Source organism: Phytophthora cinnamomi (genome assembly GCF_018691715.1).
Source record: "Phytophthora cinnamomi strain GKB4 chromosome Unknown Contig60, whole genome shotgun sequence".
NCBI classification, from domain to species: Eukaryota; Oomycota; class Peronosporomycetes; order Peronosporales; family Peronosporaceae; genus Phytophthora; species Phytophthora cinnamomi.
In genome coordinates, this window is record NW_027150993.1 from 30202 (window position 1) to 167563 (window position 137362).

General features: G+C 53.7%; 27 protein-coding genes across 29 annotated transcripts in view; 16 read left to right on the forward strand and 11 right to left on the reverse strand.

Annotated features, from left to right (window-relative positions):
* The window catches only part of IUM83_13988 (Endoplasmic reticulum metallopeptidase 1), a gene marked incomplete at both ends in the record, with an annotated part of 2982 nt that extends 2859 nt beyond the window's left edge, over window positions 1-123 (forward strand). The window contains one exon of the mRNA XM_067938701.1: window positions 1-123. This exon is cut by the window's left edge and continues 130 nt beyond it. Within this exon, the coding sequence (XP_067787495.1) occupies window positions 1-123 (123 nt within the window).
* A 115-nt stretch (window positions 124-238) lies between these two features.
* Window positions 239-1489, reverse strand: IUM83_13989 (EF-hand domain pair; the record flags this gene model as incomplete). The annotated part of the gene is made up of 5 exons (XM_067938702.1): window positions 239-674; window positions 753-1068; window positions 1127-1184; window positions 1260-1331; window positions 1403-1489. The coding sequence occupies 5 exons, from the start codon at window positions 1487-1489 to the stop codon at window positions 239-241; spliced, it is 969 nt and encodes a 322-aa protein (XP_067787494.1).
* Window positions 1490-3595: 2106 nt separating this feature from the next.
* On the forward strand, window positions 3596-4921 carry IUM83_13990 (znf143 protein; the record flags this gene model as incomplete). Its single annotated transcript, XM_067938703.1, has 1 exon — window positions 3596-4921. The coding sequence occupies one exon, from the start codon at window positions 3596-3598 to the stop codon at window positions 4919-4921; it is 1326 nt and encodes a 441-aa protein (XP_067787568.1).
* Window positions 4922-5344: 423 nt separating this feature from the next.
* IUM83_13991 (uncharacterized protein) lies at window positions 5345-6095 on the reverse strand (the record flags this gene model as incomplete). The annotated part of the gene is made up of 2 exons (XM_067938704.1): window positions 5345-5879; window positions 5962-6095. 2 exons carry the CDS (start codon window positions 6093-6095, stop codon window positions 5345-5347), a joined length of 669 nt encoding a protein of 222 aa, XP_067787569.1.
* Window positions 6096-7269: 1174 nt separating this feature from the next.
* On the forward strand, window positions 7270-10434 carry IUM83_13992 (Regulator of nonsense transcripts 1; the record flags this gene model as incomplete). Its single annotated transcript, XM_067938705.1, has 1 exon — window positions 7270-10434. The coding sequence occupies one exon, from the start codon at window positions 7270-7272 to the stop codon at window positions 10432-10434; it is 3165 nt and encodes a 1054-aa protein (XP_067787570.1).
* A 651-nt stretch (window positions 10435-11085) lies between these two features.
* IUM83_13993 (WW domain binding protein WBP-2, contains GRAM domain) lies at window positions 11086-11910 on the forward strand (the record flags this gene model as incomplete). The annotated part of the gene is made up of 5 exons (XM_067938706.1): window positions 11086-11204; window positions 11285-11390; window positions 11449-11532; window positions 11600-11714; window positions 11786-11910. The coding sequence occupies 5 exons, from the start codon at window positions 11086-11088 to the stop codon at window positions 11908-11910; spliced, it is 549 nt and encodes a 182-aa protein (XP_067787571.1).
* A 2530-nt stretch (window positions 11911-14440) lies between these two features.
* On the forward strand, window positions 14441-14926 carry IUM83_13994 (uncharacterized protein; the record flags this gene model as incomplete). The annotated part of the gene is made up of 1 exon (XM_067938707.1): window positions 14441-14926. One exon carries the CDS (start codon window positions 14441-14443, stop codon window positions 14924-14926), a length of 486 nt encoding a protein of 161 aa, XP_067787572.1.
* Window positions 14927-50488: 35562 nt separating this feature from the next.
* Window positions 50489-51595, forward strand: IUM83_13995 (putative secreted RxLR effector peptide protein; the record flags this gene model as incomplete). The annotated part of the gene is made up of 1 exon (XM_067938708.1): window positions 50489-51595. One exon carries the CDS (start codon window positions 50489-50491, stop codon window positions 51593-51595), a length of 1107 nt encoding a protein of 368 aa, XP_067787573.1.
* A 2200-nt stretch (window positions 51596-53795) lies between these two features.
* IUM83_13996 (uncharacterized protein) lies at window positions 53796-55327 on the reverse strand (the record flags this gene model as incomplete). The annotated part of the gene is made up of 3 exons (XM_067938709.1): window positions 53796-53846; window positions 53916-54997; window positions 55066-55327. 3 exons carry the CDS (start codon window positions 55325-55327, stop codon window positions 53796-53798), a joined length of 1395 nt encoding a protein of 464 aa, XP_067787574.1.
* Window positions 55328-60360: 5033 nt separating this feature from the next.
* IUM83_13997 (CMGC/CDK/CDC2 protein Kinase) lies at window positions 60361-62137 on the reverse strand (the record flags this gene model as incomplete). The annotated part of the gene is made up of 9 exons (XM_067938710.1): window positions 60361-60385; window positions 60459-60538; window positions 60649-60728; window positions 60799-60857; window positions 60931-60989; window positions 61515-61549; window positions 61641-61761; window positions 61844-62044; window positions 62111-62137. 9 exons carry the CDS (start codon window positions 62135-62137, stop codon window positions 60361-60363), a joined length of 687 nt encoding a protein of 228 aa, XP_067787575.1.
* A 933-nt stretch (window positions 62138-63070) lies between these two features.
* On the forward strand, window positions 63071-64990 carry IUM83_13998 (peptidylprolyl isomerase d (cyclophilin d); the record flags this gene model as incomplete). The annotated part of the gene is made up of 9 exons (XM_067938711.1): window positions 63071-63310; window positions 63384-63490; window positions 63573-63640; window positions 63716-63879; window positions 63955-64060; window positions 64129-64223; window positions 64303-64464; window positions 64532-64762; window positions 64829-64990. 9 exons carry the CDS (start codon window positions 63071-63073, stop codon window positions 64988-64990), a joined length of 1335 nt encoding a protein of 444 aa, XP_067787566.1.
* Window positions 64991-65113: 123 nt separating this feature from the next.
* Window positions 65114-65515, reverse strand: IUM83_13999 (putative nuclease; the record flags this gene model as incomplete). Its single annotated transcript, XM_067938712.1, has 1 exon — window positions 65114-65515. One exon carries the CDS (start codon window positions 65513-65515, stop codon window positions 65114-65116), a length of 402 nt encoding a protein of 133 aa, XP_067787567.1.
* Window positions 65516-66169: 654 nt separating this feature from the next.
* IUM83_14000 (putative nuclease) lies at window positions 66170-67877 on the reverse strand (the record flags this gene model as incomplete). Its single annotated transcript, XM_067938713.1, has 2 exons — window positions 66170-66197; window positions 66364-67877. The coding sequence occupies 2 exons, from the start codon at window positions 67875-67877 to the stop codon at window positions 66170-66172; spliced, it is 1542 nt and encodes a 513-aa protein (XP_067787544.1).
* A 2517-nt stretch (window positions 67878-70394) lies between these two features.
* IUM83_14001 (CMGC/CDK/CDC2 protein kinase) lies at window positions 70395-72409 on the forward strand (the record flags this gene model as incomplete). Its single annotated transcript, XM_067938714.1, has 10 exons — window positions 70395-70421; window positions 70488-70688; window positions 70771-70891; window positions 70983-71017; window positions 71570-71601; window positions 71675-71733; window positions 71804-72073; window positions 72147-72161; window positions 72260-72328; window positions 72393-72409. The coding sequence occupies 10 exons, from the start codon at window positions 70395-70397 to the stop codon at window positions 72407-72409; spliced, it is 846 nt and encodes a 281-aa protein (XP_067787543.1).
* Window positions 72410-73918: 1509 nt separating this feature from the next.
* On the forward strand, window positions 73919-77170 carry IUM83_14002 (CMGC/CDK/CDC2 protein kinase; the record flags this gene model as incomplete). 2 transcript variants are annotated; one of them, XM_067938716.1, is made up of 10 exons in its annotated part: window positions 73919-74372; window positions 74461-75017; window positions 75092-75292; window positions 75362-75482; window positions 75575-75609; window positions 76156-76193; window positions 76264-76322; window positions 76396-76665; window positions 76738-76919; window positions 76982-77170. In XM_067938716.1, 10 exons carry the CDS (start codon window positions 73919-73921, stop codon window positions 77168-77170), a joined length of 2106 nt encoding a protein of 701 aa, XP_067787541.1. The 2 variants fall into 2 exon arrangements, with proteins under 2 accessions (XP_067787541.1, XP_067787542.1); XM_067938715.1 differs by having other exon boundaries at window positions 75575-76193.
* A 284-nt stretch (window positions 77171-77454) lies between these two features.
* IUM83_14003 (protein RecA) lies at window positions 77455-79098 on the reverse strand (the record flags this gene model as incomplete). The annotated part of the gene is made up of 6 exons (XM_067938717.1): window positions 77455-77702; window positions 77782-77851; window positions 77928-78576; window positions 78642-78725; window positions 78799-78880; window positions 78954-79098. 6 exons carry the CDS (start codon window positions 79096-79098, stop codon window positions 77455-77457), a joined length of 1278 nt encoding a protein of 425 aa, XP_067787540.1.
* Window positions 79099-80024: 926 nt separating this feature from the next.
* IUM83_14004 (Calcium-activated potassium channel subunit alpha-1) lies at window positions 80025-82007 on the forward strand (the record flags this gene model as incomplete). The annotated part of the gene is made up of 4 exons (XM_067938718.1): window positions 80025-80355; window positions 80455-81641; window positions 81738-81825; window positions 81925-82007. 4 exons carry the CDS (start codon window positions 80025-80027, stop codon window positions 82005-82007), a joined length of 1689 nt encoding a protein of 562 aa, XP_067787565.1.
* A 69-nt stretch (window positions 82008-82076) lies between these two features.
* Window positions 82077-85697, forward strand: IUM83_14005 (Calcium-activated potassium channel subunit alpha-1; the record flags this gene model as incomplete). Its single annotated transcript, XM_067938719.1, has 6 exons — window positions 82077-82197; window positions 82269-82350; window positions 82438-82546; window positions 82618-82796; window positions 82878-84837; window positions 84918-85697. The coding sequence occupies 6 exons, from the start codon at window positions 82077-82079 to the stop codon at window positions 85695-85697; spliced, it is 3231 nt and encodes a 1076-aa protein (XP_067787539.1).
* A 1118-nt stretch (window positions 85698-86815) lies between these two features.
* On the forward strand, window positions 86816-87205 carry IUM83_14006 (RxLR effector protein; the record flags this gene model as incomplete). The annotated part of the gene is made up of 1 exon (XM_067938720.1): window positions 86816-87205. The coding sequence occupies one exon, from the start codon at window positions 86816-86818 to the stop codon at window positions 87203-87205; it is 390 nt and encodes a 129-aa protein (XP_067787538.1).
* Window positions 87206-89496: 2291 nt separating this feature from the next.
* IUM83_14007 lies at window positions 89497-89943 on the forward strand (the record flags this gene model as incomplete). 2 transcript variants are annotated; one of them, XM_067938721.1, is made up of 1 exon in its annotated part: window positions 89497-89943. In XM_067938721.1, the coding sequence occupies one exon, from the start codon at window positions 89497-89499 to the stop codon at window positions 89941-89943; it is 447 nt and encodes a 148-aa protein (XP_067787537.1). The 2 variants fall into 2 exon arrangements, with proteins under 2 accessions (XP_067787537.1, XP_067787536.1); XM_067938722.1 differs by having other exon boundaries at window positions 89743-89943.
* A 786-nt stretch (window positions 89944-90729) lies between these two features.
* IUM83_14008 (putative HECT E3 ubiquitin ligase) lies at window positions 90730-92750 on the forward strand (the record flags this gene model as incomplete). The annotated part of the gene is made up of 2 exons (XM_067938723.1): window positions 90730-90863; window positions 90941-92750. 2 exons carry the CDS (start codon window positions 90730-90732, stop codon window positions 92748-92750), a joined length of 1944 nt encoding a protein of 647 aa, XP_067787535.1.
* A 329-nt stretch (window positions 92751-93079) lies between these two features.
* IUM83_14009 (JmjC domain) lies at window positions 93080-96214 on the forward strand (the record flags this gene model as incomplete). Its single annotated transcript, XM_067938724.1, has 2 exons — window positions 93080-94066; window positions 95102-96214. The coding sequence occupies 2 exons, from the start codon at window positions 93080-93082 to the stop codon at window positions 96212-96214; spliced, it is 2100 nt and encodes a 699-aa protein (XP_067787534.1).
* A 2749-nt stretch (window positions 96215-98963) lies between these two features.
* On the reverse strand, window positions 98964-100943 carry IUM83_14010 (putative dolichyl-P-Man:Man(7)GlcNAc(2)-PP-dolichyl-alpha-1,6-mannosyltransferase; the record flags this gene model as incomplete). The annotated part of the gene is made up of 7 exons (XM_067938725.1): window positions 98964-99183; window positions 99274-99403; window positions 99464-99557; window positions 99631-99663; window positions 99743-99944; window positions 100022-100374; window positions 100452-100943. The coding sequence occupies 7 exons, from the start codon at window positions 100941-100943 to the stop codon at window positions 98964-98966; spliced, it is 1524 nt and encodes a 507-aa protein (XP_067787462.1).
* Window positions 100944-101192: 249 nt separating this feature from the next.
* IUM83_14011 (choline transporter-like protein) lies at window positions 101193-103433 on the reverse strand (the record flags this gene model as incomplete). The annotated part of the gene is made up of 1 exon (XM_067938726.1): window positions 101193-103433. The coding sequence occupies one exon, from the start codon at window positions 103431-103433 to the stop codon at window positions 101193-101195; it is 2241 nt and encodes a 746-aa protein (XP_067787552.1).
* An 11549-nt stretch (window positions 103434-114982) lies between these two features.
* Window positions 114983-115365, reverse strand: IUM83_14012 (glyceraldehyde-3-phosphate dehydrogenase; the record flags this gene model as incomplete). The annotated part of the gene is made up of 2 exons (XM_067938727.1): window positions 114983-115216; window positions 115276-115365. 2 exons carry the CDS (start codon window positions 115363-115365, stop codon window positions 114983-114985), a joined length of 324 nt encoding a protein of 107 aa, XP_067787553.1.
* Window positions 115366-120032: 4667 nt separating this feature from the next.
* Window positions 120033-121649, forward strand: IUM83_14013 (Necrosis inducing protein NPP1; the record flags this gene model as incomplete). The annotated part of the gene is made up of 1 exon (XM_067938728.1): window positions 120033-121649. The coding sequence occupies one exon, from the start codon at window positions 120033-120035 to the stop codon at window positions 121647-121649; it is 1617 nt and encodes a 538-aa protein (XP_067787491.1).
* A 2272-nt stretch (window positions 121650-123921) lies between these two features.
* On the reverse strand, window positions 123922-125055 carry IUM83_14014 (Necrosis inducing-like protein NPP1 type; the record flags this gene model as incomplete). The annotated part of the gene is made up of 1 exon (XM_067938729.1): window positions 123922-125055. One exon carries the CDS (start codon window positions 125053-125055, stop codon window positions 123922-123924), a length of 1134 nt encoding a protein of 377 aa, XP_067787460.1.
* Between the last annotated feature and the right edge of the window lie 12307 nt (window positions 125056-137362).

Genomic DNA, 137362 nt, shown 5'->3' on the forward strand with positions numbered 1-137362 from the left:
GTGGCATTCGTTGGCCATTTCCTCGAAGTCACGACCCCTGAAATGAAGGAGTTCTCCGATGTGCTTCCGCCATGGACCGTCGTTGCTTCTGCCGTGTCCACATGGACGAAGATGCAGATCTAGATGCATCTCTCGCAGAACTCATTCCGTGCGTGTCGTACAAGAACTATTAACAAAGACTGTAGTCTAGCAATGCTAGACACTCGAGTTTTGATTCGATTGCCTGTGTGCTCAGTGTTCACGACCTCGCTGTGTCATGGCCATCATCAAAGGCCGAGAGTAGGTCATTGTTACCGGCTGCAGCTTCTTCATCGCTTTCATCACTCTCCACCAACTCGTCCGGGTTCACGACGAACTCATGGTCTCCGAGGCTGAGCATGTGGTCGTTTGAGCTCTGTGTGTCGTCGCTGGGCCCACGCTCAGCATGACGAGATGGCAGCCGCTTCGAAGCTGCACCGTTGGCGCTGTTGGCCGCTTCACTCGCTTCCGTGGAATTGACGGTCTCATGAGCCCGCTGCCCCACCAAACCAGCATGACCCCTGAGATCATGCTCGTCATCGTCGTCTGAAGACTCGTCGTCCTCCGACAGCGCCATCTTCTTGGGCGTGTACTCGTGGCGGAACTTGAGGAACCCCTCCTTGGTGAGCTCCAGCTCCTCGCCCCCATCATACTCACTGCAGACAAGAACAGGAGGACACATAGCATTAGTCTAGCAAGGGGATACCGATGCATCTACCCATAATTGCACGCACATGGCGTTGCCGTAGGTCTCGAGGAACCTCTCGGCGTCGTCGGGCGACAGCGTGGACTGGACGCTGGCCAGGAAGAGCCGCAGCTCCTGCATGCTCACGCGCCCTCGGCGGTACGTGTCCAGCAGCTTCCACTCGTCCTCCAGCACCTTCTCGTTGCGCAGCCTCCTCTCCGTGTCCCGCGTGGTGGACACTGGCGTCTCGGGCGGAGCTGGCGCCTGTGCGTCGCCTGCTGGCGCCTCCACCGCCTCCGGAGCTTCAGCTGCAGCGACAGCAGGAGTTGCAGCGTGCACGTGGCTGTCCACGATCTTGATGAACTCTGCTCAACGGGGCGTCAGCGTCGACCTCGCCGTGGCAACAACAGGCGACCAACTCACCGTTGAGGTAGACCTCGCCCAGCTCGCGCACTTGCGCCGTGTTAACATCCAGCCCGAGCTATTGGCGCATTTGCATAGCACCACAAGGGTTATCAAATAATACAGAGCTCCTCGCACTCTAACAGTTATCAACCAGCGCGAACATCCGGCAGGCCTGGTCGGCTGAGACGGCGCCGTCGCCGTCTGTGTCGAAGTAGCGGAAGATCTAACACGCAGCAACGCAGCGAGCCGTGAGCCGCAGTCCTGTTTAGCCGTGTCCTTGCTGCACTGCGCTACCACGCGCAGGTCGGCGAGGTCGACGTCGCCCAGGCGCTCCACGCGCGAGTCGAACGAGGCCTGGAACGAGGCCTGCACGATGTCCATCGCCCCTAACTACTCAACAACTACTAAGCCCCAAAGCGTCGCCCTTGGCTCACGTGGCGGACTTGACTTGAGCCCGTCCGTTCCGGCGTGACGACCGCCGCCGTCTCCTCTCACCGCGCGCGCCGACCCGGCGAACAGCTCAAAGGCACGTCACCAAGCAGCACATCGCCGTCCATCGCGGCGGGCGCATCATTCGCGTAGACGCCGCGCCGCGGCACTGCACCGCACGCTGTTAAACGCGTCGACCACCAAGTGCCAGCCCATTGTTGCAGCCCGCCAGGTGCCGCTGCTGCTGCTGCGATTCCTGCTGCTGCAGGCAGCGAGGAATCGCCGCGCCATACAGCGGTGCAGTCATTTCAGCACGGATTAAACGATGCTGCCTGTTGCCTGGTGCGGCGGAAGGCTGCGGAACGTATCGAAATGATCGCAGAGCGGCACCGACATAGGGTGACTCACGGCGGGTCACGCCCAGATGGCGCGAGGAGCAGCTGCGGCGCTTCCTGCGCGATCTTGAGCTGGATTTTGATTGGCCAACGCACTTCAAGGTCGAGGATGCAGTGACGGGACGGAGAGCCCATTTTCAGAAAGAGGACCCCAAAATGACCAGCAAAACAGCAACACTTTCGCCTAGCAGGTTTTGCGTGTGCAATACCAGACTGGTGTTACCAGCACCACTCAACACGCTATCGCGAGGTTACAGGCCATGTGCAGCGCATTAGCAGCGTAAAGTTTCCCGGCAGGTGGAGCTAGCAACATCCAGCAGAGTGAAGCCAAAACTCGCTGTTGGGTGTGGAATCTTGCTACTTGTCGTTACGTAAGCTGTGGAACTGACGCTTCACCGAAAGTCGCAGCGCCGTCGCCGTAGAGAACAGTGGAGGTGCTAGCGGAAGGAGCGACAGCGTGGTGAACAATACCGTAATGTCCATGGTGCGTGAAGCGGACGCGTCCCCCCATTCCCGATAATTTAGAGTCCCATTCCGGCGAATGGGCTCTGATTGCGCTGAGAGTGGCACGGGATGAGCTGATACGTGAAGATGGGTTCCAGGGAGGATGGGCGAGTGTGGTAGAGACAAATGGCTGCATTTCGCGACACTGACTCCTGTACACTGCAACATGAACTCGAGTGCTCGCACTGGAATCGCCAGCCGGCTTGGGCTCGCTAGGCGCTTGCAACGATGCGGCCACCAAGGGATACAACGCTCGCGTTTTAGTTACATGGCATTTATGGCGTCGGCGGCTGCGGGAAGCGCAGCTCACTGGAAGGGAGCCCAGCTGCTGGGCTGGCGGCGCCATATGCGCAGGCGCAGTCAGCGTGGCACTGCAAAACCCACGAGTATGTCGGCGGCGGCCGCCGCGCCTGTACATCATGTACTACATGGCTACCCAGCAATCAGTCGGCGATGGCAGAGGCCCAGCAACCCACGCAGCGAGCGGGGCAGAGCAAGTCGACTCGACTTGCTCTGCCTCGACTGTCGAGCGGGTCAAGTCAAGAGCGAGTGTCGTTTTTTGCGCGTTAAATGGACCTGCAAAAAGTGCACCGGGCGAGCCCATATCAGCATTCGCGGGTTTAACACTTCAATTTGAGCGCGAAATGAAGGCTCACCACCATATCGCCGAAGCGATCGTGCCTGATTTCCCCGCCCCCTCCTCCACGCCGATGAAAAGCTAGCTCGACACCGACAGCGAGCTCCTGCTCCGTGGCGCCAGCGGCTCCGATATACGGGGGATGGGGATCGCCAAAATTAGCGCGCTCATCTTGCTCAACTTCAGAAGTCGCATCCCGGGCGAGTCGTCGACACCGCAAGTCCGAGATCTCGAACGCAGCAGCAGCAGCAAGCCGCGCACATGGCCGCCGTCTCGAGCCGTTCTCGCCGCCACGTGGCGTAGCTGCCGCTCACTGCTGTAGACAAGCGAGCAGCCAAGCGGGCATGAATTTGTTGCCCTTTTGGCGGCGCCGGTGCCCTTTTCGAACAGGAACAAAAGGGGGATGCGCCGCGAACAGCTGCACCCTCGGGGCGACAGGGCTGCGGCCCGAGAGAAGAAGACCCAAATCGGCTCGGGCTCGGGCTCAAGCTCAAGCTCGAGCTTCACTTCGCAACTTCCGCCATGCTCGTCATGCACGAGAGCTGCTCGGCGTCGGCGTCGGCGTCGGCGTCCGCGGCGGCTTCGGCGCTGCCGGCGCTCGTGAAGCGCGAGGACCCGCGTGCGCTCGTGTGGCAGCAGGAGGAGGAGCCCAAGCCCGGCAAGAAGAAGGGCGCCGCCGCCAGCAAGAGCGTGTTCCAGTGCACCGAGGTGCACTGCGGCAAGACGTTCCCGCGCTCGTTCGCGCTGCGGCGCCACATGCGCATCCACACGGGCACCAAGCCGTACGCGTGCGACTACGAGGGCTGCGCGCAGCGCTTCAACACGTCGGGCAACCTGTCGCGCCACAAGCGCATCCACAGCGGCGAGCGGCCGTACCCGTGCATCTTCGCCAGCTGCGGCAAGCGCTTCAACACGAGCACGAAGCTCAAGCGCCACATGCGCATCCACTTCCCGGAGGGCCAGAACGTCTTCCGCTGCGTGGGGCAGGCGGGCTGCAGCTGGAGCTGCGACAACTACAAGGAGTTCGCGCAGCACCAGAAGCTGCACCACAACGTCATCGTGGGCGCGCAGCAGCAGCAGCAGCAGCAGCAACAGCAGCACGTCTTCGCCAACGAGGATCTGCAGCAGCACCAGCACCACCAGCAGCACCAGCAACACCACCAAGCCTCCGTGGCGTCCGTGGAGCTCGCGGCCGAGAAGGACAACGACTACTTCTCCACGGCCGACACCACGCGCGAGTACGCGGCGTACGGCAACCACCACGTGGCGCCCGTGCCCGCCGCCCCCACCGGCAGCTTCCTGTACCCGAGCAGCAGCTTCGACAAGCCTGCCAAGAGCAGCGTGCTCAAGTTCGACACCAAGTTCGACTCGAGCCGCAACAAGCTCATGGGGCCCTCGCCCTTCTTCGGCGCCAGCGACCTCAGCAGCAGCCTCCCGACTATGTTGCCCAAGGAGCAGGGCAGAAAGCCGTCGGACCTGGATCATCTGTACGGGTCGGACCAGCGCCGCATCAAGCCGCCGGCCTTCCCGTCCGCGCCCTACTCCTCGGCGGGGAGCTCCTTCTCGCTCAGCGCGGACAGCCGCGCCTGCTACCCCAGCACCAGCAGCCACTTCGCACCTCTTCGGCCCGAGGAGGAGCGCGCAGACGGCGGCTACGAGCAGCAGCAGGCCCAGCAGCATCAGCTGCTGCCGCCGCCAAGCCACCACGTGCTCCGGCCGCCGCCGCAGAGCAACGACGACGGCAAGTACGGCGGCTTCGCAGTGCCGCCGCCCATGAACCCGGCGGCGCCCGAGTTCACGGGCGAGGAGCTCAACGTGGTGCTGCAGCTCATGAACGAGAATTACTGAGGCGGAGGAGGAGGTGTCTATAAGAGCGAGCTGGTCAAGTGGAGAGCAGCTCGCGGGGGGAGGAGAGGTGGCTGTAGTTATTGTGATTTTAGTACTTGGAGGAGGAAGTGGAGGGTGGGGGCTTGTAGAAAAGAGATAGCGTGGAGAGGGGCGTCCGGTGTGGCTTGCTGCTTGTCTGGAAGTGATAAGTCGGTAAGAGCACGTCGTCGCACCTTGTTGTATTCACCTCTAGCTGGCTCGAGCTCATGCCGTCGTCGTTCCACGCTTATTTATCGTAGGAAATGAAGAGACCGAGAATGACTGGCAGGTGTCGTAGTACTAGTCCTTGCAACTTGGCTGCCTCTCGTGGCAATACATATATTCAGCGGCGGATACGTGCTGGGCGGGCACTTTTAACCACGGCAGCACGTGGCAGAGCGATAGTTACAGCTCCCATACAGTCTCCTCGTCCTCGTCGCTAGCAGGGCCCGAGCCTCCGTCCGGCTCGTAGCTCAACCTCTCCCTGGCGTACTTGTGCTTGTCGATGCTGCTGGCCGAGCGCATGGCCGCCTCTCGCTTGAGGTCGTGGCTGCTGCTCGTGAAGCCCGCGCGCTGCAGCCGGTCCTTCCGGCTCGTGGACGCGCGCTCGGGCGACGGCTCGCGCCTCGGCTCTCTGCTGCTGCGTCTGGAGCTCTGCGGCGGCCGCGCGTCGGAGCGCCGGTGCAGGTGGTGTCTAGAGCTGGAGGAGGAGCTGGTGGGGGCGCTGAGCGGCGGCAGCGCCTCGCTGCGCTTGCGTTGCGGCTCTCTGGAGCTGGTGCTGGGCCTCGAGCTGGAGCTGGTGCTGGGCCTCGAGCTGGAGCTGGTGCTGGGCCTCGTGGACGGCTGCAGCAGCGACAACCGCGCGCCCGCCGACGAGCGGTGCATCTTGCGCAGCGCGTTCCAGAGCGGCCGCGTCTCGGACGCGTCCAGCGTCGCTTGGCTGCGTGGCGAGCGACAGGTTAGGCGCTGGCTGGCAACAGACAGACAGTCAGACAGACAGAGAGACAGCAGGGCGGACGTACGCGGCGGCCGTGTGCAGCGGGCGGGCGTCGCTCTCGGGGCCCTGGAAGCACATGCAGCGCGACATGAGCTTGCGGCAGGTCTGGCACTTGCCGTCCCAGCTGAGCGGCGGCGGAGACGCGGAGGGCTGCCCCATTGCAGAGCTGCAGAGCTCTTGGCGTGCGTCCTGCAGCGGGTATTCGCAAGTAAATTACCGACGAGCTGGCGACGCGGTCAACGAGCATCGAGCAAGAGCCGCATAGGCGAGGCGGCGACGTCAGTGACGGTCTGAGATGAAGCATAACCTGCGAAGATGCATATGGTGTCGATGGATTCTTGTGTGTGGAATCAACTGTGGGGGGGAATGGAACTGGCGAGACGCATGGAATTCCTCGCCGCCAGCTGGCCGTTTGCACTGCACGATGGATCGATCAACGGGCTCGGCTCGGGCAGCGGGCACGCATCTCGATGAAGGTTCCTTCCTGGTGACCATTTCGACTCTACACAGCACCATCGCAAAGGTGGCTTCATGATCGGTAGGCGCCGTCAGCAGGCTCGGGCTGAAAAGTAGGTAGGTAGGCAGGCAGGCTCGGTGACCAACTCAGTCGCCACATTTGGACGGCAGACGTCGCCGGCCGCAGCGTCTAGACGTGCGGTGCCGACTTGAGGTAGTCAGTCAGTCGCGCCCGTTTTGAGGTCTGCAACGTGGCGTCGGACAACTCGAGTGGGTTTGGGCGCTCGAACCCAGCGGCGACCGGCCCATCGACAGGCACTCCGAGCGCTGCATCACGCGGCGCTTTGTGGCCGAGTCGATACTGCCCCACAGAAACCAGCGGTCGGCGCGCACGCACCCGCACGAAAGCCGATCTTCGGCGCGATCACGCCGGTCTGGAATGAACACACTGGATAAATAGATGCATCTGAGGCAACAGGAGCTCAATCGCCGTCGACTGTCCCTATCGAGGCGATAAAGCACAGCCCAATATGCCTGTCCGAGTTTAGGCCTCTCGGTTCCCGCGCTTTGCCCTGCCGCTCCTCGCGTGCGCTCGCGTCAAGCGCCGGCCCATCCAGCTCTGAGATCAACTCAACTCCACTCCACTCCCCGCCGCCTGCCGAAATTTCACACTCGAGCGTCTACCGACCGTGCACGAGCGTCTACCGGTAATGTACCGCGATAAAGTTGCCGACGTTGAAGTGGGCGCTAAACCCAACCCTGACTAATCGAGCAGATCGGGTTGTCCAGCCAGCTCTCCAAGTGTGCGAAACGCCTCCGCCCTCCAGCCAAAAGCCAAGAGCGAGCGAGCCAAGCGCCTCGAGCCTCGTCGTCCGCCATGAGCGGCTCCTTCGGCTTCGGCGCGTACGACGACTTCCTGCAGACGCAGCCGGCGGCCTCGCAGGCGTCGCAGAGCTTCCCGCTCACGCAGGCGTCGCAGTCGCAGTCGCAGTCGCAGTACGCCTTCGTGGACCCGTCCGAGCCGGGCGACGCCTTTTACGACCAATACCAGGCCAGCTCGACGTCGTTTTTCGACCAATCAGCGACCGCCGATGACGTGGCCAGCAGCACCTTCCAGTCGCAGCTGGACGACGGCAGCCTCGCCGGCGACTTCCAGGCGCTGGCGTTCGACGAGGCTGCGGACGAGGACGCGCTGGACTACACGGCGCGCGAGCTGCCCGGGCACGCCTGCGCCTACTGCGGGCTGCACGACCCGGCGTCCGTGGTGAAGTGCGTGGCCAGCGACAAGTGGTTCTGCAACTCGCGCGGCAACACGAGCGGCTCGCACATCATCCAGCACCTGGTGCGCAGCAAGAGCAAGGAGGTGTCGCTGCACCCGCAGTCGCCGCTGGGCGAGACGGTGCTCGAGTGCTACAACTGCGGCTGCCGCAACGCCTTCCTGCTGGGCTTCATCCCGGCCAAGCAGGACTCGGTCGTCGTGCTGCTCTGCCGCGACCCGTGCCTGCAGATGAACGCGCTCAAGGACATGAGCTGGGACATGTCCCAGTGGCTGCCGATCATCGAGGACCGCAGCTTCCTGCCCTGGCTCGTCAAGGTGCCGTCCGAGCACGAGCAGCTCCGCGCGCGCCAGATCACGTCCACGCAGATCGCCAAGCTCGAGGAGCTCTGGCGCGACAACCCGCTGGCCACGGTCGAGGACCTGGACCGCCCCGGCATCGACGACGAGCCCGTCAAGGTCGCCGATGTCTACGACGACGGCTACCAGTACCAGAACATCTTCGGCCCGCTCGTCAAGATGGAGTCCGACTACGACAAGAAGATGAAGGAGTCCCAGACGCAGGAAGGCGTCATGGTGCGCTGGGACACGGGCCTCAACAAGAAGCGCAACGCCATCTTCACCTGCTCGAGACCCGACTCGGACCTGAGACTCGTGCCTGGCGACGAGATCCGCCTGCGGCTCGGACAGACCGCCAGCATGCTCTACGGCAAGGACTGGGAGGGCACGGGCCACGTGCTGCGACTCGAGGAGTCGGAGGTCGCGCTGGAGATGCGCAGCAACAACGTCCCCATCGAGATCACGGACGGATACCTCGTGGACTTTGTGTGGAAGTCGACGTCGTTCGACCGCATGCAGGCTGCGATGAAGACGTTCGCAGTGGACGACACGTCGCTCACGGGATACTTGTACCACAAGATCTTGGGTCACGCCGTGGACGTGCAGCCGCTGCGCATTCCGCGCTCCGTAGGCACGCATTTTTCGGCGCCCGGCCTGCCTGAACTGAACCCGCCGCAGATGGAAGCTGTCAAGGGCGTGCTGGAGCAGCCGCTCAGTCTGATCCAGGGACCCCCAGGAACGGGCAAGACCGTCACGTCGGCGTCCATTGTGTTTCACATGTCGAAGCAAAATATGGGCCAGGTGTTGGTGACCGCGCCTAGTAACATCGCTGTGGACCACCTTACCATGAAGATCAGTGCCACCGGTCTTCGTGTCGTTCGTTTGGCTGCGAAAAGCCGTGAAGCTGTGGCGTCATCCGTCGAGCACTTGTCGTTGCACGCTATGATCAAGTCGCTGGACTCCCCGGACAAGGCGGATTTGCGCAAGCTCATGCAGCTGAAGGACGACCAGGGCGAGTTGTCGTCTCAGGATGAAAAGCGATTCAAGTCGCTGAAGCGACAGGCTGAGCGCGAAATCCTTCAGGCTGCAGATGTGATCTGTACGACATGTGTTGGTGCCGGCGACCCGCGACTATCAAACTTCCGTTTCCGCCAAGTCCTAATTGACGAAGCTACCCAAGCTACGGAGCCAGAATGCCTTATCCCGATTGTTCAAGGTGCCAAGCACGTGGTGATGGTGGGTGACCATCGCCAACTTGGCCCTGTGGTCATGAACAAGAAGGCAGCCGCCGCTGGACTTAACCAGTCTCTTTTCGACCGCCTGCTCAAGCTCAACCACCGCCCGTTCCGTCTGCGCGTGCAGTACCGCATGCACCCGTTCCTGTCGGAGTTTCCTTCGAATCAATTCTATGAGGGTGAACTGCAGAACGGAGTGGCTGCGAGTGAGCGGCAACTATCAAGTGTTGATTTCCCGTGGCCGAACCCGAACAAGCCAACGTTCTTCTACATCTGCCTTGGAGCCGAAGAGATCAGTTCCTCCGGTACGAGCTACCTGAACCGCACGGAGGCGAGCAACGTAGAGAAGATCGTCACGACTTTCTTGAAGGCAGGCGTTCTCCCTTCACAGATTGGTGTCGTCACGCCATATGAGGGCCAGCGTGCCTATGTTGTTAGCTACATGCAGCGCAATGGACCCCTGCGCTCCCAGCTGTACAAGGATGTGGAAGTGGCAAGCGTGGACTCTTTCCAAGGTCGCGAGAAGGATTTGATTATTTTGTCGTGTGTGCGTTCCAACGAAAACCAAGGCATTGGATTCTTAAGCGACGAACGCCGTCTGAACGTGGCTCTCACGCGTGCCAAGTATGGTGTCATTGTCCTGGGTAACCCACGGGTACTGGCAAAGCAATCCCTCTGGAACACTTTGTTGAACCACTACCGTGACAACCAGCTTATTGTGGAGGGACCGCTGAACAATTTGACGCCCTCGCACATGCAGTTCCCACCGCCGAGGCACCCGGGTCGCGGAGCTCACCGCAATGGTAACGGAGTTAACCGGCAACGTGGACCGGTGCCGCCTCTGGACTCACGCTTTGATCCACGTTACGACCAGACGGGTCTGCCTCCTCTGGACCCGCTTGCGGTTGGAGGATTACCTCCACCTGCACCTCAGCATCGTGGCGGCCCGCGCCGTGGACCGAGCAGCTATGTGCCTGGAAGTATGGGCCCGCTTACCCAGGATGGTTTGACTCAGTCGTCTCTTGGACTGGACGGACCATTCACGCAGGTGGCCCAGACGCAGTCATTCAGCCAAATGTCGACTGACAAGTTTGCGATGTCGCAAGATAGCTTCGGCTACGAGCACGACTTCAAGTCCCAGAACATGCCGATGTCGCAAGACACTCGCACCCCTGGCAGTGACTTCTACTAAGGACGATGGTGCTCGATGAAAGATTTTATCGAAGCGAGATAAAAATCGACCTATTACGTCTGCGTGGTGGGCTGTTCAGGGATACTCTCTCGGAGAGAGCACTTTGGCTGAAGTGCAGGTGTCACTCACCAGCATGACATTGGTTGAGCAGCAAGATCATGGCGTTGGATATACCGTCGGATTTTTGTTGTTCAGCCGTTGCTCAGTTACGACTGTGCGCAGAGCCCCGACAATTGCTGTGCTGCTTGTCGTCATAATGGCATTGAGGACGAGTCGTGCAGTGACCAAGGTACGGGGAGCAGTTTGGTGTGCATGCTGAAGTAGGCTCAGCTACTAATGTCAGATAGCGAAAGTCTCTGTGCGGAACGAGAGCAACGCCACGTGAGACGAAACAATGTAGCGAATGATAGGGAGGGAAAGAAGAAGCTTGAAGCTAACCGGTATGAAAGTGAGCCCCAGCTCGAGGCTCGTCAGAACATCTTAGCAACCGCTTGTTCTTCAATTAGAAGCTCTCTTCATTCAATTTTGGCGTGGCTGTTTCTCGTCTTTTTTGGGAGGGGATGCAAGGCGCTCGTGTTTATATTTTTTCTGCTCACTTCATTTCGAGCGGAGGCGATCACCAGTTCAGCAGCTCTAGGATAAGTGCGGAACATGTTCTTCAAGCCAGAGCTGTTCGAGGACGAGGAGGGCAAGAAACTACCGTTGGCCAACGAGAATGAGCTCTTCATCCTTCAGCGCGCGAAGATCACCTTCCAGTGCAAGACGCCCGAGTGAGTGTCGACAGGAACAATGGTTACTGCTGTTGTTGACAAGGTAGTGATTAGACTGGGGTCTTGTGTGTATTTGACAGCCATGCACTCTTCAAAGGCAAGGGGCGCATCTACTGCACCACGCAGCGAATCATCTTCGTGGCGGAGAAGGGCATCACGCAGAATGGCTGCTACTTCGAGGCCTTTGTACGTTTGTGTTTCTGTTGTATTCCAGTTGAAGCGTACTCTCACAACTTATGTGTAGGAAATCCCGTTGGTCAAGATGACAGACGAGAAATTCAACCAACCGATCTTCGGCGCCTGCAGTATCTCGGGACTCGTCGCTGCTGTACGAAGCCTCACGTTTGCCCGATAACCTGCCTCCCAGCTAATTTTTGTTGATTAATTTGTTGTAGAGCGGAGAGTTCGAGGGAGGTGGTAATTTTTCCTGGAAGATCACCTTTGCAAATGGTGGCACGGGTGTCGTCCTACCCGTTTTCTTGCGCCTAATGGAGAAGCGCAAAAAGAAAGGTAATTCGATAACTTTTAGCTGATGTGGTTGGCCGGAGGTTTGACTTGCTATGTTTCTCGGCTCGTATCAGAGGAGATCGATATGCACTTCGTACAGAGCCAAAAGAAAGCGTTCGTCGACCCGAACGACCCCACCGTGATTTACATCGCCCAACCTATCAAGCCTGCTGCTGCTTCGTCCGTTCAGATCAGCTAGGCGCAGCAACACACGTGCAATTGGCAGCGTTAGCTATAATATTTTGCAGCGCAGACTGGTGGGAAAAGCTGTACTTCAAAGTACTTTGTAAGCTTTTTTAAAATAGTGATTTGGCGATGACCTTTACGTTGGAGTCAGATCCACATTCTTCAATGATCATTGTTAGCCACCCATAGCGAATTGAGCGAGTTCATGTAGGTTCTCTTTGGGCGCTTTGTCAATAACCAACTAACTCAGCGATGTGGACAGAACCAAACGGAAGCTCGCGCGAAAATTAGCTTGGGTGGGAACCATCTGAAGGATGCGGTGACTATGGTCCACTTCCTTCACAACCTCATTTTTTTTGCAATAGGAATTAATGTCCAGCTCACTGAACGAGTTGACTGCCTTCGTCAGACCAGCTTTGGCTTCCTCCAATGCCTTCGTGAACCGAGGAATTCCACCAAATGTGTCGTATCTTGACACCAACTCGTCTCCGGCAAGTTTCAAGTCATCAGGAAGCAATGGGTTGTATTCTGTCAGCTCCTCCAAGGTCCACATCGGCATTATGTGCCTGATTCCGCCCACCTTTTCGAAATTCCGCAGGCCTTTAACATCGGGAGCAGCAAACAAAATCGAAACTCGCATCCAGCCAACGAGGCGCGTAGACGTTGCCTCGACAAGACGGAGAACACGAGGTTGTCCCTGAAGCAAATGGACATCCTCTTGGTCCATTTAACAAACTCCTTGCTTGCTGCGTCGTACCGGTGAAATTCATTCGCGTAGTTCAAGACCAACTCGTACGGCGGCAGCTGCTTGACCGCTTCTCGCTCACCAAGAATGAGTTGAAAGATGCAATACAGGTAGAGCCGACTCTTCCCAATGCCAGGATTTTACGTGCCAACTATGTTAGAATCCTTGCCTTGTCTGGCTCGCTCGCACTGGTAGGAACGTATTCGAAGTATGATTTCGCATGCTTCACAAGTTGGAAGAAAAAAAACACGACATACGCATCTCGCTCCAGGATCACTTGGTATTCTGTCTTTGGATGCGCCAGCGGAGGGAAGCCTCTCATCTCGCCTCCTCGTCTTCGTCCTCGTCCATTCTGCGTTTCTTTAATAGCTGATGTAGGGACTCGTCAAACCAGCCATGCGACCGATTGCGTTTCCCTTTCCCCGGAACTTTCACCAGCACGTGGATTTGGTCGGTGGATGGTCGCGGCAACTCGTTTTTGGCAAAGACTCTGAAAATTCTTCGAGGCCATCATCGGCTCTCCATGGACCAACGTCTCAATGTCTGGGTGAGTTCCTCCTTTGACCAGCTGCCGCGTACGGAATACCTCGTTGAGCCAAAAGGAAATATCGTAGGGGTCGTATCAGACCACGCGTTGTTCACGTTGTCGTAGAAGCGGTAGTACTCGTCGGGTCAAGAACACCCTCGTAGATACTGCCGATTGAGTCGCAAACTGCGATACGTCCTCGGTAGCTCACCTGACCATGATGATCTTGAGATTCTTAACGCCAAAAGTTGTAGCCGATATTGTTTCTAGGAAATGCCGGTAGAAAAATATTCACGATCAATCGGTAAACTATTTATTAGGCGGGTACAGGAAATGAGCTTCCACCCTAATTTCATAGTAATTATGAATGTCATACAAAAAGCAAGTCAAACTTGAAGTTGAAGTCGATTAGCCATTAATACTTGGTATGACCACCATTACTCTTACGCACGGCCTTCAGTCGCTTGGGCATTGAGAGGGCGCACTTCGCCACGATATTGTGATCAATGTTAGCCATATTTCACGTAACTTCACTATTAAATCACTAATTGACGAGGCAGGGTTGCGATTTAGTTTCCTTCTGAAAGCGTATGATGGTCTGGACGCTTGGGCGCGGCATCTCCAGATGAATCGCTATCTTGTGCTGGCTCAAGCCAGCCGCCCATTTCTTGACAACGCGCTCGCGGAGGTCCTTGGAGTACTGGTGTCGTTTTGTGCTAGTCATTGCCTCAGCAATGAAGAAGTGAGACCGAAGCAGCTCAAGCGAGCGGAGTTGTCTTGGAGCAACTTTTTTGCAACAAAACAATTTAATACAAAAACTAAGTAAAAGTCGAATACGAGATTTGCTAGCCAGTGACGGCTCCGGTTGCAGTGATTGGCGGAATTTTAGCGATTCGTTACGATTCCGCCAATTAGAGATGTGCAAGCCTAGAGAGATAACGATATGGTTGTAGCCTCGCTTCAATTCGCTTCGTATTGTAGTCACATCGACCAAAAACATCTCAAGTTTTGTATACCATACAAATTACTGTTGTTGGGGTGGACTGCACCCGCTGTACGGGTTGGACCTGGTGTTTAGGACACGTACAAGACCCGATAAATAATCTACTGCGGCAACCAGGATCACCCCACATCTAACGATCAATCAAACACAAATTAAAGCCTTCACGAAGCCCTAGTCCACGAAGTTACGGGGAGAGGAATTGTGTCTTCGAAGTTATCTTGAAAAACTGGCGCTCATTCCGAATCTGCGGCGTTGGAGTGAAGTTGACGATGGAGCGGAGGAAGCACTTCCGGTTGGTCCGCGGAGCTGTCCCATCGTCTCTGGGTGTAACAGACACTTTGAAGCTTCGTGACGAGGCTGATGTTAATGACTTCCGCGAGGCGTTGCATTGCAAAGGCAAAGAGCTACACCTCCCACCGAGTCTTCGCGCTTCAGCCCTGAAAGTGTTCCCGAACAGCGATCAAACATCTCTGAATGGGGCCGACAGTTTGGACGGCTACGGAACGGAAGAAAATGACCCGCTCATCGTGCAAGTGCCCAAGATCTGGTTCCAGTTGAAGGATGCCGAAACACGCGAAGCATTCGCAGATACTCGCCCAGCATCAGTCCCCCTTACGGAGGGAGACACTGTCGAAGTTCTACTGGACGCACTAAATGAGAGGTACAATGACAGCCATCTTGCTGGAATTGACGTGTCCGATCTCGTGATTTACGACTGCGACCATCCAGAGAAGCCTTTGGATGAGGACGCGTAGATTGGATTGCGTGGTACTTCGAGAAAGACTGCGCTCATCGTGGTGGTGCCGCAGCGCAAGGTATCCCGCGCAGCAACAGTGGAAGATGGAGAAAAGAACGACTCGGGTGATCTGCAGGAACTGCAGCGCTATCAAGAACAGGGAGATTTGATTCGAAACAATTGCAGGGACTACTGCAACCAAATTCTCGGTAAGATCGACGAATACTACAAAGGTGATAGGGACAAACCACTCCCATTCATCTGTGTTGAAGGGTCCTCAGGCATGGGGAAAACGCAACTAGCTTTCGCGTTGGGGCGGCACCGGCCGTATTTCTACTGGCTTGGTATTATCGTCGGTGAAGGTGAACAAGTGGTGTATAACAACTTTTCCTCGATATCCTAAGCTTTCCTTACTTACGTTGATGACGACAATCCAAAACGAGAGAAACCGATGCATGTCCTGAACACCGAGTCAGAATTCTACTTACGGAGAAAGTTGTGGACTTTCGCGTTCATTCGCGCGCTGCTTGAACTGTAGTGGGACTAACTTGACTCACTACTTTAGCTTACACGTTGCGCAACGTGTATGAGGAAGCGTAAGTACTTAGTAATTACTTAGATTAATTATATTTGAATACACAAATATAAGTTAAATAAGAAGGGATTCCAGGTGACTTAGATTAGGTAAAATGAGAACTGTATTGCTTGTAAGTTGATCTTCCTCTAAAATCTGCTAAAAGCTGTTTATCATCTATAAAAGGAGTTGACAGCGGCTGGCTGTCAGAGCTCCGCTAATATGCATGTCTCTGATTGGTAGAAAGATGCTGCTTTCTACCAATAGGATCTTTGGGTATGTGTGGACTACTCACTGTGGTGGTCCACTTCAATGTATCCATCGGTGTGTCTTACACCAATGTGAGGAAGTTTCCAAAACGTTTAACAGATAACCTATCTGTTAAATTCACAAGTGGCTTGCAGCCACTTGTACGTGTAACCCCGTTACACCATCCCCCCCTTAAGGTTAGACGCGCGGGGTCCCCGCACGTCAATCTTTTGGAATTGACCATTCGTCAATTCGCCGCGTTTGGAGAAGAAACCCGCGCTCATTCAACGATGAGCGCGCCTCAGAAGAAGTCCGCAAAGTCGGTGGGGAGTCATCTCTCCATCGACGACTACTTCGAACGCCAGAAGGCGAAGTACGGCGACGTCGCCGACATCGACGACGACGATGAAGACATGGAGGGCGAGGAGGACTCGCCCTCAAAGCGTAAAGACTCAGTGTCGAGCGAATCGCTCGACCCTCACGCCAAGAACGTTCGCCCGCGTGAAGGGGACGAATCGGACGCTTCGAGTTCGAAGCGTTCGCGTACTGAGAGTGATACCCCACTCGCTTCAGCTGGGGCTCTCAGTACTCCGCGCGCTGCTGCTGCAGCGCGTGATGTTAAAGCTCAAGGCTCTCCGCGCGCTGCGCCTGCAGCGCGCGATCCATGGATGCCGTCCGCGTCCGAGATCGCGGACCGGTTTGGGAACTCGGTACCTCCGAATGAGGTGCCGCTGTACGTATGCAGCGCCATCAAAGATGACGCTGTGGCTGCCGAGCTGCACTTTGATGCGGAAACGCATCAAAGGCGCGATTACTACATCGGACTCTTTCATGAGCTCCGATGGTTCCAAAGCAAGAAGACATCTTCTCGCAGCAAAGTGCCCGAATGGCAGGCACTTTGTCAAAGCTGGAACGCCTTTGTTGAGAACTTCAACAAGAGGCCGAGTGCTTACCGTGATCGGATTAAGCAAGCGCGTGATCGCTTCGAGACGTACTCGAAGCGTGGAAAGCTGGAGCAACTTCATGTTGCTGCGGAGGAGGCTAATGTGCCGTGCGCTGTGCCCGAAGGCTTTCAGTGCACGAAGTGCTTCCCAGGCGCAGTCCGCTTGAGCGACCGCGACCTGAACGGGTACACGTCGTTCCGTGTGCCCGAGAGTCTCAAAGAGCTCCGTGCTAAGTTCTTAGCACGTGAGGGTTCGGGCGCTAGCGATGATCGCAGCGCTCGCAATACCTCCGCTGCGCCAGCGCGTACTGCTCTTCGTACGCCCTCACCATTTCCGGAACGTCCTCCAGCAAGACGTTCCGCGGCTCCCATGTATCTCGATGGGGAGGAAATCCTCTCCAACGAATACGAAAACGAGCCCCTTGAGGGTTCGTTTTCGGGATACTATGGTCAACAATCCGCTCAACAATCCAGCGGGTTGAGCGGCGGGCGTCACGGATCGGCGGTGGCGGGGGTGGGAACACGCCCCGGGTATGATCAGCCCCGGGCTGATCAGTATGCGCCTCTCCACGACCGGGTGACCGTCGTGGAGCGTCTGCAGGGCGCTGAGTTCGCCGCCCTGAAACAGGAGCTGGCGAACCAGAAGGCCCAAGTCGCGGCGGTCTCGCAGACCGCCTCGAATATCCAGGTCGAGTTGGGGACCCAGATGAAAGGGTTGCTCCAGCGCGTCCGCGCGCTGGAGGAGAGGCTGCTCGTCGCCGAGGCCAAGTCCTCCAATTCTGCATCGGCTCCTGCCGAGGCTTCGGGTCAGCCGAGCAAGATGGCTCATGCTGCAGGTATGGCTTCAGCCGTCCGACGTAAAAGGTCGGATGGAGGCGCATGCTAGACGGTATGTCTAGCGTGTAAGCGTTGCCGTGCCGTGCCAACACAGTGAACGGCCCGATGAAGGCCGGAGGAAGCTTGCTTGCTCCGAAATCTGAAACTGCACGTTTAGGCAGGTTTTGAGTAGCTAACAAAACCAATGAATCAACTTTGAATTCATTTGTGTTGCCTCTGCCCACATTATCTGCGTTCAGCTTCTGTTGATCAACAGAAGCTGCTATTGCATCTTGGACAAACCGAATCACGGCTTGTCTTTTGGTGATGAAGTTGATTGCATCCGAGCTGAAGTCATTCAGCTCGCTCTCCGCTAGAGGCCCGGCCTCTGCGTGGTTCTTTGCGGTGTCTGCGCCCTGCGTAGACCCGTGGTCGTTGGCCATGTTGTTGGGGGAGTCTGCGCCCTGCGCAGACTCATGTGGTTTGTCCATTGTTGCAGCTGACACTGTGCAAGTGTCAGCGGTTTTCTGCGGCTGCTGTATTGCAGTCGTAGATCCTCCCCCACTTAAAGTGGGAGCCATCACTCCGAGTAAACTCGGTAGGCGTGGATGCCGCATGGCATTCACGTAGAACGGTGTATGCCCGGTCGAGGCATGCACTGAGTTATTGATGGCAAACTCTGCCATCGATAAGCACTCGCTCCAGTATTGGAACGAGTGAGCGTAGCTCTTCAGCATATCGACGAGCACGCGATTCACGCGCTCGGTTTGACCGTCCGTCTGCGGATGATCCGCAGTCGACATTGAAAGCTGGCTCCCAAGAAGTGTAAACACAGGTGCGCTGTGAAGCGCGGGTCACTGTCCGACACGATGTTGGTCGGTATGCCATATGGTGTTTGAACACCATGTCGACAAACAGACGGGCCGTCTGCTTCGCGATCACCTCTGCTGGTACCGCAGCAAGATGTACCATCTTGCTGAAGCGGTCGACGAAGACCACAACACCGGTATTCCCTCCGCTATCCGGGGGAAGACCAAAGATGAAGTCCAAAGACATGGACTTCCAACACTCCGACGGGGTCGGTAGTGATTGTAACGGAGCCTGCGCGAATGGCGAAGACTTTACGCGTTGGCATACCTCGCAAGCACGGATGTACTTGCGCACCCACTTATACTGGTGGTGCCAGTAGAAGTCGCGCGTGAGAAGGACGTAAGTCTTCTCACGTCCGAGATGTCCCGCAGTCGGGGCATCGTGATACTCGTACATGATCCTGAGTCGCAGGTCATGGTCATTTGGCACAACAACGCGATCCGCGTTGTCGTCGACTGCGTTATAAAGTAGTAGTCCTTCGTGCACACGAAAGCGGTGTGCACGCGCTCGAAGGTGCTTGGGCAGCTTCTGACGGGACTTGTCAGAAGGCGCTGTGCCATAGGCCAGCAAGAGCTTCGCGTCCACGTCGTGCGCGTACGCGGCCTTCACATCATCCAACAGGGACGACGTGGGTGTGCTCGTTCGCATGGCGTCAATGGCATTGACGTCAACAGCTTCTGCATAGTCCGGCCGACGTGATAACGCGTCGGCCACCACATTCAATTTTCCGGGTTTGTATTCGACCCGGAAGTTATACTCCGCAAAGAATGAGAGCCATCTCGCCATTCTTTGTGAAATGTGTGGCGACTTCACTGCGGTGCGCAGTGAAGCATGGTCGGTGTAGACCACAAATGGTCTACTCCCAAGCAAGTACACTCGAAACTTTGCGAGTGCATACTTCATGGCAAGGAGTTCCTTGTCATGCACCGGATAGTTGCGCTCAGCTGGCTTCAGCTGACGCGATTGGTAGTAGACGACACGATCGCGGCCCTCGTGATCGTGCTGCATTAACGCGCATCCGATCGCGAAATCGGATGCGTCACACACTACGTGAAATGGGCGATCTTGGCCAGCCACTGCCAAGATCGGTGCCTCAGGCAAGCCCCGCTTGACTGCATCGAATGCCTTTTGGCAATCGGTTGTCCAATTCCACACAGCTTCCTTCTTAAGAAGCTGTGACAGTGGGCGGATCTTGCCCGCGTAATCCTCCACGTACTTGCACAAGTACGTGGCCAAGCCAAGGAACTGCCTCAGTTCCTTGACACTTGAAGGCGTTGGCCATTCGTTAACCACTCTGACCTTTTCTGGGTCAGGGCGAGCACCATTCTTCCCTACGAGACACCCGAGGACGGGTATCTCGCTCGCCCCGAAGATGCACTTCTTCAGGTTCGCGTAGAGCTTATGCTTTCGCATAAGCTCGAGTAGCTTCCGGAGATGCACCCTGTGCATCTCTACGTCGGTCTTCTCGTCCACAGCCCGGCTGTGGGTGAATACATCATCGAAGTAGCTCGGTGCGAAGTCGCGCACCGAGCGCAACAAGTGCGTCACGCACCTGTTGAAAGTCGCAGGGGCATTCTTAAGCCCCTGTGGCATTACTAGCCATTCCCAGAGCATGCCGCTTGGCTTGCTCACTGCCGTGAGAGGGATATCGCTCTCACGCATTAGGATTTGGTAAAATCCATCTCGCAAGTCGAGAGCACTGTAAACGGTGCTCCCGGCCATCGAATCGATGATAACATCTTTTCGTGGTATCGGCGTCTGCGCCGGTACCGTCGCATCGTTCAGCTTGTTGTAGGCATGAACGATGCGCCATCCGCCCTGTGGCTTCTTGACACAGAACGTCGGAGCACTGTGCGGGGACTTTGATTCCCGCACTTGTCCTGCTTTACGACGACTTTCAAAGAAGTCGTCGATCGCTTTCACTTGCTCTCGCGGCAGTGGCCACTGCCGCGTGACACAGTACTTCGTACCCGGCACGAGATCAATCTCGTGCTGAATGCCCTTATCCTGCGGAAGCTCCGCAGGAATCTCTTCCGGGAGTACGTCTTTGTACTCCCTCAATAATTCGTAATAGGGACTCGACTTCAGCGAGTCCCAACCTTGTTCCTCGAAGCGCTCTCGCTTCGTCTTCGCACTGAGAGTGTCTTCACTCTCAGTGGTACTTCCCATGAAGAGCTGCCTCAGCTCTTCGCTCTCGCTCTCCGTTCTTTCGCTGTTCGAAAGAACGCAGACCTGCTCGATGCGTCAATCGTGCAAGTCGCGCGTGAAGCGCTCCCAACTCATGGCTGGAAGCGAAGTCAACTCCGACGCCGTCGTCGGAGGATTAGCGAGTCCCATTTCGCGATACTGGAATCCAGTATCGGTGCGCGTCAAGACGCTTAGCGTCTCGACGTCCGGCGTCACCGCCCCAGTCTGTCCAGCAGACTGCTCTTGTTGCGTCTCGGTCCCGGACCGAGACTTGCGCAGCGTTCTCCGCTTGCGCCGTCTTCTTGTTGTGCGGAGCCCGGCTCCGCACAGTTGTTCTTCTGGTCCAGGCCCGGCCGTGGACAGTTGTTCGCCGGCGGACCCTGTCCGCGGGCGCGCGGTATCAAGCCCGGCTTGAACGCATGTTCCTTCGTGCAGCCCGGCTGCACGATAATGCGTCCTTTCGCCGGCAGACCCTGTCTGCGGGCGCGTGATATCAAGCCCGGCTTGATCGCATGGCGCTTCGTCGTGCAGCCCGGCTGCACGACAGCATGCAAATTGCGTCAGTGCGGTACGTTTGCAACCGTCCACACTGTTTGCAGCGTCAACTCCCGGAGTTGACACGCCTTCATCACCTCGACGCCATTCATTGGCGGAGCCCCTCATGACCGAGGGTGCGTCGGCTCCCAGAGCCGACACGTCGTTGTCGACCTGACCTCTTCGGGTCAGGGACCGTCCCTAACACGCTTGAACGTGGGTATTGGTCCCTTGAACCAGTACATCTTTTTCTTCCGACGTCGGCAGCATTGCCGACGTGGGTCTCACTTGTGCGCGCCCTCGCGCACTTCTTGGGCACCCCGGGGCAACAGCATGAAGCGCTGTCTGGACTGGTGAGCCGCGCGCACCTGTTGGTGCGTGCGCTGCGGTAACAGGGCCATCGCTCTCTGTTCCGCTGTCGCGGCCGAAGCGCACGAGCGTGCGCTTCTTCCAGTCTATCACCGGATCAAGCTGTGCAAGCCACGGCATGCCCATTACCACGTCGAACTTATCGTCCAGGTCCAGGACGATAAAGCGTTCGACAAACACTCGTTGTTTGTACGAGAAGCGCACGTTCACGACGCGCTTCTCGGTCTTTACGATGGCGCCTGTTGCCAATCGTACCTCCAGAAGACTTCGAGGTGTATCTACCTCCTCAAAGTCAAGTCGCGACAGGCTTCGTAGTCGACCAAAGTTGTTCGACGCGCCTGAATCTACCAAAGCTCGAAGAGAGTCACTCGCTCTCTTCGAGTAAACCTTCAAGATGACTAGGTTTGGCCTGTCATCTTGTTTCTTGCAGTGAGAGCTGGTCTCACTGGGGGCTGCAGTCCTCAGTGCCGCGTGCCCGATGTCGGCACGCGCGACTGCATTACCAGTAGGGCGCCCCGCGCCTACTGGATGTTCGCGTTTTTTGTTGGTCCGCGGCGATGCCTAGCATCGCCACGACGGCCATCTCCAGGGGGCATGGGAGCTGTGCACTCCCGTGCAAAGTGACCGATCCTTCCGCAACGGAAGCATCGCACGTTACCTCCCTGCTGCTGGTAACCAGCAGTTGTTGCATTCGAGAGGTCCATTGGTTCTGGACCTCCCGACCTCGCTACCGGGCGCGGTTGCGGCCTCGGCACGTTCACATGCAGTTTAGCCTGCCGCAGGCTAAACTCTTCTTGCATGGCAAGAGTGATCGCAGCTTCGAGAGTACTCGGGTACTCTCGGAAGAGATAGGTCTTCACAGGCCCATCTCTAAGCCCTTTCATGAACGTGACGACCTTGGTCGCCTCGTCAATCGGGTTAGTCACGATATTTGATACCAAATATCGTGCGCGCTGCGCGTAAGCATGGACATCATGCTTACCCTGCTGAAGGTCGAGGAACTCCGCCCTCGACCGGAACTCGTTTTGCGGGGGCTCAAACGCTTGTTTGAGCTCCTCTTTGAACACTTCGTACGTGCTGAAGCACGTAGGATCGGAGAGTCGGCGTCCATACGCCCAACTCCTTGCGCGTCCGCCAAGGCAGGACATGGCGAACGCGACCTTCGACAGCGGGTCGACGATGTGTCGAGCCGCTATGGCTGTGTCGAGTTCGACAAGCCATCGGAGGAGAGGCTCGCCCTCTCTTCCCAAGTAATTGCTTACGCTCAACTTTAATGGTTGAGCACGCGGTGTCGTCCCTGACGACGCCGTCACTGAGGAAGCAGCGTCACGCTGCTCCTTCATGATGAACCCCAGAGCAACACCATGTTGCTCCGTCGGCGATAGCGTACGCAGCATTGCAGCTATCGCCGCCTCCCCAATGACTGTTGACAGTCGTTGGAGGGCCTCCCACTCTGGGTCAGACAGGTGGGGGCAGTCAGCGCGTGCAACATGCGTTGCAGGCGTGTTGGAGCTCTCCATGGGCACCTCCGTGCTCATGTGGTTCTCGGCTCCGCGTTCGTACACCGCGTACGAACGTCGAGCAGTCGGTCGTTGGACGGACTACAAAGTGCTACCAGGTGTAGTGGGTCTAACTTGACTCACTACTTTAGCTTACACGTTGCGCAACGTGAATGAGGAAGCGTAAGTACTTAGTAATTACTTAGGTTAATTATATTTGAATACACAAATATAAGTTAACTTAGACAAGACTCCAAGTAGCTAGTTTAAGGTAAAATGAGAACTGTATTGCTTGTAAATTGATCTTCCTCTAAAATCTGCTAAAAACTGTTTATCATCTATGAAAGGGTTGGCAGCGGCTGGCTGTCAGAGCCCCGCTAATATGCATGTCTCTGATTGGTAGAAAGATGCTGCTTTCTACCAATAGGATCTTTGGGTATGTGTGGACTACTCACTGTGGTGGTCCACTTCAATGTATCCATCGGTGTGTCTTACACCAATGTGAGGAAGTTTCCAAAACGTTTAACAGATAACCTATCTGTTAAATTCACAAGTGGCTTGCAGCCACTTGTACGTGTAACCCCGTTACACCATCCCCCCCTTAAGGTTAGACGCGCGGGGTCCCCGCACGTCAATCTTTTGGAATTGACCATTCGTCAATTCGCCGCGTTTGGAGAAGAAACCCGCGCTCATTCAACGATGAGCGCGCCTCAGAAGAAGTCCGCAAAGTCGGTGGGGAGTCATCTCTCCATCGACGACTACTTCGAACGCCAGAAGGCGAAGTACGGCGACGTCGCCGACATCGACGACGACGATGAAGACATGGAGGGCGAGGAGGACTCGCCCTCAAAGCGTAAAGACTCAGTGTCGAGCGAATCGCTCGACCCTCACGCCAAGAACGTTCGCCCGCGTGAAGGGGACGAATCGGACGCTTCGAGTTCGAAGCGTTCGCGTACTGAGAGTGATACCCCACTCGCTTCAGCTGGGGCTCTCAGTACTCCGCGCGCTGCTGCTGCAGCGCGTGATGTTAAAGCTCAAGGCTCTCCGCGCGCTGCGCCTGCAGCGCGCGATCCATGGATGCCGTCCGCGTCCGAGATCGCGGACCGGTTTGGGAACTCGGTACCTCCGAATGAGGTGCCGCTGTACGTATGCAGCGCCATCAAAGATGACGCTGTGGCTGCCGAGCTGCACTTTGATGCGGAAACGCATCAAAGGCGCGATTACTACATCGGACTCTTTCATGAGCTCCGATGGTTCCAAAGCAAGAAGACATCTTCTCGCAGCAAAGTGCCCGAATGGCAGGCACTTTGTCAAAGCTGGAACGCCTTTGTTGAGAACTTCAACAAGAGGCCGAGTGCTTACCGTGATCGGATTAAGCAAGCGCGTGATCGCTTCGAGACGTACTCGAAGCGTGGAAAGCTGGAGCAACTTCATGTTGCTGCGGAGGAGGCTAATGTGCCGTGCGCTGTGCCCGAAGGCTTTCAGTGCACGAAGTGCTTCCCAGGCGCAGTCCGCTTGAGCGACCGCGACCTGAACGGGTACACGTCGTTCCGTGTGCCCGAGAGTCTCAAAGAGCTCCGTGCTAAATTCTTAGCACGTGAGGGTTCGGGCGCTAGCGATGACCGCAGCGCTCGCAATACCTCCGCTGCGCCAGTGCGTACTGCTCCTCGTACGCCCTCACCATTTCCGGAACGTCCTCCAGCAAGATGTTCCGCGGCTCCCATGTATCTTGATGGGGAGGAAATCCTCTCCAACGAATACGAAAACGAGCCCCTTGAGAGTTCGTTTTCGGGATACTATGGTCAACAATCCGCTCAACAATCCAGCGGGTTGAGCGGCGGGGTCACGGATCGGTGGTGGCGGGGGTGGGAACACGTCCCGGGTATGATCAGCCCCGGGCTGATCAGTATGCACCTCTCCACGACCGGGTGACCGCCGTGGAGCGTCTGCAGGGCGCTGAGTTCGCCGCCCTGAAGCAGGAGCTGGCGAACCAGAAGGCCCAAGTCGCGGCGGTCTCGCAGACCGCCTCGAATATCCAGGTCGAGTTGGGGACCCAGATGAAAGGGTTGCTCCAGCGCGTCCGCGCGCTGGAGGAGAGGCTGCTCGTCGCCGAGGCCAAGTCCTCCACTTCTGCATCGGCTCCTGCCGAGGCTTCGGGTCAGCCGAGCAAGATGGCTCATGCTGCAGGTATGGCTTCAGCCGTCCGACGTAAAAGGTCGGATGGAGGCGCATGCTAGACGGTATGTCTAGCGTGTAAGCGTTGCCGTGCCGTGCCAACACAGTGAACGGCCCGATGAAGGCCGGAGGAAGCTTGCTTGCTCCGAAATCTGAAACTGCACGTTTAGGCAGGTTTTGAGTAGCTAACAAAACCAATGAATCAACTTTGAATTCATTTGTGTTGCCTCTGCCCACATTATCTGCGTTCAGCTTCTGTTGATCAACAGAAGCTGCTATTGCATCTTGGACAAACCGAATCACGGCTTGTCTTTTGGTGATGAAGTTGATTGCATCCGAGCTGAAGTCATTCAGCTCGCTCTCCGCTAGAGGCCCGGCCTCTGCGTGGTTCTTTGCGGTGTCTGCGCCCTGCGCAGACTCATGTGGTTTGTCCATTGTTGCAGCTGACACTGTGCAAGTGTCAGCGGTTTTCTGCGGCTGCTGTATTGCAGTCGTAGATCCTCCCCCACTTAAAGTGGGAGCCATCACTCCGAGTAAACTCGGTAGACGTGGATGCCGCATAGCATTCACATAAAACGGTGTATGCCCGGTCGAGGCATGCACTGAGTTATTGATGGTAAACTCTGCCATCGATAAGCACTCGCTCCAGTGTTGGAACGAGTGAGCGTAGCTCTTCAAACATATCGACGAGCACGCGATTCACGCGCTCGGTTTGACCGTCCGTCTGCTGATGATCCGCAGTCGACATTGAAAGCTGGCTCCCAAGAAGTGTAAACACAGGTGCGCTGTGAAGCGCGGGTCACTGTCCGACACGATGTTGGTCGGTATGCCATATGGTGTTTGAACACCATGTCGACAAACAGACGGGCCGTCTGCTTCGCGATCACCTCTGCTGGTACCGCAGCAAGATGTACCATCTTGCTGAAGCGGTCGACGAAGACCACAACACCGGTATTCCCTCCGCTATCCGGGGGAAGACCAAAGATGAAGTCCAAAGACATGGACTTCCAACACTCCGACGGGGTCGGTAGTGATTGTAACGGAGCCTGCGCGAATGGCGAAGACTTTACGCGTTGGCATACCTCGCAAGCACGGATGTACTTGCGCACCCACTTATACTGGTGGTGCCAGTAGAAGTCGCGCGTGAGAAGGACGTAAGTCTTCTCACGTCCGAGATGTCCCGCAGTCGGGCATCATGATATTCGTACATGATCCTGAGTCGCAGGTCATGACCATTCGGCACGACAACGCGATCCGCGTTGTCGTCGACTGCGTTATAAAGTAGTAGTCCTTCGTGCACACGAAAGCGGTGTGCACGCGCTCGAAGGTGCTTGGGCAGCTTCTGACGGGACTTGTCAGAAGGCGCTGTGCCATAGGCCAGCAAGAGCTTCGCGTCCACGTCGTGCGCGTACGCGGCCTTCACATCATCCAACAGGGACGACGTGGGTGTGCTCGTTCGCATGGCGTCAATGGCATTGACGTCAGCAGCTTCTGCGTAGTCCGGCCGACGTGATAACGCGTCGGCCACTACATTCAATCTTCCGGGTTTGTATTCGACCCGGAAGTTATACTCCGCAAAGAATGAGAGCCATCTCGCCATTCTTTGTGAAATGTGTGGCGACTTCACTGCGGTGCGCAGTGAAGCATGGTCGGTGTAGACCACAAATGGTCTACTCCCAAGCAAGTACACTCGAAACTTTGCGAGTGCATACTTCATGGCAAGGAGTTCCTTGTCATGCACCGGATAGCTGCGCTCAGCTGGCTTCAGCTGACGCGATTGGTAGTAGACGACACGATCACGGCCCTCGTGATCATGCTGCATCAACGCACATCCGATCGCGAAGTCGGATGCGTCACATACGACGTGGAATGGACGATCTTGGCCAGCCACTGCCAAGATCGGTGCCTCAGGCAAGCCCCGCTTGACTGCATCGAATGCCTTTTGGCAATCGGTTGTCCAATTCCACACAGCTTCCTTCTTAAGAAGCTGTGACAGTGGGCGGATCTTGCCCGCGTAATCCTCCACGTACTTGCACAAGTACGTGGCCAAGCCAAGGAACTGCCTCAGTTCCTTGACACTTGAAGGCGTTGGCCATTCGTTAACCACTCTGACCTTTTCTGGGTCAGGGCGAGCACCATTCTTCCCTACGAGACACCCGAGGACGGGTATCTCGCTCGCCCCGAAGATGCACTTCTTCAGGTTCGCGTAGAGCTTATGCTTTCGCATAAGCTCGAGTAGCTTCCGGAGATGCACCCTGTGCATCTCTACGTCGGTCTTCTCGTCCACAGCCCGGCTGTGGGTGAATACATCATCGAAGTAGCTCGGTGCGAAGTCGCGCACCGAGCGCAACAAGTGCGTCACGCACCTGTTGAAAGTCGCAGGGGCATTCTTAAGCCCCTGTGGCATTACTAGCCATTCCCAGAGCATGCCGCTTGGCTTGCTCACTGCCGTGAGAGGGATATCGCTCTCACGCATTAGGATTTGGTAAAATCCATCTCGCAAGTCGAGAGCACTGTAAACGGTGCTCCCGGCCATCGAATCGATGATAACATCTTTTCGTGGTATCGGCGTCTGCGCCGGTACCGTCGCATCGTTCAGCTTGTTGTAGGCATGAACGATGCGCCATCCGCCCTGTGGCTTCTTGACACAGAACGTCGGAGCACTGTGCGGGGACTTTGATTCCCGCACTTGTCCTACTTTACGACGACTTTCAAAGAAGTCGTCGATCGCTTTCACTTGCTCTCGCGGCAGTGGCCACTGCCGCGTGACACAGTACTTCGTACCCGGCACGAGATCAATCTCGTGCTGAATGCCCTTATCCTGCGGAAGCTCCGCAGGAATCTCTTCCGGGAGTACGTCTTTGTACTCCCTCAATAATTCGTAATAGGGACTCGACTTCAGCTAGTCCCAACCTTATTCCTCGAAGCGCTCTCGCTTCGTCTTCGCACTGAGAGTGTCTTCACTCTCAGTGGTACTTCCCATGAAGAGCTGCCTCAGCTCTTCGCTCTCGCTCTCCGTTCTTTCGCTGTTCGAAAGAACGCAGACCTGCTCGATGCGTCAATCGTGCAAGTCGCGCGTGAAGCGCTCCCAACTCATGGCTGGAAGCGAAGTCAACTCCGACGCCGTCGTCGGAGGATTAGCGAGTCCCATTTCGCGATACTGGAATCCAGTATCGGTGCGCGTCAAGACGCTTAGCGTCTCGACGTCCGGCGTCACCGCCCCAGTCTGTCCAGCAGACTGCTCTTGTTGCGTCTCGGTCCCGGACCGAGACTTGCGCAGCGTTCTCCGCTTGCGCCGTCTTCTTGTTGTGCGGAGCCCGGCTCCGCACAGTTGTTCTTCTGGTCCAGGCCCGGCCGTGGACAGTTGTTCGCCGGCGGACCCTGTCCGCGGGCGCGCGGTATCAAGCCCGGCTTGACCGCATGTTCCTTCGTGCAGCCCGGCTGCACGATAATGTGTCCTTTCGCCGGCAGACCCTGTCTGCGGGCGCGTGATATCAAGCCCGGCTTGATCGCATGGCGCTTCGTCGTGCAGCCCGGCTGCACGACAGCATGCAAATTGCGTCAGTGCGGTACGTTTGCAACCGTCCACACTGTTTGCAGCGTCAACTCCCGGAGTTGACACGCCTTCATCACCTCGACGCCATTCATTGGCGGAGCCCCTCATGACCGAGGGTGCGTCGGCTCCCAGAGCCGACACGTCGTTGTCGACCTGACCTCTTCGGGTCAGGGACCGTCCCTAACACGCTTGAACGTGGGTATTGGTCCCTTGAACCAGTACATCTTTTTCTTCCGACGTCGGCAGCATTGCCGACGTGGGTCTCACTTGTGCGCGCCCTCGCGCACTTCTTGGGCACCCCGGGGCAACAGCATGAAGCGCTGTCTGGACTGGTGAGCCGCGCGCACCTGTTGGTGCGTGCGCTGCGGTAACAGGGCCATCGCTCTCTGTTCCGCTGTCGCGGCCGAAGCGCACGAGCGTGCGCTTCTTCCAGTCTATCACCGGATCAAGCTGTGCAAGCCACGGCATGCCCATTACCACGTCGAACTTATCGTCCAGGTCCAGGACGATAAAGCGTTCGACAAACACTCGTTGTTTGTACGAGAAGCGCACGTTCACGACGCGCTTCTCGGTCTTTACGATGGCGCCTGTTGCCAATCGTACCTCCAGAAGACTTCGAGGTGTATCTACCTCCTCAAAGTCAAGTCGCGACAGGCTTCGTAGTCGACCAAAGTTGTTCGACGCGCCTGAATCTACCAAAGCTCGAAGAGAGTCACTCGCTCTCTTCGAGTAAACCTTCAAGATGACTAGGTTTGGCCTGTCATCTTGTTTCTTGCAGTGAGAGCTGGTCTCACTGGGGGCTGCAGTCCTCAGTGCCGCGTGCCCGATGTCGGCACGCGCGACTGCATTACCAGTAGGGCGCCCCGCGCCTACTGGATGTTCGCGTTTTTTGTTGGTCCGCGGCGATGCCTAGCATCGCCACGACGGCCATCTCCAGGGGGCATGGGAGCTGTGCACTCCCGTGCAAAGTGACCGATCCCTCCGCAACGGAAGCATCGCACGTTACCTCCCTCCTGCTGGTAACCAGCAGTTGTTGCGTTCGAGAGGTCCATTGGTTCCGGACCTCCCGTCCTCGCTACCGGGCGCGATTGCGGCCTCGGTACATTTGCATGGCGTTTAGCCTGCCGCAGGCTAAACCCTTCTTGCATGGCAAGGGTGATTGCAGCTTCGAGAGTACCCGGGTACTCTCGGAAGAGATAGGTCTTCACGGACCCATCTCTAAGTCCCTTCATGAACATGACGACCTTGGTCGCCTCGTCAATTGGATTGATAACGATATTTGAGACCAAGTATCGTGCGCGCAGCGCGTAAGTGTCGTGTAGGAACACGCGCTAATTTATATAAGGCACACTTTCCCCACCAACAACACCCACCAAGTCACCGAAGACTCGATGGGCTAGTTAGGGTTAGAACCTGAAGGCCCAGGAACTTTCCCTTGCACCGGGTTGATGTTTCCCCTGTGTACCGAGCTCCCGCTAGTCGACCGACGGAAGACTCAGCGTCACTAGCCACGATCAAAGGCTAGCACGCTCTCACACACAAAATATACCTCGCAGGCCCTCAGAAGGAAGGGTCCCGGCCTTTTACGGCGTGATACGAGGGTGCCGGAGCTATACTCCGGCGGTAAGAAATAAATGGAGTGCGCTCTCGCTCCTCCAGTTCCTGGCGACGACTCGTCGCTACCAATACACCGGCCACTAACTCTTAGCCCTGCCAGGGATGAACACACGCTACACTAGTAGATGTGCCCACCGACAGTCATAATCCTACCTACCAGGTTTACCTTGAGCTGCAGGTCGTTCACTGCAGGCGCCGGCGTCGCCCTTGCGTGGTTGGGAGGAAAAGCTGTTCTGTTATTGTTGCCCGAAGGCTTATCTGGTCTTCTCTTAAGTTTCCTATCGATCAATACAAATATCAAGTATAAACGCGTCCGTTTCTGGACCGCCAGTTGTAACTCACGACTCTTTGGCGCTTTCTCTGCGACGTGGCGGCGTTACCGACGACTCAAACGGCCGCTGAAACGCCACCGACGACTTGGAACAGGCGCCGATGACTCATAGGTTCGGATCTTGCCAGTAGGTTCGCACCGTACTTAGCGAGCTGCAACCGCCCGCGCTTGACTTGGGACCGTCGACGAGTCATCTTCACCGGCCTATTTAGGCCAATCAGCGATCGGGGAGTTTAGTCCAATGACTGGCGATAGGTTGTGACTTGCCAGTTAGCGCCGGCGCCTCGAGTCTTCTTCGCCCCTCGTCCCGCCTTTGGGTTTTGGCTTCGGCTTCATTTCCCGATACCACAACTGCCCCCACCGCGACTCGAGCCGCGTGCTGGTGAGCGTTGGGGTGCTCTTGTGCCATGGTCGGTTCTTCGCGCGCTGCTCAGTCCGCTGTGAACTCGGCCCTCAGGGCTCTCGGTGTGTCTCGGACTTCGCTCCAGGTAAGCCGTCTTCTTCTTGTTCTCTCGCCGTCTTCACTTCTAACCCGGATCTTGGTATCTTGGTCAGTCTTCGCCAGGTCGAGGAAGCTCGCTTGGTGCTGGTAGTTCGCCTGCTGCTCCTGCTCCCTCGCAGTCGGCGGTGTCTGAGGATGAGAGCGCTGCTGAGTCGACGGCCAGTTCGACCACGGTGAGTTTCCTGCCGTCTTCTCGCTTTCTGTCAGCTCCCGTGAGATGCTGATACTTGGCGGCTTTGTGCGTCTGCTTCCCAGGTTGTCCTGTCTTCTCCGGAGTTGGGCTCACTCGCTGTTGGCGATACGCCGAGCCAAGCTTCGCTGGAGGCTTCCACTGAGTCGTCCGTGTCACTGGCCACCTCTCCTGCTGCTCCTTCGGTACGTCTCGTTGACTGGCACCTTGATCTTGAGCTGCTCTCGCTTACCTTCACGGTTATTGCCTTCGTTTCTTGTCGTTCAGGACACTTCTCTGGTTGATGTGCCCGTTGGCAGTGCTGCCAGCGACTCGGTTGCGATCCAGTCGTCGCAGCTAGCTGCTCGGTACTCTACTTCGAGCGCTGAGGCTAGTCGTTCCACCACCGACGACTCGCTGATCGCAGTGTCGCGTGAAGCTCTTGAACAAATCGTCATGGAAGCCAGTGCTGAGGCGTCGGAGCGCGTGATCGCGGTGTTGGGTCCTCGGCTGGATCTCATCGGTCGTGTCAATGTCACCCTGCATCAGGGTCCCAACATTCGTGGGGACCGCCACGTGGGCTCTCGCTTGGCCGCTGCTCGCTCGCTGGAAGACGTGGTGGCGGCGGCTCAGCCCAACATGGGAGTTCACGATGACATCAACCTGGACTTGGCCGTGATGCGAGGCCAGTTGCACTCCGCTGAAGCTGCGCGTGCTGCCGCCGAAAACTTGGCGATGAAGGAGTCGTTCAAGCACGAGAACACCATGGTGCTCCTCAAGCAAGCGCGCGCGGAACTCGAGCACTCCAAGAAGGAGGTCAAGCGTCTGCGGGTCTTGGAGGCTCACTACCTCCAGGAGATGGAGGGTCTTCGTGGAGCCGTGGATGCGCACACCGAGACAGCCGCCCGTTTGGAGAACCGCGTTAGAGCTGCTGACGACGAGTGCAAGCGTCTGGCTCTCCAGCTCACTCGCGAGCAGACGGCGTTCAAGGCTGCCGTGGCGTCGTCGACTCGCCTCCAGCGCCGAAATGAAGACCTTCCAGAGCAGGTGATGCGGCTCACGCGTGCCAACAGGACTCTTCGGGCGCATGTCAAGTTTGAAGACATTGATTCAGACGTCCTTGTGCTGATCTCTGAAGGTTCGTACTGGTCGTTGAGTTGCTGGACGTGCTGGCTTGTGTTCTGATTCTGGCGATGACTCATGCTGTACAGGTTTGTCGACTGGCGAGTTGAACTGGGACCTGCTGGACATTAGCCACGAGACTCGGCGGGTCCTCAAGGACATGCTGGCTAATGCGGATCCGTCTCGCACCGAGGATGCCATTGCCGTTGACTTGGCCCACGCTGCTTTCCTGGAGTCGAACTCTCATGTTGAGTTGTCGTCGGAGGAGCGGTCGGCTGAGGCGAACAAGACGACGCCGGGGACTCGTGCTGCCGATGTCGAAGCGGACCGGGCTTTACGCGCTGCGCAGATTGGTTGCTCACGCAAGCGTTCCTCGCAAAGGGAAGCCGGTTCTCATCATGTTCGTGGTCGGTCAAGCTCTGTTTCTCGTTCGGCGTCGCAAAAGCGGGTCCGTTCCTCGTCACTCCGTCGCAGTCCGTCCGCCAGTCGCCCGGGCAAGAGACCTCGCCGCCCCACCGAAGACTCATCTTCTGCTGTCCGTGGCTCTCGTCGGTCTTCTTCTCGTCGAGGTGGTAGCCGTGAGTCTTCGGTGACAGCTCCTGGTAATTCTTGGACTTCTTCTCAAGATGGTGAGCCCTTGGAAATGGAGGTGGAGGTTGTCGAGTCTTCCGGAAGTGTTCCTGCGCCTGCAGAGTCTCCGTCCGCGTTGGCAGTGCAAGCCCCGAGTGCTTCCGGGGCTTCGTCATCCAAGGGCAAGTCGAGGCGGATACCCAAGGGGCGATGGGCTCGTTCTCAGCGATCTACTGGTCCGCCCGCTCGAGCCGTCTTCTCCGGGCCCGCTTCCAAGTCTTCGTCGGACAGCTCACCCGTTGTTCCTTCCCGCAAGCCGTCTCGTGTGGTGGAGTCATCGGATGAAGATGTTGTCTCGTCGAGCACTATTTCTCCTCCTTCCGAGCAAGTTCACGTTGATTCTGGCGCTTCTCTCGAATGGTTTCCAGACACTGGTTCGGAGGCGGAGAATTTGGTCGTTGGATCAGTGGTTGAGTTATCGGTGGGCGTCCCTCACTCCTCTTATCTCTTGGAGCTCCCAGGTTCCGAGTCGTCGGGAGCTATCTCAGGTGCTGGTGTGGAGCCTAAGAAGACACCTCCTGTTCCACCGAAGTCCCACACGAGTCACCGTCGACAACCCTGTCGTTCTTCCGTTCCACGCCAGTCTGCATCTTCCGGAAGCAGCCGAGTCGTCGCCACTTCGTCGTCCACCCCTGGGTCAGATTCCAGCCCCCGGCGTCTTCCTGTGGTACTGTCGCCGGCGCGGGGCCAGTTACCCCTCGTCCGATTTTCCAAGCAAGTGGCCAAGTGGGCTGTGCCGTACATCGAGCCGCCTTTTACGCGTCCTGGGGCTCTTAAGTGCTGGACCCAGATGCTGAATGCTCGGTTGCCTGCACCGGTGCCCCGGGATCTCCGAATTATTTCCAGTCCTGAAGGCATCGCGGCATTCGCGGACTACAAAAACCCAGATCATCCGTGGCAGAAGCTTCGCCGGCGACTCCCGTCTCAAGCGTGTCTTTTTGACACTTCAGAGTTTGATCCCTACTCCAAGATGTCCCAGCGGGCTACGCCGATGACTCGAGTGATGGGGTACTGGAGCAATTTTCGTGGGAGCGGCGACTCGGACAACGTCGACCTTGGTTTCTCGCTTTGGGAGCGTGATCACTGGATCCTTCCGAAGGCAGTGGAGACTACGTTCTCCGCAGTTGCCGCTGACTTGGACATGATGGACTGGACTGCCGCGCGGAAGACTCGGACGAGGAAAGACTTGGATGCTTTGAAAGCTGCCTGGTCGAGGTACGTGGTCGAGCGCAACAAACGCAGCGACCGTCTCCGCGCCAAGGTGGTCCCGTACATCTGGAAGTGGGGCAGCAGCCAAGATCCGGGTTTCTCGGAGGTGAAGCCCGAGTTCATGCTCGAGCCGACCATGCCGGATATTCTCTGGAATACTTGCCTTTGGAGCCCAAGACTGCCGACTGGTTGAGCGAGGTCGCTGCCCTGGATGCTGCGGAGCCTTGGCGGAACGGCTGGATCGATGTGCCGGAGCAGCACCCTTACAACACCACGTTCGTCCCATTCAACCCGTCGGCCCCGCTCTTCGTCCCAGCTGGTTCTTCGCGCGCCGATGTTGGTCGTCGAGTTGTTCCAAGTTCGTCACTGCAGCCGGGTGAATTGAGCTCAGAATGGGTGGCCGAGTTTGGTGATGCTCGTGTTCCTGCTGCGTCGGAGTCTTCGCCGAATGCTGCGTCTGTTCCGGGAGGACAAGCTCTGGATGCTGCTGGTGGCTCCGATGACTCGAGCTTGCTTGGTGTCTTGGCTCGGGCAGCTGTTGCCTCCGATGCTGATTGAGTTGAAGTCGGGTTCAAGCGAGTCGTCGGCAGCGTCTTCTATCCATTTGGTTTTCATTTCCAATCCCGCTTCTGAGCTGTCGTTGAGTTAGCTGTCCGTCTTGGTAGCGTTTTAATTTTTAAATGCAAAAGCTAATGCCGCAGTAGGTGTTTTCGTCTGTGGTCTTGGGCTGCGTTGCCCCAAGTACATGTCATCATTGTGGTGACTCATAGCCACCTAGTCTTCGTCGGCAACTTGAACCATCTGCAGGCGCTGTTCGCTTCGTTTTCGCCGCACGTAATCATAGAGGAGCCCTCCGCAAGAAAGGTTAGCGGCTGGCTCCCACGTTGGTTCATCGTAGCCGACCCATTTGACTCTGAACTCGCGCACTGCTCTTTCAGTTCCCGTGGGCAACGGCACACGGCCGTCGAGGATGGCTTGAACTTCATATTCTCCTGCCACGTGATCTGGCTCTATCTTCAGGGAGCAGTTCTTCGTCAAAGTCTAGCCGCGTGTCGTCGACAAGTCCGGGCGCGAGACGAGTCTTCGGTCGATCTCCAAACTCATCAACCAGCTTCAGTCGGGAGATACGGACGACTAGATAGAAGCGGTATCCACTGCGGTCCGGTAACTCGAGTTCGAAGGCATAGTCTTCGATTCTCTTTTTGATCCGGAAGGGTCCATGCCACCGATGTGCCAAGGCCGGGCTTGACTCTCTCCATGTACAACCAGACTCTGCTGCCGACATCAAACGGGACCGGCAGCATTGATTTCCGACCTGCAATCGGCTCAATTCCGTCAGTCTTCGGTGGATCCACCCTGTCTCGAGAGACATGTGCCCCCTGTCCCGCAAACGGTTGGTTTGGGGCACTCGCCGACGACTCGCGAGTCGTCGGTGGCTCATGCGTACTTGGTTTGAGCGACAGGTCACTCGGGACGGGGGTGTCTTGTCCCGTAGACGGTAGGTCTTGTGTTGTCGACGACGACTCGTGATCCCGAGTCTTCGCCAGTATCGTCTTCTCTTTCCTGCTTAGTTTGGCGTTGTGTTCCCGTGCCCTGCGAGTCTTCTCGGTGGCTTGGTATTCCTTGGCTATCTCCGTAGCAATCTGGTGTTGTCTGTTGACCTCGCGACGCCACGCCAGTGCGTCGGACTGCTTCGGCGTGCCGTGTCGAAGCGAGGATGACATGGCTTTCAGCGTTGACTGGGCATCCCACCCGTGCACCAAGTAGAATGGTGTTTCCTTCCAAGCGTGTCTTGTGAGTTGTTGATGGCGAAGACTAAGCGCTCCACGATCTCGTCCCAGTCTTGTTGGAGCGGGTCTTCGGCGTATACCTTGACGGATTGCATTACTGTTTTGACTGACCATTCTTGCTGTCCGTTGGCTTGCGGCCGGTAACTCAGTGTAGCTCGGGACCTTGCATCATTTCTGCAAACGCTTGGAACACTTCGCTCATGAACCTTGGGTCGCGGTCATGGCGGATGAGTGATGGCGCTCCGAATCGTCGGTATATGCATTCTTCGAAGGCTTGTGCCACCTTGAGTGCGCTCGTATCCGCCATGGCTTTCGCAATGATAAAACCCGTAAAAGAACATTGGCGGAGCAGCAGGGCTGTGTTGCCCCTCCGAGTCTTCGGCAGTGGTATCACAAAATCCATAGACACTAACTGGAAAGGCCGTTCCGCCAGCACGTTGCCAGGAGAGTATCCTTTCAGTTGGGGGCGGGTTTTGCTGGTGCTGCAATCGGGGCACGATCTCACGTGCTTCTCCACGACGGTATAGAGTCCCAGCCAGTAGTAATCTCGCTTGACTCGCTGGTAGGTTCTCACTACACCCTGATGGCCACCTTCCAGCGAGTCATGACAATTCTGGAGCACTTCTTGCATCATCGCGGTGGGTACCACCAGACGCAGCGAGATCTCCTCTTGCGACTCAGCGTCACGCCGACAACTCGTTCCCATGTAGTGTAGCAAATTGTCCTCCGACAACACGAACTTATCTGCGATTTTCCATGCATCTCTGGCGGCTCGGTATCCAAGTTTCTCAACATCTCCACGTAGCAAGGTCTTCAGGTTAGCCCATCGTAATTCTTCGTCTTGTGCAGCAGCTATGCGTCGTCGTCTCTCCTCTTGGACTTCCACAGGATCAATGTCTTGTGCGTTAGGAGCTGCTGGTGGAGCTTGAGTTGTTTCTGGGGTTTGAATCTCAGGAGGTTTCCGGTTAGGGCGAGTCTTCGGCGGTAGCTTCGGCTTGTCGTGCTTGAATCGAACATGGTTTTTCTTGCTCTTGGTCTGCGCTCGAGTCATCGCCAGTAGCATTCCAGGTTGTGGACGTACGAAATCAGCAAATGTCTTGCGTTTCACGGTTGAGACGCCGCTCAGAATTTGAATAGAGCCTCCTGGAACCAGGTTTTGTGCTTCTAATCCTTGCGGCGGCGACTCGTAGATCACTTCTTGTATCCGATTGAGTCCGGCCAACTCTGCTTTCCGGTTTTCGCTCAGGATGACCTTGGAAACTTTTGACTCCAAGGCTTCTGTTGCCAACGAGTCCGCGGCAGCATTGTATTCGCGTACCACGTGCAGGTATTTGACTGACCGCAATCGTGCCGTGATCTCTTTGTGATGATTCAGCTGTGCCATCAGTGATTCCTTCCGGCAAGCTATCACCCCTAGGGATTGCTGGATCGCGAGTCTCGAGTCTCCCACGACCACTAAGTCTTCGGCGCCGTGTTCGATCGCGGCGAGAACGCCGTTGTTCATACCGGTGTACTCGGCGATATTGACCGTGGTTTTCTCGAGGTAAGCGTTCGCTGCAATAACTATTTTCCACTCCGGAAGGCTCCACACGATCCATGAGCAACTGTCGTAACCACCGTACTTCTCAGTCTTCGCTGACCCATCGAAAGAGACCACGAAGCCTGTATGAGTCGTCGGTAGGCGTGCATAGAGCAAGTTTGGGTCCATGCGAGTCGTCTTTAGTCGGCGGGGCAACCAGTTTCAATGAGTCCTCGAGATCCACGAAGTTGGTCACCGTCGACTGGAGCAGCTGGGTGAAGGCACAGTCCTTCTCTTTGACTCGTTGGACGATCAGGTGCCACGGGGAGAGCAATACCGCGAATTGTACAGCTCTCCCAAAGAGTGACTTCGACTTGGTAATCCACTCCAAGGTGGAGAAGCGAGTGTAGACTCGTATTGTCCGTCCCGCCAACTGAGTGTAGCAAGTCTTCAGCAGTAGCAACAGTGATAGCACCTCTTTCTCCGCCGCATGATAGTTCATTTCGGCCTCCTTCAATACACGTCCGCAGAAGCGAACAGGGTGCAACTTGTCATCATGCAACTGCAGCAGCGTGGAGCTTAATGCCCACTCATTTGCGAACAGCATGACGTGCACTTCCTTGGTGTGGTCGAAGTGGCGGAGTATCGGCGCTGCCGCAACCTTGTCTTGGAGAGCTTGGAAACTCCGGCGGGCAACTGTGAGGTCACCCCCTGGCGCGAAATCGTCTTCTTTGAGCTGGTACAGCGCCGCGCCGTAGACAGCGAAGTCTTGGATGAAGCAGCTGTAGTAATTCAGCGCACCTAGGAAAGACTGCATTCCCTTCTTCGTTCGTGGGAAAGACAGCTTAGTGATCGCGTCCAGCTTCTTTGGATCGGGCCGAATGCCTTCTTTTGACCCTTCATGGGACAGGAAGTCAACGCGTCCTTGCACGAAAATACTCTTGGTAAAGCTGACGCTGATCCGGCATTCTTCAAAACGACTGAGGAGCCGATCCAGCGTCGCCAAACAATTGTCGAAGTCTTCGCCACCGAAACAGATATCGTCCACGAAGGATCGCCGGTCGAACACAGGCACCAGCGACGACTCGTCGGCTTCGTTGGACGTAAACATATCGGCTTCTGGGCTGTTAATGAGTTGAGTAATGGGTTCAGCCGTCTTCGAGTCATCGCGGGCGGCTGCAAACTTGGTTCGAGTCGTCGCTGTAGTGCCTGGTAGGCGAGGTGACGACTCGAGTCGTCGGCAGTGTTCTGCCGAGTCTTCGGCGGCCTTCGTTTTTGCGGCAAAGGCGTTCCAGCCGCCCTTCGGTTGCACAAATCCCCACAACGCGTTGTCTATCATCCGTTGGTAGATCATCGGCGCATTTTTGAGGCCGAAAGGCATTCGTAGCCACTCGAAGTGCCCCAGAGGACACACAAATGCCGAAATCTTGCGCGCACGTAGAGTCATCAGGATGGCCCAGAATCCGCTGGCCGCGTCGAGCGAGCAGAACCACAGGTAAGTCTCCAGGTCTGTGAGCAAGTCGTCGACGAGTGGCATGGCGTACTCCAGGATCGCCGTTACCGCGTTGACCATCTTGTAGTCGATGCAGAGGCGGATGTCTTGGCCATTCTTCTTGAGGACAATGACGATTGGCGAGGCCCACGGGCTGTCCGAGAACGCGATGAGCCCTGCCTTGAGCAGTCCCTTGAGTAGTTCGTACAATTTCTTCAAATGCTTGAACGGGATCCGTCGGGTCCGTTGTTTGATCGGCGCGTGCCCCTGCACATCTATGTCGCAGACAACGCCATATGCTGGCGGTAGGAGTGCATTCCCGCTTGCAATCATGATGCTTTCATGGCGTCGGAGCACTTCGATTAGGCTCTCTTGTTGGTCTGCCGACAACTCGGGATTCTTGACGTTCACCGCCGAATAGTCGAGTGTTGTCGGCGCTGTTTCCGATAAATCGGGGAGGAACGCTAACTCATGCGCGTAGTCCTCCAGTTCGATGTCCGCTGCCGGGTGCTCTGTCGTCTCGTCGCTTCTGTCGACGGTACCTTCCGTGGCCAGTACGCGCATTACCGCTATGAACGTCTGGTCGAGAGTCGTTGAGATGTCTCCGGCTTCTCGGCTGGGTGCAGTCTGAGTCATCGGTGGATGCCTCTTCGGACTGCACTCTAGTCCTTGGTCTTCGTCGCGGCGCACCGTCGACTCAGCAGTCTCCAGTCCTGATCCAGCTGCTTCTGGAGTCATGGTTTCATCGTCGGTCGTCGTCACCCCCGTCGAGTTGCCGGCAGTAGCGTCGAGTCGTCGGTGATGTTCTTCCGCTATCCATTCTGAGTCATCCGTCACCGACGAGTCGTCGGCACTGTCACGTTCACTGTTAAGGGGTGGTTCCTCGGCCGAGTCTTCGTCAGGTCGCTGCAGGATACCTTTGAGTGTCGGGTAACTCACTCGTTCCACCGCTGGAGGCTGCTTGGCCAACCATTGTTGGTAGAGTTCAGCTTCCCACTTGAGTAGTGTCTTGTCCCGTGCGGCAGCGTATGCGAGTACCTGCCACTCCTTGTACTTTGCAGAATCTAGCCGCACGTAGCCTTCAGTCTTCGGCAGCGACCCAATCGGAACCCAGACTATCACCGGGAAGTGTACCGGACAACTCGCCAGCCTATCCGTGGCGTTGGTAAGTCGGATCCTGACCGGACGTCCCTTGTAGAACCTGGTGACAGTCGGGATGAACGTCTCAGTTCGGCGGATCCACGGCACGTGAGTCGTCGGCTCGGGTTGTCGCCGTTGTAGTTTGAACTCGTCCCATTCGTGGTCTGGTATTTGCATTGGTTCCGTCAGACCGTACGCGACGTGGCTTCCTTCGGCCTCGTCCATCATGTTTTGAGTATTGATCAGCGGGATCATTTCTTCGTCGGGAAGCTTGGCCGTCGCGTTTAGGAGGTCCAGTCGGATACCGGCTGGGATCATAAAGTCGGTGCCAAGCACCACTTCTACCCCGGCGCAGTGATCCATTATCCAGACTTCAAAAACATAAACGCGTTCCCATCCAAGGGTGACTTTCACCTTCGCTCGGCGAGTCGTCATCACCTTGCCCTTGGTGATCCCTTGTACATCCATGCAACGTCCATGCCCCACTACTTCGCCGAGTTTCAGTCGCTTGGCAAGTTTCTCCGAGATGACACTGACGTTTGCCCCGGTTTCCAGCAATATCCTCGTGCGCGAGTTGTCCACGGCTCCGTTCACCAGTGTCCGCATCCGTACGCGCTTGTCAAATTTCTGCGCCGACCACCATCCCATCCGTTCTCCAGCTAAGAGTCGCACTTCTGGAACGAGTCGTCGGCGCGAGTCTTCTTGTATTGCGTTTGTCAGCCAGCCTTCGGCGGTATCTCCCACCTCTTCCTTATCTTCTTCTTCACAACATACACCTCCACCGAGGCAGTCGCCTCTCTCCTTTTCCAATTCCGTCGCTTTCATGTCGTTATCTTGCTCAGTCTTCGTCCATTCGCACTCGCCCACAAATGCAAAGATGCACTCGGCTTCAATTGCGGGCTCGGCTAACTGTGGCAGCCCGATTGGGACCAACCCAGTCGTAGTTGGCGGGCTGCCTAGTTTAAATGGTCCGAAAACAGGAGTTCTTGGAGCTCGGGTGTGAGGTCTTTCTTGTCCACCTTGGACTTGATGATCTTGGTGATTTCTTGGAACACTTCACATTTTCCGGAGTCGTGCACTTGTTTGCACAGCTTGCACCGACGTCGGCAGTAGTGCGCCGAGTGATAGAGACCCCCGCAGGCCGCGCACGGTCCATACTGGCGAGGTCTCTCGTCGCGGTGACTGCGGTTCTGGAGCCGATTGTCCCGGCCTTGGCTGCGCCCCGCTGAGTCACCCCAGGGTTGTCGGTTGGCGGACCGGGCGTACGTGCCTTCGGCGGCAACTCGTCATTCGTTGTCATTGGGTGCCGCAAGGTAGTGGTCGCTTCCGTCTGACGAATAGCTATTACCCCAGTCTTCGCCGCAACGTTGTGAGTCGTCGCTACCGTGTTCACTTCCATCTTCGTTGTTGCTGTCGCCGTCATATCTGTGGCGTTGTTGCTGCAGCTCGCTCCGCGTGTCCCGCGTGTCCCGTCCATGAAGTTCGGCGACGATGTCGGCGACAGATGCTTCAGCCAGGCTTACGCGAGGCATATTGCGTGAGTCGTCGCGACGACGCTCGTAATCTCGGTCGCGTCGGTCGCGACAGTTGTAAGCATCCCGCGAGTCGTCGCGGCGGCGGTCATCACGTCGGCGAGCGTCTTCCGAGCGCTCGGGGCGGCGCGAGTCATCGCGACGTCTGTCATCACGTCGTCGGGAGGCATCCCGAGCTCGAGAGTGAGGCAGCGACGACTCGCGGGACGATCTGTGCTCATCAATCTTCAGTATCTCTTGGATCATCTCTTCCAACCCATGTATGTCTGAGATGCGCAGGTGGCACAGGCGTCGTTCGAGTCCTCGGACGCCGCAAGTCTCGAGGAACCGCTTGACGTGGTCGCGTGCTTTGCGGCTGTTGCTCTCAAACCGAATCCCAGCGTTCCTGTAATAGCCATTGAGCTGGTTTAGGTAGTCGCAAACATGTTCCTTGTCTTCGCGCTTGGCTGAGTAGTAGCGAGTCTCTGCTGACTGGCTGAACTGGGAGCAATAGTATTTGATGAAAGCTTCGCTTCAGAGGCTCCACGTTCGCTTGGTCTTCTTGGGCAGTTGTCGGTAGCAATGTAGAGCGCCGTCCCGAAGACTCAGCTCGAAAGGCATGCACCATTCGTTGGGCGATGCTCGCGTTCCTTTCATCTCGTAGCAAAGGCGCGAAGCCATTGCATCGAGTTCTCGCTCTTGTTCCTGGTGCCCGAGAACGCCCTGATCTGCCCCAGTGGGCGATGCGTTGCCACCTCGATCCTCGGAGTCGCGTTAAGCAACTCGAATTCGGTCACCTCACGGATTTGGCGCAGGTATTCGCCCATCTGCGCTCCTCCATCGCCGGTAAAGTCCGCTTCTTCGTCCGACGAGTCGTCGGTGGGCCCGCAGCGGCGGATCCTGCTCCGTCGTGAGCTGCTTTTCGTGTCCCTGGCCGATTTTGAGTCATCGGTGGTGCGCCCAGCGCGGTCTGAGTAGTCCGTAGCCACCATGTGGGAGTCTTGAAAGTACGGAGATCGCTCTCCTGACGCGCTAAACACCCCTCCGGTGGGTTTTCGGCTGGGATCTTCGCGGATTGCCCTCTTCGGAGTCGTCGGCAGCAGTACGCTAGCCGGGTCGACCACTTCGCGAGTCGCACGAGTCTTCCGCGAGTCGTCCAGAGTGAACGAGTTCACGCCGAAGGCTGTGCGGAGTCGCTTCTTCCATTTCCAGAGCTCTGTGCCCGCTTCGGTCGGCACCCAGCACTCCAGAGTCGACGGCGAAGGGTGCTCCAGAGGCCGAAGCCCCAATGCTTTCAGAAATCGTTCGGTTTCCTTCACCACTTGTTCGATTGTTACGGAACTCACTGGGCGAGCCAACTCGTGACACAAATCGGCCCAAACCGCTTGGCGAGTCATCGTTGGCTCGAATAGCTCACCCCAGTCGATCTTCTTCATCTCTTCGTAAAGTCGACCGAGAACCTTGTTGGCCGCCGGCGTGTCACCGTTGAGTGGCGGCCGGTTACCGGAGGTTTGCTCGGTCACTTGAGTCGTCAGGACCGGCGACCTCGAGTCGTCGGCGGCGTCTTCAAAGTCTTCCAAGTCGTCATACGCCGGCCCTGGGCCATCCACATCATCCAGTTCATCCGCGAGGTTGCGCGTCACGGAACGCGTGTCATCGTCAAGCTCAACCGCGAGGTTTTGCGACAACGAACGCGTGCCCGCACTGCGTCCCGCAGACAGCACTGCATCTTCCGGAGTCTCGGGTGTCACCACCGCTGGCGCAGGCGCCTTCTCCTCCAGGTAATCGTCGTAGTCTTCATTCATTTCTTCGTCCTTGGCGTCGGATTCAGTCATCGAGTCGTCGAAGCTGACGGTCCGCTCAGATATCGAGTCGAGGTGCGGCGTGATCAGGGCCGCCGCAGTCGAGTCGTCGCCACGCGTTCCGCCAGTCTTCATTGGAGTTGCTGGTACCGCTGAACGTGATCCTTTCGCCATTCTTCTTCTTTCTTCGTCTTTTTTCTTCTTTTTCTTGTTATTGTTCTTCTTCTTCTTCTTCTTCTTCTTGGTTGCTCGTAAAGTCGATCGACCTGCAGTAGCACGAAACACAGAAGGTCACACCAATCCCGGGTCGCGGCACCAGTTGTCGTGTAGGAACACGCGCTAATTTGTATAAGCACACTTTCCCCACCAACAACACCCACCAAGTCACCGAAGACTCGATGGGCTTGTTAGGGTTAGAACCTGAAGGCCCAGGAACTTTCCCTTGCACCGGGTTGATGTTTCCCCTGTGTACCGAGCTTCCGCTAGTCAACCGACGGAAGACTCAGCGTCACTAGCCACGAGCAAAGGCTAGCACGCTCTCACACACAAAATATACCTCGCAGGCCCTCAGAAGGAAGGGTCCCGGCCTTTTACGGCGTGATACGAGGGTGCCGGAGCTATACTCCGGCGGTAAGAAATAAATGGAGTGCGCTCTCGCTCCTCCAGTTCCTGGCGACGACTCGTCGCTACCAATACACCGGCCACTAACTCTTGCCCTGCCAGGGATGAACACACGCTACACTAGTAGATGTGCCCACCGACAGTCATAATCCTACCTACCAGGTTTACCTTGAGCTGCAGGTCGTTCACTGCAGGCGCCGGTGTCGCCCTTGCGTGGTTGGGAGGAAAAGCTGTTCTGTTATTGTTGCCCGAAGGCTTATCTGGTCTTCTCTTAAGTTTCCTATCGATCAATACAAATATCAAGTATAAACGCGTCCGTTTCTGGACCGCCAGTTGTAACTCACGACTCTTCGGCGCTTTCTCTGCGACGTGGCGGCGTTACCGACGACTCAAACGGCCGCTGAAACGCCACCGACGACTTGGAACAGGCGCCGATGACTCATAGGTTCGGATCTTGCCAGTAGGTTCGCACCGTACTTAGCGAGTTGCAACCGCCTGCGCTTGACTTGGGACCGTCGACGAGTCATCTTCACCGGCCTATTTAGGCCAATCAGCGATCGGGGAGTTTGGTCCAATGACTGGCGATGGGTTGTGACTTGCCAGTTAACGCCGGCGCCTCGAGTCTTCTTCGCCCCTCGTCTCGCCTTTGGGTTTTGGCTTCGGCTTCATTTCCCGATACCACATAAGCATGGACGTCATGCTTACCCTGCTGAAGGTCGAGGAATTCCGCCCTCGACCGGAACTCATTTTGCGGGGGCTCAAACGCTTGTCTGAGCTCCTCTTTGAATACTTCGTACGTGCTGAAGCACGTAGGATCGGGGAGTCGGCGTCCATACGCCCAACTCCTTGCGCGTCCGCCAAGGCAGGACATGGCGAACGCGACCTTCGACAGCGGGTCGACGATGCGTCGAGCCGCTATGGCTGTGTCGAGCTCGACAAGCCATCGGATGAGAGGCTCGCCCTTTCTTCCCATGTAATTGCTCACGCTCAATTTTAATGATTGAGCACGCGGTGTCGTCCCTGACGACGCCGTCACTGAGGAAGCAGCATCACACTGCTCATTCACGATGAATCCTAGAGCAACACCATGTTGCTCCGTCGGCGATAGCGTACGCAGCATCGTAGCTATCGCCGCTTCTCCAATGACTGTTGACAGTCGTTGGAGGGCCTCCCACTCTGGGTCAGACAGGTGGGGGCAGTCAGCGCGTGCAACATGCGTTGCAGGCGTGTTGGAGCTCTCCATGGGCACCTCCGTGCTCATGTGGTTCTCGGCTCCGCGTTCGTACACCTCGTACGAACGGCTAGCAGTCGGTCGTTGGACGGACTACAAAGTGCTACCAGGTGTAGTGGGTCTAACTTGACTCACTACTTTAGCTTACACGTTGCGCTACGTGTATGAGGAAGCATAGGAGTTTATTAATAATTTGAATTAATTATACTTGAGTCCACAAATATAATATAAATCAAATAAAACACCAAGTAGCTAGTTTAAGGTAAAATGAGAACTGTATTGTTTGTAAATTGATCTTCCTCCTAAATCTGATAAAACGGTTTATCATCTATGAAAGGGGTTGACAGCGGCTGGCTGTCAGAGCCCCGCCAATATGCACGTCTCTAATTGGTAGAAAGATGCTGCTTTCTACCAATAGGATCTTTGGGTAGGTGTGGACCACTCATTGTGGTGGCCCACTTCAATGTATCCATTGGTGTGTTTTACACCAAGGTGAGGAAGTATCTAAAACTTTTAACAGATATTTATCTGTTAAACCATAAGCGACAATTGCCATGCACAAGTGACAGTTGTCACTTGTGACCGTTGTCATGCACAAGTGACTGTTGTCACTTGTGTGTGTAACCCCGTTACAGACCTGATCTTGTTCACGATCAGGAATACGGATCAGGCATGTGAATTGATCGATTTGACGGTGAAGCAAGTGTGTATTAGGGAAGTTGCTGCATTATAGAAACGTGCTAGTAGCTACCAAACAATATCTATAGTGTGACAGTGGCGCCTGAACCAGTGGCGGTGTCGGAGGGAGTCACCTCCTCAGCCATCTCCTCGTCGTTACGAATGTCGATGGCTCCAGGAAGCTGGATTACTTCGCTAGCAACTCGTCGGGAACGGCCACGACCACGAGGAACGTTAGAAAACGACGCACATACTCCTGTGAGATCGTCTTAATCACCGTGACGAATGTCGCCACAGAGGGATGAGGCGTTGGGAACTTACTGTTTAGCTCGCGGTTAAACCGCTCGAGCGGAATGTTAGTCCTCGCGATTAGTTCGTTGTCCAGCCCAAACACATTCCAGACCTCAAAGGAGTACTGTTCAAGCCGTGTGCGCTCAAAATACAGAACTCTCCCTATTTTCCTACAGAGTAGGCCACCCCAGCTATAGTGCATCGCCGCTTGATATCACGCCTTACCCACTTAATGCCCCGTTCAACTTGATCATGCTGAATTACATTCAGCGCGTCTAACACACCCTGCGTCATGGCAATGAGGCACTTCTCCTCTGGTATAGCGTAACGCGTCATTTCCCGACGGAGGCAGGGTGCGCCCAACCCCGAAGACGCGTAGGCTTAGTCAAGTCGTCACGGTTTGGTGTAATACAGTGAAATTGAAAGAAAATAAAAACGTCACAGCGCCTCGTCGAATTCTAGTGAGAGCGACGGGGTCTCGATAGAGCCGTGTACGTTGCCCGAATAATGATCGTTTCCTGCATGGTACACGCGCCGTATCACTTGCTGCTCCGACATGCCACACACGACATCAGGAGTGTCCGCTGAGTAGTAGCGGCGCTGATGCTCCTCCTAGACACGACACACAGGCCATGGAACATGCTCAATCGCTAAGAGGTCAGTTTGGGCCTTCACTTCAGCTTCTACATTGGCGCCGGAGCTAGCTACGACTGTCTCGCAGCACGTATGCGTCCGGACGCACGAGTAGCCCATTGATGCAATCGTAAACTCCCTTTTGCCACAGCAGCTCGCTCGATACTTAGAACACCGACAAGCTATCGTACGCGAAGAAGCCCAAGCGCGAGTGAACTTGTACCCCTTCAAGAAACACGTCGTACGCTAAGCACGTCTCGGGGCATTGCTGTCCGTGAGTTCAGCTGGCCGGGCCGCTTGCCCGTCGCAATCATCAGGCACTTCTGCTACATTCTTAGCTCGAGGGGTACCCTCGCCATCCTGCACTACGGCCCCCGCTCACTCGTCCTTCTCGATTGCTCTAGCACCTTCCACCATGTCACGTGAGCCCTTTGACGCAACTTCCCGACTGATTCAGCACCCAACACTGCCTGCCCTCAGCCAGTCTCCATCCCTAGTTTCCCGATCCCACACCCGATCATCGGTGCGACATCCGTCGGATCATAAAACTGATCAGTTCCGTATACGACCCATTTGGGAGGTAACCGATTCAAGATCGCGACTACTCTTAAGTAATCAACGACAACAAAAATTTGATAATGGGTGACGGGAGCTTGATCAATTAATGTTGTCTGTTGATAGATGTCGTGAAGTACTAAAACAATCCTTCCATCACTCGTCCTAGGGCGAAAGAAATGTGGGGTGGTTGGCTTCCTCAGTGGATCGGGACAGTACCATCATAAGCATCTAGCGCACCATCCGTTTCAGCAATTTTTCTATTCTAACAATTTTTCTGAAGCAACAAAAAGTATAGATCATTAGTGCACCGAATACGAGCGCATAATCTGGCTTATTTGGAGAACATGCACCCAGCGCATGGTGTGGTCTATTCGGAACCGTGAAACATTTGACAGTGCCGAAGTTACTGTTCAAGAAGCCAAATGTATTGTATGAAACTGCCGACTTTCAAACAAAAACAGTAATTCGAGAATGACATCTTATCCAAGCTCGCAAGCTTAGGGATTTCGAGTGGCTCAATGGTGCGCCGTCTTCACTATCAACCCTTCCGATCGACCTGCTTTCATGGAGGACTGGTTTATCCTGTTGCATGGCGGGATTGCTGTGAATGGCACGTGTAGGAGGGGAGTATGGGTTTTGTTGGGCAATAGCCCACCAGAAGTCCAGGAATTGGGTTTTCTACAAGGGAACCAAGTACTAGTTGGAAACGATGGCATCACTCGGCTTCTAAGGCGGGCGATGGACAAGTTGGCACAGCGCACTCTGTTATCGACAGTTCGCTTAACACTACACGGATCCCCTTACACTAGTACTGCGCCTTTGGATTTAGGCTGTGGGATGCTTACGAGGAAACTGCAAAGGAACGGTCTACTCAAAGTTGTCAAAGCCGTGATAAAATCTCTTCAACTGGCAAGACACTACGACTCTGTGCCCAAAAGAACAGATCTCCGACAGCATTTCACCACCAGGATGAAGATCAAAATGAAGACCAGCACTAGCGAAACAGGACTACAGGATCATCATTCGATCCGGTACAAACTCCAGCGATACCAGGACTCTATTGTTTCTGAATAGATAACCTCTGCACCACCACCATGTGGAGTTTTGAGTCAGACGACTGCAACGCCGGCGGCGATGGTGATGGCGCTGACGACACCGCGCTGTTGCCCACTCCGAATTCTCGACCAACACAGCAACAGACATTTGAGGGCCACGTCAACGTTGCCAGTGCATAAACGACTGCGTGGGTGCCGCATCCACAGCAACACTGCATGCCATAATCAAGCGCCACTGGTTGGTGCTGCGGAGCTAGAGGGTGCTGCCATACAGGGCACGCCCTCCTTGCTAGGCAGGCAGGAGTAGGAGAGGGTCGATAAATGCTTGTCTAAATGAACTCACTTCGCAATGAACTTTGCAGCGCGCAAACGTCATACTCCCTCCCCATCTATTACTCATCCTCGGTCTATTCTAACATATTATAATGAAGGTTTTTTCCTCCCGTAGTTTCGGACCGACCGCAAATTTCGGCGAGAACTTGTCTCTACTTTTTCGACACCGTTGAAGCGTTCGCCATGGTGATGTCATCACCTGTCGCCGTCGATGGATGGGGTCACTTGAAAACACATTCATGCGCGGCCCGTACTGTACTGTAGTCTATGAACCATAGAGTTTGAACGGATTGTGCCTGAGATCGTTGCGGTTCAAAACATTTTCTTTCAGACCAGACGGAAAAGTAGCCCCCCCCATCCCCTCAGTTTTATACTACATGTATTCCGCATTGATACTACTGTACATGTATTCCGCATTGCAAACTCTTTTACCTAACCTAATTTCTAAGAAAATCTTGCTTTGCTTTGGAAAACAGACACTACCAAGAAACGGTACATGTTATCTCAAAAAAGGATCGACACAGGCACATGCTGCGGATATTATCTTATTGCTGTGTATACAGACGAGGGTGTGAATAAGGAACGCCTGATATATAACAACTTTCAAGTGGTATGAGCCAATTAGAGGGCATAAATTGCCATTGATGCAACAAAATACTTGATTTAGTTAATTATGTCTAATCTGTGTCCGGTCCACGTATAATCCGGCGTGGCGCCAACAAGATTTGATGATGTCGGCGTCCAGCGCATTCCACGCGTTGCTGCACCACGTGACTGCGTCCGATGTCTCGATTACAAAGGGGTCCAGCTCGCAGCACAGTCTCCAGACGGCCTCGGCGTACAGTACCATCTCGACGAGGCAGGAGTCCAGGGCCACCATAGACGCCCGCGACACCTTCTTGCGGCAGCGAAAGTCGACTGCAATGCACTTGAGCGAGCTCTCGTTGTCCAGGATCCTCTTGACGGACGATTTGCCCGGCGCCTTGTCCAGCGCAAATTTCGCCCGAGCCCATTCTCCTAGCGTCGCGAGGCTCCACGTTGGCTCGCGGGTGCGCATTGCACAGAGGTCGAGCTGTTGCTGCTTGGTGAGGCGCATTCTCCGTGCTTGCCGCTCCATCTTGTTCGTGTCAAATTCGAACTTCCCGCCCAGATTCAAAACCCAGCTCTGCCAGCAGACCCAGCTGGCCAATGGCAATGTCAGTGCTTCAAGCACTTCCCTCTAGAATTGCATAATATTAAGTTTTTAAGGTTATAGGATGACACCCGTTCCTTATTCACGCCCTCGTCTGTATTGTAAAAATACACGTGTAGATGCTTTCTACAGCACGCGTATTGATTTGTTAGCCTTTCAACTTTTGAGGAGTCACTGTCCTCGTCTGTCCTGTGGCAAATCTCGCTGTAATGGCAGCCGACTAGACGATCTCAAATCGGATGCTCACCTGTACTAACAAAAAAGGGGTGCAGGAGTGGCCAAACGATGGCATGCACAGCTGCATTGCGTGAAAACACGCCACATCCGGTTCGTCTCAGTCATTTTTCGATTGTCAGCGACCCAGCGGTCTCAGCGTGGCAAGGATGCGTCGAGAGTGTTTGGTGCTGGTGCTGTTGCTCGTGGGAACTTTCACTGGACGAAGTGATGCCGTGTCCAGGTTAACCGTTCCTGAAGCTGCGTCGGTCACTGACAGCAACCACGCTCCGATTACCCGGAACGTCAGGGATGAAGGCGTCTCCACCGATGTGTTGGCTGCAAGGACAACGCTCAGCGATGAAGAGAGGGACATTAGTCAAGTTGCCAGCTTCGTGTCAAGCTCCATGAAGGCCAAGGCCAAGCTGAGCATCATGCTCATTCGCGGCTATGCTCCGGAGAAGGCCTTACAGAAGCTGTCCGTCACCAGTATCAATGGCAAGAACTTCAACAGCTTTGCCAGGTACTATGCCAGATATCTGACCATGCATCCAGAGAAGGCAGCGAGTCTACCGGCCACGGCGGAAGATGTGGTCGTGTTGCCGAAGCTGACAGAATGGCTGGGTCAAAAGCTGCTTCCTTCCCAAGTCAAGCAGCTTCTGAAGGAGTTTGGCTCGACGAACGTGAACAAGTACTTACAGCTGTACAGAAAGGATGCTGACGACGTTCTCGCATTGCCAAAGCTTTCGGAGTGGGTTCAGCAACAGCGACCACCGTCTCAAGTCAACATGCTGCTCAAGGACTTGGAGATCACGGACGTCTCGAAGTACATGGGGAAATATATGGAGGCCGGCGCAGCTACCACTGCCTTCAAGAAGTGGACGAACCAGAAGCTGCTTCCCAAAGAAGTCGCCCAGAAGTTGAAAAACGCAGAGGTGCCGGACGTCAGCAAGTACATGGGGCAATACATGGACAGCGGTGGAGCCAACATCGCGTTTCAGAACTGGCTGGAGAATAAGATCCTTCCCCAGCAGCTCGCCCTGAAGCTAAAAATCGCCGAAGTACCGGATATTAGCAAGTACATGGGGCAATATATGGAAGCAGGTGGGGCCAAACTCGCATTTGAGAAGTGGCTTGGCCTTCGAGAGGTGCCCCTCCCGCAACAAGTCAAATTCAGGCTGCAAAGTGCTGAAGTGCCAGACATCAACAAGTACCTCAAGCAGTACGTCAGTCTGTGGGGCGAGAGGCAAGCAAGACTTTCTAGAGATATGAACTAGGAATGAAAATAGTGTCTAGGTGAATAAAATCAAGATCGGGGTATAGAATTAGTATTACGCAATTCATCAGTCAAGGGAAGTTTTGCAACTATAGAGTAGAACTCTGTCTCCTGCAGCATGTTCATGATTGACCGTAACTTGGTACCAACATGAACTGACGTTTTTGTACTTCGAAGTAGCTCGCATATACGGCACTGTGTACACTGACACTACTAACCGAGTTAAAAATAGTGACATTAAATGTCATTAACATTAATTTTTAATGCCACCGGTACGTTCAAAGTATGTTGGCACGATGCTGACAAGCGCCATACGTTATCGTCTAGTGAAAAGCACAGATCCATGACTTGGTGAAATTGGTTAGTCTTTATTCTTACTTGGTTTACCGCTTCGTCTGTGTCAATTCATCTACAATGCCATCTTTCTTTGGGTTATGATTTGTTAGAAAATGTGGCGACCGTGCAACACCGCGATGGCTGTGCATGTACCAGTTGCTGCCATTTGCGTTGGAAAGAGGTGTACATGTACAGTTACTTGCACTGTATTTACTGATACATGTATTATAGCTCAACAGTTGAGTTGCTTAGGATGTCGATACCCTCCAGTGAAGGCTCCTCTACAGTTCCATGTTCTCGATTTATTGATAAAAATCTGACGTAGTTCTTACTTCTTACTACTGTAGTACATGTACTGGACGTTTCGTGTACAAGGTATGTCAGCTATGATATCAGAGTCCCACAAAGTACACGTACGTTGCGTGCGACTGAGATTGAATGCGGGTTCTCCACCTTTCAGACATCTCCATTACACCGAGTAGTCATCCGCTTGCAAGCATGGGTTCCATAAAATCGATTCAAAACGTTGATGACGCTCTTCATATTGCCCGCTTTCCTTGGCCGGTTACCCAGCATCACTAAGTTCACCTATTAAGCGCTGTTCACGTGAGGATAGCATTGTTTGCCTCTGGTTTCTCAACCAGAACATGTACTTGAAATGCGATAAAGTGTGTCAAGTGGGTGATATCTAAATAACTCCAAATGCTTCCACCAAGTTATAATCATCCACTAAGTAACTTATGTGTTATCTTTTCGCTTTCATTCTGACGTCTGATCATCCTGAAAAAGAAATCCGTGGCCTCCCTCGCGGAATTATTGGTGATCGCGACACAATAGTATTCTGAAGCCACATTGATGCAGGGATAGGAACTTGTTCACGGCGGGTGAGATCCGGTTAAAAGCAAGCAGTGGGTGGCCTTTCGGATGCTGTTGAAGGAGACTGCTCAGATCTACGCCGAATTCAACGATGAAGATCAACCACCACATGGTTCCCCTATCAATGTGTCGTCTGCGATGCGCTCTGTTCGATGCTGCAGCGACGATGCCGTGAGCGAATTGGTAAACGTTCTCGTTCCTGGCTTTGGCCGATGCTTGGTCGAGCGTCGTGATTTGGTATTCCAAGAGTTCAAGGGAGAGTCCAGCACTTTCGGCAGTGTGACTTCTCTCAAGGTTGATTTCGAGAAAGGTGAAGGCGGTCACCGTAACGATTTTCGCACTGATTCGAGCGGATTACCCCAGTTGCTAGAGCTAATAGGCTCTCAGATGAAAAACTTGACTCTAGACGGACCGCGAGATGCACTCGAAGAAATGTGATCCTGCAAAGCTGTCCCAGGCTTGAGGATTTCGTCGACGTGCGATTCGATTTCAACGAGTATCAGACAAACCGCCAGCCCCTTCCTTCGCTAAATTGCTGCTGGAATGACGTCGTCGCTCTTTCGGCAGATTTAAGTGACCCGAACAATCTGTTCGCCAAGTGCGTGCGTCGACTAAGGGTGCGGTTGATGGAACGGCCTGGTGTTTGGGGGCTTTTTTCGGATCGACTATGACACGATCAACTTCGAAGAGCATGTGCATCCGCTTCTACAAATGTTGGAGGTAAATAGATCCATCGAATATCTCGATGCCGTTGTGCCCGACGCTCAAGAATTCGCTGGAGACTTCAAGAAGCACGATCTCTAGCCGACTAATCGGTCATTCAAGCTGACAATGGAGACGAAGGCCGCTTTTCTCAGCGTATTTACTTGTGGAAAGTCTCAGGAGAGCAAAGGACAGCAGCTATCGCGCACTCAGCCACCGCTTCCCAAGCTGGACCAGTTCATAGTTTCAGTAAAGTGCTTCACTATTAATCACAGCGACGCTTTGGCTCAAACTAGCCACTGCTCGCTATCAGTCTCCATGTCAGCATCGATCTCAATCTATACCAAACACCACGTTAGATCGCTTAGCAAGTAACAATTCACAAGTTGCAAAACATCAGAACCTACCGGTGTTGTAGAAGAGTTTTTTCGTGACAAAATTTCGGCTTGTGAGCTGATAATCGTCGACAACTCGTTCAGCTCAGCGTTCATTTTCTCAATGTTCAATTGAAGAGCTCGCAAATCAGGGCGCTTTACGCCTCCATGCGCCGAGTTATCACAGTCGCTGTGGTTGGCAATGTTCCGTGCCCTCAAATATTGGCGCATCGCTGCAACAATGAGGAGCACGTGCCGCTCGATATCACGAAGAAGCACTAAGCTGCCCGAACCGGTCGACACGAATGCAGGAATCCCGATTCGAGCAGCACATTCGATACGTGCCGGAACTTCTACTCGCTCCGCCTGCGCGATGACAGCAGCAATCATGGACGACAGATCGTTCTGTGACGCCTTTATGCCAGACGAAAGAGTCTTCAACTCTTGAAGAATCCCTTCGTGCGGACGTGCATCTTCACCTAGCCGAACAAAGAATTTCTGATCACAACCTCCTGCAGCTGCAAGCGCAAGCTGGCGGCGGGCAATTCCAGCAACAGATCTGAGTAAGTGCAGGTCTATGTCTTGAAGCAGTTGAGCTCGCCACCCTCGGGCCGTCAGAGCAGCCTCGTACGCACCAAACTGCACCAGTTGGCCACAACCATCAGCCGCAACAAAGGGGATCGATTCCTCTTTCACAGCTTTGATCGGCGCGGGTAGCTGAGGGCTATCTTGAGTCTGCGCAGGCTTCTTGCGAGGTTTTCGTACCTGATGCTTGACCGGCTTCGCTTTCGAAGCTGTTTTACCATCGGCTGGGCTGAGTTTCTTACGACGCTTTCGCTGTGGTGGCTGAGAACTTGCGCTTTTACTTGTTATTGGCAATGCTTCGTGCGACAACGAGTCGTTGTCGTCCTTAGGTCCCAGAAAGTTCGGCGATGGGTCTACAAAGTTTTTCGACTGTTCTTCTCCACCTCTGTCCCCAAGCTCTGCCTTCGTTGGATTAAGAGTTTGCTTCTTCGCTTCAGGTCGCGGCTGCTCCAATATCTCCACATCAGACTCTGACTCCATCTTCGACTCTGTCGACCAGCGTTCATCCGGAAGCAAAAAGCGAATGCCACCTAATTCACCGTCAAAACATACTCCGCCCTGTCAATACACAAACCAAGTGCCATCTCGCCAGACTTACCTTGCTCAAGAATGTACGCGTAGAGCTCTCCCTCGCCAACGAAGAAGTCTTCGCCTTGAACGGCCAACTCGCCTTTTCCTCTGCCTCCTGGAACGTAGTAGAGCTTGTGCTCCTGAAGGGCCTTCGGGTCACAAACCTCCCAGCCTATGCGCTTGAGGATTTTCACGACTTCTTTGCCCAGCAGCCCAATTTTCTGGAGCAGCTCTGACGGCTTGCCATACGGATCGGAACCACGTCTTCGGTTCCGTGTTGAGTGCTCCATGGGTTGCTCTTGCCGGTCTTCTCCGACATTTTCCCCAGACTGAGTCTCCTGCGATGGCTGCGACGCAGAACTCAACATTGAGGCAAAAAGTGGTACTGTCATCTGAGGCGACTGAGTGTTTTGGATTTGATGTGAGTGTTCGAGGCAAGAGTCGGTCGACTATACCATCAGATGTCCGAGGCTGCACGGTATCGAGCTGCTATTCTGAAGTCTGCGATGCTATCTTGAGGCTAACAGAGCAGAAGGCATCCCGTTAAATTCTCGTCGACGCACTTCGAGTCGTTAATGCATTGGGAGCGTTTGTGAAAGTCATATGTGTAAGACGCGTAGTTGTTTCAGTCTAATACATTCTGGTTACGAGCCTCAACACTTGAGCATTTTCTCATCCCTGTTGTGAACCACTTCGGGAGCTATTGAGCTAGGTCGGCATATCGCGAACGAATCATTTGGCGCATGTACGTGGCTCGGATCAAAAGTGGTGTGAAACAAGTACTGACAGATCAGACAGACGCAAAGCGATTCGAGGCCGAAGTCGATTCGTGGTTCTCTTTGAATCATGACCATATTATCAAGCCTGCCACAGGGATCGGCCATTCTTTGGACTCGCCATCACCAACGACAAAGTCTTTCCCGCGTTTGGCTTCCTCTCCTCTGACTTTTCCACCAGGCAAATAGTATTGTTTGTGGTCTTCCAAACCCTTGGGCTCACAAACCTCCCACCCTCGTCCTTTAAGTACCTTCATGACTTCCGCCCCGGCGATTCCAATTTCCTTCAGCAGCTCCGAGGGCGACCGCGTGTCGGGTGAATCAGCCCCAGTGGGGCTGATGTGGGGCCCCCACGTCTTCGGTTTCTCGGATTTTTGTCGCGCAGACGGCGTCTGACGATCGCACGAAGGGTGGATGAACGATGTCAGTACATGTAGCGGGAGATTTCAATTTGTAATCGGTGGGAATTCGTGCGATAGAAAATACTACACTCTACACCGCTGAGCCAGACGTCCTGTGTAAGCATTCAAGTGCCAACCGACTGGGTAGATACTTTTAAGTAGCTATTCTGGAACCCCGCCAAGAATAAGAAGTTATCGATCTGACCTATAAAAAAATCGTGAATACTGTTCCTACATATTAAAATAAACAATCTATCTAGACTCAATTTGTTGGCGTCACTTGCAACGCGAAGTTGTTGCGCTTGTTTCGCTCAAGCCAAAGAGCTGGTGGATGGTTGCCACTGTATCTGAACGGCTTTAAAGAGCGCACGAACAAGATTCACAATATGTTTTTTGTCAAACTGGGGAATTTCGTGCGAATTTTACAGGAGCGGTGAGAGATAGCAACTTTTACTTGGATGGGGTCGTTCAACACGGGATTTTAAAATGCAGACATCACAATGCGAACTCACTAAAAGGCTGACCGTATTTCCCAATGCAATTTGGCTTGTGCTTATGGTCCAGGTGATTACGATCTTCAGTTCTCAAGATTGCAGTCCAATCAGTGGCTCGTAATCTGCTTTTATTGACCAAGAGAAATTTGCGTACACGCGCGCAGAGTTGTCACTTTACGTTCTCCGACCTTGTAAGCAAGAGATCGTTTGATCGCCATGCATTCCAGTGTTCTTCACCCGCCCAACAGCCACCTCCTTAGTGACGAAGTCGTTGAAGGTTTGGTCCAGTGCTCCAAACGGCCAACCAGCGTAATGACAGCCCGTTTGCTTCCCGACGCAGATCCGTCACTACTGATAAAGAGAGATCGTGAGGCTACGCCGAGTCAGTCATCGCATGCGAAGACTAACGTGACAAAGTCCCTCGGTCGATGGAAAAAACTAGACTTGCCTGTAAAGTCAATCCAAGTTGTTGTCGATGGCAGTACACCAAAGAAAAATGACGAGAAATACACGATCCCTCAACTGCTGGAGCTCGGTGTACTTGTCGGTCAAAGGCAGCGTCGCGAAAATCAAAGACGATACAGGAAGAAGAAAGAGGATATGTTTGTTCAGCTCGAGAGGGACACGCAACAACTACGGGCAGAAATCCAGACACTGAGACATCAACAGGTTGGGATGCTTGTAGGCGTTCCAGCCAAGAACAGTAACATCTGGGATGCGGTTGTTGAGTATTTCCGACTGTTTCGCCGCGGCCTCCAATCCATTGAATCGTACAAGACTTTTCAAGAAGAATTCGTGCTAGGAACGATGGCCACCGACCTTGCTTTTGATGCCGAGTATGGCACTGAGGCGGTTCTAAGGGGCTGGTATTTCTTGCAATGGTTTGGTGACGTCGAGGTGGAGCTGGAAGGCTTGCAAAAGAGAACCAAGACGTCATTAAGTGCGATCACAAGAACGAGCGTGACAATCACCGGTCAAACGTTGACCAACGTGTTCCCGCACCTCTTCAACTCCGAGAACAGCAACAGTTTGGCGGGTACTCTTCTGGGCCAACGCATCGTCATGAGTGGTTCAGCTCACTTCGAGTGGGATAATTCGATTAACCGCGTGACGAACGTGATATCGCAAAGCGACATGCTGACCCCAATGCTGCATCTCCTGGGCAGTTTGGAGGATGTGAGTCAAGTGTTCGAGAAGGCCCTCATTTCTCCCGAGTTCCGGAGGCGATCGATATCTTAGGTAAAGTGAAATAGTTTTACGGCATCTAGGAGAGTTAATGAATGGGGAAGAAATCAAGTTGGATGCCTGTTTTAGTTTTTATCGAAAGCCGCACTTCACATGACCACAACAGAGGTTCTGCGGGGAATTGACATCCCTTTCCACCAGCAATAACCAAGCACGAGGTGCTGTCAAAAATGGCCAAAGTATTCGCCATCAGGGACCACACCAACGCAAACGACATGTACGCGATGATAATACCACCAAGAAGTCTGCTGGAGCCGCCGGTTCGAGCGAGCTCCTGGGTCTCCTTCTTCTGGTGCGGAAGCAGGAATAAGAGCGACCACGGGGAAAATCGTTGCCGCGTACGAAATAATGATGGTTGGCTGTGACGGATTCATGTAACTATGCATGATTCGTCAATTTCTTCATACGTAAATTATCAATTGGTACATTTGGCGTACACGTTAATTGATAACTTGACCAATGATATTTGATAAGAAGTTTTTGTCAATAGTTTAGCGGACGTAGCTACAACAGGGTAGTGCAGCAACATGCTAGCGACAGTTAAAACTCAACGTCACTCTTCAATTTTCCATCGTGAGCGCTAGTACCATTACATTGGCGTGGTGTCTGAGCGTTGCACAGCCAATTCACGGGGTGTATTGACTTAGCTGAGACCATTGGGATTTGCAGGGACAAGCGTCACATCGTAGGAAGGGAGTGCGCCGCATTCCTGCGGAAATGCTCCGTCTTTTCAGTTTTCATAAGCACCACTCCGGCAAATTAGGCGGTGATTCCTGAACACAACTCGGCTTCGGCACAGCATATTAAATATACTTTCTCAAATTTTGAGAAAGACATTAATACGGGAACATTGGATAGCCCCAGCGACGATTCGTCACGATGACAAGTGAATTGCACGGTTCAGGTCTCGGTACAGTACATGCAGCTAGAACAGCGAGTGGTTGATTATTGCTATGCTTTATCCTCTCGGTAAGATCAAACACCTAACAAAACATGTCTGCTAATTATGCCTTTACTTTTGATAACACAAAAACGAAAATAAATGTTTGAACTGTCGAGAACGCATGAGCTGCGACGTATATAAATGCATCAAGTATTCGTAGGTATGCAGTGAACACTACGGGTAGCATTTATTTTACCTACCTTTTCGTGTTGATCGTGCGTTCCGCGGGTAGCTCGCATTAACCCCTTTTTAGATGGCAGCAGAGCCTGGAAGCATTGGTGCTAGATAATATGCATTTGTTTGTGTGCCTAGTGACTAGCATCGACTGATGCATTTATTTACGTCGCGTATGCAAATTGTCGACGGTAATTGTCATATCGGAGTGCTTTATGTGTTAGCACTCGGCTTTCCTGTTAGATTCGTCTCAACGAAGACAACCTCAAATGAAGTTCTATTTGGCACATCGATATCCGCTGAAACTCGGGAGAATGAGCATCTGCTCAAACACTAGACTTGTATCCTCGAAACTTCCCAGCAGACTGTGACCTGTTGCAGTTTGAAGACATTAGAACACGGCAGATTGGGAGCTGGAACTCCCACCAACAACAACGTGTATTGCTTGTTCCTTGGAGTGCTAGTTGACAACTGTTTCTAATCTACTACCCGCCCTCACCTGCCATTGCTGGCAGTCCAGGAAAGCCAAGCAGCCAATCCCAAGCCCAATCCTACAGAATCCAGTAGTGGCGCCTAGTTAAGCTTTGCTCAGGAATCAGACACGCCAACCGTCACACAGACAGAGTATTGGTGTCAGAATTTCGATTTGCGATATCACGCCCCTGCCATGAATGCACAACGGAGCGTGTAATTCGATCACTTTTTCCGATGAAAACTGTTTTGATCTTCTTGTCACTTTTACAATAAGATCAATTTTTCGTGTGGAACGCCTCGAAAACGCTGAGGTTGTATTTGTGTTCGACGCTAAGCTAACATGTTTTTCCTGCAGACCAAGGAGCTGGTCGATGCCTGCCAATACAACTGGTCGGATCTGGACAAATGCATGGGAGACCTGCAGACACTGTACTGTAACTCGCCGGCAAGCAACCTGGCTGTTGTTAAGAAACGCTACTCGAAAGCAGAACGGTGCGAGGTAGCGAGCATTTCTCCCCCGAAGTCGTTCAGTATGGCGTTTCAGTTAACCTGCGGACTGCTTCTTATGTTGTACAAGACGCTATCCTGTTCGTAGACTACGAATCGTAGTTGCTGTGCCGTGCGCACACAATTCAATCACGACTTTTTCAAAAGTAGATCATTGCGGTCCCGTCGATCGTATACATGGCCATCGACAGACAACATGCTGCCACCACTGACGGCAAGTACTTCGTGAACACGTATTCTTGCAGCGTCAGTTCTAGCAAATAGTGTGCCAGAATGGCCGTCTTCTTTGGAATGGATGGGGTCATCCGCTCATAAATACTCAGGAAATCCAGCGCTATGCCACAAGCACCAGCAAGTCAACAACTCGACAGCGTTCACTGGCTACCGAATTCAACTATTGACCGTACCTGTGGGCATCGAGAGCGTAAAGTTGAGGGTGTTCAACAGTTTTTCTTCCATCTCCAACACCTCCGCAGACGTGTACACGCTGTCGGCGCACATGGCGAGATCCTCCACGCCGATATAAGTCACGTCTTCCAACTTTGACGCAACGTGCAAGCTAGTTGCGCCGAGCAACTGGAGCTGCATCTTTTTCACCGCGACAATATCTAGGTAGCGATCAGTGTAGTTGACGGCAAGGAATGCCGTGCGTGGACACATCTTGAACACATCCACAACTGACAGGAAACCACAACGAGCGAGTAAGTCTCGAGTACATTTTCAGTATTTCCCCCCGGCATGCCATACCTTCAATAAGCCAATCGACAAGCATTTCCCGGTGGACTGGCAGGAGAGTATTCTGACGGCTACAATTCGAACAACATAAGACCGTCACTATGGGCAGCATTTCCTGGTAATCCAAACCAAGCCTGCACGTACCTCAGGTACCCGATATCTTTCCACGACTCCAACTCCGCCTCGCGTAGATATGCCAGGAACTGCTTTACATGCCCAGATGTAGGCATTGACCACATTTGGCTTACCGTGTAACACGCTTGGTTCACCAGGTTCTTCAAAGACACCGGCAAGAAAGTAGGCGCTTCATCGACGAAATACGGGTGGCGAAGTGCTTCTTCGGCCGTGATACGCTGCTCCGGGTTGCAAGTCAGCAACTTCGCCAGCAAATCGATACCAAGATCTGAAATGCCCCAGATCAGGCGAGTCCAGGGGTGGCACACCCAGGACGGGAACTCGAAGTGGTAGTTCCGCAACGACGAGAAACCTGGCCATGTCTCGGTGGTGGGGGTCGATAGTTTGCTGAAAATCTGGAACAGCTGATCGATCTCCGATATGCCCGTGAAGAAGGGCTTACCTCGAGCCATCTCAGCAAGGATACAGCCAATAGACCACATATCGACAGCTGAAGAGTACTCCTGCACCCCCATCAATAACTCCGGGGCGCGGTACCAGAGCGTGACCACCTCCTCTGTGTACGCGCGGCTAGGAATTCCAGTAGCTCGAACCAAAGAAAAGTCCGCGATCTCCAATACCGCATCACCTGCAGGAGGAGGGCACAACAAGATAAGTGTACGCTCGTCGATACTTTTGCGTCGGCAACAAGGATTGACAGCACAATGCGAGAGACTTACTGAGATTCTTGGGGTCGGGCGTCTTGACTAGCAAATGCTTTGGTTTGAGGTTGCGGTGCAAGACCCCGCGGCGATGGCAGTACGCGACCGCATCAAGAAGTTGATGCAGAAGTTTGCGGGTCTGAACTCGAAACACGCACGAGCAAGTTAGAGCTGAAGGTGCTGATTACCTGTGGTACGCTACGTAACCTTGAACAGCTTACCACGGTCTCTGATAGGGCTCGTCCACCCTCCGGGTCTTCATCTGGGTTGACCACCTTCTGCAGTGTGTTGTCGACGAAAGGGAAAAAGGTGTGGAGCCCGTGCTTGTCGAAACTGACTAACTCCAGCGACGAAATGTGCTCGTGCTTCATCTCTCTTAGCATTGCCAGCTCTCGTAGCGCAAAATATGGCAGACCTTCTCCCTGCCGCACGGAATGTGTCAGCTCTTGCATTCACTCACTTGTAGGCAGGCACCCAGTATTTCGTACCTTCGGGGACGCCCGAGCCTTCTTCATGGCCAGAATTCTGCCGGTGGAACGCTCGAGGCACTTGAAGCATTCTCCCTCGGTGCCTTTGCACTTGAAGCCCAAGTTCTTGAAATTGACCCAGTTCACGGACCCATCGGGATTAATGCTTGGCACGTCTAGATACAGCCACCGCCTCTCAGTCAGCTGTTTCCACCTCCGTGACACGAGGGCCATGTTTCCCAGGTCTGCAGCCGTGACCAGGAAGGAGAACACGTGCAAAATAATTGCATTCATCTCTTCTTTCTCTCTGAGCACTTCCTGCTTCTCAACAACCACCACGTCTTCCTCCGCAACAACCACCGGTCTCCTCAACGCAGCGAGTATCGGGTTACTAGGGAATGGAGCGTGCATCGAGTCTCTGTTGGTTACTCTGGACAACTTGCTGTGCTTCAAAGGGGGAGAATTTCGACTGGCGAACCACATCGATGTAGTAGCAGCACGACACTTTGTACCCACGCCGCATCAACCCACGCTGCTCGATCAGACATGATTCGGAACTTCCAGTACTGACATTGACCACGGATCGAAATCTTGCCAACGTGTTTTTACATCTGCTTAACTGCCATACTAGCGAGTCTTTAGTGGTTGAGTGCAAACATATCAGCTCCACTTCAACGTCGTCGAACCACTGCAAAAAGCACCACCTCTTGGCCATAGCCTCTTGACCGTAGGATACACACTGCATCCGTATCCATCTTTGTCTGCATAAAGCTCGCTTGGTAGATACAGGTACTAATAGATGAACTAGTGCAGCCATGATTCAAAGAAACTCAAATATTTGTAGCCACTCCTTTAAACTGATAAGCAACGTTTGCTCCAATCATTTCCTTCCAGATAAGATGTTTTGTGTATTCTGTGTACCCAAAATTCGAGAAGCTCCCATAATACATAATAGGATAGGTTCAGTATCCATTCCTAGGCATGTCGTCCGACTCCGAGTCCGAGCAGCCCGAGCGGCGCCAGAGCGTGAGCGCCGCGGACCTGCCGCGCTGCGTCGAGTGCGGCGGCTTCGGCGTGGGGCTCGTGACCAACCCGCGGCGGCTCTGCACGCACTGCGCGCGCCTGACGCGGGCCTTCTTCGACCCGAGCAGCAGCAGCTTCTGCAGGGACGAGGGCTTCGTGGACATCTCGCCCGCGGCGGACGGCGGCGTGCTCAAGAAGGTGCGGCAATTATACATTTAAGATAGTTTTAGGATAAGTAGTTATTTAATAATTATTATGATTTTTTTATTAGATTATTCGGGAGGGGGAGGCACCTGGCAAGCAGAAACTGGAGGAAGGCTGTCCGACCTTCGTGCAGTATGTGGGGCGGCTGATGGACGGCTCCATCTTCGACACGACGTCAGACTTTATTATGTTTGTTTGTTATTATTTATTGGAGAGGGGTATGCTAAGTTATTTTTTCTTCTTCTTTTTTTCGCAGGCGGGATGTTATCGACGGGAAACACGTGGGCGGCACGGACGACCCGTTCGAGTTCCAGCTTGGTCGAGGTTGGTGCATTGCGCTAGTGTTTTTTTCGTAATTTTGAACAAGGGTCTTACAGTGTTTTTGTTCTTTTACTGCAGAGAAGGTGATTAAGGGTTGGGACATTGGTGTGGCTACGATGAATGTGGGCGAGATCGCGCGCTTCATTATCGCCCCGGAATATGGCTACGGACACGAGGGGTTTGCGCCCAAGGTCGAGCCAGATGAGACCCTGGACTTTGAGGTCGAGCTGCTAAGCTTCAAGGTGCGTGTAGTAAATTGAGAACTACAGCTCGTGTTAGTGTGGTGCTGATGAAAGGCGTATCCCGTCCTGAAACAGGATGCTCTGCCCCGCTTCCCTACCCAAGCTGAACTAGCGGAATCTCGCAAGAAGCAGTACGAGGAGGACAAAAAGATGTTGGAGGAAAACCCTCCGCCTACTGTCGGTACGGAATAGCTGTCAGCATGGATGCAAGTGCATTTCGAGCTAATGTGGTCTGATATGGCTTTTCAGATGAGCGTGTTGAAAGCGCTTTGGAGCAGAAGGAGAAGGGCAATGCTTTGATCGCCAAGAAGGACTATGATCAGGCCCAAAAGTGCTACGACTCGGTAAGGCGGCCAATACGCTATCCGCAGAATGAGGTATTGCGTATATCCATGCTTATTTTGGCGACCATGCTGCTTGTAGGGCTTCGTGCATATTTTCTACGCGAAAGAGGAATGGGAGAACTTCGTATCCCAGGAAGATAAGGACAAGATCAACAAAGTGAAGCTGGTGCTGTATCTTAACCGGGCACTGTGTAAGATCAAGCTTGCGAAGATCGAGGACGCTCTTTGGGATTGCGATCAGGTATTTGTTTGACGGAAAAGGTTGCTGGTTATCGTCTTGGCTGACTCATTTACTCCGTTCAATGTAGGCAATTCTCATTGACCCGAAGAACAGCAAGGGCCACTTCCGTCGTGGCCTTGTGTTCACTGAGAAACTGAAGAGTGAACTTGAAAAAGAAAAGAAGGGCGAGTTCTGGATCGTCGACAAGGGCTACGAGTATGTATGTGAGGCTGAAAAAAGTCTGGAAAAGGCGAAGGAACTTCTGGGTGACGATGATAAAAAGATGCTGCACGCGATGGCCGACCTCAAGCGAAGCCACGTAAGTCTGCTTATCGAGTGTGTGGCTTGGTTGGGTTTCATTTACCTAATTTTTGTGCGGCTGCAGGCACTACTGAACAAGTACGCGGCGAAATACAAAGAAGACGAGAAAAAGCTCTACAAGGAGAAGATCTTTGACCGCCTGCAGGCCAAGAACAAAAAGCTTGAAAAGCAGGAGAAACTGAAAGCGGAGGCCGAGGAGTTTGACGACATGCCTGCGCTTGAGTGATGCGCGGTTGTTGCATCAAACTGGAGGCCAGAACGTTTTGCGTAGTTGTCACTTCCTTAAGTTTCTTTACATTTTTACGTCGAGTTGAAAGTGCTAAGAACTATGGTTGGTCTTACGACACATCTAGAGACCCTGCTCGTCGTCGGACTCGATGTCACCATACTGCCACAGGCAACGACGCTGCTTCTTGGCGGTCTCTTGTGCGTTGAGCAGGCCGTCGACGACGGCCTTCTGGTACGGCAGGACGGAGCGGAGAGCCTTACGGTCAGTGCGCAGCAGTCCAGCCTCCAGCAAGTTCTCGGCAACGCTCTTGCCGTCCGGCAGGTACAGGGAAACCTGGAGGCGGCCGTGATCCTCGGTGCTGTGAACGCGGCACGAAAGGGTTTTGCCCCAGGCAACCTCGCCGAGACGCATGGCAGCGTCGGCACCGAACTCTTCCGTGGCGGCCAGCGGCTTGATCCACGAGAACACGGCCTCCTTAGCCTGGGGAGGGAACTGCAGCACGTCGGCGTCCAGCGGGCGCAGACGGTTGGCCGTCACAGTGGTCTCATTGCCGTAGTCGAACACGGGCAGAGCCGTCCGGGTGCACGTACTCGACCTTGGCGCGGTTCCAAGCGGGCCCACTGCCGTCATCGAACAGGGCAGCGCACACAGCGTTGCGGCGCACCTCGAAAGTCTTGCCAGCCATCCCGTGTGTACGCGTGAACGCCTTCATCTTCTCCTCCACGGCCGCGCAGTTGCGGTCGCCCACGTTTTGAATGTAGAAGTGTGTGCCGTTCACAATTTCAGACAGCTTCACGCGAGGGATCACGTCGTCCTTCGTCTTCACCTGCTTCGCCTGGGCAGCCTTAGCCTGAGCCTGAGCGTCGTGTGTGGCCCAATACTTCTTCTTCTGAGCCTTGGCACGCTCCTCAGCACGCTGCAGCACGTTGCCGAGAGCCGTGCGCTCCACACTGAACGAGTCAACCCACGCCAGACCCTCTTCAAGAAGGCGCACGCCAAAGTTGTGCTGATCGTCGCGCAGAGGCTTGCCGCCGCCGCTGGGCACCACAAACAGAGGGCCGAAGGCGTTGCCACCACGGTCCATGTCCTCGATCTCCACCATCACCTCCCGCTGCATGACACTGCGCTTCGTGAACAGCTTGGCCTCCTCGCCAAGAGGCTCTGCGGGGGCGACAATCACTCCCTGAGCTCCGTGACGAGCAGGCTGCGGGCACTTGACGCCGGCAACAACGAAGTTCAGCAGACAGTTCTCCTTGGGCACAAAGAGCTTCACGCGCGTAGCCGAGTAGACATGCTCCACCACGGCGCGGGTCGAGCGCTCGCGCGTCAGGAAGGGCAGGAATTGCTTGGCTTTGGTGGCATCGAAGCACAGGTCAGTCACGCGGCGCTCGGTGGCAGGGGGCTCCTTCGTCGAGTGCAGGTTCTTCTTCTGGGTCTGGGCCTTGGTCTCGGCCGTCACGAGGTCATCGTAGTACTCACTCTTCTCCTCGTCGGGGCGGTGACGCACCACCTCGGCCAGGCCAGCGGCCACAACGTCGACAGCGAGGTTGGCGCCCTTGGCGGTCGGGTTCTTCTTCAGCGCGTTCGCCGTCGGCTCGAGGAAAACAGAGGCGAACGTCATGACGTCGCCCTGGCCGGTCGGGCTGGGCTTCTCGTACTCCACCTCCATGTGCACCGTCTTGGAGATCGCGCGGTGGCGCAGGAACTCCTTCGCCTCGGCGGCGTACGGCGCGTTGGGCTCCTGGCGACGCGCGTTGCCCAGCCGCGGGGCGCGCAGCGAGCTGAGGTAGATGCGCTTCTCCTGCTCGGCAGGCGTGGCCGCGTCCGGCACGTAGACGACGAGGCAGTCGCCGCTGATGACCTCGACCACCGTGCCCTGGAGGTGCTTGGCCGAGTGCAGCACGGGCGCCTCATACTCGCGCCAGACGCGCAGCTTCTGCTGCTTGGCCTCCTTCTCGGCCGTGCGCATGGAGGCGCGCGCCGAGGCGCTGGTGAAGCCCGAGCTCCAGTCGGCCATGCGGCCGAGGCCGTTCTTGAGCAGCTCGACGCTGATGTTGCGGCCCGACGGGTGCACGACGCTGCCGAACAGGTTGCCGTACTTGTCCACGCCCTCGAGCTTGAGCTCCACGTCGCGGTGCAGCAGGCGCACCTCGGTGAAGTGCTTGGCCTCGCGCGCGTGCGGCGCGGGGCCCGTGGGCGCGGGGGCGGCTTCCTCTCCCTCTGTGGGCGCCGCGCTGGCCGGCGGGTTCACGCGCGGGCACTGCACGCCCGCGAGGCCGAAGTTGACGAGCTGCAGCGACGGCTTGAGGATCACGCGCAGCGACGCGCCGTCGCGCACGGCCTCCACGAGCGCGGGCACGAGCTTGCCCTTGTGCTCGGCCACGAGCGCGGCGCCGTCCGCGCCGTGCCACTGCACGGTGGCGTTGGAGTCGGCGTCGGCGTCGGCGTACATGCCCTTCTTCTCGTTCACGGCCACCTGCTCCTGCTGCAGCATCTTGTCCACGTCCACGCACGCGCCGTCGCGCGACTGCTCGGGCGTCTTGACCCTGGCGTAGCCCGAGCGCGCCTGGATCACGCACAGATTCTCCTCCACGCCGCGCGCGTTGGGCGGCAGCCACACGGAGCCGAAGTCGCGCGAGATGGCGGCCACGCGGTACTCGACCTTGAAGCGCACCTGCTTGCCGATGCACAGGCGCCGCAGGTGCTCGCGGCTGGCCCACGCGTACGGCTCGTTGCTCTGCTCGGGCGAGCGCGCCAGGCGCGGCGCCTGCAGCGACGCCAGCGTCAGCATGAGCTCGGGCGGAGGGCCGTTGGCGGCCGCGCCCATGAGCACCAGCGTGTCGCCCGACAGGACGGCCTTCACGGTGGCGACGCCCGATGCCATGGCTGTGGAGAGGAGGAGAGGAGGCGGAGTGAGCTTGAGCCTTGGACGGCGAATTGGGCAATGACGCGGCGATGAGCTCCGCGAGGTTGACACGTATCTTTTATCGACTTGGACGGGGGAGGGACTGGTGTGCGCCACGCAACGCGGCTTCAACTTGGTCTTGCTGGAGTTAAGATCGTAAGTTTTACGACCGGGATGAAAATGGATGATGGTGATCAAAGTACTCTTCTTCTTCTTCTTGCGGGGCTGGAAACGCCGTACGGGAGATGTTCAACCGTCCGCTCAAGTTACTAGGATGCATCATATCCAATTCTAATATCATATCTACTAGTAGTAAAAAGCTGCACTTTCACTGACGAGGATTACTGGAACGTCTCTGGACTAGCGAGTCTGGCCTTTGGAAGCCCATTTGGCTCTATTGACGTTGGACAGCAATGGACTGCAGTGCTCTCTGTCCGCCTAACAACCGCCTCCTAAGCGACTAGGTAGTAGGAGTGGTGGAGTGCATAAGATGCGCAAACAGCGTTCGTGTTGCCGAGTTCGAGCACGGGTTCACACACCGTCGAGAGGAATGGCAAGACCGGCGCGACGTACGGCAGCGCCACCACGCAAGTAGCGATACATGTAGCACAAGTCACACGACCACAAGGGGTTCCAGTCGTCCGGCGATTTCTAGTGGCGAAGGTTGGGGCTCCTCGACACAAAAGCAACCCAACCTGCTCGAAAAGCGCATTTTACAACCATTTTACATCAGTTCGTATCTTTAAAATACTAACTGATGTAATATTAGTGGAGGTTAGAGCTCGCAATGGCGATTTTCGGGTTACCCGCACCCGCCCGACAGAACCCCGAACTTTACCCGGCCCATTATATACAAACAGAGTCAATCAAAACAAAATGTGCAATATATGGAGAGTTCATCTTTACTCTCAGTCGACGAGATCGCTATTAGATCTCCCTACGAGAATATCATCTAGCATCGATGGATTGAGGGAATTCCGCGATTTACACATTACGGTTCCCGCAGTGGAGAAATTGCTTTCCGATACGGCGCTTGACGCCGGAATGCACAGTATCGCCCTTGCCACCATCGCAAGCTTCGGATATGCTGGTTTACCTGTGGAGTTCCACCATTCCAATACGTCGAGGCTCGTTTTATCGTCTTTACCTAGGGAGCAGCTCATGTATTTGTCGAACTCCTCTTGCTCATCAAGATTTACGCATGGTGCATTTCGTCATCGCTCTCGTCCGAAGAGCACAAGTCTGCAGCACCCACAATGAATGAAGCGGAACTTGTTTTCTGCTTTTTGTGCGAGCGAGTACGGCCTGCACACGGTTTAGTAGATGATACAGTCGATCGGGTTGGTGAAGCACTGAAAGAACTGGTACTCTCCTAACCCGAGGATAATTTCGGGTACCCGCACCCTACCCGAAGGTCGGGTATACCCCAGGTTCGGGTACCCGATTGCGAGCTCCACTGGAGGTACTCGAGCAGCACATCGCCGCGCTCCCCGGGCGACAAAGATGTGTGGAATGTAGCGAGCCGATACGACTCTTTCGTCACGGTTCCAAGCTCACCTGCAGCCAAGCGACCTTTGTGCAGACAAAGATGGCTACAGACGCAGTGTTCAACGTATCCTATCGGATACGGTCCAGACGCCATGGTCAAGAGTTGGTGCTTTTTGCAGTGGTTCGACGACGTTGAAGTGGAGCTGATATGTTTGCACTCAACCACTGAAGACTCGCTGGTTGCCACCACCACGTTACGATCACAGAGCGAACGCTCGCCAACGAGTTTTCACACCTGCTCAACTCACAGACCGGCAGCAAAGTAACAGGTAAACTCGTGGGTCAACGTGTCGTCATGGGCGGCTCAACTAGATTCGGCTGGAACAGTTCAGTCGAGCGTGATTGCTCAGAGAGACATGGTGACGCCAATGCTAGGGACTTGGGGGACGTCAGTTCATTTCCCCCGAGTTCCAGTGGAGATCCATGTGAGTACTGGAAGTTCCGAATCATGTCTGATCGAGCAGCGTGGGTTGATGCGGCGTGGGTACAAAGTGTCGTGCTGCTACTACATCGATGTGGTTCGCCAGTCGAAATTCTCCCCCTTTGAAGCACAGCAAGTTGTCCAGAGTAACCAACAGAGACTCGATGCACGCTCCATTCCCTAGTAACCCGATACTCGCTGCGTTGAGGAGATCGGTGGTTGTTGCGGAGGAAGACGTGGTGGTTGTTGAGAAGCAGGAAGTGCTCAGAGAGGAAGAAGAGATGAATGCAATTATTTTGCACGTGTTCTCCTTCCTGGTCACGGCTGCAGACCTGGGAAACATGGCCCTCGTGTCACGGAGGTGGAAACAGCTGACTGAGAGGCGGTGGCTGTATCTAGACGTGCCAAGCATTAATCCCGATGGGTCCGTGAACTGGGTCAATTTCAAGAACTTGGGCTTCAAGTGCAAAGGCACCGAGGGAGAATGCTTCAAGTGCCTCGAGCGTTCCACCGGCAGAATTCTGGCCATGAAGAAGGCTCGGGCGTCCCCGAAGGTACGAAATACTGGGTGCCTGCCTACAAGTGAGTGAATGCAAGAGCTGACACATTCGGTGCGGCAGGGAGAAGGTCTGCCATATTTTGCGCTACGAGAGCTGGCAATGCTAAGAGAGATGAAGCACGAGCACATTTCGTCGCTGGAGTTAGTCAGTTTCGACAAGCACGAGCTCCACACCTTTTTCCCTTTCGTCGACAACACGCTGCAGGAGGTGATCAACCCAGATGAAGATCCGGAGGGTGGACGAGTCCTAGCAGAGACCGTGGTAAGCTTTTCAAGGTTACGTAGCGCACTGCAGGTAATCAGCACCTTTAGCTCTAACTTGCTCGTGCGTGTTTCGAGTTCAGACCCGCAAACTTCTGCATCAACTTCTTGATGCGGTCGCGTACTGCCATCGCCGCGGGGTCTTGCACCGCAACCTCAAACCAAAGCATTTGCTAGTCAAGACGCCCGACCCCGAGAATCTCAGTAAGTCTCTCGCATTGTGCTGGCAATCCTTGTTGCCGACGCAAAAGTATCGACGAGCGTACACTTATCTTGTTGTGCCCTCCTCCTGCAGGCGATGCGGTATTGGAGATCGCGGACTTTTCTTTGGTTCGAGCTACTGGAATTCCTAGCCGCGCGTACACAGAGGAGGTGGTCACGCTCTGGTACCGCGCCCCGGAGTTATTGATGGGGGTGCAGGAGTACTCTTCAGCTGTCGATATGTGGTCTATTGGCTGCATCTTTGCTGAGATGGCTCGAGGTAAGCCCTTCTTCACGGGCATTTCGGAGATCGATCAGCTGTTCCAGATTTTCAGCAAACTATCGACCCCCACCACCGAGACATGGCCAGGTTTCTCGTCGTTGCGGAACTACCACTTCGAGTTCCCGTCCTGGGTGTGCCACCCCTGGACTCGCCTGATCTGGGGCATTTCAGATCTTGGTATCGATTTGCTGGCGAAGTTGCTGACTTGCAACCCGGAGCAGCGTATCACGGCCGAAGAAGCACTTCGCCACCCGTATTTCGTCGATGAAGCGCCTACTTTCTTGCCGGTGTCTTTGAAGAACCTGGTGAACCAAGCGTGTTACACGGTAAGCCAAATGTGGTCAATGCCTACATCTGGGCATGTAAAGCAGTTCCTGACATATCTACGCGAGGCGGAGTTGGAGTCGTGGAAAGATATCGGGTACCTGAGGTACGTGCAGGCTTGGTTTGGATTACCAGGAAATGCTGCCCATAGTGACGGTCTTATGTTGTTCGAATTGTAGCCGTCAGAATACTCTCCTGCCAGTCCACCGGGAAATGCTTGTCGATTGGCTTATTGAAGGTATGACGTGCTGGGGGGAAATACTGAAAATGTACTCGAGACTTACTCGCTCGTTGTGGTTTCCTGTCAGTTGTGGATGTGTTCAAGATGTGTCCACGCACGGCATTCCTTGCCGTCAACTACACTGATCGCTACCTAGATATTGTCGTGGTGAAAAAGACGCAGCTCCAGTTGCTCGGCGCAACTAGCTTGCACGTTGCGTCAAAGTTGGAAGACGTGACTTATATCGGCGTGGAGGATCTCGCCATGTGCGCCGACAGCGTGTACACGTCTGCGGAGGTGTTGGAGATGGAAGAAAAACTGTTGAACACCCTCAACTTTACGCTCTCGATGCCCACAGGTACGGTCAATAGTTGAATTCGGTAGCCAGTGAACGCTGTCGAGTTGTTGACTTGCTGGTGCTTGTGGCGTAGCGCTGGATTTCCTGAGTATTTACGAGCGGATGACCCCATCCATTCAAAAGAAGACGGCCATGCTGGCACACTATTTGTTAGAACTGACGCTGCAAGAATACGTGTTCACGAAGTACTTGCCGTCAGTGGTGGCAGCATGTTGTCTGTCGATGGCCATGTATACGATCGACGGGACCGCAATGGTACGCCTCGAAAACGCTGAGGTTGTATTTGTGTTCGACACTAAGCTAACATGTTTTCCTGCAGACCAAGGAGCTGGTTGATGCCTGCCAATACAACTGGTCGGATCTGGACAAATGCATGGGAGACCTGCAGACACTGTACTGTAACTCGCCGGCAAGCAACCTGGCTGTTGTTAAGAAACGCTACTCGAAAGCAGAACGATACGAGGTAGCGAGCATTTCTCCCCCGAAGTCGTTCAGAATGGCGTTTTAGTTAACCTGCGGACTGCTTCTTATGTTGTACAAGACGCTATCTTGTTCGTAGACTACGAATCGTAGTTGCTGTGCCGCGCGCACAAAATTAAAAAAATGCATAATGCCAACCAGATACTTGACTATGCTGTTGGACTTTTAATCTAATAATCACGAAAAATGGAGTTTATTGTAAAAGTGATAAGAAGATCAAAACAGTTTTCATCGGAAAGAGTGATCGAATTGCACGCTCCGTTGTGTATCCATGGCAATGTTAGCCCGACGATCAGCCATTTTGTTGTTAGTGCGATAGTGGTGGGCCCAGGACCGAACACTGATGCGATTAGCCATGCGTCGCGCAGCCCTGTACAACGCTGGCAAAGCCCGAGCCTTTGGGGTCGTCGTTGCAGCATCATGCCAATTGTCATCGTGCTGTCCCCAACGTGAGCAAGCTTCAAGCGCTGTGCCCTCGTTAGAGCCATCATGAGCCCAAGTTACACGTAGTGCTGCTTCGCGCTGTGAAACGAGTGACATCGACGATCGATTGAGTTCTTATTCGGAATTGCTGAGAAGCACACCCGTGGATGGCAAATAATATTTGTCATATTATGACACGTTTGCAGTCTCTGCATTGCTGCTCACACATTAGAGTGCAGCGTGACGAAGTTGCAGGCACTGTCGTTTTCACAATGCGAGGTGAACTTCACATTTCGTAGTGCATACTGTATAGTGCAATGCTACCAACTTGTCTATCGCGCCCTTATTTAAAACCGACGGCAATTAGCGCAAGTCCGTCCGTTTCTCCCTCTGTGCATGCAGTTTCGTGCCGGCGCACTGCAACCTGCCGCTGCCTGCCATCGCCACACCGAGAAGCGACTTATCTCATCGCGAGATGGTTCGAGCCTGCCGAGCTGGCGTCCCGGAGAAACTCCCTGGTGGCCTGCAATTGTCAAGCAGCCCCACCCTCCCAGCAGCTCCCCAGCCACAGCTCACCGACCTTCCTCTGCGTTGCCCCAACCTGCAGGCAGATAGATAGTAGCTAGTCAGCTAGACCCGCTTCAACGTTACCAACCCTCGATACAGCAGCTATCTTCGCCGGCCTTTTCGCGAAAATCCGCACAACGCCACGACGCCCTTCCTCTGCAGCCAATCGGCGCACACTTTCGCAAAACCGCAGCCAATCCGCGCGCGGCGAAACTGCCGGAGTGATGGTCTCCGCTCGCCGCCCAATCGGAGGCGCGGAAAAGCGAAGGAAGAGCAGCGCACAGCAGAGCGCGCGCGCCGCCCAGTCTCCCATACAAGCGCCAAGAGGGAAACGGAGATCTCGTCCGCACTCCGCACTCCGCACTCCGCACTCCGATGGAGCCCCCGCCGCCGTCGTCGGACGCCACGCCCTCCAAGAAGCGCCGCGGCCAGGGCGCGCTGCCCGTGCCCGAGCCCGAGCGCAAGCGAGCGGGGCTGCCGCTGCTGCTGTGCACGGCCGGCGCCGAGAACCCCATCCTGGCGGCGCTGGGCGGCACGCCGCGCGCGCAGGCGGCTGCCGCGCAGGGCTTCGTGGAGCCGGAGCCGCTGGACCTGGCCTCGCAGACCAGCGCCGAGTCTCTGGGCGACGGCGTCAAGGAGGAGCGAGAGCAGCAGCCGCAGGAACAGCAGAAGCCCAGCGCCAAGCAGCTCCAGCTCAAGCGCGAGGCGGAGCCGCTGCCCAACAAGGAGCACGGGAATCAGACGCAGAATCAGACGAAGAATCAGATCCCTGTGAAGGCTGAGCCCGCTGCGGTGGAGACCAAGTACAAAGTCGACTCGACGCCGTCAGGTGCGAACGAGCCGGCGGAGGAGAGAGAGGAGTGAGTGAGAGAGTGTGTCACTTATTGTTGTTATTACTTGTTGCTTGCTTGCTGCAGTGGGGAAGAGGAAGCGGGAGGAGGAGAGCGAGACGAAGACGGCGGACTTTGTGGCCTATGCGAGGGAGCACATCCACAGCCAGGAGGCAGGGGAGGAGGGCTTCTCCATCGACCCGTCGGAGCGCGCCGTGGAGCACCGCGCGAGCAAAGTGGTGCGTCGAGAGATCTTGATCGCGTCGCCGGCCGCCAATGACGACGAGGACTGGGAGGGCAACGCGCCCCCCGAGGTGAAGATGGAGGAGGTGGAGGCGGTGCTGACGCCCTCGGAGCACTTCGACCTGCAGCCGATCGACATTATCCTGCACGTCTTCTCGTTCCTGGTGACCGCCGACGACCTGAAGAGCATGTCGGAAGTGTCGAGGAAGTGGAAGGACCTGACCAGTCGACGAACGCTGTATCGATCGCTCCCGAGTGTCACTCCCGAAGGATCCGTCAACTGGATCAACTTTAAGAACCTGGGCGTCAAGAACAAAGGGACGGAGGGCACGTGCATTAAGTGCTGTCAGCGCTCGACAGGCAAAATTCTGGCCATGAAGAAGGCCCGAGTCTTCCCCAAGGTATGCGGAGTATTGCTAGTGAGTCTCGTTATGCTGTCTTAACACGCACTGACGATGGTTTTGATGTGTAACAGGGAGAGGGCGTACCATACTACATGCTCCGAGAGCTGGCAGTGCTCAAGGGAATCAAGCATGACCACATTGCATCCCTTGAATTGATCAGCCTCGCCAAGGATGAACTCCACGTGTTCTTCCCGTTCGTGGAAAAAACGTTACACGAAGTTATAAACCCATCGGGGGATCCCAATGGTGGTCGTGTGTTGCCGGAGGCTGTGGTAAGCGTTGCGTACTCTATGAGACTAGATAGTCCCGCGCTGTTCTAATGCTCAGTTGTGATTTTTTAGATTCGTAAGCTCTTGCACCAACTTCTGGATGCGATCGCGTACTGTCATCGCCGCGGAGTCTTGCACCGTAACCTCAAGCCAAAACATCTCCTTATCAAGACGTCAGACCCAGACAATCTCAGTGAGTTACTCGTAATGATTTTATTGTGCGGCAGTTGCAAGGAACATACACTTACAATGCCACATTGCTTGGTGTATCGTCCTCTCATCTAGGTGACGCAACACTACAGATCTCCGACTTTGCGTTGGTTCGAGCAACAGGAATCCCCCGCCGCACATACACCATGGAGGTTGTTACACTTTGGTACCGCCCCCCTGAAATCCTCATGGGGGTCCGTGGATACTCCTCGGCCGTCGACATCTGGTCTGTTGGATGCATATTCGCTGAAATGGCCCAAGGCAAGCCGCTTTTCACAGGGATATCAGAGATTGACCAACTCTTCCAGATCTTCAGCAAGCTGTCGACGCCTACCTCGGAAACTTGGCCGGGTTTCTCGTCGTTGCCGAACTATCACTTCGAGTTCCCGCACTGGAAGCGTCGACCTTTGAATCGCCTGTTCCCGGGAATCTCGGATCTCGGCATCGACTTGTTAACAAAGTTGCTTGTGTATAACCCAGACCAGCGCATTACGGCTGAAGATGCTCTTCGCCACCCGTATTTCTCCGACGAGGCACCTGCGTTTTTACCGCTTACACCTAAGATTCCCATGGACCAAATGTGCTACACGATGAGCCGAGCACGAATTGGCCCTACTCCCGAGCATGTGGAGCTGTTTCACGCGTATCTGCGTCAGACAGAATTGGAGTCGTGGAAGGAAATCAAGTACTTGAGGTACGTGGGCTATGTATATTACGTATGACATGCACGGTTCTAAAATGACATTTTGTTTTCTTCCATGAAGTCGACAAAAAACGCTTCGACCCGCTCATCGATCAATGCTTGTCGACTGGCTAATTGAAGGTAAGCTATTCTATTCTGTGTTTGCATGTAGTCTCAAGTGTGAGTGAAACTGATGTGCTTACGTGCTTGCCAGTGGTGGACGTGTTCGAGATGTGTCTGCGTACGGCGTTCCTTGCCGTCAACTACACTGATCGCTACCTGGATATTGTCATGGTGAAAAAGACTCAATTCCAGTTGCTTGGTGCCACTTGCTTGCACGTTGCGTCTAAATGCGAAGACGTGTCGTACATTGGTGTGGAGGATCTCGCCATGTGCGCCGACAACGTGTACACATCTGTGGAAGTGTTGGAGATGGAAGAAAAACTGTTGAACACCCTCAACTTTACGCTTTCGGTGCCGACCGGTAAGTTTCTACTTGCTTGGTCAGATTCCGCGTAAACTTCGATCTCATCGTATCTTCTGTCTGATTTACTAGCGCTGGATTTCCTGAATATTTACGAGCGCATGATCCCGCCCATTCAGAAAAAGACGTCCATGCTGGCGCACTACTTGCTCGAACTGGCGCTGCAAGAATACCAGTTCTTGAAGTATTTACCGTCAGTAGTGGCGGCTTGCTGCTTATCGATGGCCATGTACACGATGGATGGATTTCCGATGGTGAGTCCGCTCTGCGATGTTGCGTGCGCATCCGTTGCTGACATTCTCGTTTTGCTTTCCAGACTAAGGAGCTGGTCGATGCCTCCCAGTACAACTGGTCGGATTTGAAAGAGTGTATGGGAGAGCTTCAGACACTGTACTCTAACTCACCGTCGAACAACTTGGCGGTGATCAAGAAACGCTACTCGAAAGCAGAACGATGCCAGGTGGCGAACGTGCTCCCGCCGACCTCGTTTAGTATGGCATTTTAGTTGGTCTAGTCTGTATTTGTGAGCTACATATTTAGAGCTCGGTCTCTAGGTCGTAGGTGCGTAAACTCCTCACGCTAGTTGGCATCGCAAAGCAATGTCCAGAAAGCGATACGTGCTCGCCAACCTTCGGGACATCGAGGAAACAACAAGTAACAAAAGGCAGAATACAAGCGAGCAGTTCACGGCGTCCAGATCAACCAAGTTACAACCTTGCACAATAAAGTCACGAAGATTATTGACGACTGGCGGGTATATCAATCATCTAGCGTAGGAGTTCAGGAGCTTCAACCTGTGATCTTCTCGTCTTCACTGCCATCGTTGTCAGTGTCGCTGGTCGCATCGAACACTGTTTCAGTGCTAGACTCGCCCTCGTTGGCCTCTTCGCTAGCCGCCTCCGCACCAGCCACTTGGACTTCTTCAACCTCCGTCGGCTCAAAGAGCATCTGACGCAGCTTGGCTTCGAGGTCTTTCGCAATGTCAGGGTTCTCCTGCAGGAATACCTTCGCCTTCGCCTTGCCCTGAGCAATGGGTTCTGCACAATAGCACCGCGAGCGCATCTCAGCATTTAAAAAATGTATGTCAAGTAGGCACATATTAGTTGCTAGCCCCACCGTCGCCTCCAGCGAGACTGTACCACGCGCCCGAACGCTTCAAGAGACCATGCTGCACACCCAGGTCAAGCTGATCAAGTAAAGAAAATCACGGTAAGTCATCACATCTCCCCAACTCCTCATATCCCAAGCGGATGAAGCCGTACCAACTCTGACTGACGGTCGATGCCGTGACCGAACATCATGTCGAAGGTCGCCACCTTGAAGGGCGAGGCCAGCTTGTTCTTGGCCACCTTCACCACCGTCTCGTTGCCGACAACCTGGTCACCTTCCTTGATGGCCGTCTTACGACGAATGTCCAACCGCACAGACGCGTAATAGCGCAAGGCAGTGCCGCCTGACGTCACCTCAGGAGATCCGAAGATAATGCCAACCTTCTGGCGGATCTGGTTCAGGAAGATAATAGTGCAGTTGGACTTGGACAGCGACCCCGTCAGCTTCCGCAGCGCCTGACTCATGAGTCGCGCCTGCAGCGCAATCTGCTGGTCGCCCATTTCACCTTCCAGCTCCGCTCGCGGCACCAGAGCTGCCACACTGTCCAGCACCACGAGGTCCACCGCTCCCGACCTGATGAGCGTGTCGGCGATCTCAAGAGCTTCTTCGCCCGAGTCGGGCTGCGAGACGTACAGCGCGTCGATGTCGACGCCGAGAGCCTTGGCGTAATGGGCGTCAATGGCATGCTCAGCATCGATGAATGCGCAGACTCCGCCCTCGGTCTTCTGGGCCTCAGCAATGCAGCTCAGCGCCAACGTCGTCTTGCCAGAGCTCTCGGGGCCGTAGATCTCCACCACACGCCTGCCAGCAGCGAAAATGTCAAAAGTTGCAGCCCCATTTTCACACACCGACCTCAACTCACGCACCCTCGCGGGATGCCACCGACTCCCAGAGCCAAGTCCAGCGACAGCGAGCCCGACGAAATAACTTCCACACGCTCCGCGATCTTGCTGCAGCAAATAAAACATTACTTTGATCAACTTTTGGCGCAACTGGCCATAACTTGTGCTACAGGCCGCGTACGTCGAGCCCAGCTGCATGACAGCGCCCTTGCCGAAGCTGCTCTCGATTTGGCGGATGGCCATCGTCAGCGCCGCGCTGCGGTCTGCCCCAAAAACCACATTTTTATTATATCGTTAACGTGAAAATGCACAGTTCTGCACTTGTAGCTGCCGCACCGGAGCCAGAAGCGGCGCTCACGCGCCCAGACTTGGCAGCCGAGCGCTTGAAACGCACGCATGACAGATACGGGGACGCGCAGGCCGTGGTCGCCGGTGCCAGGCGCTGTCCGAGCGCCGGAAGGCGTAACCCGAGTCGCAGCATTTTGATGGACCAAAGATGAACTTCGTGTTTCTTAACGAGCAGCCCAATTTGGTTAGAAACCGACGTTATAGAAATTGCGTTATAACCTCAGTCGACATTCCAGCCGTGCCTATCTCACTTGTCGGGTTGCTTTCGGCACTTGCGGCTCAGTACTCCTTTCGATTTCGTGACTACAAAAGAGGGAGAAGAAACTAATCTACATAGTTGACGAAGTGAAGAGTAGGTAAAGGAAAAATATGAAAATAATGAAGCGTTTCAATAACTTCCCATATCAACTCCACTCACTCACGCTGCCTTGGAACAGCGACAGCGTGACGTTCATCAATGGGGGAGACCGGGTCCAGAAGAGGGCCCAGCGCTGCAACCACCGGCATCCCGAGGCAATGAGTTAAGTCGAATACGATCATCAAAGTTTTTGAGTTTGTCTACTCGGAAAGTCAAGTGGAATAAGAAAAGCTATAGAAATGCTTCTGTGATACCAGTGATAAGTAATACGGTCTTGGTTTGCAGTATGCATTTGGGGCGTACGTCATATAATATATTACATGTGCAGCACGGTGCATCTACTGCACGTCTCATTGGTTCAACTTAACTTTTATCCTACTCACTTCGTGCTGCGAGTCGTAGCTGTCGTAGCCTACGACAGCAGCGTCCAAAGCCTGGTGCTGACAGTCTTTGCGACAGCTTCAATTACTTTGCACAAAATACGTTATACGTTAGCCGCCGAGCGCTTTTTATTATTATGTTGAGTATCCCGCGCAATTCACCTTCATACGAGTACTGTAGCGCATTAGCGCTAAATCTTGACCGCGCCATAATTTGCTGGCTCGGCTTGTAATAATTCTTCCGCCGACTTTTTGGTCCTTCCTTTTTGGACCATTTTTGCCAACACTTGGGCGTCCAGTAGTTGGGCCGCAATGACCGAGATGCCTGCACCTCCTCCTGCTCCAGTTGCTGCTGATGCTGCGCCCAAGCGGCCGGTGCTGACGACGAGGCGCAGCAGCCAGCGCGGCGTGGCCATGTCGCACGAGAAGCGGCCGCCGCGCGAGCTGCTCAAGAGAATCGGCATCAGCGGCAAAGAAGTCGTCAAGATCATCCGCCAGCGCGGCTGGAGCATCGAGGAGCCGCACGGCCTGCAGCAACAGAAGCTCTACTACGTGGCCGGCGCCAAGGACAGAGAGACGGAGGCGCAACTTAAGCAGCGGCGGGACTTTTTCGTGGGCGAGGGCGAGCTCTACGCTTTCATCTTGAAACAAGGTATGTCTATACATAATATGTAGGTAGGGCGGTTCTACCAAATTTTCATCAAATAAGGTAGAACGGGTAGAGTGACCGTATATTTTTTTTTGCCTACAGGCGGACTACGGTACCTGCTGCCGGACGAGGACTTCTCGTCCGAGTCGGACGAGTCCGACGTGGAGCCCACGCAGCCGTCCAAGCCCTCGCAGGAGGACGCCACTACCGTCGGTTCTACCAATGCTGCTGCTGCTGTAGAGCGGAACTCTGCAGGTGAGAGTGACGCACTCGGAGACTCGTCCGACTCGGCGGACGAAGCTGCCGACGCCGGCTCCGAGCAGCGCAGGTGGAAGCGCCGCAAGAAACTCTCGACGGCTCGCAGCAAGTCCACGGAGAAGGCGACAACGGACAAGTCGGCACCTGCGACGGTGGACAAGACCCTACCGCCTAGACGTCGACGGAAGGCTGGCAAGAAGAGGGACTGTGCTGCCGACGACGAGCAGGACAGGATCCGCGTGAGTCCGCGCGTCAAGCTGGAGCAGGCCACGTACGTCGGCGTCGGCCAGCAGGCGGAGTTCACCGAGTACATGTCGTCGCTGACGGCACGCGGCTGGCGGGCGCAGCTGCTGCAGGATGTGGACGTGCACCTGCTGCGGTCCGTGGCGGCGGTGGATCGACGGCAGCGAGCGATGGAGACTGCAGTTGACGGTCAGAAGAAAAGCGGGAGGCCGACGGAAGGCGTCGGACCGCACGTACAGGACGCAGCCGAGGTGTTCCAAGAGCTTGAGGGACTGATGTACAGCATCCGCGCGTCTCAGGATGACCTGTCGACCATGCTCGAGGCGGTTATCGTGGAGGCGGAGAGGTCGACGATCCCGGACCGCATCGACCCCGTCGGCCGCATCGGGATCCCAGGGTTCGTGTCTACGGGCCTTGGGAATTTGGAGCTCATGCGCGATATCGAGCGGTACCTGCTCCTCTTCGTGGCTGCTGTGCGGCGATACCAACGAACGAGGAGAGCCGTCTCTGCCAACGAACCGTCAACTTCACCGTCCACCAAAGCTGTGAAGCGAGCAGACTTGCGTGCACTTCAGCTGCGTATCGAAGAGTCCAAGACGGAGCTGCAGGAGTTGGCGGAGATCGTCAGCGTAGAAGTGAAGGAGCAGACGTGCCAAGAACCAGGAGAACCGGCCCCGCAGGAGGCTGTTACGCCCCAGACGCCACCCCAACAACCTCCATTCCCGACTCCATCCCAGCCTACCTCCCAGACTACTTGTCAGAGTACCTCACAGAGCACCGCGAAACCTGTACGTGCAGATGGCGCCGAGCTATGAGTAAATCGACTGCCAGAACTTCAGCTTGAGCGTTGTCTAACGACTTACGTGGCACCTGCGTGTGGACAGACGGACGGGGAGGCGGACGTCGACACCGACCACGACCAGTCTTCGAGCCAGCAGAGCGTGGCGTCCTCGCCTCAAAGACTCGAGGGAGGTCAGTGGATGGTCTGAAGGCGACCTAGAACCATTTTGTATCCTTTTCATGTGTGCATCAGGAAATAGAGAACTCATCCTGTTATGACTTGGGCGTGAGGCGTATCGGCGGCGTGCATGAATGGCTGGTGGCAGGCTCACTTCAACTTCGGCCCACTTCAACTAAGATCCGGCGACGCTTAGCCGCTAACTGCCGTGTCCGCCGACAGCACCGCTTCGCGCGCAGTGCAAGATATCTTGTCTCGGGCACCAATGTCGGACCGCCAGCTTCTCCACCACGAGCACAGCACCTACGGAGCGATTTCGCCGGTGAAGCGTGCGTTGCAGCAGCTTCATAGTCCGCAGCATCACAACCAGCATGCTGTGAACTTCGGTAAGACCACGGAGGTGCAGCTTTTTATCCCGATAGGCACCGCTGATGCGTTGTTGGCATGGTGGATGCAGAACCGGAGAGCGGGGACCTGTCCTCCACCACCAAGATTCTCAGCGACGGGCATGGCTCGCGTAGTCGAGATCGTCTCAGTCGGTACGGACGGGAGAGCCATTGCTACATACGTAGTATATTTTAACTCTATTCACCTGGATCCAGCGGCTAATTGATCCGTTCATGCAGATACCTGGACCACAGCACGTTTGGGGTGGGGCTGGACGTCTTCTTGGTGCTGGTCTCCATTGTCTTCGCAAGCTCATACATTGCGAACACCTACATCCCTTCCAATGACGTATGGTAATTACTGGCTTCGTGATGGTCAGAGTTGAGATGGCTTACGCGTCCGTTTGTGTTGATCTGCAGATGCCTTTCAGTCTGTGGGTGACGGACCTTGTTTGCGCTGGTGTCTTAGCTGTGGACTTCTTGTTCCGTGGCATTTACCTCTCCAGTCGCCGTCGAGACTACATGCTGTCATTCCCGGGACTTGTCACACTCGCTGTGGTGCTTCCCGTGCTACCAACCTCATTCTTCTTGCAATACCAGTTGAGTAACGCCGCTTGTGCGTTTTACCTCAAGTTCTAGAATCTGTTGGGGCTAACGTTGTTCATTGCATTCGTTGGCAGCACTCTCTGGTATGGCATTTCGGACTGGAGATTCCTCTATCCGATGCGCTTTGTCATGTGTTACATCGAGACCAAAGCGGTACTGAGTCGCTGTCATGGGCTCATGTCACCCGTGCAGCAGTTCGCCATGCTGTGCTACCTGCAGCTGACAATTATCATCGCTGTCGCGGCCGGTGTTATTCAAATCGCCGAGACCGCAGACGAGAAGTACGCGACTGGGAACCTCGGGGAATGGACCTTCTTCAACTCGTTTTTCAACTCCGTGCTGGCGTTCGTGACTATCCAGTCACCTCCCGCCGATAACCCGTTGGCTAAGGTCTGTGTGGGTGCTCTCGTGCTGGTACTCATCCTAGTCGTGCCGTACCAGGTCTCGCAGATTCTGGCACTTGGAAGCTCCTTCTCTCCGTATGAGCTCGCGAGTCACACTCCGTCCCCGACCAGCAAGCACATTATACTCTGCGGTGACCTTACCCCGTCACGCATCGACCATTTCTTCCGAGAGGTCTTTCATGATGACCATGACCTGGTGGATATCAACGTTGTGGTGCTAAGTGAGGAGGAGCCAGCTACGTCGTTGATTTCGCTGCTCATGGACCCGTTCTTCGAGAAGCGAGCGAGTTTCATCCAAGGTTCGTTACTTGACGTCGATGATGCACAGCGAGCTGCGTGTAGTTCGGCCGACGCCATCTTTATTCTAGCTCGTCGTCTCGCTGGAGAGACGCCTGCCAGTTGCGACCACCGTGCGTTGATGCGCGTGCTAGCAGCTCGACGAGAGGCTCCAAAAGCTCGTGTGTTCGCACAACTTCACTTGTCAGCAAACCGTGGCCTCGTGGCCGATTTAGGCGTGTCGAACGTGCTTTGCTTTTCGGAGGTCATGCATTCGCTGCTTGGCCAGAATTGCGTCTGCCCGGGTTTCTCGACGTTCATGTACAGCCTCACGTCGACGTCCAGCTACGTTTCGAGCAGCGACTACGATGAACCTCCGGCGGCAGATGCGTCATGGGAGGATCGGTACTTGCATGGATCGAGTCACGAGGTATACTCGGTGGAATTGCCCTCAGCTTCTGTGGTTTACGGGAAGACTTTTTCGGAAGTGGCTTCTCTTGCGTACGCTCAGTGCGCCGGAGTGATCGTATTCGCGATCACTACAACCCAATCGTCCAAAGGGAACGGAGGCAAGCTGCTTCTAAACCCTGGAGATTCGTACACCTGCGTCGGAGAGGAGACCGTATTCGTGATCGCCCAGGATCGACGTGAGGCGAGCGCTGTGACGGACATGAAGCCAAGCGCCTCGATGCCAGACGCTTGGATCGCTCAGCGCAGAGGCTCCAAGTCGAGACAACTCTCGCGCGGAGCTAATAGCAAGGTGAAGCGTCCGTCGACGACTGGCAGCAGCACTGGAAATGACACACCAAACAGTTTTGGTGATTCTGAGATGTCTTCGCCCCACCGACGACAGTCAAGGTTCGTGAATTGGCAACTAGAGACTACAAGTCCCGCCTCGACATTTAGTCAGGAGAACCGAGGCACCTGGAAGCCCGAAGAGGAGGACGATGACCCATTGGCAATTAAAACCAGTGGGCTCTCTCCTGCCAACGCCATCACTGCCGACGCAGCGGTCATTCAAGACGTGGCATCCTTGCACTTCGAAATCGGCCACATCGTTTTGTGCGTGTTGTCGCCTACGTCATTTCCCCACCACCTAGAGTATCTCATCGGACCGCTACGCGTTCGTGCACTGCGCCAACATCGTCCGGTGGTCATCGTCACCGCGACGCTGCCGGAAGTTGACGACTACGAGCACTTCTATCGCTTCCAAGGCGTTCACTTTATCGTGGGAGACCCGTTCCGTCAAAGCACGCTGCGACGAGCGGGCGTTCAGCGAGCCTTCCGCATCGTGCTCATGGGCGCAGAAGGCGAAGTGTCCGACGCTGGCACGTCCGAGCTCCTCCAGGATGCGGTATGTTTGGCATTGGATCGATATAATCAGTCTTCTCTTGTTCTCATTGTGTGCTACATGCATTGGCTTGATGAATGTAGGCATGTATCGCGCTGCACAAGACCATTACGACGTTCATTGGACCCACTCGAGCGCCTCGCATCATCACGGAACTCGTAAACCGGGCGAACGTGCATTTCATCGCGCAAAATCTCTCGGTGAGCGGGTGGTTCCCGCTTGCAGAGTGTGACGCTGCGGCTGCATCAACTTCGTCACTCGAGTTGGCGCGCAACTTTGCCGTGTCACCTGCCTTCGCCGCCGGACTGACCTACAGCACCTCGCTGTGCGATAGCTTGTTGATCAACCAGTTCTTCAACGCGCGCATCAAGAATATCCTGCGCGAGTTCATCTTCGCCTCCTGGACGGATGGTGGAGTCGGGACTTTGCCCAGTACCCCAGCAACGACCGGCGGATTCGGAGAAGCTGTCGTATCCCCAACTCTATCAACTTCGTCGGCCATGGGCGTGCAGCGCAGCTCCCTCTTCGCCGTGGAAGTCCCGATGGACTTTGTGGGTCGCATGTTCGAGTTCGTCTTCCACTACCTGCTCTCCTCGGACGGCATTCTGGTGATCGGACTCTACCGCTGCCGTCCGGACGCCATGCTGCACTCGTCGTCCGTTCAATTGCTCAATGAAGGTCGGTGGACTAACGAGACGACAACTGCCCCACGAGCTCGCATCGAAGTCCTGGAGGGCGAACGCAACGTACCGTTTGGTTACGTGTACGTGAACCCTCAACCGCACGAAGTGGTCACTGGCAACGACTTGCTGTACGTGCTTTCGGACATTCAGCCATGCTGGGCCGAGGCCGACAAAGATTAGGCCAGCTCAAGTTTCTAGCACAACTGTTTCTCTTCTGGATCTCCTTCAACGCGTATATTCGTGTCTGGTTCCCGCCTACGCGCATTGGCGCGTGGCCAGTTCCTTTCGTATTCCTCAGCGATGACGAATTTAGTTCTTTTTCCTATCCTAGTATTGACTTTGCACTCTTCATCTCGGAATTGACCGCCCAGCGTGCAAGAAGTGCTGCAGTGGGTGTCGCCCAAACTCCTCAGCAAGTTTCATTATGCGGACAAGTCTCTTGGCTCTGGCAGTGGCAATCGCTATCGTCGCCAACTTTCTCGACTTTGCAATCGCCGATAAGGTTTCGACGTTTAGTTTAAGCCAACTGCGCCGGGGTATTTTCAAGTCAACCCGCAAGGACAAAGGTGCGAGTCTCAGCGAGGAGGATGAAAGAAATGAGGTGGTACGTACCATAATCGAATTCGTTCGCTCGCTTATTTTCTCCTTCAACTAACTGGCGGTCCTAACAGTTCAACGCAAACCCAGACTTTCAGCACGGCTGGTGAGGAGGTGAGGTGACGTAGCACTAGGAATACGACAACGACTAGCATTAATACCTGAACACGTTGCTGCTAAGCCGCAGGATGCTACATGGCGAGACGCTCCTCCCGGGAAGTCGACGCCATCCTCACTGCGCTTGGAATTTCTGAAGTGGATTTTGCTGTGATGCAGGAACGTACAAATCGTTGACGTCGTCTTTCCCGATTCTCACGCTGAAGTGGATGTGAGTCGTGGAACTCTGCGTAGAATAGGATACTATAACCCCCGGCGACACTGCTTCCAAGACATCACCGTTTGGTACTTCTATCCATTCCAGGTTGTCCACGAAATGGAAAAATGCAAATGCGGATGCAAATGCACGGGAGAAAGCAGCCAAACCGCGGGATTTGCTCGTGCTCCAGCCGTCAACCGTACATCTGGGCACATTTTCCCAGGAAGGAGCCAATGCCCCAGCCTCACGATCTCGATCAGGATCCTGGAATCCATGATTGGTCTGTGCACCGCACGCTTCACTTTGGAATCGGCTGTCAAGTGTAGCTGTCACAGGTCCTCCAGGAAGTTGCAGTATGCGGACAGGTTTCTTCGCTCTGGTGGTGATGATCGCCTTCATTGCAAGCTTTCTCGACTTTGCAGTCGCTAAGAAGACTGTTGACGTCGAAGACACCGCGAAGCTGCTGCGTGGAGGCGTTCTCAAGCCAATCGAAAGGGAAAAAGCCGCTCGTCTGAGCGAGGAGGAGGAACGAGGAGCGAAACAGGCTCTCAGCAAGGTCACGTCTCTCCTGGGCTTGAAGAAGGGCCCGACCAAACTCACACAGGCCAAGCTTGACCGACTCCAGACGTATGCCAAAAGCAACCCAGACAAATGGTGGATGATGACGTACTACGTGACGTATACTTTGGGTATCGCGCTCACGGCATACATCGCGTACGGGTTTCTCTTCCTCGGATGGCGCCCAGCCACCATGGGCAGTCCCCGAGCCAACTGAAGCTATTGTATCGTCGGGGTTTTGTTAAAATGCAACTATCTGTGGCAGTAAGTTCATTCTTCTCGCGATTTCGCGCATTCTTTTGAGTGTGTGATTCAGGGCTATAATGATCTTTGGCCCGCGTGAACGTGCAAGCTTTATTTTACTACGTATTTACCATGAAGCTGATATCTTCAATTCGAGATCCAGAATGTCAATGATGTATCAAGCACCCCACAGGACTTCACTTGACATTTTGGATCGAGCAACCTCTTTATGACACACGGACTATGGCGGCGTGACTTGAGAGCTTGAACCGCGATCGTCTGCCGCGAGCTTGGAAAGAGTGGCGGGAGCCTGGACTCACCGCCATCGTGGCAGCAGCCCCATGCGTTACTGCCCCTGTGCCGACTCCCTTCGTCAGCCATGGCCAAGCGGATGTCGCTGCTGCTGCTACGCTCCTTCCTGGGCTCCCGAGGGAGGATTCCCCCAGGAAGATCAAAGACCCGGAGATCCTTGGAGGCGACTCTGACGACCCCGTCGAATTGAGGAATCAAGCCTCTTTACGTACTCGATCGCTCGATTCGATGACAACACTAGTCGAGGTGAATCGAATGGGGTTTCCCTTTCACCTCCATCTATTTGACATTCATCAAAGCAAGTTGAGATTCCTTCGGCAACGAATCTCTAATACTTAACTGATACTGTGGCACATGCCTAGTACATGTACATAGTAGCGATATCGGATACAATATTATTGTCGGCTGACGCGAACGTCGGTGCTGCAGCAACTGTAAAAGCTAACTTTCGTCTTGCTGCATGGCTCACTGGCATAGAAAAATAATGGCGAGACTGTTTTAAGCACGCGGCTCTGGTAGGGAGTCTGAATCGTGAACTACTACATGTAGCTACTAACGCAAGTGTAACATGATATGGTACGGTAAGCAACGGTCGTGGTCTAGTTCGTAGGATAGTGATTTTATAAACAGCCCATCGATCAACACAAAAAATATCCTGCACATTACTGTGCCCGGTTTAAGCAACACGATGGCTATTTTCCGAAAGTCGTGTCCGTGTAGCGATGCCGACTGCAGAGCACTTGTGAAAGTTTTAAAGGAGTCACCTGCAGATTCTCGAAAAATTTTTTTTTCCTGATTGCTGGTCCTCTCGAAATACGATCTAGCAGAACAGTAGTTTTATGAGTCAAGCGACACGATCTGGTCAGTTTGGCACGCTTAGTGTGATTAAAAAACTTTATCCCACAAGGAGGATCAGACAACTACTGAAAGTTCTGAAAGGTTTGATTAATTCACTGCAATTGACGCTACAGTTCTGTTCACAGATATTCAGTGCTGTGTAGTGTACTCCACGAACATATTTGTCATTTTTTACTATACTCTAATTAACTGTGAGTTCTGTTTGCAAGCGTGTTTGGCTGTTTGGACGAGATCCGATTTCATCCGGCGTGTTTCAATCAACGTGTGAATTTAAGTTGGCAACTACTTCCATTCTCAAAGCCGGCAAAACGAGTGGAGGCAGCATCACAAACTGCTACTGATTACTTCATGAAGTATTTGGAGAATACATACACGTATTGCAAGTGTGTTCCATGGCTACGCAACGACATCCATTTTCATGACAGAAACGCGGACCACCCAAGCGTGCAGGAATTAACGCGACTGAATTAATTATTGATCAAACACTTTTGACTCAACTTCCGGAAAGTCTGTGTTCCGCTACCCCAACACAGCCATCCCAACATCGAATTTGGATTTCCTGTAATTACGATCTACATGTAGAAAAATGAGTTCACATAGCACCCAAGAAGTTCTCATGACCTAGAGAGCTACAGGGTAAATCTGTCTAACTCCACCAACATGTCAGTATATTCTGCTGTACACTAACAAACAGTTTGCTAACCTAGCGTTTGCTATACAGCTAATGTTTGTTGTGCGAACACTAGTGCTGATCCAGTGCTCAACCCTATTGAACATGGAAAGCAGTCCAGAAGCAGAGACCTCGATCGTCCTTCAATTACACATAACAATGAAGAGAACTCAGTCGCGATGAAGTTCAACTATTTGATGAAGTATAACGTATGAGTTGATGAGGCAGGAAGCAAATTGTAGGCAAGACGTGATTATGGTGAACTCGCGCAGCATGATTTGAATGATCGGCGAGCATTGATCGCAAATGGGATTCATGTACTGACTGCATCCCGCTCATGAGTACATTCTCTCACTTTGGAATCGGCGGGGTACAGACAACGACGGTGACACACCTGCGACAGACCACAGGCAATAAATACCGTCATGCAGACAAAACTCCTCGTTCTTTTGGTGGCGCTCGCCTCCCTTGCAAGCTGCATCGTGGCCGATAAGGCTGCTCAAGTGCAAGACCCCGCCTCTCCCTTGGCGAAGTCTCTCCACGACGACAGACAAGCTCGCTATCTCAAAGGAACCCACAAAGCGACAAAGAGCGACCAAGACGCGAAAACTGCTGACAACGAAGAGAGAGGTTTCGGTATGGCGGAGGTTGCCAGTAAGCTCAAGTCCATCATGGGCAGGAACCCGAACAAGCTCTCAAAGAAGAAGCTCGAGAAGGTCCGGTCGTACGCCGAGGACAACCCCGACAAGTGGTACGCGATGTCGTACTACCTCGACTACGTTTACGGCATCTCGCTCGTGACGCTCCTAGCGGGCGGCGCGTTGTGGTACCATTGGCGCCCGGCGGGGGTGGGCGGCCCAGTGTCCAACTAAATCGAATCGATAGCTTTCCTCTTGACAATACCTAGCAATGACATTACAACCTCTCTACTAATTCGTCTACCGGCACGCGCGCACGTCACCTTTCGGAATGGGGCCGCAGAGAGCCGCTGGGTGTCGGACTGGAGACAAGCCTGTATCGATGCCCACGTCAAGGAACGCGCGCTTCAACGTGAGCAGGCACAAGAGGGTCAGAATCTTATGCGGCACTCACCTGCCCAACTGTTCGATGTATGGACCCAGCAGGCGGACTCCGTTGGCGTCGAGTCAGACAATCGAGTCAGAAGGCAACTTTTCGAAAAGTCGCGCCGTCGCAACGCGGCAATGCTGGAGGTGCTGCCCACCAAGACGCCCAACGCCATCGAAAGGCTTTCGTCACACGCACACACACACGCCTTTCACCTCCTCTTAACTGCGCATTTCTTCTTTCAGCGACCCCCATCACCGCCCCGAGCTTCGTGTTGAGCCCAGATGGAACCGCAGCAGCTCGACGCGAAGCAAAGTTCCGCCGACACCACGACACTATTATAGAGCTGGGGAGCGTCGTGAGCCCAGAGCCGAGAGCGAGCGTGCTGCTGCCGTCAGCTGGCGGAAGAAAAAGAGCAAAAGAGCCCACTTCTTGCTCGCTCGTCGAAACGGCTGTTTTCATACTCGCGCCATGTGTAATTGGGCTCTTCAGTCCGCGTTCGGCCCCCTTGCCGGCAGAGCGCGGTTAGAGACACCTAAAGCGAAGGGCGCGCGGCGGACCTCTCGCTCCCCCTTCTCTCTCCTCGTCCCGGCATGGAGTCGGACGACTCCATGTCGGTGCTGCTGCCGATGGTGTCGCTCATGCTGCTGCTCGTGTTCGCCGGCGGGCTGTGGTTCCTGCGCACGCGCAACCAGCTCCGAGGCGCGTCGCAGTCCTTCCTGGCCAGGTAACTCGTCACCTCCTCTCTCTCCGTTTAAGCTAGTGTTAACACCTTGCCTTAACCATCTCTATCCTGTGCAACAGGATGTTGCTGCAAGAGCAGGAGACCATCACCCGCCTGGACCTGGAGCGCGGCGAGGCCCAGGCCGAGCGCTGGAAGTGCTCCGTGTGCGAGTTCAGCAACGCCATGGACCGCCCCACGTGCGTCCTGTGCGGCACCAAGAACGCCAAGTACGCGCGCCAAGTCTCGGATAGAGAGGAGTTGCCGCGCCTCAAGCACTCCATCGCGGGGCGGGACGAGCGCCTCAGCTCCGCCAGCTCCGTCACGATGCTGGCGCGCCCCTCGCTCCAGCGGTCGTCGATCCTCAGCGCCGGCACGAGGGCGAGTTTGCGCCCTCTCCGGCTCTCTACCTTAAACCCGCGGCAAAAGTACGCCAGGAGACGGAAAGAATGGGTCCGTTGCCTGGGCGAGGACGGCGAGTCGGCCTTTTGGACCCGCGCGGATGTTGCCGCTGCGACACGGCGCCTGACCGTGGTTAACACCACTGGTGCTAACCAGGGGGGCCACCGCATCAGCGTGGGCTTCGTGACGCACATGGTGCGGCGCGCCTCCATGATGGGGGACATCGGCCGCCTCACGTTCGCCGAGGCCTCGCAGCTCGACGCCGCCGAGACCATAAGCGGGTACAAGCTCAGCGCGCGCGAGCTCGAGTTGCTGGACCGCGTGTCCAGGTTGCCTTTTCCCAAAAAATACGCCTGGTTTTTAGAGAGAATGGGCGCGTTGCTGCGCCCGTGGGAGGAAGGGCGCATCAAATTGCGCGTCCAGCGCGAACACATTCTCGTGGAAAGTATGGAGCAGCTTTTGGGCATCCAGCCGGAGCATATCCATTTCCCGCTGCGAATTGAGTTCGTGGGGGAGGCGGGCATCGACGCCGGCGGGCTGCAACGAGAATGGTTCTCCATCTTATTTGGGCGCCTGCTGGACGACGAATTGGGTCTCTTCATGACGTGCCACCGCCACACCCAAGCCGTGGCCATCAACCCGCACTCGGAGGACTGCACGGCCGACCACTTGCTCTATTTTCGAGGAATTGGGCGTCTTTTGGGGCGCGCGCTGCTCGAGGGGCAAACCATGCAGGCGAGACTGTGTCTACCCATTCTCAAGCACTTTTTGGGCACGCCCATCACCTTTTCCGACCTGCAGTACGTGGACCCGGAAGTGTACACCAGCATGATGTGGATCCGCGAGAACGACGGCGTGGACGCCCTCGAACTCACTTTTTCGGTCACGGAATTGCGCGCGGACGACGAGGTGGTCACGGTGGACCTGGTGCCCGACGGAAGGGACAAGGCCGTCACCGACGCCAACAAGATGGAGTTCCTGCACCTGAAACTGAGATACCTCATGCTGGGCCGCTACGCGCCTCAGCTGCAGGCGCTGTCGCTCGGCCTGTTCGAGGTGATCCCGCAGGAGGCGCTGCTGGTGTTCGACTACCAAGAACTGGAGCTGGTGCTCTGCGGGATGCCGGAGATCGACCTGGCCGACTGGAAGCGCAACACGGTGGTGGCCCCCAGTTTTGGCGATACACCCCTGGTTGTCGACTGGTTCTGGGAGATCCTAAAGGGGTTCACGGAAGACGAGCGCGCGCGGTTCCTGCAGTTCTCGACGGGCTCGTCGCGCGTGCCGGTGCAGGGCTTCAAGGGCTTGACGAGCTACGACGGCCGCATTTGCCCCTTCTCGTTGCGGCCGTTGCCAAACCAAACGCGCGGCTTCCCCAAGGTGCACACGTGCTTCAACCGCGTGGAGCTGCCGCTGTATACCGACAAGGCGGAGATGGAGGCCGCGCTCTCGGCCGTGCTCGACATGGAGTGGACCGAGTTCAGCGAGGAGTGAGGTGAGATGGCAGGTGAAGTTGTTTTGGTGTTCAAGTGCGATATTTAAGAAATCGAGTGGTGCTATTAACATGGGTTGGTTTGATGTCATTTCCTGTCCCTTCATCGTCTCGTCTCGTCCCGGACTCGTTGTTCTCTTCGTCTCCTCCCGTACAGTTCTCGTTTTCGCATCGTCCAGTTGGGAAGTAGAGGCCCAAAGAGGCCCCCAGAGTAGCAAGCATTCCGGCTGAAGATAACCTGCTGCAGCAGTCGATCGACAGCGGTCGTCAGGCGGCCCAAAGTTTGGCGGCGACGGTAAAGAAGTACATGAACACCATGAGCTTGGTCGGGATGGGGGCGGATTCGCCGCCTCCAGCTCCTGTCATGCATGATTTCCCGGCGCTCCTTGCGAGCCCTGCGAACCACAACAAGCCCGATGAAGAAGAAGACAAACGCGACTATCGCGCGGATGATGAAGACGAGTACGAAGACGAAGTTGACAACAGTTTTGAGTATGAGCCCGTGGTCAATTATACGGTTGCAAGCGAGGCCAGCGAGGCGTTTGCGGGGGATGACGTGACGAAAGAAGATGGCGTAGAGGAGCAAGAGCAGGTCTCGAAGGAGCGTTCGCCTCAAAAGTCCCCACTTGATGAAGACGAGGAGAAACCTTCTTCGTCTCTGCATGATACTCCTGCTGTCGTGGAGAAGGTGGATGTTGACCGCCACACAGTCATCCAAAACACGACTGTCGTCAAGAAATACACGCACGACGTTGCAGCCTCGGACGAGGTGCAACAGCACAACAAGCACATGGCGGTCGCTGTGAGCTCTTCCTCCGCGGTGATAAATCACGTGAAATCGTCGACGCGTGGGTTGGCAAGTGTTAACGGGCTGGGTGACGGCAGCAGCAGCTTCATCTCCACCGACGACGAGGAGTACTCTACCCCCGACTTGGATGCCTCTGTGGCGGACACTGTGGAGGAGTCGAGAGCTGACACTGCGCGTGACGACTTCGAGGACGAGAAGACGAGCGATGAAGAGGAAAAGACCTGCGCCATCGTGCCGATTTCCCCCTCGACTCGCCATGATCAACTCCCTGATGATGCAGGTGAAGCCATGGACGTTGATCCAGATGATGAAGTTGTGAGCGAGACGCCACAAAGTGGAGACACTACTCGTGAAGCGGATGATGAGAAGAGTGACGCCCCTGAACAGCAGCAGCAGGAGAAAATGCCCGAGGCCGATGCAGCTCCTGCCTCGTTACCAGACGCAGGACCTCTACCTGATGCTAGTGCAGAGTCGAAAAAGCCTACTACACCGACACCAAGGACCAAGATGGTAAAGAGACCGGCAAAGTCGACAAAGAGGAAGCACTGTGCAGCTCCGCCCAGCGGGGCTCAGGACAAAGCCAAGGCTGACGATAATGGGCAAACATTCCCCTCGAAAACTGTTGCCGCCGCCCCGATTCACACGCCAAAGCGTACGAAACGAGCAAGCGCGAAGAAGCCAAAGAAATCCCCCACACCCGCAGAGACCGGTGCACCTGGAAGTGAACAGCAACCGCTATTGCGTCGGTCCTCACGTATCAAGATGGAGCCCCCGAAGTTTACGTACCCGGTGAAGCTTCTCGCCGACGAAGCAGTGTTGAATCATTTCGATCGAGTTGGTACACAAGAAATGGCGTGCAAATATTGCGGGGACAAGGTGACCACGTCCCGTGGTCTGGCGACCAAACACTTGAAGACATGCCCTGCATTTGAACGTCAGGAGCAAAGGACAGTGCTGCTTTCTGGAGTGGATGACGAGGAAGAAAAACCAGCAGCGCCTTCATCTACGGCAGCTACACAAGTTCCGAACGTGAAAACCGAAGTCACTTCGGATCAAAACACTGGCGCAAATGGGCACGTTGATACGATCGTACAGTTGATGGGGTCAAAGGCACTCGTAGGTAAGTTGAAGGGATCTTTCCAGCGCGTTGTATTTGCTGGGCACGGTCCCATTTCTCGGTTCCAGGAGCTGATGCGAGACGATGCCACGGGGCTGCGTCACTTACGCGTGCACAATCTGCTGGACGCTGTGAACTTGTCCGACGGTCCCATAGTACAGCTTCATACAAAGCAGCAAGGCGCTCGGCGCAGTACGGGGCAGGACTTGGTGATGCCGGTGTCGAAAGCGAAGTCCCGCAATTTCGCGAAGTCTCCATTGCGATTCCCAGCGCCTTGCAGCGTCGCCGAGCATTTCGTTGTGCCGTTGGCGAATGAGTTGGGTCTCGGGTATGCAATGGACAGACACAAGGCACATTTGGTGAGCTGTCCTCAAGCGGGGACGCTGCTAGACTGGCGATTCCATCGCACTGAGACTGTGGTGTTCCAGCTGGGCAGCAAGTCGATGTGGAAAATGAAAAAGGGCCAAGTAGAGTGCCCGCAGCAATGCTTCCATCCGGAGTCGTGGCTACTGGACGATACGGCCCATGTCGCCAAGGCTCACTGCTTGGCGTCGATGGACAAGGACACGTTGGGATTTCTGGCGCCGCCTGGAGATGACCTGCATGTGTTTGATGACAACGAAAGCGGAGGTGCGGGTGAAGAACAACAGGAATACATGCTCAAGCCTGGCTCCGTTGCGTATCTCCCTGCAGGCGCGTGGTTTGAGGTCGAAACACAGGGACCGAATTCTATGTGGCTCGAGATACAGCTAGTGTCGATGCCATACCGAGACTTGGTGTTCTCGGCATTGAACCAATTGGCAATGGGCGACAAGCAATGGCGCATGGGGGTGCAGTTGTACCCTGGCGATCGAAATCAAGCAAAGGCGATTCGGCACCACGCAGAAGCTTGCGTGAAATCGCTCTGCAATGACGTCAAGGGGCTCAACGGGGGCGACTTGCTGCCCGAGTACTTGTGCACTGAGGATATGCAAGACCTTATGGCTCTGGGTCTACTGCACAATGTGAATGTGTCGCTGTCTTCGACGAGTTTCGAGGTGGACCTGACGAATCCAAAATTCAAGCTGAAGCACGAAAAAGTTTTTAAGGATGCTGATTATCGCGTGAATCCGGTTGCCGTGTTGATGAGCGCAGATGAAATCCCACACCTGCTACCTGAAGAAAATGAGGAGCAGAGTGCTGAGGACAGTCGACCGCTGCATCATGCGCTGAAGAAGACGCCCAAGCCGAAGCGCAAACAGGCGCTGCGAGTGATCGCGCTCACTGGCAAACACACTTACGTGCTCGACGAGATGTTCGGGAATGCCGCACTCGAGTCGCGACTGCACGTCAAGTTCCAGTGCTCGGCGAGCCAGTCAAGAATGATTGAGTGGCTTCGGGGCCGCGGGGCTGAGCCATTTAACCTGGACGAGTTTCGTCGCTGCGATGTGTCCCTTCACCAGAGCAAGCGTCCTACCCAAGGCGAGGAAAACGCGAGACTTCTACTGCGGTTCCTTTGCTTCGTGGGGTATGTCACCCAGATGAAGAAGTTACCGGCCTAATGAAACCAGCCACGTTGACGGTACTTCTAGGATACCAAGCCGAATACAGTAGTACTGCAAACTACTCCCATGCAATGGGCTTCTTCTGTTGGAATAAATGAGAATGATCCCTCTTGTCCGTAGTAAGCCAGTATCATTCCAGTTCCACGTAGACGCGCTCTTTAGTTAATTGAGACGTTTGCCATGGCAGGACGTTTAGACAGTCGAACCTAAATCATTAGCTAGAACTAAGTGACATCATTGTACCTCACTGAGAAACAAAACGAGACAGTTGAACCGTACAAGAAACCGGAAACGTTCTGAATGTTTTCAGTTTCTTGTTTTCGTCGGCTACTCTCAAACTCCTTTTTAAGGCGGTCTCGAGCTTAAAACCAGCAATATTTCCTAACACTCTCTCTTAAAGATACATTGTAGCACCGCTGCTTACAAAACACTCATTTTGTCTCCTGTTGTCCAGATGTTGTTGTCAGGATGACCTGTGCCAGAAGTAGCAGATTTGGACTGGACGGCTTCGTCTGAGCTAGGTACTGCCCCAGAGAGAAGAAATTGCAACATCGAAGAGTGATGCAGTAGGTACATCGCTAGTCTTCGGATGTCAGTCTTCCTACTTGCTTTGCAAACTGAACCTCAGGATTAAAAATCGCGGACACTGTATATAATATATTACTTTCACCAAAGTGATTGAGCGCTGGAATCGAAGTTCACGATGGGTATAGTTTTATTGCTTTGATCCGTTGCCGAGGAAATAGAACAATGACGCTAATAATTGCATCGAAAACGCCCCCCAGGCCCTAGTGGCGCTGGGTACATGTAAGTACAAAAGAACGATGGTTGATATTAACATAGGCAATCTACACTATAATACTACTACTACATGGACTCCATAGAACACCGTGGCGTAAACTTTTGCTCACATTCTCATACTACCATATCAGCACTACTATGTAATAGTGTTCGACATGATGCAGCATTCGTTGAAAAGCTAATGCCCGAATACAATCTTTGATTTTTGTTGTTGTTGAGACCACGGCAAACAAAAAGTTTCTTATTACGAATCGCGATTTAACCGCATGAATCGAAGGAGCTGTGTCTTGTGTTTCTTTTAAGCTATTGGTCATTAGAGAATGTTTAGAACTCGCGGAGTTACATCGGTCGAAAGAAAAATCTCAATTTCGGGACCCCCGAAATCCCGCAGTTTATTTGGGGCGTGTGACCTCAATATTTTTTCAATTTTAACATATTGTATATTGTCGGAAAACACGTGTAAAAACAATAGAATTAGAGTTATTTTCGCTTTCTACGAGTGTTTTTAGCTGTTGATTTTTTGATATCCGGTTATGTACGAATTTTGATTGGTCAACTTTAAGCGCGATTATCTGAAAACTCTAAATGGTTGATAAACAACATTTTGTTTCCCGTGGTCTCGTATGGACACGCAGACAACAGATAGAAACGTGGGGGCCTCCGCCATTCATTAGCAGTGTGCCACTCTAGATACGCATTCCAGAAACGCTCCTTTATCGGATGTTCAGACGGGAGTACGCGACCAGGGGGTTAATCCCATTATTGTTGAGATAGTTGAACGCTCTCAGTTTCTTTCTTTCGTTGCCCGGAATCTTCTCTAGTCTCGATTCCGAGACATGCTCGAGGTCCAAACTGTAGGAGAAGCCCCATCCTCACCAGCACAGTCGAAAGCACCATCGACGTTAACAGAATCCCACATTTTTGTGGTCTCTCAACACCCTCTTAATGTTTCCACCGCCGACGTCGCCAGTACGGCTGGATCCGAGCGCAGGTTCACAGTCGAACTGGCGCCTGTACCGGCAAGCAGGGCAATGGAGATAGCGAGACGGGGAAGAACATTACTGATCTTCGAAGCGACTTGGTAGGTTGGAGTCGAATTGCGAACTGAAGTCGGCAATGCTCTTGCGGTCCGTGAGATCACAAGGGTTCTTATGAAAACTTGGGGGCAAAGCGCAAGTCGCATCCTCCATCAACCCTCTTGTCTGCCTGCTGTCTGTAACTTGGGGTGATAACATCGAGAGGCGGTATTCGTGATTTGCAAGTACAATTACGCCACCACAGAGCATCCAAAGCCCCCGACACTATCACGGCCGGTTCAGCTGAACAAATCGTCACGAGCATCACGAAGTTGAAGAGTACAAGTACTTTTTTATCCGCAAGTTGGAGCGGAAATTCATGGAAGTTTGGGGTTGTAATGATGGCGCACAACTTGCGTGGCACATCACATTCCCCACGTTTTCTAGATTGCGTAGGCTTCGGGAGGCGTGGTCGTCGGTACGTTGAGCGGTGTTATGATCGGGTAGAATTCTGCCCAATTTTGACCTCGGTGGGAACTTAGGATGATAATTCTCACAGCAGTACACGTAGCGTTTGCGAGTGTGTGGAGGGTGCCCCCCCCCAAAGCCCATGGCTGGTACCACGCTCATGAAAAAAATACTTGCATGAGATATTTTGGCGGCACGTCCGGCTGAAATGCTTACCGTATTATTTCGGAGTACACGTAGATCAAACTCGGTATGGATTTGCTTTCCTTAGCTGCTGGCGGCGCACATTCGGCGTGAAACTGTCGTCCTCAGTACAACATGTATTAGTATGTACAGCTCGCTGGCCTCTCTAAACATGGGATAGCGTTTGTTTACGAGCACTTAACCAAACCAAGAGGGCAGCGAACGTGTACAGCATTCACAACTGCAGTAATAAACTCCTTAAAATGCCCACCCGCTTTCTAGGCTTGAGGAGGAGTAATGTCGTGATTGCGCATTAGAAATACCATCTTCTTCGTTTTCAGAGTGATGCGGTGATCGACGAGCCCAACACCAGCAAAGGCCTTAAAACCAGCAATGTACTGGAAATTATCCTCGAACAGCGTCGGGTCCTTGGCAGTCAGCAAGTAGTCAAACTGCGTTAACTGTTCCACAGTAGTTAATGATTCGTCCTTTGAGTAACTACGCAGCATAAAAATCGAGTCAGGTCAGCACAAATCACAAGTGCAATTGCAAAGTTAGCAGGAAGCACAATGATAGCCGGGTACGCACCTCCAGGCAGGGAATTCCTCTCCAAATCGAGACACGCCAGTCATGGCAGCAGGGACGTCGATGTGTACATTGCGAGGCAAACCACGCTCGCTTAGCCCAACCTGGTGCAGGCGCACGAAGGCCTCGCCACCTAAGAACCAACATGTCAGGAGAAATGCTGTGACTTCAAATTGAAACTGCTTAAACTTACCGGGGTAGTTGATTTGGGCGGCAGCCAGCAAGAACAGTGTGCCGACTACAGTGACCAGCATGCATCCAACGGCACCAACAAACGGGAAAAGCGCCTGTGAAGCACAAGTTAATGTTAGCCAAACTGTTAGGCCGTACAATGTCTCGGTGAAAAATACAGTAGCTGACCTTGCTTTTGTTGTGGTATAACTTGGCTAGACCCTGTTGTAGCATTGACACAATGCGTTGTGAATCAGCCAGTCTGTGAATGTAGCGTTTCGAGAAAAATGCGCAAACCTACCACGGCCGACACCATGTTGAGAATCGGAATAGCGTTGAATATGAAGCGCAGCTCCTTGTGTGGGAGGAAGGAGTAGAGTCCCAAGTACACAAACACGGGCCAAACAAGAGACATCACGCTCCAATCCACGATCGGAGCCGTCCTAAGCGACCACAGGATCTCATGCAGCGATCGGCTCTTCAGTAGCGCTGGAAGAAGCGTACTACCGCATAGACAAACATACTACAGGTAAGCCTCAAATCTAGTAATCCATCCTCCACGACCATGTCAAACACAAACCTTAGTCCGAGTGGGATCAGCAGTGCCGTGGCCTGCAACGCACGCGGCAGTGCCGACGTAAAGTACCACAACGGGGGGCTTACGCCCCACTCGCTGCTTTTATTCTCCACTGTGTTGAACCACAACACCTCGCCCTCAGGCCAGAGCCAGCGTTGCCAGAAGTACGAATCCACCAGTACAGTCAACGTCAGCGACACCACCCCCGCCGAGAGCCCCCACCACACCATCGTGAAGAACGACACCCGACGCGACAGCAGCATGTTCAGCACCAGCGGCGCAAACAGCACCACCGTGTCACCTCGGAACACGACCGTCGCGAACGTGAACAGGAACACACAGCGCTGCCACTTGTCCTGCACAAAGCCCGCAATACAGAACTCAGAAACTCTCCAAGTACAAAAAAAACTCATCGACTCAAATCGATCCTTACCCGGAGGTAGAACCCCAGTGCGAACAGCACGAGCGCCAGTGCGTACACGTTGGGCAGCGTTCTACTCATGTAGAACAGCAGGTGGAACTGGCAGGCGCAGAGCAGCAGCAGGAAGCGACTCGCGTCTCGACCGAAGCGCATCCCCACGCCGTCGCTGAAGAAGACGAGCCCCCGTAGCGTCATCATCCCGAGTACCCAGCGGGTGGCCACCTGAAGCCACAGTTTCCGCACTCCTAGAGTCTGCAGCAGCCACACAATGGGGGAGCTCACGCCCGCCACCGCCAAGGAGCCCACGAACGTGCGCGGCACCACGCCCGGGAACTCGACGTGGTCGAACTTGTCCACGTGGCGCGGGCCGAACACCAGCAGGTCGTGGGTCGCCTGCAGGTTGAAGCTCTCCTCCACCTTTGCAAAGGGGCAGACGAACAGATATGCAGTCACGGCCGACGCCACGAGGAGCTCGGCGCGGCGTCCGTGCATCAGGAACGCCATCGCGCCTGGTTGATACTGTGGCCGTACCTGTTGATACACTAGTGATGCCTTTGGAGCAGCTGCCACGTAACGGCTGAATGCGGATTGGTTGAAAGTGGGCTAGAGAATTTAGCCGAATCAGAAGGTGGAATGGGAATGAGTTTTAGCGAATGGGGGAAGAGAAGAGGGCGGCTTCAATAGAGGACCCTAACTTCAACTTGGGGGACATGCATGCAGGTCTGTGCTGGTGGGTGCAATCGATTGCTACGCTTACTGGACGTCGGCGGCGGCAGGGGGCTCGGCGTGGCCCGGCTTGTGGCTGGCTGGGACGCTGGCTACGAACTTCTGCAGCGAGTCGCTCATGAAGTACTGGCCTGACGCCTTGTTGAGTTCCTTGTCCTCGCAAAAGCAGAGCAGGATCGTGTCGATGGCCATCTCGTACACTCCCAGCAGCGTGGAGGCTACGAACCAGCCGAGCAGCAGCGCCAGCAAGATCGGGGCCAGCGGGGACGACAGCTCATGGGTTCCTCCCACGCCGTAGTCGGCGCTGTTCTTCTCCAAGTAGGCGAACGTGGCGATTGCGCAGCTCAGCGCGACGGCCACTTTTCCCGCGCCTAGTAGCAGGAAAGTCACGGTGGAGACAGCACTCACCTGTGCGATGTTGCTCAGCAGAATTTTGAACGCGTCCTTGGCCGACGAGCAAAAGCTGTGGCCCTTCATGGCGATGAGGATGTACGCGTTCTTGGATAGAAAGCGCAGGCACTTCTCCAGACACCACAAACAGCACTGCACCACTTTCATGACGACCTTGAGCACAACGTTTGATTTCTGCAGGTCCTGCGTCTGGTGGTCCAAGTACAACAACGCAGCACGGATGAACTGGACCACCGCGATGATGAAGGCACCAAAGGCCAAGGAGCCGAAGTGGTAGCGGAAGCAGTTCTTGAATGACGCGAGAACAGGGAAGCGTCCCATTTCCTCGCTGGTTTTGTTGCGACTCCAGTAGTAGCGACTCACAGCTCCAGCGATTGTACACATACTGATGGCGTTGATGAGCTGCGCCGTCCATAGGAACCCGAAGAAGTGATACGCCACTAGAATCTTCATGGTTTGGTCTGGACTAACCGTGTTCAGGGTTGTAGTGGCGTTACTACTCACAGTTTGCCCAGCTTGCTCTGCGATCTCTCCTGCCAGTGAAGACAACTTCATTTCGCCCGAGCTGTAGATGTACGCGCCGACGATCGCGGCGTACGCGAAGAGAACTAGTAGCATAATAAACGGGATAATCGGAAAAAGAACCAACAGCGGCAAACTCTGCAGCGCACGCGATGCCTCCTTCACGATGCCGACCGCAATGCGAATTTTCTTCTGGAAGAAACACACTAGCAGAAGCGCAACACCTGCCAAAGCGTACGAAACGTATGCCGCCACAGCGTATGCCTTCTGCTTGTCTTGACTAGCTTGCAGCGTCTGTGGCAGTACGATTGTGGTGGCATTGACAGACGTTGTATTCATACCTGCAGCAGCTGCAACTGACGCGATCTCCGATGTAAGCGCACTGAGCTCGGAGCTGCCGATAATTCCTCCCTTGGTGCTCAGCATTAGTGCAAAGAGTAACAGCAGTATGACGAAGCTCCACAACGTTATCCACACGATGAAGCTAGCACAAAACCGCAGCAAAACCACAAATGCAAACCCAAGCGCTAGCGCTAAAACACCTCCACACAGAAGGAAAACCGGCCACGTCTCCTGCAAGTCGCCAATAACACGCCCGATCGTAGCCCCTGCTGTCTGCAGTGTTGAATAGAGCGGGTTGTCCTGAGCAGGTCCCACAGCCTCAGAGGTGGTCACCACTCGTTTGATCTCGCACTTGTCGTTTGGTGTCTTCACACCGTTTACTTCATCGTAGTACTCTGGTACATCGCCTGGGACAACACACTTCTCCACAGACGTCGAGTTGGTCTCCGTGATCTGAAGGCAGCGATAAAACACTTGTTCACTCGGTAGAGCCACCAGCCAGCATTCTCGCTTGCTAGGTAGCACCAGCAGACTCGTAGCTCTCGCCTTGCGCTCCTTTTCCCGTTGTTCATCAGTCGTTAACGACGAATCGCTTTGGATTTCAGCCTCCGCTTCGTAGTTGCAGATGTAAGTGCCAGCATTCGGGCAGCTTTCCACGCAGACCCCATAGAATGAAAAGTCCTGGGGGGATAATGACGGGTTTGACGCCTGCTCCAGCAAGTCCTGCGTGATGCGCGGATAAAACGTTAATGGCTGACTTTCGTGCTTACCAGTGCCGCAAGTCGTGCCGTTGTAGTCCGAGCCGTACAGAAGTCGTTTGGGCTCGCCGTGCATGAATCCGACGGCGGCGATGGCAATCATGCCAACCCAAAACACCGCAAACAGCAACGCACAGAGAACGTCTCGGCATTTTCGAGAGGAGGCAGGTGCCACCCCCTGCAACGCGACGCCGTCCTTGACGCCCACCTGCTCTGTGTTGGAGCAGCAGCCCATTCTCGTGCAGTGTACGTGTAATCCTGTCGAGGTTTGGCCCCTCCGAGGTTGAAACTACCGGTGCATGTTGCAACGGACGCCACTCCAGCGAAACGGACGGTAAAGACCAAACAGTACACGTGAATTTTACCGCACAATAACTCGGTGTTTTTTGCACACGTGTTTGTCCGTCCGCACCAATCAATTAAAACCTGTGCTCAAAGAAAACACTGCACTCCGCCAAAACGTATCCGGATAAAGCGGATATACTTGTACAACCATAATGCTACAATGTTTTGATATGCACTAACAAATAGTTTGCAAACTCTAGCGTTTGCTATACAGCCAGTGTTGTGCGAGCCACATCAGACTAAAACATATAATGGATTCTGGCCGGGTGACCCTAACCAATCAATCGAAGTGGCGAAGGATGTGCACTCATGCAACTATTATCAAGTATTCTACCGACGACACCACCTTGTAGAGTACAGTACCAGGAGAATTAATCAACTAACTGGACATCGCGGAGACTGAGATAACATGCGTTATCCGGTGGCCATCTTGGGCTAGATTCTCGAATACAACGCCGACTTAATGTTTCCTTAAGCCTTGGAGGTAAGCTATTGAACTCATACATCCCTGGGGTAATTGTACCTCGTCGCGACAGTTTGATTAAGTTCGCCGGGCCTGACACCTCTTGAATTCTGGTTGTTTCCCTCATATATGAATTGAACTTGTTGAAGATGCTTGGATCATCTGGGCGTTGGGTCGCCGGTGCAGCACCTTGAATCATGACATGTACTGTGCTGGAGAGTGTGATTTGACGGAGCTTCTGCAGGGCTACTTCAAGGATTTCTCCTATCCACTCCTGAGTCGAACAGTAAACACGTTGTTCTTGTATTCCAATGACTTCGATTGTGATCCTGTTCACTTGGCTGGGTCCTAGGAGTATCCAGGCCCCGCGATATTCACTCGGCTGTTTTACTATGTGATATTGAATGATCCATGTTTGTAGAAATATCGCTTGCTGCAAAGGTGACACTCCCTTGAATACACTGTAGCATTGGGCAAGTCTAAATCCTTGATTATAGGTTGCCGTATTGGATGTCCACGCCAGAATTACGGCTGTTGTCTGAAAGTCTGCTGCCTTCCACACTATTTTTTCGGCTTCTTTCTGATGTATTTGGACATTTTCAAAGATTTCCTTGTTACGTATTCTCCATAACATGCATTGTGTGCTTGTCGTCCAAATACGCCACAGAGTTTGCATCGCCTCGGTAAGCTCATGTGACCATTCAGAGATTGAGCTTCTTGCAGTTACCAAAAAGTCTGGAGTGGTTGATGGGGTCGATCTATCTGCTGTAAAGCTTCGCAACTCGGTCATCTCCTGATGCGTTGGATGATGGCCAAGCCATGATGGAATCCAGGCTAGCCAAACACCTTGCGCTCTTGTACAATCCCAGAGGATGTGTTCGATAGTCTCCGGTGATGTTGTGCAGTGTTCATACGAACAACGTCGATTACTGGGCCATCCGGCATGAAAGAAGTTCAAAGTTCTAGTGCAAATTCTGTAGATCGTCCATCGCTGGTAGTCTGTCAAGATACCATCATGTTTCCAAATTGCGGCTGGGCTTTGTCGCTGTGTAGCTTCTATCCACGGATGTTTTTCCGCGGCATCTCTCATTCGATTGAGGATATGTTGTACAGAGAATTTGGGTTTTCGCCGAAGGCGTTTAGCTCGGATTTTTCGGATAGTTTGACGTAGATTTCGTGCCAAGGTTTTTGGCGGGGCCGCCCATGGTGTTGAATACAGACTTGGGTTGTCTTGGAAGGCAATCCCGCTAGTTCTTTCGACATACAGCAGCGTTGCAAAATCTTCATCAAATCGAGTGTCATGGTTTCGCTCTGTGATTTTCCATGTCCATCCATCGTTGTATTGACCAAGTTGAAAAGTTTCTTCTCGTGGTACTGTGAGAGAAAATGCCGTCACCTTATGATACCACGTTGATACCCATTGATACTCTTTTTTCAAAGTGGGGAGATACCATGGGGTTACTGGATTTGGCAGTTGGGACCAAACCTTATCGGGAATACTCGAAAATATGCTTGCACACCACTTCCGTATTTGAAGATGGTGCTGTATCTTGAATGGGCGGAAGCGAATAAGCGGAATCAGAATAAATTCGCCAGGTCCTAAGCTTGATATTTGGAGATGTAATAATGAGCATGGATATATCAGCGGAAAATCTCTCGCTTGCAGTGGTTTTCCTTTGTGATCAACAACACACGCATTGTCGCACCAGCTTCCTGCTCGTAGAAACCCGACTGTCCCGCCTTCCGGTTCCCCTGGAGTAGGTGCCTGTAGCGCATATTGGAGAGATCCGCTGTGATGCCAATAGCAGATCATAGTATCTTTGTTGCTTGCGACTCTATCAGCAGTTCCTGAAGATGGATGAAGTTGCAGCCGTTCTGTTTGACCTGCCCAAACCTCATATCGTCCCAGTTCTTGGACAGTTGTTCTGGTTCCTTTATTCCTTTTTCATTGACAAGAACGTATCCGATTCCTCAACGTAGGTGTAAATACACAGCAGTCAGGCGAGTTGATTTGGTCGGGATGAGCAAGGGAGTGCCACGCCGCTGTGTAGCTATCTGGTGTAGATTGCATCCAATATTCTGCCTGATTCATACGTGTGATTTGTAGCGCCAATTCGATGTTTTGTAGACCCAAACCGCCTTGTTCTTCAGGAGCAAATACCAATCCGGGGGCTAACTTATGTCGAGCTTGTTCCTCTCCTATTGTTCCTTTCCAAATGAATCATTTCTGTAGCTGTTCTAATTGGCGAAGCATTTTTGAAGTGATCAAAATGTTCTGGCCTGTAAATTGGATCGCTGGCAGTACTATCGTGTTAAATAAATCCACTCATTGTTTAACAGAGTTGGTTACTTGTGTTGCCACTTGCAGTCGTTTTTTTAATGTATTCCACTCGAAGCTCCCAATTTAGGTCAGTAGTATCTTTTACTCCGAAATGGTACCCCAATATTCGTGTTGTAGCCGTTTGAGCTAATACTGGATATCCGTGGCATTTAGTCTGATGCCAAGCTGTATTGAGCGGTATCAATATACTTTGCTCGGTTGGACTTTCAACCCCGAGAGCTGACCAAAACGATTTAAAATTGCGTTGACAGGTGCTAATTCTCTCGTTGCCGAAAGAAATATTGTACTGTCATCTACAAGTCCGCTGAATGTATGTCGTCTTCCTCCTGATCCCGGAATTTCCACTCCTTTGACGGCAGGATGTGCTTGGATTGCTCGCCCTAGAAAATCAACAGCAAGGACGAAAAGTAAAGGTGCTAACGGACAACCCTGTCGTATGCCGGAGTTCACAGCCCATTTACTTGATTCTTCTCCATTTACTAAATAGCTAGCCATGGTTCCATTGTGAATATTATGAAATACATCAAGAAATTGCTGGGGGAATCCATATTGCTCCAGCGCAGCCGCCATAAAGTTTCTGCATAGTGTGTCGTACGCCTTCTGGAGATCAACACAAAGAATCGCAGAGGAATCTGCCCAATCAAAAGTAGGATCATCTATTACTGTTCGTAACAGCGCTTGAACCATTGTTACACTCCTTGTTAGTAATCTTCCCCTCACAAATCCCTGTTGCCCACTACTAATTAGTCGTGGTAAGAAGGGGTGAATTCTATTAGCGTAAATTCTCCTCCCAATATCTTGTATGCTGTGTTCAACAGAGATAATGGTCTATAGTCCATTGCGCTTTTTGAATCAACTTTTTTGCGAAGCGGTACTACCACCGCATCCAGGAACGATTTCGGGACTGCGGCACCGTTCTGAATATCCTGGTAAACCGCTGTGAGGATTCCTACCAGTTCGTCTTTGAAATCCTTGAAGAAATCGTGAGATAGTCCTGAGGAGCCTCCAGATTTATCCCGTGGAAGCTGATCTATTGCGGTTAGAACTTCCTGCTCTTCAATTGGTCTTGTCAATTTCGTTTGTTCCTCTGGTTGTAGTCGGTTTTGTTCAGGTACTTCGTGGAATTTTTTCAGAGCATCTTGAATGTTATCGGGGCTAACTTTTGCATGAGATGCTCCTAATATATCGTTCCATTCTGATGCCATTCTTTCTGCTGTAGACATATTCTCAGTATAGAAGTGTCCCGGAGATGGATCAATCCCTGTTACGTATTGGTCCCGCTGCCAGTTAGCGTCTTTCTTGTAAAAATTCTTTAAATTAGAAGCAGTAGGTTGTATAGATCGACCAAAAGATCGACTACTCTGTCGTACTCGGCGATGCTGTATTTTTAGTAGTATTTCAGTTCTTGTTGATGGTGGTGATCGGAGATTTGTCTGTAAACGGTCATAATAATGTTCGGTGTGTTCACGGTCCATACGGGCTACTTCACCTATCATTAACGAAAGTTGCCTCGCAAAAGTATCCCAGGCTACGGCGGGACTACTTTGGCGCTGGAATTCAGTGGTCAAACCTTTTAGTCGCTTTTGTATTTGAGTTCGTACCCATTCTGGCCTCGAACTACTGAATGGATATCGCGTAACCCCTTTGCGTTTTCGAGTCTGTGAATTTTGCATCGTTAGCCACAACCGGAGCTCCTGATGGTCGGAGTAGCCAACTGGTTCACGTGCTTCAACCCACTGCGCTGTTCCGGCAATATCACTGCTAACGTAGAACCGATCGATCCTGCTAGCTGAGCGCTTTCGCCAGTATGTGTAGTGAGTAAGGGGGTCTAAGGTATTGTCTTCATCTGCGTGAGATGAAAGTGTCACGGCATCCATCAAATTAAGATTATCAATTAGATGATTGAGTTCTTTGCTTTCACAGGCACCTAAACTCGGTAGTCCATCAACAAGACGATCCACCCGAGGATTTAGTACCGCATTGAAGTCCCCACCAAGTAATGTCGATATATTTGAGTCCATCCAATCGTTCAAGTCAGAGAAGAAATCATTTCTTTTGATTCTATTTGTCGGTGCATATATGTTTGCCAAGCACCAATCATCAAATTGAACCGCAATTCTTCTGTCATTCCAATCATTCTGTTTCCATGGATGAACTCGTGCGGCAATGTGTGGTAGTAATAGTATTCCTACTCCTCCTGAGTTGGTTGCTGTAGTTGTCCAGTAACTAAGAGGATGAGGCGGTTGTTTTGCTCCACAAACGCGATTCCACATTCCGGTCATCTCTGCAATGTCTGCCTTCGTCTTCAAATGTGTGTCCTGAACAAAAATAATTTCTGCGGGAACTACGTCGGTGCGTTGTGTCCACCCGCGCAACCATGCCTCCCGACGCTAGCTAATAAATCCTTGTAAATTTTGGGTAATAACCTGAAGTGCTGTTCTCCCTTTTATTCCATTTCGCTTCAAATGCCCTGGAGTGTAAAACATTTCCGCAACGTTATGCAGGTCTGCATACAGATCCGGGAATAAGTCTGTTGCCGTCTTGGTTGACTGAGCTGGAATAATTATTGGATGTTCGGGGTTTGTTGCGGTGGGTCAACTGACCTATGCGCTAACATCGATTCCAAGCTAGCTAGGTCACCGTCGGAATCTTGCCCATAGAGTGCCTTTTTTTAGTCTGGAATCCTGTTTGAGTGCACCCTGTAAGATTTTGATCAAGGGTACTACCATGGCGTTTGTAGGGAATGGCCTCCCACTGATTCTAGCTAGCTCAGGACCGTAAGCGAAGGCTGCAATTATCAATCGAGTAAGGTGGGCTGCCTGAGCTTTTTTGCAGATCTTGAGTAGTTCATTTTTGTCAGCGTCATACTTTCGAAGCTTGATCCAGTAGTCTCGTCCATGAATATAGAAATCATTTATCATTTCGTCGCGTTCCGTCTTCAGATAATTAATCTCATTGTCTAGTTCAGTCTGTGCCAGTTCGTCATGTTGAGCAGTGCGAACCTCGAGTAGGCCTTGAATTAGACAGTCGATTCGAAATCCTCTCGTCCAGTCTTGTAGAACGATTGCATTTATTGAGCGAATAATATATTCGGGTGAGTCTACTGCTTGCAAGCTTTGCAATAGTTTCACAGGGTGAGCTTTAACCGCATTCTTCCATGTGGTAGTGTCTGCTGGAAGACCCGGGAAATTCAGGCTGCTTATCTGCTTCCAATCAGGTTCCAGCGCATTCCATTGCTCCCGTTGGCTAATCTCCCCCCGCCGATCAGCAGAAGCCGTTTTCTGATGGCTTGTAAATCTTCCTCCTCTTGGAGTGGTTAAATCGTCTCGGTGTATATCTGGAGGGACTGGGTCGTGCTTTGCGTCGCTTCTTGCCATCTCCGGTGGGAACGGCCATGATGATTCTTGCGATTCATCCATTTCAACGTCGCTGTCCTCTGGTGTGCTGGCGCTAGATATTCCGTTGGCATGAAGTTGTTGTTGCCAGTGTTGTAAAGTTTCAGCGTCGGCCCCCGTCATTGTTTCCAAAGCCTGTCTCTGTGACGTGTTATTCCAGTCAAGTTAGCAGTAACTTTTGTACTACTGGAGCAAGGCCAAACGCTCCCACATTCGAGAACTCTAGCGATTCTTTTGTTCGTGGTCCACCTGGTTCATTAATTTTCTTCGACTCTTGTCGACCACCCTCTGGAAGACCTGACTGGTTTAAAACAGCAATTGGCTGGGCATCTGTGTTGCTCGTTGGTGCTTTAATGTTTTCTAGTGGGTTCAGCTGTGGAGGAGTTGCGTCCTCGGTTTTACTTTCTTCTTCACCAAGTTCTGGGGGCATGTCAAGACATGATGACTCCTCCTCTGTGTGAGGTTGGTTAACCGGACGGTTTCCGAATTGTAGCTACTGGTAGTGCTCCGAACCATACTTTAGTACAATAGGCAGATGCTCTTTTCCTCTGGGATTCAGGCATTCTGCTTGAAGGCGTTCCAGCCACAACTGTGCCTCTGGTTCAGCGATCATTACTTCTTTAGCTGATTCCCAAATGAAGTTCGCTGTTTTAGCTGTGTACGGATCGAAGATCTGGTAGCTTGGCTTCGTAAGTCCATTCCGTGCTACTACTACAAAGATCGGTCGTTGTAGCAACTTGGCAGCTAGTCGTAGCGTAAAATCAGAGCCCCATAAGTTTCTGGCGATGAAAGCTGCACTCTTTGAGCTCATTTGAGCTATATCTTCCATGTACTCCATCAGTAATTGCTTCGATTCCATTTCCGATAAGTTACTCGTATTTTTCATGCAAGCTAGTAATCGTAACTTACGTTCGTCGTGCTGGTACTCCTCGTCAAACCCATGCATCATAGCAATTTGCAAACCTTTCTTTAGTTTTGCGATTAAGTTCTCGATAGCTTTCTGGTTTTCGGCTGTGTGAAATCTGTGTTGAGTAGCGCCATGGCGATAGCATAGTATTGGCAATTTCCTGTTCCTGGTGTGGCTACGTCCTTTAGACCACAGTATTCAAGGACTTGGTGGCCTGTTGTCGTTGCCCATTCCAGGTCATCAATGACGAGATTGCGTAATTGTTCAGTGTCCTCCCACTTCGGTTCCGGGTTGCTGCGACTTATCGCTTCCATGATTAATCTCTGTTGTTTGGACAGTGCTGCGGGTCGACGAATTTGTCGAGGGCCACTATCTGTCGGCTTTACAGCTTCCTTTTCTGGTCGACCTTGCGATTCCTGCTGGGATCCGTCTTCGCTGACTAGATCTATCACGTTCTGTTGATGGTTGTCTTTGGACACTTGCAGTTCTGATGATGACAAACTCTTGCTCTGTATGTGACTGTAGCTGGCATTACTGCGTTTTCCTCGCGACTTCGGTGTGATCCACGTTGAGATAGGCGCTGGTACCGCTCTTGGGACTTCCGCTTGAGATTCGGCTTGGTTTCCGTCGTTATTGTTCGTGGCTAGCGAAGTAATAGGATGCTCAGTTACATCGTGGCGATGCTGTAGACTCGTCCACATACCTTCAAGCTCTTCGAAGCTAGTTATCGTTGATTTTTGCTTGATAAGTGTGGTGAGATCTTGTGCATTTACTGTAATGCAGTTTGCTGTAGATTTCCATTGATCTGTTGAAGCTCGGCATTGAACAACCGTGTGGCCAGGCTTACAGCAATTGTAGCACGGAGAAGCCGGACTGCTACCAACGTGATGGACTAATAGTTTGGTTCCCACCCAGTTTATAAATCTGATCCCCTCCAAAAAGGGCGGGCATCCTGGGGATCGAAAGAAAATTCCCCACGCTCCGGTTTGTAGTGTCTGGCGTCCCGAGGTAGGTTCTTGATACGTACTGAATTCTCCATCAAATCTCGATCGTAGAAATGCATCAACGGCTGCTTCATCTATGAATCGCGAGATATTGAGTAGTTTGATTTTGTAGCGATCATGTTGACGTTCATTGGTGATACCATCTCTCCCTATCTGGCGCGCCCAAACTCGTGCTGCGTTGTCACTTGGTGTTCCATCTCCAGAAGCGACTTCAGGGTGTACGTTTGTTAATACAAACCGCCTGCTTCGAAATGGGATGGACTTGTAATTTTTTGACCACTTGTCTGCAGCTTCTCTAGTCCAATAAATTAGGTGGACCGAGTGTTGCTGGGCATTGTAGCACACCTGCTTTGTCTCGCCTAGCATTTGTGTCAACTGTTCCATTTTGAACCCTCAGCCTGTCGCTCCTTGAAGCACTGCGTTGCATAGCCGATCTCGATTTTGAAAATCCGGGTAAACAGGGAATTGGCCCGGTAGTCGAAACATTAGTTCTCCTTCAACCTGAGCGTGGATAGTATTCTGAATTACTCGTAGCATCTCGTTGTTGCATGTGCGTTTCAGAAATTGAGGTAGCTCTTGAGCTAGAATTGTGCCTTCTAGCAGGCCTTGAATAATTATTTTTTCTGTTAAGGTTGGCTCTCTCAGTTCGGTTGGAAATCCGTACGGCGTATCGTAGACGACTCATTTGAGCGATTTCGTCTGGCGAGTATACAGCGGTTTTGAATCGAACAATATTTGAGTGTTGTTCTTCTCCCATCGGATCGTCGTCATCTTCGCGGGTATTTTTGAGCAACGGGTTATTGGACCATGGGTTTTCATTGCGTGCGTAGTGTACCTTGATCTCACTTTCTTCAAAGAAATACCATCCAGTAGAGTTCGCCTACTGTCGAAAATGGATGCAGCAAGACCCTTAAGTCGTCGCAGCCATATTTGCGCCGTACCATCGTGCTGCACCACTTCTAACTTGAAGAGCCGGATCAGACCTCGAAGTTCTTCTTGTTGGAGAATGGGATAATTAGATTTTTCTTCTGACAGCTCCTTTTGGTCTTGTTGCTTGAACGCCATCGTGAACATTTGCTGCATGACTTGATTGCGTGTGTGTTCTTCTTGCTCATTCATCTGTTCACCTTGATCAAATGTTCTCTCCATCTCGACCACCAGTTCACTGAAGGGGGTTTGTTTCTCTGGTATCCCTTCCGGGTTCTGGCTCTTGTTCTCGGAGGGCTCAGCTTCCGGCTCGATTTCTCCAACTGGTGGTGGTGTGGCTGGTGGTTGTCGTTCCGTTGATTCAATTGCCTCCTGATGCATTGTCTCCACAACCTCTTCTTGTCCACTCTGATCTTCAGCCTTCTCTGGTTCCTTTGGTAGCTTTGTCGCCGTTGTTTTGTCTTGGTGGAGGGCGCCAGGGTCCGGTGGGTGATTTCGGGCCTCCATGGTGCACGGAGATGGCAAGATCGTAGTGCTCCCAATTGAAGACCTTATAGTTTAACCAAGCTTAAACTTCAAGGGTCGCTCGAATGCTGCTCCTTTTGGTCGGTTGGCTAGGTGGTGTACTCCCACGCACCGCAGGTTGGTTCTTGTGCGGCTGGTCGGTCTGCGCGACTGGTCGCAAAAACGGAAGTGCGGAGACTGAGATAACAGATAAAAATAACAGCAGCATTCGTATCTTAGTTACAAGTTAGTGATACCAGAGCTTAACTACGTTTTGGTGGCTGCGAGCGATCCACCAGCTCTGGATCTGAACCACGAGAATGCAAACAAAGCCGTGCTGTGCACGGGGGAAGCTCTGGGTTTACGAATCAGTTTTTCAAATTTCATATTTAAATTTATATGATGATTAAAGTAATTGGGCTTGTCCCTCATTTTTGTGGTAATCAAAACAAAACTTTGCAGCCTTCTTGGAAATAATCAGAAGATGGGTTGTCTTTGCTTTGAGCCTTCGCGTGCTTCCATCGGAAGAGGCTTGGTTTCGGTCCGGTGTGATGCATGCCTGAAGCGCGCGGCAGCGGATCGTCGGCGAATTCGAGCGGAGAAGAGGCGAGCTACAGTAGTGGGGGCTAGGAAGGACCGTAAGCACAATCCTTCCGCTGCTAAAGGGCTGGTATTAATATTGCGGCACTACAGAGGACTGAAAACGTTTGTGATGATGACGACGACGCTGGACATTTTACCGGCGAAGCTCTCGAATGCGTTGAAGCATCAACCACAGCGGTGAAAATAGGTCTTGCTCTGTGTGCTTTTTGCCGCAAAAACGAAAGTGAGCTAGTTCCAGTTGGATGAAACAGAAAGCATGCGCCCGTTAGCTCCGCGTGCTATCGTTGCACCAAACTAGCTTCAATACGACAGGACTGTGAGCTTGAGCTAAGTATATGTAATATTCTAGTATGCAATATTGTAGGTATTTCTGGTTGTTGCTCTTGTGAGTGTGTTTCGTGACCATCATTGTGTTGGATGTGTATTGAGTTACAAGCAACATTCAGTTTTGGTGTGAAATGATTGCAACGGTTTAATGCAGATATAATCTGTTGTGGTGCTATCATTTCAAAGCTGGGAGGGCTTTTGGGATCGCCCCAACAACTCTGGATTAAAATCCCGAGAACAACCAGCTACCATCTACTATCCCATATCTATATTTTTTCAGACCTTTCGCTTGCGACTTAGCGCATTGCGTTGTATACATGACTGGCAGCGTAATTTATTACGGAGCACGTAATTTATAATTAACAATATTATAGGGAAATCCGGTTTGGATCCGTAATTTTAAATTAGTTCTAAAAAACTAATTCGTGATTTGACCAATCACCCAATTAAATAATATTTATGTGTTGGTATCATATTATGATACCAAGCAACGTGGAACATCGACTGGAGTAGGCCACAATTCGCACCGAGGAAAAAAGAATGATGAAAAGATATTGGAGGGGTTAGAATTGGCAAATGACGCAAAAAATATCACAACTTTAGCGCCCACGAAATAACCAAACCATTTCCGAAATATCACCCCGGTCAGATATGAGATGACCGTCATTTCCAGCTGATAATCACTATGACGCGCATCTAGCAGACGACTCGATCCATTCACTACATCAGGTGCGTGAACTACACGCACGCTTCAGCTTAGTTGTCGACGGCGGCCATGTGCAGTACCAGGTCCACGAGGCGGTTCGAGTAGCCCCACTCGTTGTCGTACCACGACCCTAGCTTCACAAACGCGTCGTTAAGAGCAATGCACGGATCGCGTCCAGCGTGCTCGAGTGCTTGTCGTACAGGAAATCGTTCGACACCACCTGGTCCTCCGTGTAGCCGTGGATGCCGGCCAGCCCGCCCTCCTACGAGGCCTTGAAGTCATCCATCGAGGCAGGCTTCTGCAGGCGGCACGTTAGCTCCACTGACATGTCGGGCGACGGCACGCGGAACGCCACGCCTGTCAGCTTGCCGTTCAGCACCGGCAGCACCTTGCCCATTGCCTTGGCGGCGCCCGTCGATGACGGGATGATGTTCTGGCCGCAACCACGGCCGCTGCGCCAGTCCTTGCCGCCCTTCGCCGGGCCGTCCACGGGTTGCTGTGTCGACGTTGTCGCATGCATGGTCGTCATCAGACCCTCCACGATGCCGAACTCACCTGGCCCGCGGTGCCAGCCAGTTGGTCGTGCACGACGCGTACGGGCGCCGAGACGTCGTACTCCTTGTGGTTCACGCCCATCACGTACATGGTCGTGGCGTCCTTGGGCGGCGCAGAGATCACCACTCTCTTGCAACTCCCCTTGATGTGGGCCGTCGTCGCGAACCAGAGGTCCGCCAATACAGTATGATATTGAATTGGGTCCACCGTCCAGTAATAAAAACTGCAATTCCAAGCTAAACAATAATAATTATTGCCTCAATTTATATTGAATTGTTACATAAATGGACAGCTTATATCACTTTAGAGAGGAATAAAGGATTGAAATCGCAATTTTCAAGAGAGAAGGCTGTTTCTTTTTGTGCTAGCTATCTGCTGGCGCGTACTGGAGCGATTCCCCCGTGATTATCTTCTACGTCTGCGTGTGTATTGTATTTACCGACCCTGGCCTCAAGGTTGGTGGTTTATGGGCTATTCTTTCGGTATTTGCCAGTGGGCGCTCTTTTTTTTACAAATTTTATAATTGGGTCAACTTTATATTGTTTTGAGGTCAGCGTAGTACAGTAATAAAAAATTATAGTGACAAAACTGATTAAGGGGATTTGCCAAATTAGTGCACTTTTCAAAGGGCATCAGTCAAGGCGCGGTAGCCGAATGTCTACTGTGAGTTTCAGTGTGCAATATGCATGCCCAGACAGGTGTTTGTTTACTCTCTTTCACAGATTAATTCTGGTATGGAGAGGCTCTTATTGGGTAGTTTGGATGGATTGTAGTGAATGGCCTATTTCCTGCTGATTGCCAGTTTAGTGCTTCTTTTTATCTTAGTATTTGTATGAACCTGAAATTCTCAAACTGGGACAGTGTTTCTTTCGTTCAGTGGTTAGGTAACCTATAATACACGATAAAAACGCAAACACATCAGTATTGAAAGGATATGTATCTTGGAAATAATTTGTCATTTCGACAGTGCTGACAGCTCAGTCGGTTAATGCCGCTGGCTTAATGAGGGCCCTACGGGGAGCAGAGTTGTCGCGGGTTCGAGTCCCCTCGGACACGTTAATTCTCCGCACTGTTATAAAGGTATGATTATCTGCTCATCTGTGTGTGCAATTGACTTACAGGAACTAACATTGATTTGCCTGTCTGTCTTATCTCTTGACTAAACTATTGCTTCAAACAGCGATTGCTCGGGTGCGCCTGGAGCATTTTCAACCTCCGTATGAACCGGTGTCAGTCGGGAACCTTTTGCCGTGCCTTTCGAGGCTTTGCTTGTAGGTTCTCTAGTAGTTCACGGGTTAGCAATCGCCCACCAACTGTCGCTGTCACTGCTTCTTGCCTTTCGTGCGTGGTGGTGGGAGGACGAGAAGCTGTTGTTGGACGTTTTCTTCACGTGAAGCCAAGCGGCTTGCTTAATCGACACCGGCGCCGCTTCATAAAGCGCCTGTACCAGCCGCTACCAACGCCAGTGCCCGTAGTCATCTCAGCGATCGTGCTGGCCTTGGCAATGATTTCCCCACGCTTGGCCGGCTTCCCGACAAGCTGTCGCCCCATTATCCACTCACAAAGGTGTTGCTCTGCCTCAGCTGTCAGGCGTGGTTGAGGGCCACGTCACTGAGACTCCATCGATTCTCCTTTCTTGCGCTTGCCTACCCACTTAATCAGCGTGCGGTAGAGTTTAGCTTGCTTTTGGTGTAGTCTCCGCGCTTCTTGGTCATGATTCTCGGGGCGAGGTCAATTTGGTAGTGATAGTCAAATAGTTAAGCTCATGCCACTAGTTCTAACTGCAAAAGCAGACGAGATAAATCGGGTGGTCGAGAGTTAGCCAACAGGAGCTGTATACATAATGGCAGGTTTTACGGTTTCGAATATTTCATCCAGTAATATACCAGAGCTCGTAGGGTTTTGGCGTGATTGGTCGTTTCTATTAGTGCACTAATATGCTTCTAGTGCACTAAAGTGGCAGATTCCCTTATTTATTGTATTGCACTATTTTCCCCCCGACATCTGTCGTCAACATGTCCGTCGACTCGCACACGTACGTGGCGTCGGCCTTGCCCCACGGGATCTCCGACGGGTTGCACGATGCGAACATGTGGATCGCCTCGCCGGCCACCACCAGGTTGCCGTCCTTGGTCTCCACGGAGCCGTCGAACTTGCCGTGCGTCTAGTCGTACTTGAGCAGGTACGCCATGTACACCAGGTCTAGCAAGATGGCACAACGCCCAAGCTGAGAATGTCTTCTGTACACCCCAATCGGCTCTTTCTACGTAAGACCGTTACGATCACAAGTAATCTTGCTAATAGGGAGGGGGGTGGGGCAGAATTAGCTTTTTGGCGGAAATGGTCACCATATTTTTTATGGTCAGCGGACATAACATTTTGCGAAATGGTTCAGCTATTTGGGTGAACCATTTCCGAAATGACCAACCATTTCTGAAATGGTCGAAATGGTCGAAATGGTCGAAATGGTCGACTATCCGCAAAGGCAAGTTTCACCTCAGTCTTGAATCTTCCCCCGCAGCGCACACAAGGAAGCAGCGGCAATTTGCCTCTTGTTCGCATGCAGCAAGTACGGACGTTGATGTAGCCCGCCACTCGTGTTCCTTTGATTATTTGCAATGAGCTGCCTGCGGTAAGAGACGCGAGGCATGGCTGTTGCGCTCGAGCGTAGATTTTTTGCTTGTGGAGAGCTGATCAAGTCGCCATCGGCATTAACAGGTTCGGTCGTATCGGCCGCCCCGTGTGTCGCGGCGCCATCAAGAACCCCAAGACCAAGGTGGTGGCCATCAACGACCCGTTCTTGGACCACCGACCAAGACGGAAGAGCAAAGTGAATACTACTACTTATATCTTTCCTCAACGGTAGACGCATTTTTTTTTACGTACTGACACAGTACAAAAAATATGCTATCCACGTGAAAACGTCTGGAAGACCAACATCAGGCAGCGCGAAGGTAGTAACGTTTTAGGTTTGTATGTGTGTCGTTGGTAACCCTTTGTTGAATACAATTGTTATATGACGGGTCGCCCCGTAAACTTCTCCTTGAAGCTGTCCCGTAAGCCGCCCCGTAATACGTATCGTAAATTACCACTTTCAAGGATTTCGCGCTCTATCCGTCTCACATGTATTGTGAGAACCGGTTAAAATGCTTATCCTTAGTAGCCCCTTCTTAGATCTTATTTATTAATAAGTAGTCATACCCCTCGCCGCACGATTGCCGAGTAAAAGGTGGACATTCTGCTCCAAGCGCATCTATATCGACTATTCTTGTGTAAATCAATCGCCTAATCTGCACATCCACTCCTGTATGCAGCACAAGGTGATTGGAGCTCGCGATCGATTTACGAATTGATCGAGCTAAATACAACTAATTATCGTCCTTGTGGGTCACAAATCGTTATAAGCTTACATAAACAAGTAAATCGTCGCTGAAGCACGATTAGCTGGCACAGCATACTTAGTAGTCTAACCTTGACATCGCCCAACGTTGAGGAAAGGATAGGACTACAGGTGTTCCTGCCTAATTTGGAAAGGTGGGACCAAAAAGCCTGCAAGGATGCAGGATCTGCGCAGGTTTCGCATAGATGCAAATGCACTGAATTACACTGAAGATAGTAAGTTAAGAATGCGGCGCATCGACATTGAGGGTGCTCTCGAGTCATATTGCACACCATGACCTTCTGGCCAAACGTGAGGCGAATGTAGCACTTCTTGGACTTGTTGCTTGACTTCGTTGACACCGTCATGGAGGTTTTTGATGACTGATCGCGACGGCGCCTCGGCGAAGCAACGTTGCAATAATTAATCTCCATTGGGAGCATTTCACGTGCTCTTGCCAGTAGCTACTTGCAAGTCTTGCACATGCAAGGTGCTTCCCGCGGTGCGACACTTTCCCTTCACTTTTCATTTAACCCACTACATCTCCCGATCAGGCATGAACAAATCGCATTTGGATCTGCTCGTTCTCTGCGAGGTATATTGCGTGACGCAAGTCCAAATTAGGCGGGGACACCTGTGCGTAAAGGGAGGACAGGTTACACAGTGCATGTACACTGTACCTGGTACATAATCTGTATTATATGTGTATGGTATTAGGGGGGGGGGGGGTCGAGGGTCTTGTCGATCTAAGTCACTAGCAGTGACAAGCCGCGACGCACTACTAAGATCGCTATCTGGTTCTTCTGGCTCGTCATTCAGGGCGTGGCGAGGAACACTCCACAAAGGGCTTGTGGGCCTGTTGATCAGGTTGATTGGAGCGCATTCTTGGCCCATTGACTGCGAGTGTGTGGTATTACAGTGTGGCCGTGTCCGACGTTATGGGTCGATCGCCCGATTCGAAGCAGCTATGTACCGTAGCGTCGTTCTCTTCCCTCGTTTTCAAATCCCAATTTCAGCTGCTGCCTGTGGTGTGTTCGATATTTGTTGAAGATCCAGGGTAAAACATCAAGTGCAGCCAAAACAGCAGTAAAAAGTAGAAACGCATCGGTACGTTAATTTAATACTTGTATAATATTGTATAGAAGGTTTTAGTTTTTTATACGTGTATTATAATACATGTATAATTCAATACACGTATTGCGGTCTTCTGTACTTCCAGTTGGAAATTGATGCTCTTCAAGATCTGCGGGCGCTGTCTCTCTCTCTCGTCGCGAGCGTGTGACTTCTTTCCAGTTTCCAATTAGCCGCACGGATACGAGGGAACAGCATCAATTCCGCAATGAAGCTATTCGTCTTCTTATCGACCTTGGTTTCTGCGATGGCAGCAACTCGAGCTAAAGATGTTGCCCAAATGGACGATTCTTCTCGAGACCAGTTCAAGAAAGCTGCATCGGGCCCGGTCCAAAACGTATTTACCTTTGACAGCCTGGAGGGTTCCGAACTACAAGAAGTTATGGACGACAGCCTGGAGGGTTCCACAAGTCTGGACGGTTCAACGGATCAAGAGGTCACGTTCGACAGCCTTGATGTTTCTAGCTCGAGTTCTACCTCCGACAGCCTTACGGGGTCTACTTCTGGTAGCCTCACAGGTTCGAGCCTCGCGGATTCTACCTCCGACAGTGTAGAAGGTTCTACCGCAAGCAGCTTAGAAGGTTCTACCTCTGACAGCCTGGGCAAATCCACCTCTGACAGCCTCGCGGGTTCTACACCTGGTAGTCTGGAGGGCTCTGTCTCCGGCAGCCTTGAGGGCTCTACCGCAGACAGCTCCGCGAGTTCTACCGCTGACAGCCTCAAGGGATCTACCTACGATAGTCTCGTAGGTTCTACCTCCGGCAGCCTCTCGGGCTCTACTTCTGACAGCCTCGCGGGATCTTCCTCTAGCAGCCTCACTGGTTCTACCTCCGACAGCCTTGCAGGCTTCGCGTCTGACAGCGCTGATGGATCTACCTCTGATACCTCTGACAACCTCGCAGATTCTACCAGCCTGGACGATTCTACCTCCGACATCGCGGATAGCTCTACCTTCAACAGCCTGGAGGGCTCTCATGGCCAAGAAGTTACGTTCGATAGCGTTAAGGGTTCTACCTCCGACAGCTTCGAAGGTTCACAAGCTCAGGCAAATGGAACAGAGACTGAAGCTCCGACGCCAGTCCCAACGCCAGTCCCAACACCAGCTCCGACGCCAGCACCGACAGAGGCTCCTACTCCTGCCCCGACGCTTGCCCCGACTCCTGCTCCGACGCCCGCTCCGACTCCGGATCCGGGTCCGTGGGTGGCCAAGTGGATGGACCACGACCAAGTGCAGTCGTACAAACAGCCCGAGCCCGTCACCATCTCCGAAAAGGCCGCCGTCAAGTTTAAACCGCAGCTTCACATTACGAACGGATGTCACCCGTATCCTGCCGTGAGCTGGTGGGGCGAGACCAGCGGTGGTTTGAAACCTGCGGGTGCCCCTAGCTCCAACTGCAAGGGGTCTGGATGGGGATCGCAGGTCTATGGGCGATCTACGTGGTATCGCGGTATGTGGGCCATCATGTACTCGTGGTACTTCCCCAAGGACTCGCCGTCCTCGGGCATGGGCCACCGTCACGACTGGGAGCACGTCATTGTGTGGATCGACAACCCAGAGGTTGAGACTCCCAAGATTTTGGCCGTGACGCCGTCGGCCCACAGTGGTTACTCGCGCCAAGTTCCTCCGAATGCCGACGTCCTCGATGGCACGAGCGTCAAGGTCCAGTATGTGGCTGAGTGGCCCGTCAACCATGCGCTTAAATTCACTACCGACGGCGGTGAGTTCCAGGACCTCATCATGTGGAATCAACTGTCCGAAGACTCGCGCCGAGCACTGAACGCAGTTGGGTGGGACAAAGCCAACACGCCATTTAACGACGGAAACTTTGAGTCGAAGTTGGGGAGGGCGTGGCCGTTTGGTTGATTGTATCATCGATGGATACTCAGTTTAGTCAACCCATTTTGTCGTCGTCGTAATCTTGAGTTGCGTAGTCCAAACTTCGATAGTACTATAATACTTCCTCTGTCCGGAAATAAATGCAAAATCTAGACGTTGACCACGATAAAATTGCATAGACTTCTCCAAATTTACCGCGGAATGGACGAGTGGACGCGTCTGTATTTCGTTTATTCGGGGATACCAACCATGCACACTACTTCGTCCTCTACCGTGTGCAGGGTCTTACCAAACACAACGACTCGGCCGCTTCATTTGAGCAATTTCCGCCACGTGAACAGCAAGCACCTCTGCGACCGATGACTGTGTCTAGGACCAACTTCACGGACGAGAAACGCCAACGCATCATTTACGAGCTTCTAATTCGCTGTAGTGATCTCGTTCTGCCATCGGGAACTTACACTGACCTAGATGAGCGTTGGGACTGTCATCCCAGCACAATTAGCCGAATCTGGAATGTGTACTGCGCAGCTCGAGCCTTCAGGACCCTATAGATGGATGCAAGAGCCGGAAAGCGAAGCATTGCGGAAGGAAGCGTAAAACTGCGAAGAAGCTAAGGAAAAGCTGCGGTCGGTTCCTCTGGAAGATCGACAGGTGAATCGGCGCGCTGCCGCAGCCGCAGGTCTCTCGAAGTACATGGTGGGAGAACTACTCAAGGAGGGAGAGGTCTCGAGACGTTCTACACGGATCAAGCGTTGTCTGACCGACAAGAACAAACTTCGACGCATCGAGTTTGCATTGTCCTTAGTCGACGAGTCACGAATGATGTTTGAGCCGCTGTATAACGTTGTACACGTAGATGAAAAGTGGTTCAATTCAGACAAAGACAAACGCTCGTTTATAATGCTCGAAGACGAAGAACTCCCGGTCAGAAAACGCGAAAGCAAGCGCCACATCCCCAAGACTATGTTTTTGGACGTCCAAGGTAAGATTACTCTGATGATTATATACCCTTTCTAAACCGATGTTACTGACGTCAACTTGACTTCATAGATTCGATCCGCATCGAAACGTATCTGGCCTTTTGCCGAGAAGTACATCGCAAAAAAAAATAGTCGGAATCGACCGAAGGGCACCGTCACCATGCGTAACTTGAAAGGCGTGGATCGGGAGGCATACAAAAGTTATCTGATCAAGTATGTCATCCCAGAAATAAAAGAGCAGTGGCCAAGGAAGGACAAATAGGACGTCATCTACACCCACCAAGACAACGCTAAGCCACACGTCTCCCCAACGGATCCCGACATTTTCGAAGCCCGCTTGCAAGATGGGTGGAACATTCGCCTGTTTTGTCAACCCCCCAACTCACCTGATACCAACGTGCTGGACTTGGGCCTGTTCGCCTCACTCCAGTCCTCTCAAAATCGAGCCCCACTGCGTGGAACCGAGGAGATCATTCAAGCTGTCAATCGTGCGTACGACTCCGTGACTAAGGAAACACAAGAAAACGCGTTTATATCGCTTCAAAGCTGCATGCGTAGCATGTTGCAAGTCAGAGGTGATAACACGTACGCTCTGCCACACATGAACAAGGCACAACTAAGGAAGCTAGGCATGCTGCCAGAAGTGATCGCGTGTGATCTGCAGGTTTACAACAGAGCAGTGGAGCTTCTGCGCAACTCGAACAGGGCAAGCTCCATCTTGTTTCCCGATACCAATGTCCCCTCGTAGTATTTTATCCCCTCCAAATCGATAACGATACAAAAATCACGACTACCAAAACCTATGGTTCTGTCATATTACATACTTGCAATTAATTCCGTCCGGAGGAAGTGTAGCTACGTTGCATAGCAACGAAGCTGTGATGTTGCAAAATCCTAACACGAAATTGAACTGGTTTTCGATTGCCGTCCAGGTAATTGTAAGATCAAGGAATGGTGCTTGCGAAGTGCATCAGGCTTGGTGAGTTATCGGAAGTGTGATACTGGTGTAGATTGACTGGAGCTGCGCCAGCAAAACATCATTTTTTTCTTCAGGGCGACAAAAGATATACATGTACTAGTAGATGCAGTCCACCACAGTCCACCGATAACTTCTCCCGATACCTCTCCAAGGTGCTATTCGCCCAGAAAACCAGCAAAAAGAAGCGCAAGCAAGCAGGTACAATAGTAAGGCGACCAATTTGCGACGACTTGACCTAGGACATTGCGTGGCTGCCGCTTTACTCAACAAAATCCTTGCGCTTTGAACAGATTATCGTAATAAAATACTGACGTGCTGCAACCGCACACATGGATTTTTAATTCTTAAACGGCCAAGCCTTTCCCAGTTTGGGCTCAAAGTTGCCGTCGTTAAAGGGCGTGTTGGCCTTGCCCCAGGACACCGAGTTGAAGGCACGGCACGCGTTCTCGGACAGCTGACTCCACATGATCAGGTCCTGAAAGTCTCCACCCTTCGACGTCATATCGGTGGCGTGGTTGATCGGCCAGTGGCTTTCGTAATTGACCTTGACGCTCGTACCATCGATTGTGTCGGGGTTTGGAGGAACGTACTTGGAGTAGCCACTGTGTGCCGACGGCGACACCGCCAAAATCTTGGGAGTCTCAATGTCTGGGTTGTCGATCCATATGATGACGTGCTCCCAGTCGTGGCGGTGACCTAAGCCCGTGGACGGGGAGTCCTTCGGGAAGTACCATGAGTACATGATGGCCCAGACACCGCGGTACCACGTCGAGCGGCCGTAGACCTGAGATCCCCATCCAGACCCCTTGCAGTTAGCACTAGGAGCGCCCTTGGTCTTGAGACCGCCACCGGTCTCTCCGGCTTCGTTCACCGCAGGGTAAGGGTGGCATCCGTTTGTGATGTGCATCTGGGGCTTAAACTTGACGGCGGCCTTGTCCGAGATCGTGACAGGCTCAGGCTGCGGGAACGGCTGCACTTGGTCGTGGGAAATCCACTTGGCCACCCACGGACCCGGGTCGGGGGTCGGAGCAGGCGTCGGGGCTGGGGTCGGCGCCGGCGTGGGAGGCAGCGTCGGGGCTTCGGTCGCGCGGGGATCAGGCCGCATCGTCCTTTTAATCGTCGGAGCAGGCGTGTCGATCTCCACCTCCACTTCCTGAGAACCCGACATGCTCGACTGTTGCTGCTGCTCCGGCTCGTCCTCCTGCGATAGACCCTTCTTCATGGGTGCAGACGCTCTCGTGAATTTGTTGAGACTCGAATAATCGATGTACTTCACCGGTGGTTTAACCGGTGCTTGTTCCTCCTCCTCTTGCGGCTGACCCTTCTTAGTGCCGGGCACGGTCATCGGCGCCGGCGTCTCCTCCAGGTTCGAGAAATCGATGGACTTCGTCGTCGAGTTAGTCGCTTCTTGGGCATGCACCAAAGCGAAGGCAGCAAAAGCTGCAGCACACAGGATGAGGTAAGACTTCATTGTCCCGAGGCTACGAGTTATTCACGTGAGTGGAAGAATTGGTGAATGGGCAGATGCACTCAGCCCAAACGCTGGTTTTTGTACACACTACTTCGGTGAGCCGTAAGATACAGCGCGTTACCAAGCACAACCTGTTATCTCGCTGTTAGCAGAGCCATGCAACGAGAACCGTAGACCCTTGAAGGTCTCACTAGCTGGGGCCATCGATTCACCGACAAAGCAGCGAGGTGCCGATTCCCCGACAAATCAGGGAGAGACCGGTTTGGCCATCCGCTTGAGCCGGAACGTCTCACAACGGCAACGAAGACATGGTGATCACAGCTGCGGTGCATGGGAACTGGTACAGTACATGCATGTGTTCAACCTGTCTAGCGATTATTTTAATTGCCTTTATCATTCTAATCTGGCGTCCCTCAATTAAAATCACACACAACGAGTTGTGTTGAACGAACGATGCCTTCGGCATGTTGTTGTGCGGTACCGTGCATGGTGTTGTACAGTACATGTACTGTACAGTAACGTTAGTACCGCTTGTTGTAAGTTGCGGGAGGAGCAATCTAGCACATCCCTCCTGCAATCTCACGTAACACATGTACTGTAGAGATTGTATTGACGGTCCGTCAATGGGGACGGCTGACATATAAGAAAAGCAAGCTGGAAAGCAGAACACCCCATTGGGGTGGACTGCTCGCATCGGCACAGAGACGTAAGCGCGATGACCAACTGGTTCTCTGGACGCGGCTGTTGTGCAAGTTTCGGACGGCGAGAACGTGTTGTGACCCCACAGGGGCAAAATTCGTACTGTACCGTATCGCAGACTGCGACTGTACAATACCTGATGCCTTCTTGGGTTTGCTGCAGTAGAAATGCTTTTACCGTACGTGCATTTGGCTCACACTTTCCGGGTTTGGTTGGATGGAACCGTACGTACTGTGCATGCACTATTGTAAATGTATGCACGTGTTGGCACATTATGTAGAGGCTTTAAGCCTCAGGCTTCAGATTTGATCTCGCCATTTATATCACCATGATGTGTTTTCCACACATCCATACAGCATTATAGTACGGGGCATCTCCCAATACTGTATCACAATTGTTTTGTCAAATCTCGTGGTACAACGTGTCGTAATCCGCCACGAGAGTGCTTACGTACACAGTCCATAAAAAAAGTACTGGAACAGTTTCCCTATTCACGCCTGTAATGACCGCACGAGCTACCGTGCTCCGATGCCGCGTCGAAGCGTTCGTGCGCCGGCGCACAGGGAGGAGGAGGAGAGCGCGAACGAAGCCTCCGCTACTTCTAGCTCAGTTTGGTGCACTCAGTACATGTCCAGCACCTACATGTATGTACTTATGGAGGCATCAAATATATCTGCATTTTCTTTGCCAAATTCCTGCTGCGGTCATAACGAGGTGGGGCGCTGTACTTGCTGGCTGAATTGCGAAACTGCTGCCTTGTGTAAAGTGTTGCTCGGTCAACTCATGATGCAGGTTGGTTGCGGCGTCATGCACATGAACCACATCGATTTATCTGAAAGAGAAATTATCGTGCCGGGAACCATCAACAAATGCAACTGTAACTTCTTGAGGGACTGCTCACCTTTACCCATGACGGATCAATAGATGAGCCCCATGTACAGTATGGATGAATATCATCAAATCTCCGACTACACTGTATCTTACTATAGAGCATTTTGGCCAATAGAATGCGTTTGCGGGCATTAATATTTGTTTTATCGAATCAATTACTACATGCATGTAGTTTTGACCAATCACTATTTGTGCAGGATCCAGATCCACACCTCCGACGTATCGAGTCGGAGCGCACGTTTGAGTTATTTTATCCCCTACCAATTGGAAGTTATTCGCATATTTCTCGAATAACAACCGAGCTCCAACATCTCCGACCTCCAATGAGCCTTAAGGATCTAGCACCTGCCAACACGAAACATGCCCGTGAAAATGCGGCACGCTCGTGTCGTGTAGGAACACGCGCTAAATTATATATTGGCACACTTTCCCCACCAACAACACCCACCAAGTCACCGAAGACTCAATGGGCTTGTTAGGGTTAGAACCTGAAGGCCCAGGAACTTTCCCTTGCACCGGGTTGATGTTTCCCCTATGTACAGAGCTTCCGCTAGTCGACCGACGGAAGACTCAGCGTCACTAGCCACGAGCAAAGGCTAGCACACTCTCACACACAAAATACACTTCGCAGGCCCTCAGAAGGAAGGATCCCGGTCTTTTACGGCGTGATACGAGGGTGTCGGAGGTATACTCTGGCGGGAAGAAATAAATGGAGTGCGCTCTCGCTTCTCCAGTTCCTGGCGACGACTCATCGCTATCAATACACCGGCCACTACTGTCTTGGCCCTGCCAGGGATGAACACACGCTACGCCAGTAGATGTGCCCGCCGACAGTCATAATCCTACCTACCAGGTTTACCTTGAGCAGCAGGTCGTTCACTGCAGGCACCGGTGTCGCCCTTGCGTGGTTGGGAGGAAAAGCTGTTCTGTTATTGTTGCCCCAAGGTTTATCTTGTCTTCTCTTAAGTTTCCTATCGATCAATACAAATATCAAGTATAAACGCGTCCGTTTTTGGACCGCCAGTTGTAACTCACGACTCTTCGGCGCTTTCCCTGCGACGTGGCGGCGTTACCGACGACTCAAACGGCCGCTGAAACGCCACCGACGACTGGGGACAGGCGCCGACGACTCATAGGTTCGGATCTTGCCAGTAGGTTCGCACCGTACTTAGCGGGCTGCAACCGCCCGCGCTTGGCTTGGGACCGTCGACGAGTCATCGTCACCGGTCTATTTAGGCCAATCAGCGACTGGGGCGTTTGGTCCAATGACTGGCGATGGGTTGTGACTTGCCAGTTGGTGCCGGCACCTCGAGTCTTCTTCGCCCCTTGTCTCGGCTTTGGATTTTGGCTTCGACTTCATTTCCCGATACCACAACCGCCCCCACCGCGACTCGAGCCGCGTGCTGGTGAGCGTCGGGGCGCTCCTGCGCCATGGTCGGTACCTCGCGCGCTGCCCAGTCCGCCGTGAACTTGGCGCGCAGGGCTCTCGGTGTATCTCGGTCTTCGCTCCAGATAAGCCGTCTTCTCTTGTTCGCTCGCCGTCTTCACTGCTAACCAGGATCTTGGCATCTTGGTCAGTCTTCGCCTGGTCGAGGAAGCCCGCTTTGTGCTGGCTGTCCGCCTGCTGTTCCTGCTACCTCGCAGTCGGCGGTGTCCGAGGATGAGAGCGTTGCTGGGTCGATGGGCAGCTCGTCCACGGTGAGTTTCTTGCCGTCTTTTCGCCCTCTGTCTGCTTCACGCGAGGTGTTGATGCTTGGCGGCTTTGTATGTCTGCTTCACAGGTTGTCCTGTTATCTCCGGGGTTGAGTTCACTCGCTGGCGAGCCAAGCTTCACTGGAAGCTTCTGCTGAGTCGTTCGCGTCACTGGCCTCCTCTCCTGCTGCTCCGTCGGTACGTCTCGCTGACTTGCATTTTGATCTTGAGCTACTGTCGCTTACCTTCGAGGTTATTATCTTCGTCTCTTGTCTCGCAGGACACTTCTCTGGTTGATGCGCCCGTTGGTAATGCCGCTGGCGACTCGGTTGCGATCCTGTCGTCGCATCTAGTTGCTCGACGTTCTACTTCGAGTGCTGAAGCTGGCTGTACCACCACCGACTACTCGCTGATCACGGTGTCGCGTGAAGCTCTCGAACAAATCGTCATGGAAGCCAGTGCTGAGGCGTCGGAACGCGTGATCGCGGTGTTGGGTCCTCGGCTGGATCTCATTGGCCGACTTAATGTCACCCTGCACCAGGGCCCCAACATGCGTGGAGACCGCCACGTGGGCTCTCGCTTGGCTGCCGCTCGCTCGCTGGAAGACGTGGTGGCGGCGGCTCAGCCCAACATGGGAGTCCACGATGACATCAACATGGAATTGGCTGTGATGCGAGGCCAGTTGCATTCCGCTGAAGCTGCGCGTGCTGCCGCCGAAAACTCGGCGATGAAGGAATCGTTCAAGCACGAGAACACCATGGTGTTCCTTAAGCATACGCGCGCGGAGCTCGAGCACTCCAAGAAGGAGGTCAAGCGTTTCCGGGTATTGGAGGCTCACTACCTCCAGGAGATGGAGGGTCTTTGTGGAGCCGTGGATGCGCACACCGAGACGGCCGCCCGCTTGGAGAACCGCGTGAGAGCTGCTGACGACGAGTGCAAGCGTCTGGCTCTCCAGCTCACTCGCGAGCAGACGGCGTTCAAGGTTGCCGTGTCGTCGTCGACAGCACAAAGCAAGCGTCTTCATGATCTTCTGGCTCGCTTGGATACCGGCGATGACTCGTCGTCGACTCGCCACCAGCGCCGAAATGAAGACCTTCAAGAGCAGGTGAAGCGGCTAACGCGCGCCAACCGGACTCTTCGGGCGCACGTCAAGTTTGAAGACATGGACCCAGGCGTCCTTGTGCTGATCTCCGAAGGTTCGTACCGGTTGTTGAGTTGCTGCATGTGCTGGCTCGTGTTATGACTCTGGGCGATGACTCATGTCTTACAGGTTTGTCGGCTGGCGAGTTGAATTGGAACCTGCTGGGCATTAGCCACGAGACTCGGCGAGTCCTCAAGGACATGCTGGCTAATGCCGATCCGTCACGCACCGAGGACGCCATTGCTGTTGACTTGGCTCAAGCTGCCTTCCTGGAATCAGATACTCACGTTGAGTTGTCGTCGGAGGAGCGGTCGGCTGAGGCGAGCAAGACAACGCCGCGAACTCGCGCTGCTGACGTCGAGGCAAACCGTGTTTCGCGCGCCGCGCAAGTTGGTCGTTCTCGCAAGCGCTCCTCGCAAGCGGAGGCCGATTCCCGACATCCGCGTGGTCGGTCAAGTTCCGTTTCTCGCTCGGTGTCACAGAAGCGTCTTCGCTCGTCGTCAAGACGTCGCAGTCCTTCCGCCAGTCGTCCGGGCAAGAGACCTCGCCGCCCCGCCGAAGACTCAGCTTCTGCCACTCGTGGATCCCGTTCATCTTCTTCTCGTCGAGGTGGTAGCCGTGCGTCTTCGGTGGCAGCTCCTGGCGATGCCCGGAATTATGCTCAAGATGGTGAGCACTTGGAAGCGGAGGTGGATGTTGTCGAGTCTTCCGGAAGTGCTCCTGCGGCTGCAGGATCCCCGTCCAAGTCGATGGTGCCGGCTGCAAGTGATTCCGGAGCTTCATCATCCAATGACATGTCGAAGCGGAAATCCAAGGGGCGATGGGCCCGTTCTCAGCCTTCTGCCGGTCCGTCAGCTCGCGCCGTTTTCTCCGGAAGCGCGGCCAAGTCTTCGTCGGACAGCTCGCCTGTTATTCCTTCGCGCAAGTCTTCTCGTGTGATGGAGTCGTTGGATGAAGATGTCGCCTCGTCAAGCACTCTTTATCCTCCTTCCGAGCAAGTTCACGTCGACTCTGGCGCTTCTCTCGAGTGGTTTCCAGACACTGGTTCGGAGGCAGAAAACTTGGTTGTTGAATCTGTCATTGAGTCGCCGGAAGTCGTTCCCGAATCCTCTTCTGTCCTGGGGCTTCCGGATTCTGAGTCGTCGGGAGCGGCTCAGTGTGTTGATGCAGAGCCCCTCCTGCTCCACCGAAGACTCAAACGAGTCACCGACAACGTCGCCGTCCTTCTGTTCCACGCCAGTCTACGTCTTCCGGAAGCAGTGGAATCGTCGCCACTTTGTCGTCCACCCCTGGGTCGGATCCGAGTTCCCAGATGTAACGGGGTTACACGCACAAGTGGCTACAAGCCACTTGTGATTTTAACAGATAGGATATCTGTTAAAAGTTTTAGATACTTCCTCACCTTGGTGTAAGACACACCAATGGATACATTGAAGTGGGCCACCACAATGAGTGGTCCACACCTACCTAAAGATCCTATTGGTAGAAAGATGCTGCTTTCTACCAATTAGAACCGTGCATATTGACGGGGCTCTGACAGCCAGCCACTGTCAACCCCTTTCATAGATGATAAACAGTTTTTAGCAGATTGAGGAGGAAGATCAATTCACAAACAATACATTTCTCATTTTACCTTAAACTAGCTACTTGGTGTTTTATTTGATTTATATTATACTTGTGGACTCAAGTATAATTGATTCAAATTATTAATAAACTCCTACGCTTCGTCATACACGTAGCGCGACGTGTAAGCAAAAGTAGTGAGCCAAAGTAGGCCTACTACACCTGGTAGCACTTTGTAGTCCGTCCAACGACCGACTGTTTGACGTTCGTACGCGGTGTACGAACGCGGAGCCGAGAACCACATGAGCACGGAGGTGCCCATGGAGAGCTCCAACACGCCTGCAACGCATGTTGCACGCGCTGACTGCCCCCACCTGTCTGACCCAGAGTGGGAGGCCCTCCAACGACTGTCAACAGTCATTGGGGAGGCGGCGATAGCCACGATGCTGCGTACGCTATCGCCGACGGAGCAACCTGGTGTTGCTCTGGGCTTCATCATGAAGGAGCAGCGTGACGCTGCTTCCTCAGTGACGGCGTCGTCAGGGACGACACCGCGTGCTCAACCATTGAAATTGAGCGTAAGCAATTACGTGGGAAGAGAGGGCGAGCCTCTCCTCCGGTGGCTTGTCGAGCTCGACACAGCCATAGCGGCTCGACGTATCGTTGACCCGTTGTCAAAGGTTGCGTTCGCCATGTCATGTCTTGGCGGACGAGCGAGGAGTTGGGCGTATGGACGCCGACTCTCCGATCCTACGTGCTTCAGCACGTGCGAAGTGTTCAAAGTGGAGCTCAGACAAGCGTTTGAACCCCCGCAAAATGAATTCCGGTCGAGGGCGGAGTTCCTCGACCTGCAGCAGGGTAAGCATGACGTCCATGCTTACGCGCAGCGTGCACGGTACTTGGTCTCGAACATCGTGACCAACCCGATAGACGAGGCGACTAAAGTCGTCGCGTTCATGAAGGGACTGAGAGATGGGCATGTGAAGACCTATCTCTTCCGAGAGTACCCGAGTACTCTCGAAGCTGCGATTACTCTCGCAATGCAAGAAGAGTTTAGCCTGCGGCAGGCTAAACTGCATGCGAACGTGCCGAGGTCGCAACCGCGCCCGGTAGTGAGCACGGGAGGTCCGGAACCAATGGACCTCTCGAATGCAACGGCTGCTGGTCACCAGCAGCAGGGAGGTAACGTGCGATGCTTCCTTTGCGGAAGGATCGGTCACTTTGCACGGGAGTGCACAGCTCCCATGCCCCCTGGAGGTGGCCGTCGTGGCGATGCTAGGCATCGCCGCGGACCAACAAAAAACGCGAACATCCAGTAGGCGCGGGGCGCCCTACTGGTAATGCAGTCACGCGTGCCGACATCGGGCACGCGACACTGAGGACTGCAGCCCCCAGTGAGACTAACTCTCGCTGCAAGAAACAAGATGATAGGCCGAACCTAGTCATCTTGAAGGTTTACTCGAAGAGAGCGAGCGACTCTCTTCGAGCATTGGTAGATTTAGGCGCGTCGAACCACTTTGTTCGACTGCGGAGTTTACCGAGTCTTGACTTCGAGGAGGTAAATACACCTCGAAGTCTTCTGGAGGTACGACTGGCAACAGGTGCCATCGTAAAAACCGAGAAGCGCGTCGTGAACGTGCGCTTCTCGTACAAACAACGAGTGTTTGTCGAACACTTTATCGTCCTGGACCTGGACGATAAGTTCGACGTGGTAATGGGCATGCCGTGCAAGCCACGGCATGATCCGGTGATAGACTGGAAGAAGCGCACGCTCGTGCGCTTCGGTCGCGACAGCGGAACAGAGAGCGATGGCCCTGTTACCGCAGCGCACGCACCAGCAGGTGCGCACGGCTCACCAGTCGAGACAGCGCTTAATGCTGCTGTCCCGGAGTGCCCAAGAAGTGCGCGAGGGCGCGCACAAGTGAGACCCACGTCGGCAATGCTGCCGACGTCGAAAAAGATGTGCTGCTTCCGGGAACCAACACCCACATTCAAGTGTGTAGGGAACAATCCCTGACCCGAAGAGGTCAGGTCGACAACGACGCGTCGGCTCCGGGAGCCGACGCACCCTCGGTCATGAGGGGCTCCGCCAATGAATGGCGTCGAGGTGACGAAGACATGCCAACTCCGGGAATTGACGCTGCAAACAGCGCGGACGGTTGCAAACGTACCGCACTGACGCAATTTGCATGCTGTCGTGCAGCCGGGCTGCACGACGAAGCGCCATGCGATCAAGCCGGGCTTGATATCGCGCGCCGGCAGACAGGGTCTGCCGGCGAAAGGACACATTACTGTGCAGCCGGGCTGCACGAGGAAACATGCGGTCAAGCCGGGCTTGATACCGCGCGCCCGCGGACAGGGTCCGCCGGCGAACAACTGTCCACGGCCGGGCCTGGACCAAAAGAACAACTGTGCGGAGCCCGGCTCCGCACAACAAGAAGACGGCGCATGCGGAGAACGCTGCGCAAGTCTCGGTCCGGGACCGAGACGCAACAAGAGCAGTCTGCTGGGCAGACTGCGGCGGTGACGCCGAATGTCAAGACGCTAAGCGTCTTGACGCGCACCGATACTGGATTCCAGTATCGTGAGATGGCACTCGCTAATCCTCCGACGACGGCGTCGGAGTTGACATCGCTTCCAGCCATGAGCTGGAAGCGCTTCACGCGCGACTTGCACGATGGACGCATCGAGCAAGTCTGCGTTCTTTCGGACAGCGAAAGAACGGAGAGCGAGAGCGAAGAGCTGAGGCAGCTCTTCATGGGAAGTACCACTGAGAGTGAAGACACTCTCAGTGCGAAGACGAAGCGAGAGCGCTTCGAGGAACAAGGTTGGGACTCGCTGAAGTCGAGTCCCTATTACGATTTATTGAGGGAGTACAAAGACGTCCTCCCGGAAGAGATTCCTGAGGAGCTTCCGCAGGATAAGGGCATTCAGCACGAGATTGATCTCGTGCCGGGCACGAAGTACTGTGTCACGCGGCAGTGGCCACTGCCGCGAGAGCAAGTGAAAGCGATCGACGACTTCTTGAAAGTCGTCGTAAAGCAGGACAAGTGCGGGAATCAAAGTCCCCGCACAGTGCTCCGACGTTCTGTGTCATGAAGCCACAGGGCGGATGGCGCATCGTTCATGCCTACAACAAGCTGAACGATGCGACGGTACCGGCGCAGACGCCGATACCGCGAAAAGATGTTATCATCGATTCGATGGCCGGGAGCACCGTTTACAGTGCTCTCGACTTGCGAGATGGATTTTATCAAATCCTAATGCGTGAGAGCGATATCCCTCTCACGGCAGTGAGCACGCCAAGCGGCATGCTCTGGGAATGGCTAGTAATGCCACAGGGGCTAAAGAACGCCCCTGCGACTTTCAACAGGTGCGTGACGCACTTGTTGCTCGGTGCGCGACTTCGCACCGAGCTACTTCGACGATGTGTTCATCCACAGCCGGGCTGTGGACGGGAAAACCGACGTAGAAATGCACAGGGTGCATCTCCGGAAGCTACTTGAGCTTATGCGAAAGCATAAGCTCTACGCGAACCTGAAGAAGTGTATCTTCGGGGCGAGCGAGATGCCCGTCCTCGGGTGTCTCGTAGGGAAAAACGGTGTTCGCCCTGACCCGGAAAAGGTCAGAGTGATTAATGAATGGCCAACGCCTTCAAGTGTCAAGGAACTGAGGCAGTTCCTTGGCTTGGCCACGTACTTGTGCAAGTACGTGGAGGATTACGCGGGCAAGATCCGCCCGCTGTCACAACTTCTTAAGAAAGAAGCTGTGTGGAATTGGACACCCGATTGCCAAAAGGCATTCGATGCAGTCAAGCGGGGCTTGACTGAGGCGCCGATCTTGGCAGTGGCTGACCAAGATCGCCCATTTCCCGTAGTGTGTGACGCATCCGACTTCGCGATCGGATGCGCATTGATGCAGCACGATCACAAGGGCCGTGATCGTGTCGTCTACTACCAATCGCGTCAGCTGAAGCCAGCCGAGCGCAACTATCCGGTACATGACAAGGAACTCCTTGCCATGAAATATGCACTCGCAAAGTTCCGAGTGTATTTGCTTGGAAGTAGACCGTTTGTGGTCTACACCGACCATGCATCACTGCGCACTGCAGTGAAGTCTCCACACATTTCACAAAGAATGGCGAGATGGCTCTCATTCTTTGCGGAGTATAACTTCCGGGTCGAATACAAACCCGGAAGATTGAATGTGGTGGCCGACGCGTTATCACGTCGGCCGGACTACGCAGAAGCTGCTGACGTCAATGCCATTGACGTCATGCGATCAAGCAAACCCACATCGTCTCTGTTGGACGATGTGAAGGCCGCGTACGCGCACGACGCGGACACGAAGCTCTTGCTGGCCTATGGCACAACACCTTCTGACAAGGCTCGTCAGAAGTTGCCCAAGCACCTTCGTGCGCGTGCACATATCGGGTGCACGACGGACTGCTTCTTTATAATGCAGTCGACGACAACGCGGACCGCGTTGTCGTGCCAAATGACCATGACCTGCGACTCAGGATCATGTACGAATATCATGATGCCCCGACTGCGGGACATCTCGGACGTGAGAAGACATACGTCCTTCTCACGCGCGACTTCTACTGGCACCACCAGTATAAGTGGGTGCGCAAGTACATCCGTGCTTGCGAGGTATGCCAACGCGTGAAGTCTTCGCCATTCGCGCAGGCTCCGTTACAATCACTACCGACCCCGTCGGAGTGTTGGAAGTCCATGTCTTTGGACTTCATCTTTGGTCTTCCCCCGGATAGCGGAGGGAATACCGGTGTTGTGGACTTCGTCGACAGCTTCAGCAAGATGGTACATCTTGCCGCGGTGCCGGCAGAGGTGACCGCGAAGCAGACGGCCCGTCTGCTCGTCGACATGGTGTTCAAACACCATGGCATGCCGTCCGACATCGTGTCGGACAGAGACCCGCGCTTCACAGCGCATCTGTGGCAAGAAGTGTTTACACTTCTTGGGAGCCAGCTTTCCATGTCGACTGCGGATCATCCGCAGACGGACGGTCAAACCGAGCGCGTGAATCGCGTGCTCGTCGATATGTTGAAGAGCTACGCTCACTCGTTCCAATACTGGAGCGAGTGCTTATCGATAGCAGAGTTTGCCATCAATGACTCAGTGCATGCCTCGACCGGGCATACACCGTTCTACGTGAATGCCATGCGGCATCCACGTCTACCGAGTTTACTCGGAGTGATGGCTCCCACATTAAGTGGGAAAGGATCTACGACTGCAATACAGCAGCCGCAGAAAACCGCTGACACTTGCACAGTGTCAGCTGCAACAATGGACAAACCACATGAGTCTGCGCAGGGCGCAGACACCGCGAAGAACCAAGCAGAGGCCGGGCCTCTAGCGGAGAGCGAGCTGAATGACTTTAGCTCGGATGCAATTAACTTCATCACCAAAAGACAAGCCGTAATTCGGTTTGTCCAAGACACAATGGCAGCTTCTGTTGATCAACAGAAGCTGAACGCAGACAATGCGGGCAGAGGCAACGCAAATGAATTTAAAGTTGGTTCATTAGTTTTGTTAGCTACACAAAACCTGTCTAGACATGCAGTTTCGGATTTCGGGGCAAGCAAGCTTGCTCCGCGCTTCATCGGGCCGTTCACTGTGTCGGCACGGCATGGCAACGCATACACGGTAGACATACCATCTAGCATGCGCCTCCATCCGACCTTTACGTCGGACGGCTGAAGCCATACCTGCAGCACGAGCCATCTAGCCGAGGCAGAAGCGGAAGCCTTGGCCTCGGCGACGAGCAGCCTCTCCTCCAGCGCGCGGACGCGCTGGAGCAACCCCTTCATCTGGGTCCCCAGCTCGACCTGGATATTCGAGGCGGTCTGCGAGATCGCCGCGACTTGGGCCTTCTGGTTCGCCAGCTCCTGTTTCAGGGCGGCGAACTCAGCGCCCTGCAGACGCTCCACGGCGGTCACCCGGTCGTGGAGAGGTGCGTAATGATCAGCCAAGGGCTGATCATACCTGGGGCGTGTTCCCACCCCCGCCACCGCCGATCCATGACGCCCGCGGCTCAACCCGCTGGATTGTTGAGCGGATTGTTGACCATAATATCCCGAAAACGAACCCTCAAGGGGCTCGTTTTCGTATTCGTTGGAGAGGATTTCCTCCCCATCGAGATACATGGGAGCCGCGGAACGTCTTGCAGGAGGACGTTCCGGAAATGGTGAGGGCGTACGAAGAGCAGTACGCGCTGGCGCAGCGGAAGTAACACGAGCGCTGCGATCATCGCTAGCGCCCGAACCCTCACCTGCTAAGAATTTAGCACGGAGCTCTTTGA